The sequence below is a fragment of the Cetorhinus maximus genome, chromosome 8 (genome assembly GCF_964194155.1).
Source record: "Cetorhinus maximus chromosome 8, sCetMax3.hap1.1, whole genome shotgun sequence".
Classification (NCBI taxonomy): Eukaryota; Metazoa; Chordata; class Chondrichthyes; order Lamniformes; family Cetorhinidae; genus Cetorhinus; species Cetorhinus maximus.
Genome location: NC_135886.1, coordinates 138,913,963 through 139,058,141, shown reverse-complemented (window position 1 = coordinate 139,058,141; position 144,179 = coordinate 138,913,963).

Here is a 144,179-nt window from a genome sequence, read left to right as displayed (position 1 = left end):
ATAGTTTACACTTTGGAGCTTTTACAAGCTTCATGATCAGAAGCTTCACGTCATTGCTCAAGGTTTCATCCGTGCAGCACCTTCCCTCCTCCGAAGAGGATCCCTCGAAGGGTGCAGCATCACATCCTCCCTCTGCATCCAGCACCATCGCAGATGCTGGCACCTTGGCATGGTTGGTACCTGGACCAGATGGATTACACCCCAGAGTTCTGAAGGAGATAGCTGAAGAGATAGTGGAGGCGTTAGTGGCGATCTTTCAGGAATCACTGGAGTCAGGAAGGGTCCCAGAGGACTGGAAAATCACTAATGTAACCCCCCTTTTTAAGAAGGGAGTGAGGCAAAAGATGGGAAATTACAGGCCGATTAGCCTGACCTCGGTCGTTGGTAAGATTTTAGAGTCCATTATTAAGGATGAGATTTCAGAATACTTGGAAGTGCATGGTAAAATCGGGCAAAGTCAGCATGGTTTCATCAAGGGGAGGCCATGCCTGATAAATATGTTAGAATTCTTTGAAGAGGTAATGAGTAGGTTAGACAAAGGCGAGCCAATGGATGTTATCTACTTGGACTTCCAGAAGGCCTTTGACAAGGTGCCGCATAGGAGGCTGCTCAGTAAGATAAGAGTCCATGGTGTTAGAGGCAAGGTACTAGCATGGATAGAAGATTGGCTGTCTGGCAGGAGGCAGAGAGTGGGGATAAGGGGGTCCTTCTCAGGATGGCGGCCGGTGACTAGTGGAGTTCCGCAGGGGTCAGTGTTGGGACCACAACTTTTCACTTTATACATTAATGATCAAGATGAAGGAACTGAGGGCATCCTGGCTAAGTTTGCAGATGATACAAAAATAGCTGGAGGGACAGGTAGTATTGAGGAGGCGGGGAGGCTGTAGAAGGATTTGGACAGGTTAGGAGAATGGGCAAAGGAGTGGCAGATGGAATACAACGTGGGGAAGTGTGAGGTCATGCACTTTGGTAGGAAGAATAGAGGCATGGACTATTTTCTAAATGGGGAGAGAATTCAGAAGTCTGGAGTGCAAAGGGACTTGGGAGTCATAGTCCAGGATTCTCTTAAGATTAACTTGCAGGTTGAGTCGGTAGTTAGGAAGGCAAATGCAATGTTGGCATTTATTTCGAGAGGACTAGAATATAAAAGCAGGGATGTGCTGCTGAGGCTTTATAAGGCTCTGGTCAGACCACATTTAGAATATTGTGAGCAATTTTGGGCCCCGTATCTCAGGAAGGATGTGCTGGCCCTGGAGAGGGTCCAGAGGAGGTTCATGAGAATGATACCAGGAATGAAAGGCTTAACATATGAGGAACGTTTGAGGACTCTGGGTCTATACTCGATGGAGTTTAGAAGGATGAGGGGGGATCTGATTGAAACTTACAGAATACTGAAAGGCCTGGATAGAGTGGACGTGGGGAAGATGTTTCCATTAGTAGGAGAGACTAGGACCTGAGGGCACAGCCTCAGAGTAAAAGGAAGACCTTTTAGAACAGAGATGAGGAGAACCTTCTTTAGCCAGAGAGTGGTGAATCTATGGAATTCATTGCCACAGAAGGCTGTGGAGGCCAGGTCATTGAGTGTATTTAAGACTGAGATAGATAGGTTCTTGATTGGTAAGGGGATTAAAGGTTACGGGGAGAAGACGGGAGAATGGGGTTGAGAAACTTATCAGCCATGATTGAATGGCGGAGCAGACTAGATGGGCCGAATGGCCTAATTTCTGCTCCTATGTCTTATGGTCTTATGGGTTCTGCCCGTCCTACGCACACTGGTGAGGGCACTTCACATTCACATGCGCCGCTGCTGGAGAGTGTGGTGGAGCAGGCCTTGGTCAGTCGGAGGACTGTCCAGAGTGACCCAGAGACGGACTTTGAGTCGGATGATGAGCCTCTGGAGTTGTCTATCAGGCTGCAGATGTTGGATAACAAGTGAGAGGTGCGTGGAGATTTGCTGGGTATACCAGAGGGGTTGTGTGCTTTGGCCCAGACCAGGGGGAACTGGGAGCTTGGTCACACACCCAGCTCCTGGAACCTCTCTGGTTGGCAGGAAGGGCCAGCTGGTCCTAGTGGTTGGGGAGGAGCAGCAACTATCTCCTCTGTTCACCGGCCACCGTCACAGGCCTCAACCATTGCCATGGTGACTGAAGATGTGTCTGTGCAAGAATCTCCTGGAGTGGCCGATTGCGCAAGGCCACAGCCTCACAGAGGATGCCTGCCAAAGTCCTCCAGGGTGAGGGAGGTGGCAGATCAGATGCCTCTCTCCAGTGCAGCCCCAAGCAAGGGGGAACACTGCGCCGGAGCACTTATAAACATGTTTGTAAATATCCACATTAGTCACTAATAGGGACACGTGGGTGACATTTTCCTTTAATGATGTGGGAATATCTTGAAGGCTTGTGAATAACCACAAAACTCAAATTCCCTCATGCTTATATTCTTATTGACATCTGTGGATGTGTGACTTGAGTCTGAAGGTTGAGGTAGGAAATGCAAGAGTGAGGGAGGGCTGGAGGAATTGTGTAAACGTGTGGGTAGATGGAGAAGGTTTGAATGTAAGGGCTTCAGGACCCGCTCATTGCAACTGTGAGATGGAGGGACAATATTTCATGTAACCCCCGATGTAGCTGTGACTAGAGGCTCTACAGGAAACTATGGCATATTAAGACGTTCCTGGTGAACAGGGAGGTACAAACATGCCTCAAGCTCGTGGACAAGCTGTCTGTCATCTCTGTGGCCTTCTCTCACACCACTCCGGATGAGGGTGGCAGTTTCTCCGCCCTTCTGCCAGTGACTGTGGCATATTTTAAGGCTGCAATGACTGACGAGTGCCAAGCCGTGACACTGGTCGTACTCTCCGCGGCGGGGCTTCCTCAGGCTCCATCACCCAGAGGACAACTGCCAAGGCCATCATGGCTGACATGACAGCAGAGTCAGCAAACTGCCTCCAATGCTGCTGCCAGTGTGGAGTGGGGGTGGGGGGGCAACAAAACTTAGCACTCGCAAGCGTAAGTTTAAGACATGGTAAGCACAAGATGGCAGGGGTATAGAGTCAGTGACAGTGGTCAGTGGATGACAGTGGTATACAATCGGGAGGAAGTTGCCCTGGGAGACCCCAACATTGGTTCCAGGCCCCATGAAGTCTCATGGCATCAGGTCAAACATGAGCAAGAGACCTGTTGATTATGACATACCGCCCTCCCTCAGCTGATGAATCAGTGCTCCTCCATGTTGAACACCATTTGGAGGAAGCAAAGAGGATGGTAAGAGCGCAGAATGTACTCTGGGTGGGGGATTTCAATGTCCATCACCAAGAATGGTTCGGTAGCACCACTACTGACCGAGCTGGCTGAGTCCTAAAGGTCTTGGCTGCTAGATTGGGACTGCGACAAGCGGTAACGGAACCAACAAGATGAAAAACATACTTGACCTCATCCTCACCAACCAGCCTGCCGAGGATGCATCTGTCCATGACAGTATCGGTAGGAGTGACCACCACACAGTCATTGGGGAGACAAAGTCCCACCTTCACGTTGAGGATACCCTCCATCGTGTTGTGTGGCACTACCACCATGCTAAATGGGATAGATTTTGAGCAGATCTAGCAACTAAAAATTGGGCATCCATGAGGCATTATGGGCCATCAGCAGCAGCAAAATTGTACTCAAATGCAATCTGTAACTTCATGACCTGGCATATACCTCACTCTACCATTACCATCAAGTCAGGGGATCAATCCTGGTTCAATGAAGAGTGCAGGAGGGCATGCCAGGAGCACACCAGGCATACCTAAAAATGAGGTATCAACCTGGTGAAGCTAAAACACAGGACTACTTGTGAGCCAAACATGATAAGTAGCAAGTGATAGACAGAGCTAAGTGACCCCAAAAACAACAGATCAGATCTAAGCTCTGCAGTCCTGCCACATCCAGTCGTGAATGGTGGTGGACAATTAAACAATTCACTGGAGGAGGAGGCTCCACAAATATTCCCATCCTCAATGATTGGGGAGCCCAGCACATCAGTGCAAAAGGTAAGACTGAAGCATTTGCTACAATCTTCAGCCAGAAGTGCCGAGTGGATGATCCATCTCAGCCTCCTCCAGAAGTCCCCAGCATCACAGATGCCAGTCTTCAGCCAATTTGATTCACTCCACAGATATCAAGAAACAGCCATGGGCCCTGAACATATTCCGGCAATAGTACTGAAGATTTGTTCTCCAGGACTTGCAGCACCCATAACCAAACTGCTCCAGTACAACTACAACACTGGTATCTACCCAGATATGTGGAAAATTGCCCAGGTATGTACTGTACACAAAAATGCAGGACAAACCAAACCTGGCCAATTACTGCCCCATCAGTCTACTATTGATTATCAGTAAATTAATGGAATGGGTCATCAACAGTGCTATCAAGCAGCAATTGGTTGGCAATAACCTGCTCACTGACGCCCAGTTTGGGTTCCGCCAAGGCCACTCAGCTCCTGACCTCATTACAGCCTTGGTCAAACATGGACAAAAGAGCTGAACTCCCAAGATGCGATAAGAGTGACTGCCCTTGGCATCAAGGCTCTATTTGGTTGAGTTTGGCATCAAGGATCCCTAGCAAAATTGGAGTCAATGGGAATCGGGGGAAAACTGACTACAGGTTGGAGTTATACCTAGCACAAAGGAAGATGTTTATGGTTGTTAGAGGTCAGTCATCTGAATTCCAGGACATCACCACAGGAGTTCCTCATGGTAGTGTTCTAGGCCCAACCATCTTCAGCTGCTTCATTAATGACCTTCCTTTCATCATAAGGTCAGAAGTAGGGATGTTTGCTAATGATTGCACAATGTTCAGCACCATTCACAACTCCTCAGATATTGAAACTGTAATCGGGGATAGTATAGTTAGGGGAATAGATACGGTTCTCTGTAGCTAGGATCAAGAGTCCTGAAGGCTGTGTTGCCTACCTGGTGCCAGTGTTAAGGATATCTCATCTGGGCTGCAGAGGAACTTGGAGTGGGAGGGGAAAGATCCAGTTGTCGTGGTCCGCGTAGGTTCCAACGAAAAAGGTAAAATAAAGAAAGAGTGTCTGCTGAGGGAATACGAGCAGCTAAGGGTTAAATTAAAAAGCAGTACCAAAAAGGTAATAATCTTCGGATTACTACCTGAGCCACGAGCTAATTGGCACAGGGTCAATAAGATTAAAGAGGTAAATGCGTGGCTCAAAGATTGGTATGGGAGAAGGGGGTTCAAATTCATGGGACATTGGCATCAGTACTGGGGAAAGAGGGAGCTATTCTGTTCGGACGGGCTCCACTTGAGTCATGCTGGGACCAGTGTCCTGGCGAATTGCATAACTAGGGTCGTAGATAGGGCTTTAAGATAAATAGGGAGTGGGGAGGGTTCAGTTGCACGGAAATATAAAAAATTAAAGTTTGAGGAGAGGGTAAGAGTGCGGGTTAGTGACGAGGCTGATTGCTATCAAAAAGTGAAAGGGATGGACAGAATGCGTGAACGCCATATTGCGCCAAAGAATCATATAAGAGTAGGGAAAATTGATAATAGAGCAAACTTAAAGGCTTTGCATCTGAATGCGTCTAGCATTCGGAATAAAACTAATGAGTTAACAACGCAAATAGAGATAAATAGGTATGATTTGGTGGCGATTACTGACACGTGGTTCCTGGGAGATCAGGTTTGGGAGTTGAATATCCAAGGGTACTCAGTGTTTCAGAAGGTTAGGCAGGAAGGAAAAGGAGTTGGTGTAGCTTTGTTAGTAAAGGAAGAGATGAGTGCTATAGTGAGGAATGATATAGGCACTGGAGAGCAAGACGTAGAGTCAGTCTGGGTAGAAATAAGAAATAGCAAGGGAAAGAAGTCCCTGGTGGGAGTAATCTATAGGTCCCCAAACAATAGTTTAGCAGTAGGGCACAGTATAAACCAGGAAATACTGGGAGCATGTAAGAAAGGCACGGCAATAATCATGGGTGATTTTAATATGCATATAGACTGGATTAATCAAATTGGCAAGGGTAGCCTCGAGGGAGAGTTCATAGAGTGTATTAGAGATTGTTGGAGCAATATGTTGTGGAACCAAACAGGGAGCAGACTATTCTGGATTTGGTTTTGTGTAATGAGATGGGAATAATTAATGATTTCATAATAAAGGATCCTCTAGGGGAGAGTGATCATAGCACGCTAGAATTTCAAGTTCAGTTTGAGAGCGAGAAACTTGAGTCCCACACTAGTGTTCTGGAGTTAGACAAAGGTAACTGCATAGGCATGAGGGCAGATTTGGCCCTAGTGGACTGGGCAGGAAGACTACAAGGTAGGACAGTTGATGAACAGTGGCAGATATTTAAGGAGATATTCAATTCCCCCCAAGTAAAATATATTCCAAAGAGGAAGAAAGATGGTAAGAGGGGGAAAAAGCATCCATGGCTAAGCAAGGAAGTTAAAAATAACATAAAGGGAAAAACTAATGCATACCAAATTGCAAAGGTCAGTGGCAGGCTGGAAGATTGGGAAACTTTTAAAGATCAACAAAGAGTTACTAAAAAAAATAAGAAGAAGAACAAAGGTAAATTATGAAAGAAAACTAGCGCAAAATGTAAAAACTGATAGCAAAAGCTTCTACAAGAATATAAAAGGAAGGAGAGTAGCTAACGTGAATGTTAGTCCCTTGGAGGACAAGACTGGGGAGTTAATAGTGGGGAACACAGGAATGGCAGAGACGCGTAATCAATATTTTGCCTCAGTTTTCACAGGGGAGGACACTGGTACCACCCCAATAGTTGTAGGTAGTGCAGAGGGTAGAGAGAAGGAGGAACTTAGAACAATCACCATTATTAGAGAAAAAGTACTGAGCAAACTATTGGTATTAAAGGGTGACAAGTCCCCAGGACCTGATGGCCTCCATCCCAGGGTCTTAAAGGAAGTGGCAGCGGAGATAGTGGATGCATTGACTATACTTTTCCAAAATTCCCTGGATTCTGGAAAGGTTCCAGTGGATTGGAAAAATGCACTTATTCAAAAAGTTGGGGAGGCAGAAAATAGAAACTATAGACCAGTTAGTTTAACGTCTGTCATTGGGAAATTGTTGGAATCGATTATTAAGGAAGTAGTAATGGGGCATTTGGAAAGTCAAAATGCAATCCATCAGAGTCAGCATGGCTTTATGAAGAGTAAATCGTGTTTGACTAATTTGCTAGAGTTCTTTGAAGATGTGGCAAGCAAAGTGGATAATGGGGATCCTGTAGAAGTAGTATATCTGGACTTCCAGGAGGCTTTTGATAAGATGCCGCACAAAAGATTAATACACAAGATAAGATCACATGGAGTTAGGCGTAATATATTAGCTTGGTTAGAGGATTGGCTAACCAACAGAAAGCAGAGAGTCGGGATAAATGGGTCTTTTACTGGATGGCAAGATGTAACTAGTGGGGTGCCATAGGGTTCAGCCCTTGGGCCCCAAATATTTACATTCTATATTAATGACTGGAATTCAGGGATAGAAGGTACTATAACTAAATTTGCCGATGACACCAAAATAGGTGGGAAAGTAAGTTGCAATAAAGAAATAAGAAATTTACAAATGGATATGGAAAGGTTAGGTGAGTGGGCCAAAATTCAGCAGATGGAGTTTAAAGTGAATAAGTGTGAGGTTATCCATTTTGGTCGGAAGAATAAAAAGGCAACTTATTATTTAAATGGAGAGAAACTTCAGAATGCTTCAGTGCAGAGTGATCTGGGTGTCCTCATGCATGAATCACTGAAAGCTAGTATGCAGGTACAGCGGGTAATAAGGGTAAATGGAATTTTGGAATTAGTTGGTAAAGGAATAGAGTATAAAAATAGGGAAGTGTTGTTGCAACTGTACAAGGCATTGGTGAGACCGCACCTGGAGTACTGTGCACAGTTTTGGTCCCCTTACTTGAGGAAGGATGTAGTTGCATTGGAGGCGGTTCAGAGGAGGTTCACTAGATTGATTCCAGAGATGCGGGGCTTGTCTTATGAGGAGAGATTGAGCAGTTTAGGCCTATACTCGTTAGAGTTTAGAAGGATGAGAGGAGATCTAATTGAGGTATATAAAATGCTAAAGGGGCTAGACAAGGTAGATGTGGAGCAGATGTTTCCCCTTGTGGGGCATTCTATAATGAGAGGCCATAGTTTTAGGCTAAGGGGTGGTAGATTTAAATCAGAGATGAGGAGGAATAACTTTTCTCAAGGGGTCGTGATTCTGTGGAATTCCTCAGAATGCAGTGGATGCCGGGACGCTAAATAAATTTAAGGGGTAGGTAGACAGATTTTTAATTAGCAAGGGTTGAAAGGTTATGGGGAGAGAGCGGGAAATTGGAGTTGAGGCCGAAATGAGATCAGCCATGATCGTATTGAATAATGGGGCTGGTTCGAGTGGCTGAATTGTCTACTCCTGCTCATAGTTCTTATGAAGCAGCCCATGTCCAAATGCAGCAAGACATGGACAACATCTAGGTTTCGGCTGACAAGTGGCAAGTAACATTCGTGCCATACAAGTGCCAGCCAATCACCATCTCCAACAAGAGAGAATCTAACCATCGCCCCTTGGCAATACCATTATTGAATCCCCCACTATCATCATCCTAGGGGTTTTCACTGAGCAGAAACTGAACTGGACTAATCATATAAACATTGTAGCTACAAGAGCAGGTCAGAGGCTAGGAATCCTGCAACGAGTGACTCACCTCCTGACTCCCCAAAGCCTGTCCACCATTTATAAGGCATAAGTCAGGGGTTTGATGCGCTATAACCTTTCAACGGTTCTATGGCTCTAAACACATCAGTTCCCTAAACTCAGTTCACAGCAGTCTTGCAGGATTTCTTACTAGAGAGCTTAGAAATTTTGTCTTCACTCATTGATTGAACTGCCCTTCTGCCTTTCCCTGTGTCTGTGTGTGCCCCGAGATCCCTGTCACTAGGCAACAGCACAGCATTTTCTACTTGCCCCCACCCCACCCTGCCCCTGAACTACTAATCCCTTTGTAGCCCATCTCTTCACTTCAAGGCTTGTAAAAACTCATTAAAAATGCATGTATACAAACAGGGCCTCCAGACTGCCCGGCACCCAGCTCACAAAAAAACTCTAAATGAAACTAGAACCACGTTCCACCTTTCATAACAAACAAACACATGTATAACTTAAACTTAAAGTTACACTTGCCCCAATACTCTTGAAAGCCTCACCACATTACAGGAAGGATGTAATAGCTCTGGAGAAAGTGCAGAGAAGGTTTACAAGAATGTTGCCAGGGTTAGAAAAGTGTAGCCAGGAGGAGAGTTTGGATAGGTTGGGGTTATTTTCCTTAGAAGAAAGAAGGCTGAGAGGTGACTTGATGGAGATGTACAAAATTATGAGGGGAATAGATAGAGTGGACAGGATAAAATTGTTTCCCTTGGTGGAGAATTCTAGAACCAGGGGACATAGATTCAAGATAAGTGGCAGAAGGTGTAGGGGGGACATGAGGAAGAACTTTTTTACACAGAGGGTAGTGGGTGTCTGGAATTCGCTGCCCAAGTTGGTGGTAGAGGCAGAAACTCTAAACTCTCTTAAAACGTACCTGGATCTGCACCTTAAGTGCTGTAAGTTGCAGGGCTATGGATCGGGTGCAGGAAGGTGGGATTAGAAAGGGCACCTAGGTGTCCTCGGGCTAGCATGGACAAGATAGGTCAAATGGCCTCCTTTTGTGCTGTAATTTTTCTATGGTTCTATGGTTCTAAGTCTTCTGCACTGAGTCTCACTGCCTGTATACCTTTGGTGTTGCATAATGTTGTCTGCACCCCCAATGAGGGTTTCTAGGCTCTTCCTGGCCATCACGGTCTGCTGCTGTCACCTTCCTGTGGACCCACAGCATTCTGAGCCTCTCTCTGATCCCTTATTCCTCTCACAACCTCCAGGGAGGAGGAACGGAGGATTAGGAGGAGGATGAGGAGGAGGGTGTCTCCAACAGTGGCCATAATCCCCATCTGTCTCCGAGAGTATTCACCCCTCACCCCTGGATGACGGACAGGAGAATAGCCAATGAACTATGAGGCCTCTGAATGAGGGCAGAGTCCTTCTCAAGAGAAAATATCCGAAACTTAACTCTGCCCACTGAAAAGAGCAGTCCCTGCAGTCAAAGGATTTTGAACTGCAACGCTTAGACTCTGCTTTTAGTTGCAGGTAAAAAGCCCACTCAAACAAGGTTGTCCTTAAAAAAAAAGGGTTTCTCACCTGACGTAAACCTCACCTTGAAAGTGTATTATTGCTTCCTGGTCCTATTATTCTAGTCAGATAGCTTGTTAATTGCCTCAGTTGGCATTTAAATTAACAGTTAAGTAACGTGGGCAGGTTCCCAACTTTTTGACCTGTCCACATACAGTATTATGGCAAATTGGCATGATGACATCATGAACGTTACCCAGTGTCATCACAGCCCATAATACGCTCGCAAAGTGGGTAATGCTGAGCATATTATTCAGCCCATGATTCCCAGAATTGTTTGCAGTACTCCAGGTATGGTTTTTGTATAACTGAAGCTTGTTTTTTGTATTCTAGTCCTCAGGATACAAACGCCAGTTTTCATTAGCCATTATAATTATTTTCTGTATCTGTTTATAACATTGTAATGGTCCATGTTATTATGAGCAAGTGAAAAGGAGTGATCTGGCTCCCCTCTGTTTAGCCTACCTGGTTGGTCACAACAAGGGTTTTAAGTTTCTTTCCCACAAGAATATGCCTTTCCCAAATCCAAATATATTTAACAATTTAAAGTAGTGAGCAATAAGGAGCCAATCAAACAAGGTTTTCTTGACTTAAAGGAAGAGCAAATTTATTAACCACTAAACCCGAGAAAAATAACAAAAACACAATGTCTCACACACACACACGTGTCAGAAATGAGGAACGTGCTCTGGCACAGCTGATGGTAAACGCTGAGCTGCTCAAATCCCAAATGGAAACTTGAAACAACTGCCACAATTTGTTTTGCAATTTGTATAAATTTTGAGATGCGTGCCTTGAATTCAGTAGTAATAAGACTGCCAAGTTTTATAGGATTCTTACAAAACTAAATTAAACCTTTATTAATAGAAGGAATGATTTTGAATATATACATAGGTCTACAAATTACTACTATAATAACTTCTAAATCCCCTAATTAATCTAACTCCCAGTTACACTTTCATTAAGGCAACAGTAAGACACACAGGTTTTAAAAGACCCAGGCAAAGAAACATGATACCCTGAGCAATCCAATTCAACGTGAGTTTCCTTAACTTCAGTTCTTTGTAGACAGCAGCTTGAGGCTTAGATGCTGAAGGCGTCTCACACTTGTTTTAGATCTTAGAATGCCCACACTTACACACAGCCTTTGCTCCTTTTTACATATTTTCCCTTTGAATGCAAATTCCCATTGTTTCACTATGTCTTTGGACTTTACTTTTCTAATAATAAAAATCTCTCATAGTACTAATTTTACCAGTGAGCTTTGGAAAAAATAGACACACTGTTTCTAAACTTCACCTGGCTGGCTGACACATTTCACTCCCTCTCTTTGAACCCAAGCTAGTCTGGTTTATTTCAAATGCAAATGTTCCCTTTACCTCTTACATTCTAAAACTTCCCCCATGTTTACCTAGTTAACATTTCAAACCTAGCTTCTCTTCTGACACATCAAAGTCTCAGACCAGCTGCCTTTAATTCAATTAAGTCACACAAGGACATAAACCCATAGACACAGACCTCACTATTACTCTATTTTACAATAAATTCTGATAACATTATGAGAATTATTATATCTTCCTGACAGGAAGCTAGAGTACAATTTAAAAAATAAAATAAAAGAAGTTTCCTTTGTTTGTCTCTGAGGCGTGGATTTTTAAATGTGGACGATTTGGATGATCTGGTTTCATGCATGTGGTCAGATGTAGAAGATGTTGCTGGTAGATTTCTAGTAAAGTTGTCTTCCTAACTGGTTAACACACTTGTTCCAAAAGAGAGAGGGAGAGAGTGCAGATTTTCAGCTGATTTCCTCTGCTGAAAAACGTATAGAACTCTCTGTGTCACTTGCAATCTCCCTGCGGTGGTAGCAGCCTGGCCTCTTATACCTCACCCATTGTGTAATTCCGAGGGGCTTTGGGTGGGTCTGCCTGTGGCAGCCATTGTTTCAAAATCCAGCACTTTGCATTTTAAAGTCTCCTCCTTGGACAGTGATGAGTTTCAATGGGTCTTTGAAGGCGTGTTTGTTTTTTTTTTGCAGGTGGTCTTGCATTTTTAAGCAGTTTGTTCTGTCACATTTCAAATCGCAACATTTCCAGTGAGTTGAAAGTTGAGAAGTCATATTTTCAAAAATGAAGGAGCATAGCTTCTTGACAATGCATTTGGCCCCTCAAGTTTCTTTGAATGTTCACCATGTACAAAGTATGCTGTTCTGTGCTTTTTAGGTCCAAAGTGGATGATCTCGCATTTGCCTGCACCATAATCCATTTGGTACAATTTTGCAATTTTTTCTTAATCTATCAATATCTCTGTAATCTTATACTTCTGTCCACAATGCTTACAATATTGCTCATCTTTGCATCATCAGCAAATTTGTATTTGTGGTTTTCTATCCTATTATCTAAGTCGGTAATAAATAGTGAATAATTGAGAACCTGTGAGACACTACTTGACACACCCTATCAATTAGAGTATCTGCCCATTATCCCTAATCCCTGTCTCTTGCCACTTGGCCAATTTCTGAACCAGCTCAAAAACTTGCATTCCACTCCGAGGGCTCCAAATATGAAAACACAAAATGTTCCAAATATTCGGCATGTCTGGCTGCATCTGTGGAGAGAGAAATAGAGTTACTGTTCCAGGTCTGTGATTTTAAAAAAATATTAATTTCTCTTCTGTAGGCTTCAACATTAGCTAACAATCTCCGACGAGGGACTTCAAACGCTTTCTGGCAGTCCAATAAATAACATCCATTGAAGTCCCCCTGTTCCTTATTTCATTTCCGCTTCAAAAAATTCGTTCAAATTCGTCAAGCATGACCTACACTTTACAAGTCCTTACTGTCTCTCTCTTACTGGTTGAAATTTTGGACAGTGTTCAGTCACTGTCTCCTTAATTGTAGATTCCAGCAATGCCCTGACAATAGCTGCTGTGCGGACTGACCTATAATTCCTTGGTTTCCCTCTCTTTAATGGTGGAGTGATATATGCAATTTTCCAATCCAAAGAGAACATTCCAGCATCAGGAAAACTTTGAAAGATTATGGTTGGGGCATCTGCAATGTCCTCACCTACTTCCTTTAATCCTTGGAATGGAAACCATCTGGATCTAGGGGGAGAACTTTCTCCCTGTCGGGCGGGCCGGGCGGGGGCGGACGTGGGCGGGTGCGCAGCCAATCGCTGCCTGCCATTGGCTGTGCACCGCCATTTTACATGGGCGGGCCAATTAAGGTGTGACGCGCACCCGGAAGCGCTCAGGGGTACCTGTGCGGACAGGGGGCTGAGGGAGAGTCCGGGCCTGCGCTCTGTCGCACCTGCGCGCGAAAGCTGCCTCAGGGAGGTTAAGAAAAGTCATAAAGATGTGAAAAAAAAATTCAGACTTGTCTCCTCGTGTGACATTGTCACATGAGCTGGGACGTGTTTATGAATTTACATGTAACATTTTATCAAATTAATAAACCCTTCATGAAACCTCATCCCGCCCGTGGATGAGGTTTCATGAAAAATGCGAAGGCCGCCTGGGCTCTTCGCCTGCCCCCCCCGCCAACCTTAAGGTTAGACGGGCAGCCCTGACAAGTACTTTAATTAGTTGATTAATGGCCTTAATAGGCCTTTGACAGTTCGGCAGGTACGCAGCCAACTCCGGTACGCGCGCGCCGAACTGAAGATCGGAATGGCGCACGGTGACATCGGGACGCCCGACATCACTGAGCGTCATTTTATGTGTCGGTAAACGGGGCCCATCTCCACACGCCGACCAGAAGATTCTGCCCTAGGTTTTGTCACTCTTCAGTTCCATTATTTCTCTATCATCGTTATTTTACCTATATTAATTTTGTTGAGCACCTGTCCCTGCAGGTTCAATATTAGCTTCCTCAGGATGTCTGGCATGTTGATCTCTTCATCTTCTGTAAATACTGACACAAAGTCATTATTCAGCATGTCCGCCATTTTCATATTTTCATTTATCACTTGTATCAGTTTTCAAGAGGGCCAATATTGCTGCTGATCGCACCCTTTTTTTCTCTGAAGAAGAGTCATATGGACTCAAAACGTTAACTCTGTTTCTCTCTCCACAGATGTTGACAGACCTGCTGAGTTTTTCCAGCATTTTCTGTTTTTATTTCAGATTTGCAGCAGCCGCAGTATTTTGCTTTCACCCACGTGAGGATCCTGCACCACGTCATCCCTCTCTCAACACAACTGTGAGTGCTCTCTCCTCTGCTTTTGACTTTTTATCTTTACATTGGTCCACAGGGAGCTCTGCCAAGCAGCCGACACCCTCAGCCAGCCAGTCCCTCAGCTCCATCCAGGCCCTCACTTCCAGCCAAGACACCTCCTCCATTGAAGAGCTGGGAATAAGCAGCCTGGAAGATTTGTCACGGCGCTTACCCACACCCTCCACCAGCGCAGAGACACACACCTCAGTGGGACCTAGATCTAGCGCAGGCTCAGGTTCACAATCTGGCGGGCACCGCATGAGCATGTGTCAGCAGCTGAGTTCCCTGGAACTGGGAGGACTGCTGGGGAAAAGGCACCTGTGAGGTCGAGTCAGATGAAGAGCCTCTGGATTCGGCCTTCCAACTCATCGTGGAGAGTCAGCAGAAGGTGGTGGAACATCACGCAGAGCTGTTGGAAGCCCTCAACAGAGTGCCTCGTGAGTCAGAGGAGTGCGTCCACCTGGTCTCTGATGAAGTGGTGTCCATGTGTGTGTGCATGGAGGTCTCTATGGGAAGGATGGCGGACACCATGGAGACCCTGGTCCAGTAGAATGCAGAGATGCACACAGACCTGCACCCCATCGCGGTTGCCATGGGTGAGTTCCTGCAGTGGCAACACCAGAGAGAAATGGGGCACTTGACATCCCTCCAGGTGCTCCTTCCCCTCAAGGATTCAGGCCGGGGCCCTTGGGAACCTGAAGGGAGGAAGATCAGCAGCTGGACACCCCTGGGCCATTCACTCAGGAATCTCAGAGGCTGTCTGTTCCTTCTGAGTCCCCTTTGCCTGTAACCCTCTCAACCTCATCCTCTGTCACTGCAGAGGAAGGAGCTGGCCCACAGGAGGACAGCCAAAGCAAGCTGGGACCCTCAAGGCCTCAGCTCTCCAGAGGACACACGTCAAAGCCATCAGAGGCAACAAGGCCAACCATTGCACAGGCTGTCTCCACCCCTCCTGCGGATGTCAGGGCAGCACCGAGAAGTGGTGGGCCTAGAAAAGTTAAGAAGTTCTGATCACAAGTGATTCCATGGGTAAACACATTTTGTCCTTTATATTCTGAAAATATACTTACTTTCACTGAATAATGTGTAATGTTGAATTTGAATATTGAATTTACTCCCTCCCCCCAATTATTTGTCTATCCTTCCTGTAGACGTTGTAACCTAGGGGTGAATTTTACAGGAGTGGGAGGGGCATATTCCTCACCCTGCACCCCTCCACCAACCCCCCGCCCCCCTCACCCCATAAGAATAAGGGCTACGGGCCAAGTGCTGGAAAATGGAATTAGAAGAGGTAGATGCTTAACAGCCGGCAAGGACATGAAGGGCCTGTTGGTGTGCTGTATAAATCTATGAAGGGTTTTGAGCCTTCCAATTTGATAATCCACTGGGGAAAGCAGTAACAAGGTGACATTCAGATTTCTATCACTAAGGGACAGGAAGCCCCACCCTCGAGAGCTGCTGGCCAATCAGATTGACCAGCAGCTGAGTGGTCCAAGCAGCGCCTGGACTCAGTAGTGACCACTGCTGGAACCACAAGGTGAAGATCCATGGATGTTGGACTTCCAGGTAAGTCAGGGGTTTTTGCTTGGAGAGGAATCGGGGATCCTAGGTTGGGCGGGGATGGGGGTTGGATTTTAGATGCTGGGGGGAGGCAAAAAGCACAGGAGGCCACCCAAAGGAGGTCCCCTCTCCTTCCTTCTGCCTTTTAGCCCGAGTTGCAAAAGTAACAGGCTGGCTTCCTTCGTTCCACCTCCCCCAGCCAAAGTATTATTGTGACAGATGTGGAATGAGTCCTTTAACTAGTCATTAATTGGCCGCTTAAGGGCCTCAATAGGCCTCAGAGTGGACGGGCTGGCGGACGCCTTGCCTGCTGACCGTAATATGGGGGAGCAGCTCGGGGGCAAGTGAGGGGAGGCGTTGGACTAGCCACGTGTTTTATTTTACATGCCTCCTCATCTTCAAATACGCTGATAAGAGTGGGGGCGGGGGGGGGGGTGCGGGGGTGGTGGGGCTGTAAAATTCCTCCCATGGTACATTCTGTTCTCAGACCTGCCATTTTATGTTCCTAAATAGGGGAGGAATGTAATGAGTGAATGGGGTTTAGTGGGAGAGTTTTAGGGGATGAATTTTATGTGGTGGGGGCGTGGTCCCCGCTCCAGCATAGAAATCAGGGATGACCCTAGTTGCCACCTGGCCTGCTAGCCCAATAACCAATTCACCAATGTTGGGCCATTGATTAGCTTGATATAGGACTTGTGCTCCCATCCAAGAGAAGGTCAGTCAAATGGCCATCGGCCCTCTTGCCCCAGCAGTGACATTGGGAGCAGTGGTCACTTATGGGACTGCAGGTTCTCTGAAGGAGGGAGCCATGGAAACCAGATGAAGGTAAGTCTGGGGTCTCACTAGGACCAAACTCGCAACTGATAGTTTTGGAGGTGGAGGGGGGGTGCGTGGAAAAACAGGGCGTGGAATACTTTGGGTGGGGCCTCTGATGGGCACAGGGTGCATGAAAAGGTGCTCCCCCTCCCCCCCCCCCCCCCACCTCCAACTTTGCCTTGTACATTTGGCTTGGGCACCTCCTGTCGTTTGAAAGTTCCCAGTGGCGGTGGGAGAAGGCACTTAGGTGCCCACTAATTGGCCACTTAGGGACTTCAGTTGGCTCACAGGTGAACGAGGCACCAGACGCCTCTGCTGCTGTGGGTAAAAAATTGTGGTGGGGTGCTGCAGGCGGGGGCAGGGAGGTGACAGGCAGTGCCACTGCAGTGGCACCCAAATTGCTGCCCCCTCTACCTACCAACCTGCCCCTGGTGTGGGGAGGGGTGGTGCGGCAGCGGTAGTGGTGGTGGAATGTAAAAGTCAGTCCAGAGTGCGGCTGTGAGTTAGCTAAAGCTGTTACTGCTGAGGGAAGATGTGTTTATAGTGACCACACAGAAATTTCATGGGACTCTAGTTGCAGAATGAACATAGGAAGAGAAGTATGAACCATAGAACCATAGAACACTACAGCACAGAAAACAAGCCATTCGGCTCCTCTAGTCTGCGCCGAAATATTATTCCGCCATCACCATGTGTTTGGCGAGCTTGTAGATCAAGTGGGACGTGCATTCCGCTTTACAGTTCTTACTTGTACACTTATATACATTGCTTTGGCAGCAAGCTGAGGCACAGTTCCTCAATGTGTGATTTTGGGAGTTTATTGAACAAGTGACATATTTTATTTAATCCTAACAGACTATCCCCTTAATCTCTCCTTTGTCTCATTTTCATGTTTGTGCTTCTGACAGTAGCTGTTGTCAGCGATCCTTACCCTGGTTACCGAGTATGGAATTGAATCTGCATTTTGCTAATATGTTTCGTGTTTGGGACTGGTTTTATAACAAGAAAATGCAAACATTTTCCCAAGGTTTCAGCAGCCGTCTAATGTCTTCTGCAGTTTTGTGGATCAAACAAATGTAAAGTACGTTGAAACGGCATGAATATTTAACAGCTTGCCATCCAGTTAAACACTGGGTTGTGTAGCAATTTGCAAGTAAGATTTTACACTAAAGAAGTGATTTCTCCAAAAATGCCACCCAGGCAATATGCCTAGCTGTTTTAAAGATATGAGATGCAGCAGACCAGCACAGGGATATAATTCTTGTCATCAGAACTACAGATGTATTAAATGTAGAAGTGATTTTGAATCATAGAATAATAGGACACAGAAGGAGGTCATTCAGCCTCTCATGTCATTGGTTCTTAAAGAGTTAACCGATTAGCCTCCCCCTGCCCAGTCGCCCAGCATTTTTGTTCCTTTTTAAGCACTTATTCAATTTCATTTTTAAAGTTATTATTGAACCTGCTTCCACTGCCCTTTCAGGTAATACATTCCAAATCATAACCACTGCACTGCATAATAAAATTCTCAACTCCCCTGTAGCTCTTTTCCCAATGATCAAAAACTTGTGTCCTGTGGTTGCTGACCCTCCTGCCGGTAGAAACAGTTTCTCCCCATTTACTCTATAAAAAACCCTCATTGCTTTGAACACCTCAGCAATGCATCTCCTTAACCTTGTCTGCTCTCAGGAGAGCAATCCCAGCTTCACCTGTCTCTTCATAACTGAAGCCCTGTACTGTTCCAGGAAATCTCATCTGCACCCTCTCGAAAGCCTTGACGTCCTTCCTGAGGTGCGGCGCCCAAAATTGGACACAACATTCCAGCTGCTGCCTAAGCAATCGTTTAAAAGGTTTAAGCATAACTTCCATCTTTGTAATCTATGTACAAAGTGATCCAAGTCACCCTGGATCCTTTGTTAACAGTCCTAGTGACTTTTCCTGACACCTTCAAATGGCTTTTTATAGATAAGCAAGTGATGATTTCTGATCCTAGAGTTCCTACGTTGCTGGCACCACGATGGCCATGCTGCAGATGATATGTCTACTTGCTGTAAAATACACCCATCCTTGGCTCCACCTACGATAACTGTCAATGACACAACCCTGAAGGCTGTGGATGACTTCACCTATCTCGGAACCACAATAGCCAGCAATGTCTGCATTGACAGCGAAGTGGCAAACACACCCCTAATTACATACGAGCAGGAGTAGGCCACTCGGCCCCTCGAGCCTGCTCCACCATTCAATAAGATCATGGCTGATCTGATTGTAACCTCAACCCTACATATCTGCCTATCCCTGCTAACCTTTCATCCCCTTGTTAATCAAGAATCTATCTAGCTCTGCCTTAAAAATATTCAAAGATTCTGCTTCCACTGCCTTTTGAGGAAGAGAGTTCCAAAAACTCACCACCCTCTGAGAGAAAAAATTTTTCCTCATCTGTCTTGAATGAGTAACCCCTTACTTTTAAACATTGACCCCTGGTTCTAGACTCTCCCACAAGGGGAAACATCCTCTCTTCATCCACCCTGTCAAGGCCCCTCACGGTCTTAAAGGTTTCAATTAATTTGCCTCTTACTCTTCTAACTTCAGTGGATACAAACCTAACCTGTCCAACCTTTCCTCATAGGACAACCTGCCCATTCCTGGTATTAGTCTAGTAAAACCTTCTCTGAGTTGCTTCTAATGCATTTACTTCTTTCTTTAAATAAGGAGACCAGTACTGTACACATAGCTTTCCTAAATATCTTCTGTACCTGCATACTAGCCTTTTGTGACTCATGCACTCATCCCTCCGAATCTCAGAACTCTGCAATCTCTCACAATTTAGATAATAAGCTTCTTTTGTATTCTTTCTGCCAAAATGGAGGATTTCACATTTGCTCACATGAACGATTCCAAGCTCAGCATTTGTCCGTTTATGCAAGAGACTAGGGGAAACTAAGCATCAAACATACAAGCAAAACTTGCAGTGTACAAAGTTGTGGTAACACCTACCCTCCTATTTGTCTGTGAGACATGGACTAGACATATACTCCAGACATATTAAGCAGTTGGACAGGTTTCACATGAGATAAATTCAGAACATCAGATGGGCATCAAATGGGAGGACAAAGTGCCCAACACTGAGGTACTTCAAAGAGCAGAAATGACAGGAATTGAAGCAATTCACCATCAGAGCCCAGCTCAGGTGGAATGGATATGTAGCATGTACCGATGATAAAATCCCCAAGGTGGTCAGCTATTCACAACTTAAACTTGGACACTGCCTGCGAGGTAGGTCAAGACTAAGCTTCAAGGGCTCCCTGAAGGCGAACCGATCAGGGAATGTGGCAACTCCACCACAGACTTGGAGAAAAATGCACAAGAAAGAATTACCTGGAGAGCAATCTCAAGTGGTGGTGTTGTTTCTTTCAAACAGCAAAAGGTACAGGCAGCTAAGGACAAAAGGTGAGGTAGAAAGCCTGGGCAGTCCCAACAAAATCAGACAACTCATCCTTGCCCACATTGTGGGAAGTCGTGCTGTTTTGCTATTGGGCTCCGTGGCCACATTAAAATACACAACAGATGACTCCATGCACGCAAAAGCGGCTATCTTTGATAATTAAGGTAATACAATGATAACAAACGTTTGCGCCACACAAGTGCCATCCAATGACCATCTCCAACAGTACAGTATCTAACCATCTGCCCTTGACAGTCTATGGCATTACCATCACTGAATCCCCCACCAACCTGGTCATTACCATTGACCAGAAATTGAACTGGACAAGCCATATAAGTATCCTGGCTACAAGAGCAGGGCAGAGAGATTCCGTCCTTGACCCCTCTGGAACATCCTCTCTGTCCAGTACTGTAATGCTATTTTTAATCAATACTGCCATTCCCTTTTCTTCCTTTCTTATCTCTCCTAAACACATTGCACCCAGGAATATTTAACGCCCAGTCCTGCCCTTCTTTGAGCCAGGTCTCTGTTATAGTAATAATATCATAATTCCATTTGTCAACCTGTGCCTGTAGTTCACCAATCTCATTAACCACACTCCAGGCATTCACTTGCATGTACATTAAGCCTGATTTAGGCTATTTTACCCTTATAATGACCCCATCTAATGATTTATTATTGCCTTCTCTAAATCTATATAAGTCTTCAAATATTCTAATTAAGTTGATATTAATCCCGGATATATCCTCCTTATCATTTAATATTTCTCTACTTCCCACTGCCAGTTTTTCTCCTCTCCCCTCTGAATTTTGCTTCATGTTCCCATTCCCCTGCCAATATAGTTTTAACCCTCCCCAACAGCACTAACAAATCTCCCAGCGAGGACATTAGTCCCAGTCCTGTTACGATGTAACTCGTCCCACTTGGAGAGGTTCCACCTGCCCCAGAACCAATCCCAATGCCTCAGAATTCTAAAGCCCTCCCTCATACTCCATTTCTCCAGCCATGTGTTGAACTGCTCAATCTTCCTATTCCTATGCTCACTAGCACGTGGCACTGGGAGTAATGCCGAGATTATTGCTATAGATGTTCTGCACTTTAATTCCCTTCCTAACTGCCTAAAATCTGCTTTCAGGACCTCATCTCTTTTCCTGCCTTTGTCATTGGTCCCAATGTGGACAACAACAGAAGTGGCTGTTTCCATCCCCCAAAAGAATGCCCTGCAGCCACTCTCTGACACCCTTGACCCTGGCACCAGGGTGGTAACACTTTTGTTCATTCATGGACTGTGGGCATCACCGGCTAGGCCAGGATTTATTGTCCATCCTTAATTGCCCTTGAAAAGGTCATGGTGAGCTGCCTTCTTTATCTCCCGCAGTCCATGTGGTTCAAGAAGGCAGCTCACCACCACCTTCTCAAGGGCAATTAGAGAATTAGGGCTGGGCAACAAATGCTGGTCTAGCCAGTGACACCCACATCCCATGTATGAATGAAAATAAAGTTGCCTCCCTGGTGCCAGGGTCAAGGATGTCACAGAGTGGCTGAAGGTCATACCATTCTAGAGTCACGTCTATGGCCACAGAAACGCCTGTCTGCACTTCTAACTATGGAATCCCCTACCACTATAGCACTTCCACACCATCCTGACCTGGAGCTATATCACCATTCCTTTACTGTCGCTGGGTCAAAATCTTGGAACTCCTTTCCTAACAGCACTACACGTGCACCTATGGACTGCAGTGGTTCAAGAACCTTCTCAACAGCAACTATTGCTGGGAATAAGTACTGATCTTGCCAGTGACGTTCAGATTGCATGAACGCATATGTATAAAAAAACGCCCAGGTTAGCCACCTTTTCAAATAGCGGACTGTGCGGTTGAACCGATTGCCCAGTGAGAAGTGTACCCTGTCCAGCACCCACAACAACGCTAGCTGCAGAGAACTCTCATCTCTAGCATTGAAGTGGCACAAAAAGATGGAAAATATTTTGTTCAGCATGTTATGAATCTCTGCATCTAATTATAATACATTCAACACCAACTCTGGTGTGAAACAATGGAAATCATGAGGAATTGTGGAGATGGCTGATTAGCTACTTGTACAGTCTAAACCCAGATTTTCTCAAATGCACTAAGCAGGCCAAAGAAAATACTGCAGATGCTGAGAATCCAAAAAAATCTGCGGACAGAGAAACAGAGTTAAGAGTTAACGTTTCAGGTCAGTGACCTTTGATCAGAATCTCGATAAGCATGGGAGGACGTCCACCTGACTCCATCCTATCACCCATACATATTTTTCTTTCTTGGAGATCAGTGAAGGAGTACTTTTGGAATGGAGCTGGAGCCTTGTCAGGAGTCCCAATACCAAGAATGGTGCTCAACAGGGTTAAAGAGAGCCTATGAGGCAATTCAGTAGCTACCATTTATAGGGAGTTTGTTGGTGCTATCACAATCTCCCTGCTAGGGGTTGTTTGAGAACATAAGAAATAGGAGCAGCGATAGGCCATATGGCTCCTCAGAGTCCCACCATTAAGATCATATTTGATTTTCCTTATCAGCTCCAATATGCACACTCCTCCAATTGTGGTCTCGTGTTCATTTCCAATCATAATTGCTTCACCATTGGTGACGGTCCCTTCAGTTGCCCTGGGCCTAACTCTGGAATTCCCTCTCTACAGCTCTCTGCCTTTCCACTTTGCTTTCTTCCTTTGTGACAATGCTTAAGGAAGAGAAGGTGGCAAAGTGGTAACATCGCTGGGTGAGTAATCCAGAGACTGGGTGAGTTCAAATCCCAACACAGCAACTGGTGGAAATTTAAATTCAACTAGTTAATAAAAAGAAATTTGGAATTGAAAACTGTCACAGTAATGATGACCATGAAGCTATCATTGATTGTCATAAAAACCCATCTCATCCACTAATGTCCTGTAGGGAAGAAATCTGCCAACCTTACTTGGTCTGGCTTTTTAACCAAGCTTTTGGTCATCTGACCTAATATCTCCTCATGTGGCCCAGCGTCATACTTGGTTTTACAAAGCTTTTGTGAAGTGCTTTGGGATGTTTCATTACGTTAAAGGCGCTATATAAATTGTGATGCTTGTGTCTGCTCACACTCGGAGACGAGCTCCAAGCCATCGTCAATACCTTCACTGAGGCATACGAGAGCATGGGCCTTACACTAAAGATCTGTAAGATAAAGGTCCTCTGCCAACCTGCCCCCTCCATGCTGCACTGCCCCTCAGTTATCAAAATCCACAATGAGGCCTTGGACAATGTGGATCATTTTCCATACCTTGGAAGCCTACCGTCAACAAGAGCAGACATCGACAACGAGGTTCAACGCCGCCATCAGTGTGCCAATGTGCTTTGGCCGCCTGAGGAAGAGAGTGTTTGACGACCAGGACCTCAAACCCAGCACCAAGCTCACGGTCTACAGAGCAGCAATGATACCTGCCCTCCTTTCCAGCTCAGAAACGTGAACTCCGTACAGCAGGCACCTCGAAACTCTGGAGAAGTACCACCAGAGCTACCTCCCCAAGATCCTACAAATCCATTGACAGGATAGATGCACCAGTGTCAGTGTTCTCACTCAGGCCAACATCCCCAGCATCGAAGCATTGCCCATGCTCGATCAGCTCCCCTGGGTGGGCGACATCGTCCAAATACCTGACACGAGACTCCCAAAACAGGGGGTCTACCCAGAGCTTCGACACTGCACGTGAGCCCCAGGAGGACAGAGGAAATGCTTCACGGTCACACTCAAAGCCTCCTTGTAAAAGTGTAACATCCCCACCAGCATCTGGGAATCCCCGGCCCAAGACCGCCCGAAGTGGAGAGAAAGCATTTTGGAAGGAGCTAAATACCTCGAGTCTCATCGCCATGGGCTGGCTGAATAAGAGCGTTGACAGCGAAAGGAGTGGGTGGCAACCCAGGTACCCCACCCACCTATTCCCCCTACCACCGTCTGCCCCCACCTGTGACAGAGACTGTAAGTCACGCGTTGGACCCTTCAATCGCCTGAGAACTCATTGTTAGTGTGGAAGCAAGTCATCCTCGACCCCAAGGGACAGCCTAAGATATAAGTTGTTGTCTTGTTGCCACCATCTCTCTCAAGTATGAGTGCAGGAAATATTTAACCTTCTATCAACTTACTGCTTGAAGGGTTTATGTGAATTTTTTCTCAGCCGAGGACACAGGCCACCTTGGTTGCTTCAAGGATTTCTCATTTTTCATTACACATCTTTCCAATAAAAATGAATGTAAGAGCTTTCTACATAACTTGCCATCACAGATTGACAATGGATCACACACTGTAAACTGCCATCACTTGGATGAGGTAATGTGTATGAGATAATTACACTTTAACAAGGTGTGAACTATGCACTGAACAGCTGCTGTTACTACCTGAAATAACACATTGTAAATGCTGACTTTGTAATTGACAACAATTGGAAGTTGGTGCTGCAAATATACCCAATTGAAATGTGGATTATTTAGGTTGTGGGATTTGCAAAGAAAGACTTGAAAAAGGCAGAACAGCCTCAAGGATGAAGAAAGCTCCTGATTTTGTAGATCGAAGCCTAAAGTGTCTGTGAGCCAAACCATTGGGTCAGGAGTCCTCTTGCTGAGCCTCTGCTTCCTCCTGCAATATTCAGAACCATTAACCACAGCACCTGTGACCTACTATTACCTTTCATCAAGTACACCAGGGAATAGGTGGTACAAGAATGGTGAAACCAAAGCATCCAAAGCTCCTTGCATCCCCGTCTGCCACCCTCATATTCTGCTGGCCGTAGATGAGGCAGGGAGGGAAATGACCATGTTTTCATAAAAATCTATCCCTCTGTCTCTGTCTTTCTCCGTGTCCATGTCTTTCTCTATCTGCCTCTCCCTATCTCTCTTTCTCAACTTCTATCTCTCCCTGTCTTCACCCCTATTGTCTATCTGCCTGCCTGTCTGTCTGTTTCTTTCTGTATGTGTTTATCTATCTCACTTTCTGCCTCTTTATTTCTGTCCCTCTCTTTGTCTCCCTCTGTCGCGCTGTATTTGTCTGTCTCTCTGTCTGCCTCTGTCCCTCTGTGACTCCATATCTGTCTCTTGGTTTCTCTCTCATTGATTTTGAAGGACTAACTGATGGAAGACTGAACCACCAACATGCCCTGCCACCCCCACCACCACCCCAGCCATTCACTACCACCTCCCATGTTACATTTATCACAAAGGATAAGTAATAGTGGGTGCATAACTATTTCTATAGGGTAAATCTAACAGAGGGAGAAACTTCAAGCTTGTAACGAGATGGTACTGCAAAGAGGTCATTGCTTGGCCTGAGGCAATCAATGAATACTGAACAAAATGCATTGGACTTATTTGATTCCAGTAACTGGGAATGGTATCTGTGGGACTTTTATTTGTCTGCTTGCATTTGTTTTATTTGATTTAAGACCTGCCCGGCTGCTGTCTGTCAAAACTGTTGCTGCGCTTTATTAAACTTCAACACATTCATTCTCATTAGAACTAAGATCATAAATGTGAAGGGTGACACTGCAGTACAAAACAAAAGGTTGATCTTGTGCTTTGTCAGCCTGTTTTATAGTTCTATTTACTTCAATATGCCATCTCCATTTTAAACTATCGTAAAGAACTAGGGTCTACCCCCGAGGAGTTCCCGGTGTTAAAATTCAGTGCAAGATATCATATTAGATCACACAAATACTGCAGTGGCAATTTGCATTTATATAGCATCTTTAACAGGGAAACATGTCCCAAGGCACATTGCAAAGGCATGAGGGATACTGTTAGCAGCATGCTGTGCCAAAGATGGAGATATTTTATAAGGAGTGGGTAACACATGGTATGTTGTGGTACGAGAGGAGCAACCCAGAGGTTATGAATTTCGGTTCCAGTGTCGCAAATTGAATTCAATGACTCTGGTGATTTATGGACTGGCACCATATGACATGACCTTGGAAACTGGTAATTTGTTGTCAAAATCTAGTTGTGTGTGAATAGCCAACCCATGGAATGGGCTCCCTAGGGAGGTGGTGGAAGCAATTTGTATTAATTCATCCAAATTCAAATTGATTTCCATTTGAAAACATCATTTGGGACACAGTATTTGAGTAATTTGACATATGATGTGTGATGATGTAGCTTGAGAGAAACAGGTGAGCTCTCCACCACGTTCTCACCTCATGTTTGAGTCTGTTGTAGTCCTGTTGACAGACAATGATTGCTGTGATTAGTCAATGACTCCATTTTCATTGTGTAGTGTGATGACCAGGTTGGTAGAAGGCAAATTGCAGTACAAATTGTCAGCTTGTTTTACAGTTCTATTTACTAGTTCTAAATAGTTCTATTTAATTTGATACACCATCGCCATTTTAAACAAGTTGTCTGAATGAGTGCAGCTTCAACAACACTCAAGAAGCTTGACACCATCCAGGACAAAGCAGCCGCTTGATTGACACCCTATCCACAAACATTGACTCCTTCCATTACTGCTGCACAGTGGCAGCAGTGTGTACCATCTACAAGATGCACTACAGGAACTCACCAAGCCTCCTTAGACAGCACCTTCCACACCCATGACCACTATACCTAGGAGGACAAGGGCCGCAGACACATGGAAATGCCGCCACCCTGGAAGTTCCCCTCCAAGCCACTCACCATCCTGACATGGAAATATATCACTGTTCCTTCGCTGTCGTTGGGTCAAAATCCTAGAACTCCCTCCTTAACAGCACTGTGGGTATACCTACACCACATGGACTGCAGCAGTTCACAACCTCCTCAGGGACAATTAGGGATGGGCAATAAATTCTGCCCCAGCCAGAATGAATAAAAAAAAACCTGGATGGACCTTGTTCTTTTATTGTCAACGAATTCCAATGTTCCCATGCAGCATAATCCCAATCTTCTGTTCGTAAACATGCTGTATGTGCTGTCAATTCAGTTTCCATAAATGAAGTATCATATAAAGTTTATATAATTTGTTTTTTCAAAACTTCAGTACGCAGCTTATATTTCAACACATCAATTGTATAGGATGAAAATTTTCATATGAATTTGTATCTCCCCCGTTTTCTGAAAGATTGGAGCCCTGGCTGTTGAAACTGGAAGAGAAAATGTGTCACCTATGGACAATGTTTAAGAATTAGTGCCAACCATAAGATCAATTGATCCACTGAACTTTTAAGTTCCACCCAACTGCCTGAAAGTTACACATGTCTGCTGCAACTGCCCAGTTTCCCATGTACAGGTATAAGACAGGGCCAACACTCAGACTCCTGACATCCTATTGTAAGTGTTGGGTTCTGCCTTTCTGTAAAGTCTGTCATTAGACCAACCAAAGTTTGCAGGGCGTAAGGGAGGTCCCTTAATGCAAATACCTCTGCCCCTCTGCTCGCAACCATCCAGAAACATAATTAACATCCCATTTCTTGACTCCAACCCTTTTGCTAATTAGGCCAAAAAAGGCATTGAGGATTAATGCATGTCAATGGACTGGGCTTTCAGGTGGGCCTCACTTCTGTGAATGTGCTACTCACAGTGAAACTAGCTGCCCAATTATGTTCTGCCAGTCTGAGGATATAGGAATCGCTGGCCCAAAAATCCCTGGTCCCCGTCATGACTCCACCTAATGTCGATGACCTTGCTTGTGGTGAGTGGAGGCACCGGCCCTTTCAGCTGGAGAGACAGACTCAGCACTTCCAGCACCTGGGCTTATGCTGTCTCACCTACCTGTGTTCCAGAGCTCCAGCAATGATCCTCGCCCTCAGTACTGGCATTGGCCACCGCTCCCGGTGGTACCACTGGTACTGGAGTGCCGCCGACCTCCGATTGGCTGACAGTTCTCAGAGGCGGGAAATCCACCCTGTGGGAGAAAATCCTGGAAGGAAAACCTCCCCTGTAAGAGCCGGGAGCCCCGACGGCAGCCAGCAGACTGCCTGATTGGGATATAATCCCAACAGAGGTCCTAGAAATGGCCCTGGAAGGGTTGCCACCAGCTCTCCAGCTGGTAAACAATCCCACTGTGGTGACCCTTAAATGCTGCACGCACTTGCTAACCTGGAGATAGAACAGCTCTGGCAAGAAAAGATCCAGCTTCCTCATTTTTGATTCCAAATGGATGAGTTATTATGAAAGGTGGAAGTAACTTGCATACTTCCATTTAAAACTCATTGATAGTAGTATCAATATGCACTCACCAATATCTACCCTTCAACTATCATCAATAAAGGAAACAAAATATCTGGTAATTCTCACATTGCTGTTCGTGGGAGTTTACCGTGCACAAATTGGTGTTGTGCTTCTCACGTTACATCAGTGCGTACATTTCAGAAGTACTTCATTGGCTGTAAAGAACTTTGAGTCATCCTGAGGTGATGAAAGAGGCCATATAAATGCAAATTTTTGTTTGTCCTTCTTTTCTGTGTCAGCTGCCCTTGAAGTGTAAGAGATCAAAATTCAGAGTGAGTATGGACACCACTGTCCCAGCCATTCAGTTGGAGGCAGAGTAAGATTTACAGTATAAGTCTATTTAATCCAAACTTCAACAAACGACAGCAAAAAGAACTGATTAGCGAAACTACAGCAAGATCTCCTGAGAAAAGCAGGGTGATTTCTCCAGCAAAATGCAATTAGTGGAGGAAAGTTACATAACACAAATCACCTGAGTAGAATCAGTTCCAGTCACTTATAGCACTGTGGTCTCCAGGCATGATTGAGAGCGGAACTACCCAATCATTTCCACTTTGACCAAAAATAGTTGAGTTACTATAAGCAGCTATTAAAAAAATACCCACTTTATACAAACTGAGAGGCCATTGGGAAATCTTGCATAAGAACATCAGAAATAGTAGCAAGAGTAGCCCATTTAGCCTGTCAAGCCTCCTCCACTATTCAATAAGATCACAGCTGATCCTCGACCTCCACTTTCCTGCATTGTTCCCATATCCCTTAGTACCCAAAAATCTATTGACCTCTATCTTGAATATACTCAACAGCTGAGGATCTACAGCTCTCTGGAGTAGAGAATTGCAAAATTCATAACTCTTTGAGTGAAGCAGTTTCTCCCCAACTCAGTTCTAAATGGCTAAGCCCTTATTCCAAGATTGTGATTTCTTGCTCCAGAGTCCCCAGCCAAGGGAAACATCCTCCCAGCATCTTTCTAGTCAAGTCCCTTAAAAATGTTATTTCAGTGAGACTGCTTCTTATTCTCCTAAATTCTAGGAAATATAGTCCTGCTTCTAGTCAATCGATTCTCAGCAATCGCCTCATCCCAGGATTCACGAGTGCTCCATTTGTCCATTATTCCCCTTGTCTATTCTCAATATAGAAAACAGTAAGTCAAAAGACTTGAATTTTTATGGCACCTTTTTGGACCACCAGAGGTCTCAAAGCGCTTTGCAGCCAATGAAGAACTTTTGAAGTATAGTCACTGTTGTAATGTAGGAAACGGAGCAGCCAGTTTACACGTAGCAAACTCTTAAAAACAGCAAATTGATAATGACCGGATAATCTCTTTTTGTGACATTCACCGAGGGATATAAATTGGCAGCAATAACTCCCCTGGTGTTCGGCAAAATAATGCCATGGGATCTTTCACATCCACCTGAGCGAGCAGATGGGGTCTGGGTTTAATATCTCATCCAAAAGGCACATTTGGCAGTGCAGCGCTCCCTCAGCACTGCTCTGAGGTGTCAGCCTTGATTTTTGTGCTCAAGTCCTGGAGTAAAGTGCTGCCAACTTAGTCATCGCTGGGGAAAGGATAATAATCTTGACTCTACTAATTATAGATGTAAACATATCTTGAATTTAATTGTCAGGAAGCATATTATTCACTTCCTCATAATTGTGTGCACAATTACAAGAAAGATAACCCAACTTGGGTACTAGATCAGTGTTGCGACTGAAAATCAATGGTCCAGGCTACAGCTAATCAAGAGCATCAAACAAACATATTTAAAATAATTAATGGACTGCTTTCAACACATTACACTTGGGGTGAAACTTAAAATGCAACACATGTCTGCTAGATTTAAAATTATTGCTGGTAATTCCACAAGCCGCTGTATTATAATTCTCAGCATCATCTCAGGTTAACTTAATTATTTTTGTCTTACAGTTTATTATTTAATGCGATTTCATTCCCCTTCACCAAAAGTCATTTTCCCCCTTCTGTGCTGTAAAATTCCATGATTTTATGACTCTATCATTCAAGTCTTACCTGCGCCCCAGTGGGTCACATACTCACCTGTGAGGCAGAAGGCTTAAGCTCCACCTGAACCCATGTTTTCTCATCTAAGTCTATCAGTATAGCCCTTCTCCCTCAGCTGTTTATCTAGCCTCGCCTTAAATGCATCTATACTATCCACCTCAACCCTTCCTTGTGGTAGTAAATTCCATATTCTGTGTGAACTAGAATTTAGAATTCTTCTGAATTCCCTATTAGATTTGCTTGCTGACTACCTTATATTGATGGTCTAACGTTTTGCTCTTCATGAGAAGTGGAAATGCTCCCTCTGTGACCAATCTTCAAAAGCGCTTAATTGGCTGTAAAGTGCTTTGGGACATCCTGAAACCCTGGAAGATGTTGGATAAATCTTTCTTGAATCCAAACCACAACAATACGGGTCGATTTGCCTGTCAAGGAATGCTGCTTATACAAGTAGATGGATGCTTAACGCATTCATATGATACTCCCCTGTCCCACCATGTTAATCATTTTACCTGGAAGATCTCACATAAGCTTTGAAAGCGTCTGTCTACTCTATGACACTGTTTTAAAATTAGGGGTTGCCCTTATAGGACGGAGATGAGGAGACATTTTTCTCTCTCAGAGGGTTGTGTGACTTTGGAACTCTCTGCCTCAGAAGGCAGTGGAAGTGGGGGTCACTGAATATTTTTAAGACAGAGGTAGATAGATTCTTGTTAGGCAAGGGAATTGGTGTTACTCCCAATGGGAATGTAGAGCTCGAAACATAAACAGATCAGCCATGAACTTACTGAATAGCGGAGCAGGCTTGAGGGGCTGAATGGCCTATTTCGGCGGCTCCTATTTTGTATGTTCATATTGTAATTTCCACGTATTGTCATCGGTGAAGATAACGATGTGTTTTCAGTCATGTGGGAAGGACTGTGACAGCAGCAATTCATAGTTATCTATTTGGAGGAAAAGAATGTCACAGCCACTCTCCCCCTGGAACAGCCCCACATTCATAAACATTTTTGAGTTATAGGCTCAGATTTTATCGTCTCCAGATGGTCATACCCCAGAGGTATACCCCAAGACGTGGTGGGGGATCCCTCAGAAGTCCTCACTCACTGACTACATGGGAATTGCCCAGGATGTTTCAATTTACATTAGACAATTACCCTTTGTCTGGAACTCTCCAAAGTCTCTGACTTAAAGATCCAGAGACTTCAGATGTTTCCAACTCTCTTAGCTGAACAGTTACCCAGGGAAAGGCACAAGGATTAAAACCAGTTGTAACTTCTGGGTAACTAAACTACTGATTCCTCCACCCCCCACTGGACCCATTGACTACTCTGTCACTGACCTCACAGTTACCTTCCTAACCCCTGACCACCCAACTACCCGCTCCCCCCCAGTACCCCCGACCAACTAACTACCGCCACATCGCCCGCCCTGACTACCAACATACATCTCCGACCAGCCTACATCCATCCAGCCAACAACCCCTCCTCCGACCCCCATCACATGCTTATTGTACACACTTACCTTCTCTCCTAGCTTGTCAAAGTGGCTGCTGTTTCATTGTGTGTTCGGGGTCTAGACAGGGATCTTTGGGGCTTGCCTGTTCTTCCAAAGTAAGCTGCTTGAGACTGTAGCTTGTTAAAATCATTACTCTTTATTTACAGCTATTTTGTGCATATTGGGAACTCTGCATGAGGTTCGAATTTCTGATCCCTCCAGGTCTCTCTTACTCAATCATGTGATGTTACATCGTCATTACATCAGCATCCTCTGCTTCTGGGGTTAACCCTTTACTCTATGGCTGGGACATTTAAGCCTACTGGCAGCTAGTGCCATAAAAAGGAAGCATGACTTCCCTTTCCCCGACAATCCGGCACTACACTGAAGGACTCCAGGAGCAGCTATACTCCACATTTCTCAGCAGGCTGGGTCAGAAGTCCGGGAGCGAAATGTGGAGCTCCAGGGTAGGGTAAATAAATAGGAGCAGAGAGGCAATCCAACGGCGATTGCCACACCACTGAAGACTTGGCCCATAATGTTTAAATTCAGAAATTGTTAGTCATGAGAATGGATTTTCCCTGCAATCTGTCTCCCTCACCTGGTTGCTGCTACAGAGTCCCAAATTCAATTCTGCCTTTCTCTCTCCAGTCAAATAACAGGTCAAACAATTAAAGATGATTCAACAGTTCTGCTGAAGTACGTGAATCTTTTGTTGGTTGAAATCAATGCAGCAATTTAAAAAATCCAATCAACCTTAATCATTCTACTTAAATAAGAATATCCTAAACTCTATAATGTGTTCCCACCATGGAAAATTGAGAATTAAATCCAATGCTTCTGGTAATCTGTGGGATAGAACCAAGGTAAAATGTAATTAGATTGTCATAAACCCACAACTGCCTTTCACAGAAAGGGAAAATGGCATCTCTGCAAGCTGCACTTATCATGTGACTAAAGAAAAAAAAGGTTCATATACAGCCTTGCATAACCCAAAGGTGTCCTTTTACAAAAGCAAAACACTGCAGATGCTGGAAATCTGCAAATGTTGGAAATTCTCAGTAGCTAAGGCAATACCTGTGGAGAAAGAAACAGTGTTAGTTCAGGTCACATGATGAAGGGTCACAACCTGAAATGCTAACTCTGTTTCCCACTCAACAGATGCTGCCTAACTGGCTGAGCATTTCTAGCATTTTCTGTTTTTATCCCAGGGATGTTCTTTTTTATATTCATTCACGGGGTGTGAGTGTCACTCACTAGGCCAGGATTTATTGCCCATCCCTAATTTCCCTTGAGAAATTGGAGGTGAGCTGCCTTCTTGAACCACTGCAGTCCATGTGGTGTAGGTACACCCACAGTGCTGTTAGGGAGGGAGTTCCAGGGTTTTGACCCAGTGACAGTGAAGGAACGGCGATATATTTCCAAGTCAGGATAATGAGTGTTTCACACCCAATTAAGTACTTCCAAGGAACTTAGTCAATATTAGGTCTTGAATCTAAAGCCATTCAGCTCAAGGACACTAAGGATGAGCAACAAATGTGACCAATGCCATGCTGGACATGGTCTGAAAAAAAAACAGAAACTTTTTTTATCAAGTGCAAAACTCAGGTGCAGATTTGGCCAACCAGCACAAAAGGCCACAAAATTTCAGAAATTATGTCCAGCATAAATTGAGCTTCCGCAATCTTTTGTGTCAGAGCATCACGATGGAAGAGGGCCTTCCCCACAAAACTGTCCATAAACCCCAAATGAATTAACACCATGGTGGGTTTCTATTAATTGCATTGGCAGGCCTTGGAGAATGAACCTAACATTTTAACGCATTTTTTTTTGGCACAAACACACTTAAAAGTTTTCGAAAACTTTTTACTTTACTAAGATACTGACTGCTATACCCTGATATAACTAGTAAATGGTTCTGTTTAGCTTTTTTATAGTCATTTTCAGTTATTTAAAATCAGGTTACTCATAGGAGGTGGATTGACACTCTAATTAAAAATGCGTATCTTTTGTAATAAACCCATTTTCAACTGTATTAATCAAATAGCACCAAGTTACCACTCTTAAATATATAAATACAAGGAATATTTTTAAAGCATTTTTTAAAAAAAATGTTTTAAAATGCTGCCCTATTGCATGGTTTATAACAGATAGATGCATGGATATGCAAATGAGCTTGAGCAGAAATTTGTGTAAAACACAGTTCTCCAAACAAAGTACAACTTTGGGTACAATTTGCACCAAGATCATAAATTGTACCCAAAGCATGAAAGTCTGGTCCCATGGGATAAAATGCCAGCAATAGCTGGTCACACAGATTTCCTCATCCCCAATAGAATTGGAATGTGCTTAATAGATCATATACATACCCAAATGTGTTTATTATCAATATTTCTACTAATGAATGCCGATTAATCCTTAGCTTCGTTGAGTTAAAATGCATGGATTTCTAGGAGCTACTGATGTGGGTTTGTTTAATCACTTGGAATGACATGGGTCATTATACACTGCCTCATCACGTCAGGACAATTGGTGTATGAAGGTTCGCTGAACTCAAAACACTGGGTCATGATTTTCTGCGAATATTATTATTCTAGTGTAGGAAATTATTGGAAATTACAGGAAGAGGGGCTTCTGCAGTCATACAAGGCATGTCAGAGTTCCCTGTGCTTTTTGACTGCTCCACAGAGACCCTTGCCAGACAAGTTAATTATCGCAGTCCCGCTCCCCCACGTCCACAATTAAATTTTATGGTGAGATCGAGTTTCGTCTTATGTGGGACTTTGTCAAAGGGACACTATTATTGGAAAATTCCATGGAGCTGCTTCAGCTGCCTTAATAGTGCCGGCAGTAAATCCTATTTATATCGATGAATGGGGTTCCCACCACACTCTAACAACACCAACAACTTATATTTACCAAGCACCATTAATGCAACGACTCATCCCAAGCTGATTCACAAGAAGATTATTAACAAGGTATGACACCGAGTCACATAGAGAGACATTGAGTGGAATCTTCCGTGCCCATTGGCGTCAGGCATGTTTGGTGATGTGAGCGGACAATATGGCGAGAAGGCCAAGAATTGGTTTCACAATGTCGTGAAACCAGTTTGCGATCGTCTGCCATGCCTGTCAATGGCGGGCCGCGTCTCCTGCCATCGGACGTCAGGAACCTCATTGTAATACTTCTGCATATCATTATAAGGCTAGCCTGTCGGACTCCCCCCCCCCCCCCCCCCCCCCCCCCCAACGCTGGGTCGTCTGCCCATGTCGGCGTGATAGCACACCAACGTGTTTCACAACAACACAGAAACGACATGCACCAGGCAGGCTGCACTTCCTTCGGGACTTCAAGGTTTGTTTGCCTCCCTGGCTTCGGGCAGCTCTCACAGTCATCAGCGCCAGTCTTCGCAGACAGTACAACATCACCTTTAGGGGGGCCGACGGGCAGGTCTCTATCTACCAGATCAGTGGTTTCATGCAGCTGCAGGGCTAGGGCTTGCTTGGGGAATGGGGAGAAGTGGCCTCTGGAAAGGGAAGAGGCTGCAAGGTGAGGTCTGTACTGCGGAAGCGGGGTATTCTAGGGTTTCTGTGCAAGTGGCCTCAAGATGGTGAGGGCTGAGGAGGCATCCTCCAGAGCAGGTGAGGCCAGATGGACATGTGAGGGTGTGCAAGAGAGAGTGAGTGGTGATGTCCCTTGAGCTGGCACTGAGTGAGATGCCAGTGAGTGTGTGATGGGCTTGAATGTGTGAGTTTAGAGTGATGGGATGGTTTCCTTACCCTGGCAGCACAGATGAGATCATTCATCCTCTTTCTGCATTGGATGGCCAACCCCTTCTTTGCAGCATTGGCACTGACCACCATTGCCATCGCCTACCAAGCCGGAGTGGTAATGTTGCTGCCCCTCCTGCAGCCAGAGCGGGGTTAGATGAAATCATGGTGGGCCTCCATGGCGTCCAAAATACACTCGAGGGATGCATCACTAAACCCGGGGGTTGCAGTCTTTTTGCCTCTCGGGGCCATCCTGTCCTCTGTGCAGCAGTCCTGGGCTAGAGACACTGACAACTGCCCGCACGGCTGGACTTTGAATATGGTGCCCGGCTTGCTGAAGAGGTGAGGTGATGACGTGATGGGTGAGTGAGAGCCCACCCACCATGGAAATGGCATGTTTCCCGGAAATGCATAATTAATGCGTCGGGTTTGGGATGATACGGCGCAAAAAGCCGCCATTGCAGCCGGCTGGTGAAACATCATTTGATCCACACGTTACCACACTTCGTGCAAATCTGGGATGATTCCGCCCATTAGGTCAGATGACCAAAAACTGCATCAAAAAGGTAGATTTTAAGGACTATCTTAAAGGAGGGGTGCGAGGTAGAGAGGTGGAGAGGTGTAGTCAGGGAATTCCAGGAGGTCCAAGCCAGCTGTAGGCATAGTCACCAATGATGGAGCAATGAAAATAGGGGATGTCAGGTTTAGAGGAGCATAGATATCTCAGAGGGTCGTGGGGCTGGAGGAGGTTTCAGAGATAGGAAAGAGATTGGAAACAAGCATGAGAATTTTAAACTAAAGGTGTTGCTTGACCAGGAGCCAATGTAGGTCAGCGAACGCAAGAGTAAGAAGGGAATGGGACCTGCTGCAAATTAGATAGCAGAGCTTTGAAAATTTCAATGTTAAGAAGGGTAGAATGTGGGACACCAGCCAGGGGTGTGTTGGAATAGTCAAGTCCAGAGGTAACGAAGGCTTGAACAAGGGGTGCAGCAGATGAGCGGAGACAGGAACGAAGTCGGGTTACAGAGGTGGGCGAAGGTGATCCTATTGATGGCGCAGACGTGCAGTCGATAGCTCATCTCGGTGGCAAACAGCCAGGATTAGTCTAAGGGGAGACTAACGTGTTGACGGGGAGATGGATGGATTCAGTATCTAGGGAATGGAGTTGGGAGGAGGAACCCAAAAATAATGGGCAGAATTTTGCCCTGGGCATGTGGGAGCGGCGGGGGCAGACGTTGGGGACGGGAAGCTGCCTGCGATCGACAGCACACAGCGATTTCACGTTGGCGAGCCAATCAAGGCCCACCCAGCGTGATCCGTGAGCAGCAGCGCCGAGCGCTGCCTGTGCGGGAGGGCAAGGGGAGTGCGAGCAGGGCTAGCACGAGAGGACGCTGAATAATCTCCCTGAGGCACGGAGCTGCCGCAGGGAGATGAAGAAGTTATTGAAAAAATTAATAAAGAACAGAAAACTGTCACAAAACATGTCCCCTCAAGTGACTCTGTCTCTGTCACATGGGCAGGGACATGCTTTTAATTCAAGGGTAAAATTTTTATTTGATTTTTATTTGCTTTAGGAAACCTCATCCTGCCTGTGGGTTGGATGTAAGGTTGGAAGGGCAGCGTATATTTGAATTTACTTCCCTTTTTAATGTCCTTAATAGGCCTTTAATTATCGGCAGGCGTGCTGCCGACTCCGGCACGTGCTCGCTGAACAAAATATCGCGGGACTGCACGATGACGTCGAGATGCTCGCCCAACGTCATTGTGCGTCATCTTACGCACAGCCGGGTTGGGCGCGCGCCTGCCCACCCAGCTTAATATCCTGCCCAATGGCTTCAGCCTTCCCAATATTTAACTGGAGGCAACTTCGTCTAAGGTCAATCTAATGTGATTATCACGTTTAGCTCTGTTGCTCTTCTGGAATATAATTCCTACGTTTGCTTCCAATCATTAATGCTCTCAAAATAACTGTCTCCGTTACCCATTGACTTTTTAGTGACACAACCACATGGTTCATGAGTCTATGTAAACATTTTGGCTTTCAGCTCTTCTCACTTATTAAGAATTTCTGATACACTGACGTTGGAGTCCCAGAACAATTTGTCTGATCCTGTATGACAGAAAGGCTTGCATTTATACAGTGCCTTTCACAGCCTCAGGACATCAAAGAACAAAGAAGAAAGAACAAAGAAAAGTACAGCACAGGAACAGGCCCTTCGGCCCTCCAAGCTTGCGCCGATCATATTGCCCGTCAACTAAAACATTTTACACTTCCGGGGTCCGTATCCCTCTATTCCCATCCTATTCACGTATTTGTCATGCTGCCTCTTAAACAACATTATTGTACCTGCTTCCACCACCTCCTCTGGCAGCGAATTCCAGATACTCACTACCCTCTGCGTAAAAAACTTGCCCCGCACATCTCCTCTATAGTTTTCTCCTCTCACCTTAAATCTATGTTCCCTAGTAATTGACTCTTCCACCCTAGGAAAAAGCTTCTGACTATCTACTCTGTCCATGCCTCTCATAATTTTGTAAACTTCTATCAAATCGCCCCTCAATCTCCGTTGCTCTAGTGAGAACAATCTGAGTTTCTCCAACCTCTCCTCATAGCTAATAACCAGGCAGCATCCTGATAAACCTCCTCTGCACCCTCTCCAACGCCTCCATATCCTTCTGGTAATGTGTTGGCCAGAATTGCACGCAATATTCCAAGTGTGGCCTAACCAAGGTTCTATACAGCTGCAGCATGACTTCCCAGCTTTTATATTCAATACCCCTGCCAATTAAGGCAAGCATACCATATGCCTTCCTGACTTCCTTATCCATCTGCATTGCCACTTTCAGTGACCTGTGGACCTGAACACCCAGATCCCTCTGCCCGTCAAGGCACTTAAGGGTTCTACAATTTAGTGTATAATTCCTGCCTGTATTAGACCTTCCAAAATGCATTACCTCGCATTTGTCCGGATTAAACTCCATCTGCCATTTCTCCGCCCAAGGCTCCAACCGATCTACATCCCATTGTATCCTTTGACAATCCCCTTCACTATCTGCAACTCCTCCAACCTTAGTGTCATCTGCAAACTTACTAATTAGCCCAGTTACATTTTCCTCCAAATCATTTATGTATACTACAAACAGCAAAGGTCCCAGCACTGATCCCTGCGGAACTCCACTAGTCATAGCTCTCCATTTAGAAAAGCACCATTCCACTGCTACCCTCTGTCTTCTATGACCAAGCCAATTCTGTATCCATCTTGCCAGCTCACCTCTGATCCTGTGCGACTTTACCTTCTGTACCAGTCTGCCATGAGGGACCATGTCAAAGGCCTTACTGAAATCCATGTATATAACATCCACTGCCCTTCCATCGTCGATCATCTTTGTCACTTCCTTGAAAAACATGATCAAGTTAGTGAGACATGACCTCCCCTTCACAAAACCATGCTGCTTCTCACTAATACACCCATTTGCTTCCAAATGGTGGTAAATCCTGTCACGAAGAATCTTCTCCAATAATTTCCCTACCACTGACGTAAGGCTCACCGGCCTGTAATTTCCTGGATTATCCCTGCTACCCTTCTTAAACAATGGAACAACAATGGCCATTCTCCAGTCCTCTGGGACCTCACCCGTAGCCAGTGAGGATACAAAGATTTCTGTCAAGGCCCCAGCAATCTCCTCCCTTGCCTCCCTCAGTACTCTGGGGTAGATCCCATCTGGCCCTGGGGACTTATCCACCTTAATATTCTTCAAGACACCTAACACCTCCTCTTTTTTGATCTCAACATGATCCAGGCTATCTACACACTCTTCACTAGACAAATCGACCGCTAAGTCCTTCTCTTTGGTGAATACTGATGAGAAGTATTCATTTAGTATCTCTCCCATTTCTTCTGGCTCCACACACAGATTCCCACCTCTGTCCCTGAATGGGCCTACCCTTTCCCTGGCTACCCTCTTGCTTTTTGCATATGTATAAAAGGCCTTGGGATTTTCCTTAATCCTGGTTGCTAGTGACTTTTCATGACCCCTTTTAGCCCTCCTGACTCCTTGCTTAAGTTTCTTCCTACTTTCCTTGTATTCTCCATGGGCTTCATCTGTTCCCAGCCTTTTAGCCCTTACAAATACTTCCCTTTTCTTTTTGACTAATCTCACAATATCCTTCGTTATCCAAGGTTCCTGAAACTTGCCATGCTTATCCTTCATCCTAGCAGGAACATGCCGGTCCTGAATTCTTATCAACTGACGTTTGAAAGCCCCCCACATGTCAGTTGTTGATTTGCCCTCAAACATCCGCCTCCAGTCTAGATTCCTCAGTTCCTGCCTAATATTGTTATAATTAGCCTTCCCCCAATTAAGCACCTTAACCCAAGGACTCCTGTTATCCTTATCCACCAGTACCTTGAAACTTACTGAATTATGGTCACTTTTCCCGAAATGCTCTCTTACTGAAACTTCAACCACCTGATCTCCTACTGAAACTTCAACATCACAAACATGACTTAACATGGTGACTATCACCCACTGATCCACAGGTGGGTGAATAGAAATAGATTTGTTTGAGTCGATGGGAGTGTTAAAGGAGGACAAAACAAAAACAGAAATACCTGGAAAAACTCAGCAGATCTGGCAGCATCGGTGGAGAAGAGCAAAGTTGACGTTTCGAGTCCTCATGACCCTTCAACAGAACTAAATAGAAATAGGAAAGGGGTGAAATATAAGCTGGTTTAAGTGGGGGGGGGAGAAGTTGGGGGGTGGGTTTGTTGGGAAAAGCAAGCAGTGATAGGAGGGGAGATAACCAAAAGATGTCACAGACAAAAGAACAAAGATGTGTTGAAGGTGGTGATATTATCTAAAAGAATGTGCTAATTAAGAGTGGAGAGCAGGACAAGCAAGGTAGCCTAGTGGGGGTGGGGTGAAATAAACGATGGGTGGAATACATTTAAAAATAATGGAAATAGGTGGGAAAAGAAAAATCTATATAAATTATTGGAGAAAACAAAAGGGAGGGGGAAGAAACGGAAAGGGGGTGGGGATGGAGGAGGGAGTTCAAGATCTAAAGTTGTTGCACTCAATATTCAGTCCGGAAGGCTGTAAAGTACCTAGTCGGAAGATGAGGTACTGTTCCTCCAGTTTGCATTGAGCTTCACTGGAACAATGCAGCAAGCCAAGGACAGACATGTGGGCAAGAGAGCAGGGTGGTGTGTTAAAATGGCAAGCGACAGGGAGGTCTGGGTAATGCTTGCGGACAGACCGAAGGTGTTCTGCAAAGCAGTCACCCAGTCTGTGTTTGGTCTCTCCAATGTAGAGGAAACCGCATTGGGAGCAACGAATGCAGTAGACTAAGTTGGAGGAAATGCAAGTGAAATGCTGCTTCACTTGAAAGGAGTGTTTGGGCCCTTGGACGGTGAGGAGAGAGGAAGTGAAGGGGCAGGTGTTGCATATTTTGCGTTTGCATGGGGAGGTGCTGTAGGTGGGGGTTGAGGAGTAGGGGGTGATGGAGGAGTGGACCAGGGTGTCACAGAGGGAACGATCCCTACGGAATGCCGCCAGGGGGGGTGAAGGGAAGATGTGTTTGGTGGTGGCATCATGCTGGAGTTGGCGGAAATGGCAGAGGATGATCCTTTGAATGCGGAGGCTGGTGGGGTGATAAGTGAGGACAAGGGGATCCTATTATGCTTCTGGGAGGGAGGAGAAGATGTGAGGGCGGATGCACGGGAGATGGGCCGGGCACGGTTGAGGGCCCTTCAACTACCGTGGATGGAAAACCTCGGTTAAGGAAGAAGGAGGACATGTCAGAGGAACTGTTTTTGAAAGTGGCATCATCAGAACAGATGCGATGGAGGCGAAGGAACTGAGAGAATGGGATGGAGTCCTTACAGGAAGCGGGGTGTGAGGAGTTGTAGTCGAGGTAGCTGTGGGAGTCGGTAGGCTTGTAATGGATATTGGTAGACAGTCTATCACCAGAAATTGAGACAGAGAGGTCAAGGAAGGGAAGGGAAGTGTCAGAGATGGACCATGTGAAAATGATGGAGGGGTGGAGATTGGAAGCAAAATTAATAAATTTTTCCAGGTCCCGACGAGAGCATGAAGCAGCACCGAAGTAATCATGGATGTACCGGAGAAAGAGTTGTGGGAGGGGGCCGGAGTAGGACTGGAACAAGGAATGTTCCACATACCCCATATAGAGACAGGCATAGCTGGGGCCCATGTGGGTATCCATAGCCACACCTTTTATTTGGAGGAAGTGAGAGGAGTTAAAGGATAAATTGTTCAGTGTGAGAACAAGTTCAGCCAGACGGAGGAGAGTAGTGGTGGATGGGGATTGTTCGGGTCTCTGTTTGAGGAAGAAGCTGAGAGCCCTCAGACCATCCCGGTGGGGGATGGAGGTGTAGAGGGATTGGATGTCCATGGTGAAGAGGAGGCGGTTGGGGCCAGGGAACTGGAAATTGTTGATGTGACGTAAGGTGTCAGAGGAATCACGGATGTAGGTGGGAAGGGACTGGACAAAGGGAGAGAGAAGGGAGTCAAGATAGCGAGAAATGAGTTCCGTGGGGCAGGAACAGGCTGACATGATCGGTCTGCCGGGACAGTCCTGTTTGTGGATTTTGGGTAGGAGGTAGAAGCGGGCCGTCCGAGGTTGGGCGACTATCAGGTTGGAAGCTGTGGAAGGAAGATCTCCAGAGGAGATGAGGTCAGTGACAGTCCTGGACATGTCCCTACCACTGAACATCAAGCCATTGTTTCCGTTTATTTCTACTTAGTTCTGTTGAAGGGTCATGAGGACTCGAAACGTCAACTTTGCTCTTCTCCGCCGATGCTGCCAGACCTGCTGAGTTTTTCCAGGTATTTCTGTTTTTGTTTTGGATTTCCAGCATCCGCAGTTTTTTGTTTTTATCTCTGCGTTAAAGGAGGAGTTGCAGCTTGGTCGATAGTGCCTATGCCTTCGAACCTGAAGCTCTGGATTCAAGTCCTGCTCCAGGATTTGATGGCTATGGTAAGAGTGTTCATGCTGCGGTTTAACAGGTTGACAATCAGCCTGTAAATCCTTTCAACCTTTCCACACCATTCCTCAGAGGGTAAAAAAAGTGAGTGATGATTTGCCAAACATTTGGAGTTAAAGAAAATAAACCCCTACAATCCATCAAAATTGCTGATCTCATCTAATTCTGTCCATTTGCACATCTACCTTTGGCAGTTTTGCCTTCAGCTGCCTAGGCCCTAGTCTCTTCAAACCTCACTGCCTCTACCTCCATCTCCTCCTCTAAGGAGTTCCTTGAAATCTATCTGTTTGATGGAGCCTTTGGTCATCTGTCCTAGTACTTCTGGTGTGGTTTGGTGTCAAATTTTGTCTGCTAACTCTCCTGTAAAACACATTGGGATGCTTTACCATGAAGACAAAGCCCTAAAAATAATGCAATGCAAGCTTGGTATTTTCTGAGTAAGTCAAAGGCCACTTGTTTTTTTTTTCATTCTTTCATGGGATGTAGACATCACTGGCAAGGCCGGCATTTGTTGCCCATCCCCAATTACCCTTGAACTGTGTGGGCCTTGCGAGGAATTTTCAGAGTTAAGAATAAACCGCATTGCTGTAGATCTGGAGTCACAAGTAGGCCAGGCCGGGTAAGGATGGCAGACTTCCTTTCCTAAAGGACATGATGGGTTTCACAACAACCGATGAAAGTTTCATGGTCACCATTGCTGAAGCTAGCTTTCAATTCAAGATTTAACTAATTGAATTTAAATTCCACCTTGGTCTGGGTTTCTGGATTATTAATCCAGTGACATTAGCACCACACCACCATTACCCCTTTGTATTCTTATGTGTGAAGTTTGGTGCCTTTAAGTACATGGCAACTTGTTATAATTTAAGTATCCACCTCTGAATAATTTAATCATTACAATCTCTGTACAGGTGACTCTATAGATTCTGGAACGGTTCCTGTAGATTGGAGGGTAGCAAATATCACCCCACGATCTAAGAAGGGAGGGATGGAGAAAACAGGGAACTACAGACCTGTTAGTTTACATCAGTTGTAGGAAAAATGCTAGAATCTATTCTAAGGGTTGTGATAAATGGACACTTGGATAATAATGATCTGATTGGGCATAGTCAACATGGATTTATGAATGGGAACTCATGTTTGATGAACCTGTTGGAGTTTTTTGAGGATGTTACTAACGGAATTGATAAAGGGGAGTCAGTGGATGTAGTATACTTGGATTTTCAGAAGGCTTTTGATAAAGTCCCCCACAGGAGGTTAGTTGGCAAAATTAAGGAACATGGGATAGGAGGTAATATGCTCTAAGGATTAAGGTTAGCCTATTATAAAGGTTGTGATTTTTAAAAAATAATCAATTCATTCACGGGATGTGGGTGTTGCTGGCTGGGTCAGCTTTTATTGTCCACCCCTAATTGCCCTTGTTCAGAGGGCATTTGAGAGTCAACCACATTGCTGTGGGTCTGGAGTCACATGTAGGCCAGACCAGGTAAGGACAGCAGATTTCTTTCACTAAAGGGCATTAGTGAAGCAGATGGGTTTTTACGACAATCAGCAATAGTTTCATGGTCATCATCAGACTCTTAATTCCAGATTTTTATTGAATTCAAATTCCATCATCTACCATGGTGGCATTCAAACCCAGGTCGCCAGAGGATTACCCTGGGTCTCTGGATTACCAGTCCAGTGTCAATACCAGTATGCCACTACCTTCCCTTAAATGATGTGATAACAGGACACTTAGAAAATATCAATGGGATTAGACAAAATCAACATGGATTTCTGAAAGGGAAATCATGTTTGACAAACCTACTGAAATTTTTTGAGGATGTGACTAGAAGGATAGATAAGGGAGAACCAGTGCATGTGGTGTATTTGGATTTTCAGAAAGCTTTTGACAAAGTCCCACATAAGAGGTTAGTGTGTAAAATTAAAGCACATGGAATTGGGGATAATATATTGGCATGGATTGAGAATTGGTTAGCAGACAGGAAACGGAGAGTAGGAATAAATGGGTCTTTTTCAGAGCGGCAGGTGGTGTCTAGTGGAGTACCACAGGGATCAGTGCTTGGGCCCCAGCTATTCACAATATATATCAATGATTTGGGCAAGGGAGCCAAATGTAATATTTCCAAGTTTGCTGATGATACGAAACTTGGTGGGAATATGAGCAATGAGGAGGCTGTTAAGAGGCTTTAAGTTGATTTAGACAGGTTGAGTGAGTGAGCAAATACATGGCAGATGCAGTATAATGTGGATAAGTGTGAAGTTATCAAGCTGGTAGGAAAAACTGAATGGCAGGATGTTATTTAAACGATGATCGATTGGGAGATGTTGATGCACAAAGGGACCTGGGTGTCCTTGAATACCAATCACTGAAAGCAAGCATGCAGGTGCAGCAAGCAGTTAAGAATTCAAATGGTATGTGGGCCTTCATTGCGAGAGGACTTGAGTACAGGAGCAAGGATGTCTTGCTGCAGCTGTACAGGGCCTTGGTGAGACCACACCTGGATTATTGTGTCCAGTTTTAGTCTCCATACCTAAGAGGGATATATTTGCCATGGAGGAAGTGCAGTGAAAGTTCACCAGACTGATTCCCGGGATGGCAGGATTGTTGTATGAGGAGAGATTGGGCCAAGTGGGCCTGTGTTCACTGGGGTTTAGAAGAATGAGAGGGGATCTCACTGAAACGTATAAAATTGTGACAGGGATGGACAGACTAGATGCAGGGAGGATATTTCCTTTGGCTGGGGGGGTCTAGAACAAGGGGTCACAGTCTCAGGATACGGGATAGGCCATTTAGGACTAAAATGAGGAGAAACTTCTTCACTCAGAGGGTGGTGAACCTGTGGAATTCTCTACCACAGAAGGCTGCGGAGGCCAACTCACTGAATATATTTAAGAAGGAAATAGATTTCTGGACTCTAAAGGTGTCAAGGGGTTTGAGGAGAGCGCAGGAGTACGGCGTTGAGATAGAGGATCAGCTGTGATCACATGAAACGTCAGAGCCTGCTCGGAAGGCCAAATGACCTACTCCTGCTCCGATTTCCTATGTTTCTATGGCAGATGGAATATAATGTGCGCAAATGAGAGGTTATCGACTTTGGTAGGAGAAATGGATGTGCAGAGTATTTCTTAAATGGTAAGAGATTAGAAAGTATAAATGTACAAGGGGATCTGAGTGTCCTCGTCAGTCAGTCACTGAAAGCTAACATGAAGGTGCAGAAAGCAATTATGAAGGCTAATGGAATGTTAGCCTTTATCACAAGAAGATTTGAGTACAGGAGTAGTAAAGCCTTGCTTCAATTGTACAGAACCGTCACTAGACCTGGAGTACTGTGTGCAGTTTTGGTCTGCTTACCTTAGAAAGAATGTTATTGCCACAGAGGGAGTGCAATGAAGGTTCACCAGATTTGTTCCCAGAATGGCGGGACTGTCCTATGAAGAGAGATTGGGGAAACTGGGCCTGTGTTCCCTGGAGTATCGAAGAGCGAGAGGTGATCTCATTGAAACCTATAAAATACTTAAAGGGATAGACAGAGTAGATGCAGGTATGATGTTTCCCCTAGGTGGGGAGTCTAGAACCAGGGCACAGAATTTCAAAATAAGGGGGAAGCCACTTAGGACCAAGATGAGGAATTTTTTTTTTCACTTGGGGGTTGTGAATCTTTGGAACTCTCTATCCCAGAGGGCTATGAAAGATCAGTCACTGGGTATGTTTAAAGCAGAGATTGACATACTTCTAAATACCAATGACATAAAGAGCTACGGGGATAGTGTGGGAAAAAGGCTTTGAAGTGGATGATCAGCCATGATCGTATTGAATGGTGGAGCAGACTCAATGGGCTGAATGGCCTATTCCTGTTCCTATGTTCCTATGACTCCAGCACAGATCAATTTGCAAATCTGTGAATCATTTTACTTCTCCACGTTTGACTTCAAAGGCAATAGAACAAGAGGAAACTCTTAGTTTCACTCTGATTGACACAGGGATTGGACGACTCAAGCTAACGGCCTTTGTGAGTTGGAGTAATATTGGAGTAATATTACTCATACTGGCTGCTCCTTGGATATTTGGTCTGGTGCTTTACTTTGATTCATCTTTAAATAAACATTTCTTTATTTCTTTCAAAGATTGAAAACGTGACAATATCAATGTGTTGTGTAATTATATGCAGGTTTGGGTAGGTAAAAATGCACGTGGACTTAAATCTGAGGGATGTGAAAATTCAAGATATTGGTAAGGACATTGGGAAAGCTCCCCGTTCTTCAAAAAAACAGTTATGCTATCTTGTACATCCAACTGAAGGAGTCTTGGTTTAATGAGCTATCGAAAGAAAGCTCATCTGACAGTGCAGCACTCCCTCAACACATCCAACAATGCAGCACTCCCTCAGCACTGCATTGAAAATTCAGCCTAGATTATTTGTTCAAGCCTCTGGAGTGGGGCTTGAACCCACCACCTTCTGACTCTGAAGTGAGAGTACAGACATGAATTAGGGTTCTTGTAGCAAAGGGAGTGGTGTAGGAATCAAGATGGGAGATATTATAGAATTGTAAGTCAGTGGTGTTGGTAATGGATCAAGGTAAAGCAGGGACTTGACTTGGGGTTAAAGGTTAAACACATTTGGACTGTTTCTAAAGTGGTCATCAGGAGGATTGTGGGGAACTTCAGTTTGGTCAATGTCAAACTGGAGAATATATCAGTTCATTGACCTGTTTTACCAAGCAGGCATTGGAAAGTGAACAAGCATGTTGGTCTATGGATAAGATGAAGAGGCAAAACCAGGTGTAAATGTGAACATTGAGATTGCCAGCAGTAGCACATTAATGATGAGAAGGAGACAGAGATGAAGACATGAACATATCTAAAGGTCCAACTACTCTAATCATAATGGATCTCTACTATTGACATTAGTTCCTTTTCAGAACATATTTTCAAAGACATCTGTCATATATTATGTATGGATCTGGAATCACTCACGAACAGCTTCACTCATAAATAGTTGTGCAGTTATAAATTTTATATTGCAGGATCTCAGGCACCAGAGCAGTGCATACAGGAACAAAGCAAAACTACATCCAGGAGGTCGTAGAAACAAATACCGTTTCCTTTCTGACTTGAGATGAATTTCTGATGAGTGGCTAGTTTCTTTTTTTCTCATTTTGGCTGGCACAGACACAATGGGCTGAATGGCCTCTTTCTGCACTGTAGCTTTTCTATGGTTCTATGCCCACACCAAAACCTACCCATGAGTATATTTGTAACATGGTTGTCACTGCCTCAGCTCATCAGTTGCTAAAGCCCTCATCCATGCCTCTGATACATCTGGACTTGACTATTCCAATGCTATTATGACTAACCCTCCATTTTCCACCCTCCATATATTTAAGCTGATCTAAAAGTCTGCTGCAGCCCATATCCTAATTCATACAAAGTCCTGTTTACACCTCACCCCTGTGTTGCTGACTTATATCAGCTCCTAGTTTTAAGCGCTGCCTTGATTTTATTTTTTTTCAAATCCTCATTTCCAAATCCCTGCATGGCCATTTCCCTGCCTTGTTTTGTAATCTCTGCCAACCCTACAAAGCTCCAAGATATCTGTGTTGTGCTTTATGCCTCGGAGATATGCAGAGATGACATACCAGTTTCTATGTGTGAACAGGAGCTTTATTTACAGTGCTTTTACAATGTCTGCAGCAGCCACAAGCTTACCGTTTCTTGCTTTCAGTTTAGTTTCCTTTTTTCTAACCACACCCACAGACTTGGCTAACAGCAAATAGTGAACAGCTAACAGACATACATAATCAAGCATCAAACCTATGAATAATTGAATAGTATAGTCAGCATTTCATAAATTCTGGCTTCTTGCACATCCCCGATTTTAATCACTCCACTATTGGTGGTTGGTCCTTCAGCTCTCTGGGACCTAAACTGTGGAATTCCCTCCCTGAACCTCTTTGACTTTCTACCTCTCTTTCCTCCTTTAACATAGTCCTTAAAACTTACCTCTTTGACCAAGCTTTTGATTACCTGCCTTAATATCCCTTATTGTGACTCAGTGTCAAATCCTGCTCGATTTACAAGCCCCTTGGTACTTTTTATTACCTTAATGGCACCAAATAAATGCAAGCCAGTATTCTTACTGTTTATGGTTGGCATAAGCCGTCAGAGTCTTGTAATATTACCAAGGTTTTTTTTCAGTGAGTGTGGAAGGAAGAAATTCTCCTTGGGGTGGAACGTTGAACGTTCATGGACTCCTCCGAAAGTAACAATCAGGTAGGATTGTGGAGACAGGCAGGAAGAGAGCTTCAGTTTGGTCAAAGTCAAACTGGAGAACACTTCAATTCATCGACCTGTTTTACCAGATAGACATTGGAATATAAACCAACATCTAGGTCAATGGATAAGATGAAGAGCTAAACCAGGTGTAAATGTGAACATTGAGATTGCCGGCAGTAGCACACTAATGATGAGGAGACAAAGATGAAGATGTGAATGAATCTAAAGAGCCAACTACTCTAATCATAATGGATCTCCACTATTGACATTAGTTCCTTTTCAGAAGATATTTTTAAAGACATCTGTCATATATTATATATAGATCTGGAATCACTCTTGCTAATAGCTTCACTCATAAATAGTTGTGCAGTTAAAATAAAACTATGTTACAGACTCTCAGGCACCAGGGCAACGCATACAGGGAATAAAGCAAAATTACATCCAGGAGGTCATAGGAACAAATACTGGTTCCTTTCTGACTTGAGGGAAACACAACAAACCCTATTCCCTCTTTACCGATTTACCGACTCCATCCCTTTCCCTGGCAACTGTCTGATGCTGAACCAGCTGCTTTGCCATTTTGGTGTCACATTTGACCCGAGATAAATTGCTGACCACAAACGTGTCCCCACCATCACTAAGGCCAATTTTTTCTACCTCCCAAAACCTCACCCAAACTCCACCCCTGTCTCAGCTCATCTACTGTTGAAACACTCATCCATGTCTTTGTTACCTCTTCACTTGACTATTCGGATGCTTTTCTGGCTGGGTTTCCATTGTCCACCCTCCATTAAGCTGAGGTCATCTGATCTTTGTTGCTTGTAATCTATATTGCATCAAGCCCCATTCACCTATCATCCCCGTGCTCACTGATCTTCATTAGCTCCTGTTTATGGAGCATCTTAATTTTAAAATCCCCTTTTTTGCTTTCAAATCCCTCCATGACTTTGTTCCTCCCAATTGCTGTAATCTGTTCCAGCCCCGGAATGCTCCAAGGTATTTGCGCTCCTCCAATTCTGGCATCTTGTACAATTTAATCACTCCCCCATTGGTGGTCATGCCTTCAGCTACCCAGACCTTAGGCTTTGGAACTCCATCTCTGAGCTTCTCCACCTCTCTATCTCATTTTCCTCCTTTGAAACTCTCTTTAAAATCTATTTCTTTGACCAAGCATTTGCTCACCTATCCTAATGCTTCCTACTTTGGCTCAGTATTGATTTTTATCATACCAACTTCCTGTAAAGTTCCTTGTGACGTTTTACTATGTCAAAGGTGCTATTTAACTGCAAGTTATTGTTGCTGTTGGTCTGCATAATCTGTTGGAGTCTTTTAACATCACCTGGGTTCCCAAAAGTGAGCATGGAGAGAAGGCTTGCGGCTAAAGGTCAAAAACCTCTGGAGTCATTGAAAAGTGACCATCGGCGGGGATTATGGAGTAGGATCCCAGAAAGTTTCCATTTTGTCAACATTAAAGCAGGAAAAATTCCAGTTCGTCTACATGTTTAACCAGACAGGCATTTCAAGCTTCTAGATCAGTGGAGAAGATGGAAGAAGCAAAATAAAGCATTATCAATGTAAATGTGAAGGTTGACATTGCCAGACACAAAACACAATCTTACTTGAGAAAGGATGTCAAGACTCCCTTGAAGGAGTATGAGTTTGATAAAAATGGCATAATTGGTTGATGTTTCAAATTGCTGAAGCCCAAATCCTCCCAACACCTTTGGCTGGGCCTCTTCTCCTCCATTGCCTGGCCAGACTGAGTCCAGTGCAGCTGAGGTCCTATTTTCATTTTCAGACCCCAGTTCCCATGTTAAAAGACGACATATTGGGCAGAATCATCCCAGGTTCACACTAAGTGCGGTAGTGGGAGGGAAAAAGAACGTTTTACCCGCCGGCCGCAATGGCGGCTTTTCATGCCGTATTGGTCCAAATTTGCCTCAATAATCATGTGCTCCCGGGAAACAAGCTGTTTGAATGGCAAATGGCCTCCGATTCGCCCGCCACGCCATCACCTCTCCACTCCCTCAGGTTGGGAGCCATATTTAAAGTGCAGCTGTGCACACAGTTCTCAGTGCTCCCAGCGCAGGCCTCTGCTGTACAGAACACATGGCCCTGAAAGACAAGAAGACTGCACCCTCTGATTCAGTGATGCGTCCCTGGAACGTATTTTGGACACAGTGAAGGATCACCCTGAAGTCCTTTACCCCCGCTCTGGGCGATGACCTGCAAGCAAGGTCACTAATCCAGTGTGGGAGGTGGTGGCAGTGGTGGTCAGCGCCAACGCCTTCCAAAAGAGGACAGCCACCCAGTGCCGCTACAGGATGAATGGTCTCATCCATTCCACCAGGGTAAGTCACTCTTCTCATCACTCTCAACTCACACACTCATAAACCCATCACACATCCACAGGGATCTCACTCTTCAAGGGACAACACCACTAACTCTCACACACACCCTCACATCCCCATCAGGTTCATATCCTCTGGAGCTCACATCCTCATCCCGTCCATGTCTCCGCTCACCACAAAAACATTCCATGCAGTGCCATGTGTCCTGCTCACACTCTCTACATTTGTTTTCATACTGGAGAAGCCGGCTCAATGCAGCAGGGAGAGGTCCCAGACCGAGGGTGGAGTGACCCATATTAGGCCCCTCACTCACTTTGAGGAGCGTGCCATTGTGCTTGACTGGTGAGGACGTGGACCCTGCCTGCGGCGATGGTGAGGTTGGCGGCGAACACCCACTTGAGGATCCTGAACTCCATCCCTCTCTCAACACAACTGTGAGTGCTCTCTCTCCTGCTTTTGACTCTGCTATCGTGCACTAATTGTCTCTACTTTGGTTCACAGGGAGCTCTGCCAAGCGACCGACACTCTTAGCCAGCCAGTCCCTCAGCTTCATCCACATCCTCACCTCCAGCCAAGAGGACACCTTCTCCATTGAAGAGCTGGAAATAAGCAGCCGGCTTGACCAATGTTCTCATAATTGAGATCATGACATCTAACATTTCTTATTGCTCCCAGTACATGGCAATATGAAGCATAGTCTGGGCGTAATCTGCTAACCCACTTCTTAAGGTTATTACCACAGGATTATTAGATATTAAAATCTTTAACCAAGTCATGATGTTCTGCCTGTTGTTTAATAGATTTACTCACAAAATAATATCTGCAGTACTTGTATAAATCTAGTTGAAAACTACTTTTGTTGGTTTAACATTAGATAATTTGTAGAGAATTACATGGGGTGGGATTTACAGGCCCCGCCCAATGCCGGGATCGTCCAGTCCTGCCGAAAGTCATTGGACCTTTGGCTGGGCCACTGAATCTCCTGTGTTGGGTCCTGCCATGGCCAGGAAACCCCGGCCATAGAATTTGAAGGAAAGAAATAGGCCATTCAGTCTGACCAGCGTTTATGTTCTGTGTGAGCCTCCTTCTAGCCTATTCACTTAATCTCATCATATCAGCATATCCTTCTTTGCTTTCTCTCTCATGTGTCCATCTTCCCCTTAAATACACCAGTGCATTGAAATACATTACCTCAACCATTTCATATGGTAATGGGTTCCTCAGTCTAATCACTCTTTGAGTAAAGAAGTTTCTCCTGAATTCTTTTATGGATTTATGACTGACTATTTTATGCTTATGGCTTCTAGTTCTGGTCTCCTCCACGTGCTGAAACATTAGTCTGCATTTTGTGGTTGATGACAAAGTGACAGCACTCGCTGCTGATCTTGAAGAAAGTTCCCAACAAATAATCAAGCAATCTCTGTTGCATGAATTTCACCCTTTCCCGACATTAGTTTCAGTCTGGCAACAAGTCAAAGGGATCTCTGGGAGTCCAACATCAGTGATATCAATAAATAGGGGAAGCAGCGTATCGGTTTTAAGGATTCTCACAGACAGCAAACTCTGATAATCCTTCACCTTTTAATATCATTTTACAAAGAGTGGAATGAATGATTGGAACTTAAACACGATTTAGGTTAAAGCTAAAATTTTACAGACAAACTTCTTTTAAAAAATGTATATTTTACAAATATGTGGCTTTTTAAAATCAGTGGACAAATTTGACTTTCCAGTTTTCAGGGCCAGAGATTGTTCAATAGCAATGATGACCCTCATATGCCATTAAAAACACAGTTAGACCTTTCTCTCATGAGATTTTACTAGCAAAACTAGCAGTGTGAAAGGACACATTTTCATCATAGAAACATAGAAACTAGGAGCAGGAGTAGGCCATTCGGCCCTTCGAGCCTGCTCCACCATTCATTATGATCATGGCTGATCATCCAACTCAATAGCCTGCTCCTGCTTTCTCCCCATATCCTTTGATCCCTTTCGCCCCAAGAGCTACAACCAACTCCTTCTTGAAAACATACAATGTTTTGGTCTCAACTACTTTCTGTGGTAACAAATTCCACAGGCTCACCGCTCTCCGGGTGAAGAAATTTCTCCTCATCTCAGTCCTAAATGGTCTACCCCGTATCCTCAGACTGTGACCCCTGGTTCTGGACTCCCTACAATCTACAATCTGGCAGGATTTCAACAGTGCACCCTGTGGTGAAGCATAGAATCACTGACAGCAACTCCTGGGTATCTGGATTTCACTGCGTATGTGCAGACTCTAGACATTGCTGTCAGTATCAGAGGGTTAATGACGGTGAATGTTAACAGTTTTTTTTGAAAATCTGGGCCACCTTCTCTACATCTACCCGATCAAACACCTCCACAATTTTTAAGATCTCTACTAGGTCATGTCTCAATCTTTTCTTTTGTGGAGAAAAGTGCCCTATCCTATTCAGTCTGTCCATTAGTTGTATCCTCTCAGTTCAGGTATCATTCTTGTTAGCCGCTTTTACACTTCCTGTAACACTTGCCTGTATGCCATTTTTGTTATGTGAAGATCAAAGCTTTGCACAGTTCTCCAAGTATCATCTAACCATGATTCTGCACAACTTTTATGTAACCTATCTGCTTTTGAATTCTATCCCTTTAGATTTGAACCCCAGTGATTTGCTTACATTTTTAATATTAACCCACATTTCTACGTTTAATGATTTATATATCCGGACCTCTAACGCTAGAACGGAAAGAAAAAAGGAACGAAGCACAGAAATCTGAATTCTAACATGAAAATGCATCAGAGATTAGGTGTGATGCAGTCTCCTGATCCAAGGAGTTCAAGATACATTGTTAAGAGTATCCATTACAGTCAGCTTCAAACTTTTCATTTTAGCTTTCAATGTTACGCAAGTCTTAGGCTAAGGGAGTCCTGTAGCCCACTTTGAGGGGGCGGAATTGCAATGCGGGGCGGGGTCCACTCTGTCGTCACTTTGATCTTCTGTTGACCTTGTTCCAAAATTTGATGTGGGGTCCTTTAAATATCCAAGGTGGGAGCCCACTTCTAGGATCACGCAACTGAGGTGTGAATGCACGCTGAGAGATAGAAGGAAGAAGGATCTGCATTGATTTAATGCTTTTTTATGACCCCAGGGCATCCTAAGCACTCTTCTGATAATGATGTGCTTTTGAAGTGTAGTCACTGTTGTAATGTTGGAAACATGGCAGCCAATTTGTACACAGCAAGATTCCACAAACAATAAAGTGGTTTTAGGCACATTTTTTTTTTTTAATGATATTGATTGAGAGATAAATATTAGCCAGGAGACCAAGGAAAACTCACCTATTGCCATTGGGTCTTTTACATTAGCCTAAGGGGGCAGATGGGCCTTTTTAAGCTGAAAGGAGGGATTGTAAGAAGCTAGAGATACCTCAGATTTGGCCCAATCTATACTTCATCTTTGTCAGATAACTATGATTATTCCAAAGTGAAATTCTCAGAAACTGTTGGCACAAAATGTGACCAAATTTATAACAGCACAAAGTAATCTTGCCTCTCATAAGACTTTTAATAATACATACAAACTTACATAGGTTAAGCTAACAAATATCTTTTGATGGTATTTCTAATTCATTTTAAAATATTAGATTTTGCAGATAACTATTTACCAATGCGGAGAAAGGTCAAAAAGCTCTCAGTTAACTATCCACAGTGAGCTTTCCTGGATTCTTGACTTGCTTCTCAGAGCTACTTGATGATTCATTACCAATACAAAGAAAGGGAGACCCCTGGTTCATTAAAACGAGGACAATTTGTATTTATATAGCTTTAATGAGGCAGAACATTGCATTTCGTGGAGCATTATTAAACAGAATAAGCTTGATTCTACCTCTGCGAAAGTGCGTGGGCTTTGAATGGGTTAAAATCAGGCCCCATGACTCCAAGCTACACAATGGCCAGGATTTTCCGTTTGGTGGGTGAGGGGAGAGCGGGAGCGGGCGTGAGCGTGGGCGGGCACGGACCCGATCGCCGCCCACCATCAGGTCCGCTCAGCCATTTTACGCGAGCGGGCAGTCTGTTTAACAGAAGGCCTGGCAGCCTCCTGTAGGCTGCTCACAATGGCCAGTTCTAGGCCGCACCAGAGGGGTTCGGGTGTGCAGGTCAGGCTGGAGGGTAGGCCAGAGGAGCAGGCCAGGCTGGAGGGAAGGCCAGAGGAGCAGGCCAGGCTGGAGGGTAGGCCAGTGGGGGGCCAAAGTGCCCCTCATTTTTCTGATGAATGACTTTCTGCACCTCCCCACCCCCCGCCCCACTCCCCACCAAGTCTCAGTGTCATGACTGCATTTAATCATTTAGGGCATTTTTCCTTTGCTGGGTGGGCCAGCAGATATTGTCCATGCTGAGGTCAGCCTGAGTGGGTCCTGAGGAGATGAGTTCTCCCCCGCACCATGTGTTGATCTTAGTCCCACACGGCTGGTTTGGGGGGCAACCTGGAGGAGCTGCAGCTAGGCGCAGACTCACAACTCCAGGACATGTCCTATTCAGGGTGATGAGATGGTGGAAGGGGAGCCTCAAGGTGTCATGGCCAAGAACCATCTGCTGCCCTCTATGCTGCACGTGCTTGCACCTCTTTGCTATGGGAGCAAAGACCGTATGGTTCCTAATGTGATGTACACAGCATGTGTCCAAGGGGGCAGTGGGGGGTGGTGGGGAGCAGGCCTAGCATCTTGGTCTGAGTGATCAGCGGCAACGGGGAGAGGAGGCACTGGAGGCCTGATATGTCCCACTCTGGTTGGGGTGTGGCGTGCGTGAGCAGAGTCCATGTACAATTTGCCCTAATGAATGCTCTTCTCTCTTTTTCAGGAGAAGAATGCTCATAATGCGTCCGAGCGTGTGAGGACTGGAGGTAGCCAGGCACAGCTCTCCATGTTAAGCCATTTCGAACATGAGGCCCTTAAGCTGGTGTGGCACCAGGCACCCAGGTCTACTGGTGTCGGTGAGACTGGGGAGGCACGGCCAGGTATTTAAGGCCAACAATGAGGTCAGCATTGTTCTCCCAACAGCCATAGATTGAAGATTGTTAAATCAGTTATTGTTGCAACATTGTTGGACCATTGGTTCTGGAAGGTTGAACGCATAATGAGCCGGGGGGACAGGGATGAAGTTTGTCAGTGTCTGCACGCTAACTGGTCCACTGTCCTCATTCTTCCTTTCAGCATCATCAGAGCACGGCTAGGAGGAGGAGCAGCAGAGGCCCCCTCTTACACTGAGGGGCCTGAAGTCTCACCAGTGTCACACCATCTCTGCCAGGCAGGCATCAGCGCAGATACTGGCACCTCGGTGGGAATTAGAACATCGGCTAGTGTTCTGGGGCACAGTGGTGAGGGCACTTCACAGTTGTTGGAGGAGCTGGCAGAGACAGAGAGTGCCCATGGCGTCATGGAGGACTGCAGGGGACCAGGCACATGCTCAGTCGGTGCCTGATGATGTGCCTCTGGAGTCGTCTGCAATGTAGCAAGGGCAGGGAATGTGGCCGGATGTGCGGGAGCATCTCGGGGAGATACATGAGGCTATGCTTGGCTTGGTCTCCATGGTGGAGAAGTCTACGCAGATGCTCGCTGAAGCAATGAGCCTCATGGCCGAGCGCCACGCGTCCTCTATGGAGAGAGTGGTGACTCTCATGGAGAGGCTCCTCCAGGAGACGCGTCAGGGCTTCCTGGGATGTGCTCAGACCAGCAAGCCCTCACATCGGCATTGACCTCAGCTGGTCAGTGCCAGTGTGGGAGATGGTCTGGGCACCAAGCTTCCCAGCTCGATGCCCATCCATCCATGGTGAGCAGGGAGGCCAAAAGCGACCTCACATCGGTGCAGCAGCTGCCTGTTGTCTCTGTAGGCACCTCTCAGGGCACTCCGGATGAGGGCAGCAACTCCTCCGCCCCTCTCCCAGTGACCATTGCATCCGGTGAGGCTGCGATGACTGGGGAGGTGCCAGCTGTGGAACTGGCAGCTCCCTCCCAGGCGGGGCCAGTACAGGCTCCACGGGCCAGAGGACGGCCGTCAAGGTCATCGAGGCCAACAGGACAGCAGAGTCAGCAGGCTGTCTCAGATACCACTCCCAGCGAGGGGGCAGCACCAAGACACAGCACCTGGAAACAAAAGCATAAGGCACCTTAGGCACACCACGGGTTTCTCACTGGCGCTTTTCTGTTGGTCCGAGATTAGGTCCTTATGATTTATTTTGGATTGTTTAACTCTACTATTTAATAATTGTGAGAACTTCTGATTCACACATTAAATACCAGATGTGTGACCATGGCTGAGGGGGGCTCATTTCTTCTGCATGAGTATGTTTAAGAAAAGTGTCACAAGTGTTTATGTGGAGATTCATCTTTATGTTCAAGGCCCTAAGTTACTGCTGATGACCTGGCAGATTTTGCACTTTGGTGTTGAGGGTCGAGGCATCAGCCCAGGCTGGTCCTGGTGATCCAACTGTGTTGGGCTAGCGGAAGGTTCATTGGATTAAAGCCTCCCAGGTGTCCCTGCCTCCCTGCAGTATGCCCGGGTCAACATCTACCCCCTCAGCATTTCCCTGTGCATGCTCATCCTCGGACTCACTGCTGGACCCGTCGTTTGCAGCTGCAGCCACTGTGTTGATGTCATCATCGTCCATTGTTTCCCCCCCTTTCCAGCACAAGATTGTGGAGAGTGCAGCATACAACCACTATCACCGACACACGATCTGGGGGGTACTGGAGTGCGCCCCCTGAACGGTCCAGGCATTGGAAACGTATCTTGAGAAGACCGATGGCTCTCTCCACCGCAGCCCTTGTGGTGCCCTGGCTCCTATTGTACCGCTGCTCAGCTTCTGTTCTTGGATGGCGGAGAGGCGTCATGAGCCACCTTCTGAGGGGATAGCCCTTGTCACCCAGCAGCCAACCATCCAGCCGGGCTGGAGCACTGAAGAGCCCCGGCACCTGGGAGTGTCTGAGGATGTAGGTGTCGTGGGAGCTGCCTGGGTACCTTGCACAGACTTGTAGAATCTGCATCCTGTGATCACACACTATCTGCACGTTCATGGAGTGGAAGCCCTTCCTGTTGACGAAGGCACCGGGCTCACCTGCTGGTGCCTTGATGGCCACATGTGTACAGTCTATAGCACCCTGGACACGGGGGAAGCCAGCAATTGCCGCGCAGCCTCTGGCTCACTGTGTCTGGCTGGCCTGGTCCCATTGGAATTGGATGAAGGTCAATGCACGCCTGAATAGAGCATCTGTGACCTGCTTGACACAAGTGTGGACAGCTGATTGGGAGACACCGCAAAGATCACCCACCGAGCCCTGGAAGGAACCAGAGGCAGAGAAGTTGAGGGCAGCTGTGACCTTCAGAGCCATTGGCATTGGGTGTCCACCCACACAGTTAGGGGAGATCTCAGGGCCAATCATCTGACAGATATAGTTGACCATCTCCCTTGAGAGTTGAAGCCTCCTTCGGCACTGCACCTCAGACATATTGAGGTAGCTGCTTTGCCGCCTGTATACCCTGGCAGCAGGATAGTGGCATCTTCTGCGGTCCCTTCCGCCTTAGACTACCTCTTGGCCCTGCGCCCCTTGTGCCTGCGCCTGTCCTCCCAAAGGTGGCTCCCCTGGAGGCTGAATGTGCACTCCTGGCCTCCTCCACCTTCTAGCCCTCCCTTCCTCCTCAGAGGAGCTGCGTCAAGTGGACAGATCAGCTCCCATTCCCAGGCTAAGGGAAGGCTTCCTGAAACCTGCAGGCCCAGAAAAGATTCCTCACTGCAGAGTGCTGACCTGAAGGTTAAGAGTCCAGAAAAAGCTTCTGGGATGTGTTCTGAAGTACTGCAGATCACACAGGCAAGTTTCAAAAACTTTCTCCAATAAATACTCCACAGAGCAGATTCACAACCCCACTGAGCCCTCTTATCCTGCCCGTGGATGAGGTTAATAGAAAAGTCTCTTACCAGCCTGCCCGTTGTGCCCGTGTGCCAACCTGAAGATTGCACGGGCGCCGAAAAATTTGCGTCGATTGAAGACTAAAGGGCCATAAGTGGCCCGTTAATTAATGGCGGGCACACGTCGGACTTCATCACGCACCCGCACAGTGAAATATCGCGATGGCGTGCGGTGACGTTGGGACGCTCGCCCGACATCACTGCGCATCATTTTACACCTGGACGTGAGGGGGCCTTGGGCCCGCCCCCAACCCGCCCAATGAGATATTAGGACAGGTGACTAAAACCTTGGTCAAAGAGGTAGGTTTTTAAGGAGGAGGGAGAGTTGGAGAGGCAGAGACACGCAGAAAGATCAATTCCAGAGCTTTGGGGCAGTTGAAGGCATGGCTGCCAATGATGGAGTCATGAGAACTGGGGATATGCAGGAGGCCAGGATTGGAGGAGTGGAGAGGTCTCAAAGGGTTGCAGGTTTAGCCGGGTACGAGCTAGGGAGGGGGCGAGCCCACGGAAGGATTTCAAAACATGGATGAGAATTTTAAAATAAAGACATTGCCAGACTGAGAACTTAAGAAATGTCAGCAAGCACAAGGGCGATGGTGTGAGCCGGGATTTAGGCAGCAGAGTTTTGGATGTGCTCAAGTTTAGGAAGTTCTATGCTGGCCAATCAGAGATATTGAAGGGAAAATAAACAGGGGTGGAATTTATGATTTAATGCCACTAGCACATGGCTTCATGTGATGGAGTACATACCGTTATTCCAATTTAGACACCAATATCATCCGGCCTGTGCAGTTCCCTAACTTGGGGCCGTATCTTCTGACTGGCGTTGGAAAGAGATGGCCGGCCTTAACTGGAAGAGATAAATGCATCCCTTCCCGCCCTTCAAATTAATGTTGACCCTTCAAACTGGTGGAGCTGCTTGGGGCTTGCATCCTCCAACCAGGCCTCAGTGAAGTGCAATTCCCTCGAAGCCGCAGACCCAGTGCTCCTGGGCGGTAACCAGAATTTGGACCTGGAATTGCATACCGTGTTATTTCCTTTTGTTGATACCAAGTTACACCCGAGTGTCCTCTCAATTTTATTAGAATGCGCCCGAGCTTAAATCATTGGAGTCTGAAGTGGGACCAAAATCAGGATCTCTCTGCTTTGAGTCTTACAATTTCACTTTATTTCACTGTCAATCATGTACATCAGGCATGGCAAGTTTAGAAATCTGCAATTGGGAAAAACTTCAAATTTTAATGTGATCCATGCTGATGCCATAAAAATGCATTCAAAGAAACAACCAACATGGAGGAGATCTCAGTGATGACAAAATGCTAAAAAAGCAGGTGCAAAACGTGTAATTAAATGACTATGAAATGACTTTGTTTCGAGCTGCGCCTGTGCTATAGAGTTGATTTTCCAGGGAACTTTTCTTGGTGGACGCATTTAACTTTATTTACAAGGCAGCAGCAGCAACTACACGTGTGCACCAAACTCTATAACTAAAGAAGAACTCGCCCCTGGAGGTTCCTCGTGCTGCTAGCTCATTGGTTTACACAGATCATGTGATCTTACAACACAGGATTATTCTTAAAGCTACAGTCCTAGGTTTATCAGATCTATAATTCATACAGTCTGAAAATCTGACTTTGAAATTCAGAGACCCTTGAACAAGCACAGTTGAAGGATTCTCATTTCCCTCCTTGAACAATTTTTCTTTGTCCCAACAACATTCTTTAATCCTATTTACTGGCATTCCTTTACAGCATAGCTCTCTGTTTTCATCAATCTAATTTTAAATTGGAAATCAGCCTGGTGTTTGGCACCAGTCTTCAGTGTTCCATAGCCTAGGTGTATAAAGTGGAATGTCGCATCTGTTGCCTTAGCATGTAACCTTATCTATATAGGGCACAGACTGGCTTGGTGAAGTGGCTTCCCTGTCTTTAGCTTTTATTAACATTGAAATATTTTGTTTTGTGCAATATGATTGCCTCTCGCCAGTGTGGAACTGATGCATGATGTTATTGTCAAGTTTAAACCGATTATTTCTTTGCATTTTCTTATTTCACTCATAACTTATCCCTATCCACAAGGTCAAAAGGCACTTTTATAATCACTGAAGCAGCAACATATGTCAGATTTCATTTGTACGCACTCATTAAGAATTGAGAGAAAAGGCTTCCAGTGTTGTTGCACTCCATCAGCCGAATCCCATTTAGTCTTCTGACTCAATTTCCTTCTCTAAACAATAAGATAAGAAAATAGCTTTTCAGAGATTGTTGAGATCAAAGGAAGGCTTCAGCTGTTTTACTGGGAAGAAGGTGCAAGGCATTTAGAGTTGGAGACAATGCCCGCAATCTCTGAGTTTACAACAGGTAGACTCTGAGTCACCTAAAGTCCCAGAAAGGTGTTGAAGGTACTGGGTTGTAAATAGTTGTGCTTTAAACTGTCCATTTATCCTTAAGATGAAAGAGAGTTGGGGCTAAGAATAGATAATTAGCATTTCTACTGCATGCAAGGTTAATGTGTTTCATGTTGCCATTGGGAAGAGCGTAGAAGAAGCCAAATATAAGATCAGGTTAGAGGCTTCTCTACAAATCAATGAATATCTCAGACAGACAGCAGTACTGTGTGGTCAGCAGAGAAAAGAGGTTGCTTTGATTTGTGAGCTATCACAGCCGGATGCGGGAGAGAGATGGTCTCTAGTCGAAGAGATGATTCCTGCAGCTATCTAAGAATTCCGGGAGATTTGTACTGGTATGGCCAGGGGGAAGAAGAATGATTGAAACAGGCTTTACTGTTGATGATGGAGTTAAGGAACTCTCCAAAAAACAGAGGAACGTTCCAAGACACGGTTACTTGAGGTTACTACTTAGCAAAACAAGGAAACAGGAACACATTGGAAGCTGGGATCAATTGTGGATAGTTTGCTATAAGGACTGTGATTCTGTGGAGAATGTGATGTGTGATAAGTATAAAAGGGGAATGTAACTTTCTGAAGTTTAAAGTGTAAGTTGCCCACAAAAAGTAAATAGTATTTAGACATAGTATTTTTTATGCATTTCTTACAATAAAGTTTTAAAATGTGAAATCTTGTCATGTCATTCTTTGAGATAGTAACTGGAAGTTCAAATGTCCTCAGAAGTTATTAGTTTCTACAGAGATCATAACTATATATTATATAAGATTGTATATATAATATATATATATATATTCATGTCCCATTTGTGAATCTCAAATTATATTTAGAGACAAGACAAGGGGATTAAACTATCTAACAACAGCTGTAATCTGACCCATTGGGTTAGAATACATTACCAAATCTTCATAATTATGTTGAAATTGTTCAGAATCGAAACAAGTAAGGATAGATCAACGTGACTTCAATTAAACCTCTGAATTTGGTGGAATTGTGTTCCTATTTGCTAACAGTTTGCATTCACATCTACATTAGGTTAGATAAATTTAGCTTCCATTATATATAACACCAGCTACCATGGACTATGCTGCACCATGGAATCTGTCTTGAAATAATTGCTCTGTTACCACAGAGAGACATTGCAGTGGAAATTACACAGGCTCTATAAAAACCTGACACACACCAACCCATCACAATTAGTGCTCAGCAATTTTTGAATTCCACTTTAATAAGGGAATACTTGCACTATTCAAATCATTTTTGTTTTGCCTCCATGACACAACCTCATGCATACAGAGGCCATTAGGAGGAATTGTATGCATATTTGATTCTTCAGATAAAGACAGCTTATTAAAGACAAAAGGTTATTATGAGGTGAGGATAGTTGAAATGAGTGTTTTAATTCTCCTGTGTATGTGGGATGCAAATATAGAAAAATGATAGAGAGTGACCAGTCGGCCCATCAAGGCTGCCCTACTCCCATGGTGGCTATAGGCTCATCACTAGAAGTTTCCTACCCCCCAGATCCCCACAGCCATCCCATCCCAACCACCATCACCCTCCCGCTCCCTGCCCCAGCCCTGGTCCCTTCTCCTCCCACCATCACCCTCAGCTACACAGCTGCTGGGAGTGAAGGAATCAGCAAAGAAAATGCCAGAGACAATAAGGGGAAAAAAAATCCTTGGGAAATTCCTCGCCAACTTTGCCTGGTGATGGGAAACAGCCCAGTAGATAACACTGACCGAGTGTTATCTGTAAAGGCTTTTACCTTCTGTGTGAGGGATTTCTGTTGCATCAGAAAATGGTTCAACTCCATCTTGCAGGCAGAGTCAGAACTCACCACACCAGCCAACAACACATTCCAACGACTCACTACTCTCTGGGAAAATATAAACTGCCCCACATCCAGTCTATTGCTACTCTTTCATACTGTAAACTCGTGCCTCTTGGCCTTTCCCAATTTGTCAAGGGGACAGTTACCAGTTGAAGTCATTTTTCTCCTTTAGTCATCTGTTTCGACTATATCCATTTTTACACAGAGTAAAGCTCAGACTCATTCCTCCAACAAGCCATCATTAGATCTGAGGTGGTTCAGAGTGGAAACCAGGCCCATCTGGGGAAGGAGCCTAAGTGAATGGCTTCCTCAGAGGCCCAGCACAGGAACGATGGGCTGAGTGTCCTGTGCTGTGAAATTCTGCAGTTCTCTCATGAGGAGACACCCCAACAGAAACTAGAGCTATATTCCAAATAGGTTTTTTTCTCTCAAAAACTATTGTCAATATACAATGCTCTGTCCCCACTGACTTTGTTTTGTCAACATTAATTTGCAGGAGAACCAGATCTCGATATCAGGTGGGCCATGAGTGAAGGAAGCAATACTGTTGGATTTAATTGAGGAGATGGAGAGGTGTTGTTGATTGTCATTGACATTCATGCGTTAACTAACCCTGGATGACACAAATGATGAAAATCAAGTTGATCCCCTAAGCAAACAGACACACTGCCCTTCAAAAAGTAACTCCAGCAAAAGGCAGAAAAGAAGGAGACAATGAGACTAATGCATGCACTTAGGTGATAATGCCTTTGCTCAAATGTGGGCAATATTTCCTAAATATATACATTAATCTCAGATGAAGAATTAAGGCAAAGGGTTAATCATGCAGGGGGCTACCATTGGCCAGGACGTGAACTGAACTAGCCATATAAATACGGTGGCTACAAGAGCAGGTCAGAGGCTAGGAATCCTGCAGCGAGTAACTCACCTCCTGACTCCGCAAAGCCTGTTCACCATTTACAAGGCACAAGTCAGGAGTGTCATGGAATACTCTTCATTGGCCTTGATGAGTGCAGCTCCAACAACACTCAGGAAGCTTGGCACCATCCAGGACAAAGCAGCCTTCATGATTGGCACCCCTTCCACAAACATTCAGTCCTTCCACCACCAACAAACAGTAGCAGCTGTGTGTACCATCTACAAGTTGCTCTGCAGAAACTCACCAAGGCTCCTTAGACAGCACCTTCCAAACCCATGACCACTACCATCTAGAAGGACAAGGGCAGCAGACACATGGAAACACCACCACCTGGAAGTTCCCCTCCAAGCCACTCACCATCCCGACTTGGAAATATATCGCCGCTCCTTCACAGTCGCTGGGTCAGAATCCTGGAACTCCCTCCCTAACAGCACTGTGGGTGTACCTACACCACATGGACTGCAGCAGTTCAAGAAGGCAGCTCACCACCACTTTCTCAAGGGCAATTAGGGATGGGTAATAAATGCTGGCCCAGCCAGCGAAGCCCACATCCCGTAAATGAATTTTTAATAAAATCACTTGGTATTCTCTAATGAATACTCTTCTCAGGATGTATGTCAGTGACCTTACAGCAAACCAGCCTTCAAACACCATTAAACATTAGTGGGATATCTGAAAATAATGAAACTCTGGACTCTGCCTGTGTAAAATGTATTAGGTTGTAGAATTTTGTGCTAGCAATCCCACAGCTCCACTCGCATTGAATGGATCGCCTTCTGATTTTCATGTAGAAAAGAACCAGAGCAGAGCAGTCACTGAGCTAACTTTCCAATTGTCCATGCCATTGCTGTTCCTTGCTGAATTTAACTTTGGATTTTTAAAGGATCAATCATCCCCTCATTTCAATGGTCACTGCATTTTGACTGACTCCTGTTGTTATGCACTTCTGGTTCCCATAAGTTAGAAATAATCACACTTACGAGTCAAAATGCTGGAGCTTCATCGAGTGTACTCCTTGTTCCTTTGCCACTTGGCTGGTGGACCGACAGGCTGATATGTTGTTAGTCGGCACACGACTGGAGTGCACCGATGAATGTGGCACCCCAGGATATACATGTACATAACAATTAGTTCCTATTTCTTAATGAATAATACAGCAATATAACATCTCTAATGTTGCCATTTGTTTCTTGAAAGGAACCATTGATGTGAAAAAATAATAGCTTTCTTACCTTCATCTCAAGTAACAAGAAAGCAGTGGTTTATAGAGACACCACTGCTTTGGATGAAGAAGATGTCTTATGTCCAGTCTCAATTCCATTAGGCATCCGAGCACCTAGGAGGTTATGGGAGCCATGTCAGAGATGAGAAGCGCTGTAACAAGGGAAATCCATTGTGTCACTGTGGCACAGAAGGGGGTCATTTATCCCATTGTGTCCATGCTGTTGACACTGTGGTGTTCCTGCTTTGCCCACTCTTTTTCTCTTTGACCCTTTGTATGAAAGGCAATCATTCACACATCATACATTTTTATCTAAAAATTCCCTCAAAAGCTGTCATGCTGTCAAATGGATGGGTTTGGGTTGGGTGGGGAGAGTTACAGTCTTAAAAATCAGAATCCCAACCGAAACCTGCCTCTAACACACCCAGGAGCTAGGAATCCTGCGGTGAGTAACTCACCTCCTGACTCCCCAAATCCTGTCCACCATCAACAAGGCACAAGTCAGCAGTGTGATAGAACATTCTCCGCTTGCCTGGATGAGTGCAACTCTAACAACATTCAAGAAACTTGACACCATCCAGGACAAAGCAGCCCGCTTGATTGGCACCCCATCCACAAACATTCACTTCCTCCACCACCAACTCACAGTAGCAGCAGTGTGTACCATCTAGAAGATGCACTGCAGAAACTCAGCAAGGCTCCTTATGACAGCATCTTCCAAACCCACGATCGCTATCATCTAGAAGGACAAGGGCAGCAGATACATGGGAACACCACCGCCTGGAAGCTCCCCTCCAATCACTCGCCATCCTGACATGGAAATATATCTCTGTTCCTTCACTGCCACTGGGTCAAAATCCTGGAACTCCCTCCCTACCAGCACTGTGGATGTACCTGCACCACAGTGACTGCAGCAGTTTAAGAAAGCAGCTCACCACCATCTTCTCAAGGGCAATTGGGGACAGGCAATAAATGCTGGCCACATCCCATGAATGAATGAAAAAAAAACCCAGCTTTAACTGAAGTGGGAATGTAGCTGGGCGATCCAAGGAGGTGAGTTACCTCTTTTTTATAAGACAACGAGGCTGCGAGCAAAACTGTTATTCAGCTTTTTGCATTTACTGTTGTCACCCGGGTTTCCTTTTGGTCTTCTAGCTGACCCAGGGCATAAGTGCCTTTGCACGTACCTCTTGGAGTATGCTTGCCTGAGGAATCCCTGTGAGTGGTGACTGCCGCCCACCAGCCCCAACCATCCCCTTGAGGCTACTGATCTCCCTCCACCCCTGGGACCCTGCAATTGGCTGCCTCCCCCACCCTTCACCAATTGTCCCCTCCATCAACACGGCCTCCCCCGCAATGGACTCTCATCTACCCCTGCTCCCCTGATTAAAATACCATCGCCCCACCCCCTGATTTACCTCCTTTCCCCCTCTTCCAGTCCCTCAGCCATCGGTACCATTGCTCTACCACCCCGCCACCCCTAGAACAAACCTCCCACCAAGCCCAGCACTGGATCAACCCCACATGATCATGCCACCCTCTCTGAGATTACCCCTCCCCTGCCCTTTCACCTATCCCCTTGCCCCATCCACCCAGGTGCAATCCTACTATGTCCAGCTGCCTTCACTGACTTGTCAGTCAGGTTAACTTCTGGGCAGGGTGCTGACTGGTGACATCACCCACACTTAACTTTACAACATGTGGAGGATTCAAGGTTTCTGGGTTCCTCTAGCATTGACCCACCCCTCCACCACCCTGCCCCGCCCCCACACTCCTAGCTCAAGGTTGGTCAGGTAAGTTAAAACCCAGGACATAAACATTCGGCACAAGACTCACAGTGTTACTCAGAATTGCACACAACTTACAGCACAGAAACAGGCCATTCGCCCCAACTGATCTATGCTCTGCTTTTTCTTAACAGAAACCTCCTCACAGCCAATTTCATTGCACCCGATGTGCATTTTCCTGTATTCTATTCTGTCTCCTGTATATAACTAGCTTTCCCTTAAATGCATTTATATTATTTACCTCAATTATTCCCTGTGGTAGCGAGTTCCACATTCTCTCCACTCTCTGGGGTCAGAAGTTTCTCCTGAATTCGTACTGGGTTTATCAGTGACTCTCTTATATTCAAGGCCCTTGTTTTGGCCCACAAAATCCCCTCTACCTTTATCCTATCAAAATCCTTTCTGATTTTTAAAAACCTCCAACTGCCCTTTTCCTATAAAACAGAGGCCTTACCTGTCCAACTGTTCCGAATATGTGTAACCTTTCGTAACTGGTATCATCCCTGGAAATCACTTTTGCACCTTCCCCCATTGTCTCTCTAACTCTTCTTATCATACGTGGATCAGAATACCTTATTTGAGCTGAGGTTCACTTAGCGAACAATATTTTCAAACTCCAGTATTAATAATCAATAACAGGCCTGTTTTGCATAAAAATACATGGGGCTGAATCTTCCGGCTGACGTGTGGGTGGCGGAGTCCGCATGCCAGCGCTTAAAATGTCACGCGAGCGCCCCGATGTCAGCGCGCGGCATCGCGATATTTCGGTCGGCGGGCGCGCTATGCAGCTGGACGCGTGCCCGCCATTAATTAAAGGCCTTGTTAAGGCCATTAACTCTCCAATCGACCAGGATTTTGAGGGGCCCGTGCGAACTTCGGCTCGGCGCACGGGCCCAACAGGCAGGCGGGTAAGTGATTTTTTTTTACAAACCTCACCCAGTGGCGGGATGAGGTTTGATATCGGATGTTAAAACGTTTAATAAAGGTTTTGTGTACTTCATTAACATGCCCCATCTCGCGTGACATTTTCGTATGAGGGGGACATGTTAATGAATTTTTTTTCCCTCTATTTTTAATATTTGACAGCCTTTCAGCGCTCTCCCTGAGGTAGCACTTAGCCTCAGGGAGATGTGTGCTCTTTCGTGTGCATGCGTGAAAGAGCACACTCTCGCCGTTGGGGAATCCCTCACCCCGCCCGCACAGGAAGTGCATAGCGCTTCCCGTCGGGCGGACCGCTGGGCTGGACTTAATTGGCCGCGCCCACTTAAAATGGCGGCAGGGCCCGTTTTGGCGGCGGTGATCGGCTGCCTGCTCGCCCGTCAAGGGCAAAATTCTGCCCCCTGCAATGTGTTAATATTCCTTCATTACATGCGGCTGCACCATAGTTTTTCTCTCTCATCTAACAAAGCATAAATTCTAGATGCTGGATATCTGTTTTTCAATTTGTCTGAGGTGTTTTCTTTCCTTCTGAAATGCTTCAACTCACTCACTGTCAATGGGACGGTTACTTTAAGTTGCTCATTTTCAAAAATGGTAATTAGATTTTGGAAAGCAGATGTATTTATTGATCCTAGTTATCAAGAAGTGACAGCCTCATTAAAAATACCTTCACTTCAGGCTGTGTGTCAAACTTAAAGCAGGGGAAAAAATCAATGGCCTAAGATTTAGAGCACAGACTCCTGTCTAAAGCAAAATATAATTGTTTACATCATGGCAGATTCAAGTCAAAGATTAAATTAATAAGTCAATAGAAAATTTAACCTTTTCAGATGTAATCCAGTGAAAGCTGCATAATTTAAAACCAGCACTGCATGACATTTAATCAAGAGCACATTAAGATGACTAAAATAACAGGACATATGCATTATCAGATTTCGTTTTGTGGCTTATTTCATATTTGATTTTATTTTTTAAACAATGTGCCTGAATGTAATGTTATCTAAAGAGAAATATGACCTAGCTTTCACGACAGGTCAAGTATCCTTTTTCCGTAAATCTGAAAACCAAACACATCCAAAAACTGGACTTCTTTTAACCTCATCGACTTCAGCACAGGAAATCTAGTTGTTGGTTTGCATTGTTTACCTTGCAATTTTTGTGGTGAAAATGTCAGAAAAACAACGTATTACAGGTAGCCTGTATTTATTATTCATTCATACATCTTACTTTTCTAGTCATTTTATTTACTTTAGACTATAGCTAGCCTAGGCTGAGGCTATTGTAATGTAAGCTTATATACGGCATCCAAAAACTGAAATTCTCTGAAATGTGAAATGCTCTCAGCGCCGATGGTTTTGGATAAAGGGTACTTGACCTGTATTAACACATTGCTTACTGCAGTTCAAAGTAAGGATAGCAATATAAATTGTTGTTCCCTTTGAAATTTGGCAAGTCTCTACCTACCAGACTAGCGGTAAGGTGGGGGTGGCTTTTCAACAGCTGCAGGGCTAAGGCTTGCTTGGGGAAGAGGGAGAAGAGGCCTCAGGTAAGGGAAGAGGCTGCAGGATGAGAGCTGTGCTGGGGAAGGGGGGTATCCCAGGGTGTGTGTGTGTGGGGGGGACATGCTGATCTGTGCAAGTGGCCTCAAGATGGTGAGGGCTGAAGAGGCAGCCTCCAGAGGGGATGAGGCCAGATAGAGATGGGGGGAGTGGGGTGTGTGTGAGAGAGTGAATGGTGATGTCCCTTGAGCTGCCAGTGAGTGAGATGCCAGTGAATGTGTGATGGGTTTGTGAGTGTGCGAGTTTAGAGTGATGAGGTGGTTGACTTTTCCTGGCAGTATGGATAACATCATTCATCCTCTTTCTGCACTGGATGGTCAACCTCTTCCATGCAGCATTGGCACTGACCACCACTGCTACCACCTCCCAAGTCGGAGTGGTGAGATTGCTGGACTTCTTGCAGGGATACAGGGCATCACAGCGGGCCTCCAAAAGGATGAACCCTTTTCGGCTTTCTGGACAATGACTTCACTGGAGCAGTCCTGGGCTGCAAGCAATGAGAACTGTGTGCGTAGCCGCAGATTAGATATGGCACCCGGAGTGAGTGATTCAGAGACCGCCCACCAGGAATACAGCGGGCTTCCCGTGGCTGCATAATTAATGAGACAGGGAGTGGATGATTTGGGGCAAAAACCCGCCCTAGCGGCTGGCGGGCAAGACGTCTTTTTTCACACCCGCCACCAGTGTGTTTTGTGCAATTCCGGGAAAATTCTGGCCCATGTCTCATTTTTTAGCAATAGCAAAATATGTTTTGATGCATGAAATGAACTGATGCCTTGTTTCAAATGGGTTGGTAATAATAATTGGTATATTTTTTATTCATTCTGGGCTTTCTCCTGATCCTGGGAAGGTAACATTTAGCAGCCATGGATAGATTCCTTGTGTCGCGGAAAACGGAGTGAATACTTAGACCCAGGAGGTTTGTCTCGGAAGTCCTTATTGAATCATGGTATCACGGAGAGCCCAGCAGCATACAATGGAGCTAGCCGGCACTCTGAGGAAGCATCAGAGCACACACATAGTTATAGCAAAAGCGTAACCGAGGTCATGCAAATTACAAAAGCTGCTTGACCCTTAGTAATTAATAACATTGAAATTTTTATCTTTGGCATACATACAATTGTTCTATCTTAGTTTATAATTATACAGAACCTTGGGTAGTTACGCAAAAACCTTGAATAGCCCATCTGGCGATTAGTCATCTGGACAGACAACAGATAGCATGACTAGGCCCTGTCTCATGTGCTTGTTTTCATTCCTCCACAATAGCTGACAGCACAGGTTTGTCTATTACTTGACGTACTGGTGCAAGGACACTTTGTTGTAGTATTCCACTATGGTTTAACCACTTAACCCTTTGTTATCCTGTATATGTATTTTATTCTCCCACACCTTGAGAATGTGATGGCATAGCATCTTCTTCAGATAGCAACTGTTTTCTCAGGGCCAGTGAGAGTGAAGAATTACTCCAACAAAAATCTCATCCTTGCTTTTAAATCTTTCCACATTCTCGCCCCTCACATCTGCAATCTCCTTTGGTCCTATTGGCCTTTGAGACCTATGTGTTCCTCAAATTCTGGTGGTCTTCTTTTCAAAAACTAAGGCTGAGGGGTGACCTAATTGAGGTCTTGAAAATTATGAATTTTTTTGTTAAAGTTGGCACAGAGAGAATATTTCCTACTATGGGGAAGAGCATAACTAAAAGGCATTAATATAACCAAGAAATCCAATAGGGAATTCAGAAGAAACTTCTAAACCCAAAGAGTGGTGAGAATGTAGAACTCACTACCACAGGGAGGGGTTGAGGTGGATAGCAAAGATGCATTTAAGGGGAAATTAGTCAAACATTTAAGGGTTACGATGATAGATTTAGTTGAGGAAAGAGGAAAGGAGGCTTGAATAGGGCTTAAGCGCTATCATGGACTGGTTGGGTCAACTGTCCTCTTTCTGTGCCATATATCCCGTGTAATCCTATGGAATCTTGCAAGTCCCTGATTTTAATCACTCCATCACTGGACCATGCCTGGTCCGTAAACCCTGGAATTCCGTCCCTAACCTTCTCCTCCCCTCAACCCTCCTTTAAGGTACTCCTTAAAAACCTACTCTCTGAGCAAACTTTTGGTCACCTGTCTGAGTGTTTCCTTCTGTGGCTTGGTGTTAAATTTCATTTCATAACACTGCTGCGAAGCACCTGTGAACATGTTTCTATGTTGAAGCTGCTAAATAAATGTATGTTGTTGTTGTATGGTGAGACTGGAGTTATGTTGCAATGCATGGTGAGTTGCTTTTGCTGAAGGGCATTTGAAGCCTATGGGATCTTTGTATAACATTCCAGTAGTTTTCATTATCATTTGTGATGGTCCACAAATGATCAGATTTATCAAATTTAATTTCACCACTTGGCATGGTGGGATTTGAACTCATTACTTACATTCTATACTCTCTGAAGTTTAGAAAAATGAGAGACGTTCTCCTTAAAACACAGGATTGATAGAGGGTTTGATGGGGTGAATGCTGATAGGCTGTTTTCCCTGGTTGGAGAGTCCAGAAATAGGGGGTCACAGTCTCAGGAAAAGGGGTCAGCTATTTAGGACGGGGATGAGGAGAAATTTCTTCACTCAAAGTGTTGTGGATCTTTGGAATTCTCTAGCCCAGAGACCTGTGGATGCTTCATCATTTGAGGATATTCGCTACTGAGATTGATAGATTCTTTGGACTCTAAGGGAATCAAGGGATATGAGGAATGGACAGGAAAGTGGAGTTGAAGTTGAGCCATGATATTGAATGTCAGAGCAGGCTTGTTGGGCCATAAAACATATTACTGCTCCTATTTCTTATATTATTATGTTCTTATGACTGCTGGGTTGCTGTTTCAATGCCACAATCACTACTCTGATTTGTTGATTGCAGTGGGTACCTCTTCATTCCAGTACTCCACAGGGGAGTAGGATTCACAGGAAGCATGCCTTAGATAATTATAAGCAACCAGGCTTTCCCAACTGGTTGTAATATCATGGGATGTAAAGTGGCAATTTCCTTGTAAACCCTGCTCCCCAGTGGGAATCACAAGTGCAGGATCATCACTGTTAAACTGTACTTTCATTGGGTGCTAAGCTTTCCTATAATAATTATTTTTGTGTCCAACTGTTTAAATTAAAAACATAATTGCAGCCACCAAAAAAAATGCCGTTGTACAATTAGTGGATTTGTTTGCTATTAAGAGTTGGCTGCATGTTTACAGGACTATTTCAGGATTTATCAATTTTTATTATGTCATTCCCCAGCTACCCAGCTAGTTTGAGAGATATTAAGGGCCATTTTTATAAGTGATTTTGTATGGCTGATTTCTTTTCATTCCCTTTAACTCAATCACATGCTTGGGAAGTGTTTGGAGAAATGCCTTTGTGCATCGTGGCTTGCTGTAGTCATGTGACCTACGATGTCATGAAGCAGAAAGCACAGTTTTGAAAACTGAACATTATTGCAATTTTTTAAAGAATGATGAAGAAAAATTGAATATTTCCACAGAAGGTCAAATAGTATTGTGAGGGTGAGAGAGTGGTGGGAATTATATACATTTGTGTTGTTGACTCTGTATCGGCCCATGTGCTTTTGGGGAAAAGCCTATATTTTATGTTGCAGTGATGTTCCCTTTAAGGGCAACGTTTGTTTGGGAGATGATTTCTGGTAAAGCATCTTGCTTTGAGTAACTGACAATGTGACCAAGTTGCCTGGAAGATAAACAACAGAAAAAAGCCAAGAATAAGTTAATTATAGGGGAATAGATTGTGTGTGTGGCTCTGGTCTCAAGCTGTGTTTTAGTGTTTAATTTAAAACAAGCTTGTTACAGGAAAAACCTCTTTCAAGCAGGATACAGCTGAAATTCTATGGGTTGGTTAAAAGTGTTTAAAACTCTTGTTAACTAAATATGTTACTAGTTGGACTTCTAGAGATAACAAAGCTGCGAAGAGAGTGAGAGAGAGAGAGAGAGAGAGAGAGTTTTAGATGCAAGACTCTGGAATTAAAGAATATTAGAAGCAGGAGAGTTCTGCCTTGAGGTGGTTATGCTTAAGACATTAGTGAAGCCTATGTTGAACTGGGAGTGTACAATCTTGGGGCAGTTGGAGGAGATTTGAAGGGAAAACCTTGCCAGAAGTAAGTGGAAGACCCAAAAAATTTCAACCCTTATACGAGTCTCTGAAACAGAACAAATGGTTAATCTTCCAATTTCTGTTAAGTATCTGACTTGAGTTTTTGGGGATGCAAGTCAAATGGATATAGAAGGAAAGCTGAGACAAGAAGTTTGGCTTAGAGCATTAGTAACTGTGTTTATTGTACTTTTGATATCTTTAATGTGACTGACTAAGATAGAATGTAGTTATGAATATTCATGCTCTTTGATTTTTTTCTAGTAAAATTCTTTTGATTTAAACCATGAAACTTGTGGCTTCATTCTTTCAGTAAATAGCTGAGTTTTCAGATTTCCAAAAAAATTTAAAAATAGAAACGTTAATGGTCTCTACTGAGATCAAAACAACCTGTTAATGAAATGTTGGTATGTTGTATTCTTGAGCAAATGTTGTAAGTCAACAGAATTATATTGAAAACCATGTCTCTGTACAAATTAGCCATCAACACATATTTCTGGAATACAGACACAAATGGTGTAATGACTCATATTTCATTAAGTCATAAAGAATTAAAATTTGACCATCCATTCTTGTTGCTTTGGGAAAAAAAATGATGCAGTTGCTATTTTTTTGTAGTGCCGCATCAACAAAATGTAGCTGTGACAGGGTAACAGCTGTTTATGAATAGGAAGACTGTTGAGTCGAAGAATGTCAAGGCTTGGCGAGTCATTGATTAAGGGTCTTTTGAGATTACATGATAAATAACATTTCAAAATTACAGAAGTTCAAAATATCAGGAATATTATTTACAACAATGTATTGAATGACAAATCAATTTTTCATAACATGACATGGTAGTGATCACTGTCCAAAAGTCTTGAGTTCATGTCATGTCCATTACATTGTTTCATGTTTTAAATTTATAGTCTTAGCAGAATTGTATCTAATCTGGCAGGAGAAAAATGTGCATGCTGGCATGTCCATTTACCACCACTCCTGACTTTGTGACACCCCTGGCACCATTTACTGTCACTCCTGACTTTGTGACTCAAAATCTTGTTAAATCACCCCAAGAGATTTACTGACTAATGGACACAACTGATAGGACTTAATCAAGAAAGTTAGAAATAAGGTATAACAAATCCGGAAAACTGCGTATCCTTATTTTCTTTCTGGATTTCAAGGATACATTCTGATTCCCCGTGTTAGTTTAACCTAAGTGAAACAAGCAAAAAGATTTAGGGCAATATAAATATCAATATAATAGAAAAAAATCATTGCAAATTCTTCCATCAGTTGGCTAAATAAGGTATGTCCATTATTTCTCTTATTAAACAGTTAAAGAAAGAAACACTTTTCATTTATATAATGCCTTTCATGATGATTGAAAGTACTTTACACCCATTTTTTTATTTATTTCTTCATTCATGTGGAGGTCACTGGCTGGGCCAGCATTCATTGTCCATCCCTAATTGCCCTTGAGAAGACAGTAGTGAGCCGCTGCCTTGAACCGCTGCAGTCCATGTGCTGTAGGTGCACCCCCTGTGCTGTTAGGGAGGGAGTTCCAGGATTTTGACCCAGCAACAATGAAGGAATGGCAATATATTTCCAAGTCAGGATGGTGAGTGACTTAGAGGGAACTTGCAGGTGGTGGTGTTCCCATCTATCTGCTGCCCTTGTCCTTCTAGGTGGTAGAAGTCGAGGGTTTGAAATACGCTGTCAAAGGACCCTTGCTGAGATAATAAAGCAATTTTGAAGTATAGTCACTCTAGTAATTTAGGAAACACAGCACAGCAAGCTCCCACAAGCAGCAGATTTCTTACCAGATTATCTGTTTCAGTGAGGTTGGTCAAAGGATAAATATTGACCAGGGTATCAGAGAGAACTTTGCTGCTCTTGTTCAAAACAATGCCAAGGGTACATCTTCTATGTACCCTTGAGAGAGAACCTTCATTTAACATTTCACCTAGAAGACATCATCTCCAACAGGGTAGCACTATCAGTACCGCACTGAACTGTCAGCCAGGATTATCCACACAAGTCTCTGGAGTGGGGCTTGAACCCACAATTTTCTGACGTTCAGTCAAGAGTATGGCCCACTGAGCTGGGCATGACACAACTGCACAGCAATTTTTGTTGCTATAGCACCTCCGATGTTAATAGACAAACCCAAAAGGGAGTTGCTAATCATGGAGACAAAGAATGGTACAGCTAATCGATTAATCCTGCTCCCCCCACTCTTTCTCCATGACCCTATAAATTGTCTCCCTTCAAGTGCTTATCCAGTTTCATTTTGAATGTTGTTATTGAATCTGCTTCCATCACCCTTTCAGGCAGTGCATTCCAGATCATATCAATTCACTGTTTAGAGAAATGTTACCTCATGTTGCCTCTAGTTCCTTTGCTAATTACCTTAAATCTGTGACCTCTGGTTACCAACACTTCTGCCACTGGAACTAGTTTCTCCTTATTTATTGCACCAAGACCCTTCATGATTTTGAACACATCTATCAAATTTCCTCTTAACTTTCCCTGCTCTAAGGAAATAAAATCCCTGATTGTCCTGTCTCTCCACTAACTGAAGTCCATAATCTCTGGTACTGTTCTGCTGAACCTCTTCAGTGCTCTCGCTAAGGCCTTGATATCCTACCTAAAATGTAGTGCCCAGAATTGAACACAATCCTCCAGCTAAGGCTTAGCAGCATTGTTTTTTTTAAAGGTTTCTTCCTCAATTCCTCTAACAATAAAGCCAAAGGTCCCATTTGTGTGTTTTCTTTAAAAAACACTCTCAACCTGCTCTGCCACATTCAATATTTGTGTAAATTCAGCCTCAGATTCTCTATTCCTGCACCTCCTTTAAACATGGCACCATTTCGTTCCTGGGTGAGGCTGGATTTCATCAGGAGGCTGGCTGCTTACCCGACCCCGGGAGGAATGATGGACTTTTTAAAAAGCCTGTCCCACAGCATTAACATGCTTGGGGACCTCCGCCCCTCAGTGGACAGGAAGCCCCAACCTCGAAAGCTGCCAGCCAATCTGATCGGCCAGGAGCACTAGAAGCCTCAGCAGCGCCAGAGGTCTGTAGTGGGCACTACTGGGCCTGCAAGTAGGCACTGGGAAGAAGATCATGGCGGCCAGAGGCAGATAGGTCCCGAGATTTTAGAGGGGTGGTGTGGGATTGGAGAACCAAGGGAGGAGGAGAGAGGGATGAGGCGCCAGATTTTGGACAGCAGATGGGGAGGAAAAAAAGTGGGGGTGACATCTTGGGTTTGGAGGAGGGTGCTCCTGGTGCCTGAAGGGCACCGTTCCCCCCCAATTGATGAGCCTCACTTCCCCCATCTTTTCCACCTTTTGAAGCTGTTTCAAAAACAGCCTTTTCACTCTGGCCGACCTGACACTGCCCAGCACTTTATGGCAGTGAGGATGGATTGATGCCCTTAATTGCCATTTAATGGGACCGTTAAGTGCCTCAATAGGCCTAAGGGTGGGTGGCCTGGGGCACCTTGCACAACCCCCCCCCACCCCCCACCCCCTGCCCCCAACCCCCCAAATTATGGGGAACAGAGTGTGGGGGTGTTTGGGAAGGTGAGGGTTGGACACCCGACAAATTTTACGTGCTCCCCAGCCGAGAACACGCCCGTAAAATCCACCCTATTGTCTTCATTATTTGCATATGTCAAGGGGCATAATGCCTATTTCAAATGGGTGCACTGCATATTGTTTTTTGCCCTTCACCAAGGTGGCAGGCACTGCTTGGTCATATTTCTAAGCTTGGAATTATTGTTCATTTGGCGGCTTCTTATCACTCTTGGCAATTCAAAATATCCTTTCAAATCAAAGGGTTGTCTTTGGAAAAGCCAAAACAAGCTTGATGGGCCAAGTGTACCATTCTGTACTATTCTTCAATTAATTCATTGGTTCTTGAGCACTTTGGAATGTGAGATTGTGATATATACATTGCAAGTTCTTTCTTTCTTACCATAGTGTTTGGTTTCCAAATACTCAACTGAGATAATGTTGATAGCCAACCAAATCAAAGATAAAAGCAAAGATAAAATGACGGTAATGAGACCATAATGAGCCCTTTGACCTTTATAAACAAATTGAGCATTGTTTTATTGCTAATAATACTTACTGGCTGCAAAAAACAGCAAGGAAAACAGCCCTCTACAAATTGTGTTAATGGGACTGATCAGGTTAATAATTGCTCAACTGTGGAAGATCTAAGTGACTGAATTCTTATTGGATTTTTAAGAAAGTAGATTCACATATATCTTTTATGAACCCAGTGTACACTTAAGTGTCCATTTATATATTTAAGGAATGCCTTGTACATTAGGATTACAAGACAATTGTATTGACACATCCAGGTTTACTGGTAGGAGAGCTTGCATTGGGATTGAGGCGACCTATGGTTAGGACTGTTTAATTAGTTTTGATTTCTAGGCATTAGTTCGATCTAGTGAAGTGATGACGGGGTTGGAGGGGGTGACTGGCACACTAGTAGTCATGTTGGTGTCATTATTGTTCATGGGGTTTGGTGGGCATGCTAGGGTGGCAGTTTCTATGAAGTGAGTCTTCAAAAACACATCACAGACAAATGGGTGTATCCCCAGTTAACCAGAGATAGCTTCCACTGGAGAACAGGAGGCTAAGAGAAGATTTAATTCATGTAGACATTTAAATTATGAAGGATTTTGATAGGGAAAATGGGGGAAGGCAATTTTCCTCTGGTTGGGGGAGTAGGTTATTGAGGAATTATCAACTTAAAATAGTCACTAAGAGAGTAAGGAAAGAGGTTAAGAGAAACATCTTGATGCAGAGAGTTGTTGGAGACTGAAGTGGGGTAAATTCAAAACTAACTTATGGAAAAAAGCTCCCTAAGACACTAGAAGCAGATAATATTGATGCATAAAAGTGCAAATTAAATAGATTTGTTTCAGAAAATAACATTCTTAGATCCAGTATTTGATTCCTTTGAGACATGATGAGTGCTGAGTGAGGTGTAGCTTGGGAAGAACAGGTGACTTTGGACCTGTGGTTCCTACAGCTCTCCAATACTGATGGTTTTCCTCAGCTCTTGTCTGAATCTGTTGTAAATTTATTGGTAGTGATTGATCACTGTGATTAGTCAACAACTCCATTACCATAGTATTATGTGACTACCTGGATGGTAAAAGGTGAAATGGATGGACCTTGTCGATTTTATGATCTTGCAATCCCTACGTTCCTGTAATGGTTCTCCACAATACAAATGTAGCTGAAACACCTTTGAGATGTTCACCAATCAGAAAGAGCGATGTCTATTCTCTAGCTGGACTTCAAAGACAATTTAACTAAATGCAGCCTTCTCCCCAACCCCCTTCTCCATCAACTCTAAAAGAAAACTTGCATTTATATAGCACCTGTTATGACCCCAGGGTGTCCCAAAGTGCTTTACAGCCAATAAAGTGCTTTTGAAATATGGTCACTGTTGTAATGGAGGAAATGCGGCAGCCAATTTGCACACAGCAAGTTCTCACGAACAGTAAAGTGATAATGACCAGATGATCTGTGTTTTATTGATGTTGGTGAGGGATAAATATTGGACACAACACTTAGGAGAACACCCCAGCTTCTCTTCCAATACTATCCATTGGATCTTTTGCATCCATCTGAGAAGACAGAGGGGGCCTAATGTCTCAACTGAAAGAAGGATTCTATTCCTCACATTTCAAAGCACTGTATAGCCAATGAAGTACTTTTTGAAGTGTGGGCACTATTGCCATGTAGGAAATATGGTCGCTAAAATTGGCTTAGCAAACTCCCACAAACAGCAATGTAATAATGACCAAATAATCTGTTTCTTGAGATGTTGATTGAGGGAGAAATATTGACAAAGACACCAGGGATAACTACCCTGTTCTTCTTCGAAATAGTGTAAAAGGACCTTAACCATCCAGCCAAACAGTCAGATGGGCCCTTGGTTTAAAGTCTCATCTGGAAGGTAGCATCTCTGATGGTGCAACTCTCCCTCAGTACTGCACTGGAATGTTAGCCTTGATTTTTATGCTCAAGGCCTGGAGTGGGATTTGGCTGCAGAAACCTGACTGGTTCACTAATGACCTTTAGGGAAGGAAATCTGCTGTCTTACCTGATCTGTCCTGGATCTGGAGACAGCTATATAATAATGTGGTTGACTCTTAACTGCTCTCTGAAGTGACCCAGCAAGCCAAGCAGTTGTGTCAAAACTGATATGAAAAACTATAATGCACACAGACTCCTATGGTTCAAGAAGACAGCTCACTACCAACTTCTCAAGGGCAAGTAAGGATGGGCATTAAACGCTGACCTTGTCAGTGACACCCACATCCTGTGAATCAATTAAGGAAGTAAAGTGCATTGCCTAACAAGCCTTTCTTTATCTGCAAGTTGAGATATTGTGTACTGGATCACAGAAGAGAAGAATGGAGACCAATGCTGGATTCAAAACTCTAGGTGACTCCTAGCCCAAGGATCCTGTGAACAATTCTTGCATTCCTTTCAGGAGCATGGCTCAGAGCAGCTGCCTATCCCTGACCAGTGAGCAAACAGATAAGATATTCAGGCATTGTAGGGATTTCAGGAAAAGGACAACCATGCAGGTAACTAGATTAGGGCATTTAAAATAAGAGTATTGGTGAATAAAGAAGAATGTCAAAGAATTTCACCTTGCACTCATCAAGACACTTTGCAAGAATACCAATGAAAGAGAAAACAACAATTTATACTGCATGCCATCCATTGGACCTGCCACTCAACATGACCAAACATCCTTGCTTGAAAGTAAGCTAAAAAAAATGCTTGCTGGTCTTGTGTAAGAGCGACAAGCTGCTGTGTGATATATGTGACAGGGTTCATCCTCACGGTTGGCTATATCCACATACATATGGGTTGCCTAAGACACACAAAAGTGAAGTCCCTTTACGCCCTATCTTATCTATGACCGGTCCTGCACAACATGAATTGGCCAACTAATTGGGTGAATTGTTACAACCAGTTTCGAGCAAGATTTCCATATGCACGGTGAAGGACTCCTTCACATTTGCAAAGACCACACAGGACTTGTATATCAAAGGCAGTGCTGTGTCCATGTGCTCATTTAACAATGCTAGCCTATTCATCAATGTTCCACTTAAGGAGGCCATAGATATTTGCTCTGCGGCACTATATCATGGCGATCTAGACCCACCACCATTGCGTGAATCAGTATTCATTGAACTTATGAACTTGGCAACTCGCACAGTTGAGTTCAGTTTTAATGACACCACATATGCCCAAATAGATGGTGTTGCCATGGGTTCCCCTCTAGGCCCAGCTCTCGCAAACACTTTTGTTGGGTTCCATGAGAAACGCGTCTTTGATAGAATGAAACCTAAACTCCTACCCCTTGCCTATTTCCAATATGTGGAATGATATGTTTCCTATATTTAAATCTGCAGCTGCATGTCATAATTTCTTTCCATGTCTTAATGGATACCATCCTGCACTCAAATTCACCTTTGAAATGGAGCAGTTAAATGAATTATTGATGTACTCGTTGAGCAATCTGCCAGGGTTTTTTTTTACCACAGTCTACTGCAAGCCTACCTTCACTGGTCAATATGCACCTTGGGATACTTACAGTTCCACATGTAAAAATTGGTCTTATTGGCAACCTTGTAAATAGGACCCAAGTCATTTTCTCATCATACAAGCTTGATGCTGAAATAGGTGCAAAGGCATCCTGCAGGATAATGGCGACCCTGATCAGATCATTTCACTCTGTATATCGCGCAAGTGCATGAATGAGCCTAAGGCCGTCCCTCTTGGCCCTAGAAAGTGCTCAGTCTACCTCAGATTACCCTAGAAGGGCAGGGTATCTCAAAAACCTGAGCAACAGGTGAAGCTAGCTGTTTCACGCTGCTACTATGCAATAGCAACACAAGTGGTATTTGCTACTAACAGTATCCTGCCGTCAAGCCAAAAAGACGTTCTGCCTATCAGGCAATTTAATAATGTAGTATTTGAATTTCGGTGCCAGTGTAATGCTAGGTGTGTAGGCCGTACGTTCCAAAGACAGGTGGATCGTATCAAACAGCGTGTTCCAGCTACCGTTCACAACGGGCAGGGTACAGACCATACTCAACCAGCCCATGCTTGTAAAACTCAAAACACAGTGTCCAACCTTCGATGTGATTCCACGATTGAACATTTGCTAAATAATCCTCAGTGTGCTAAGAATTACACTGACAACCAATTTAAGATTGTCAGTCAGGCTCATAGTGTGGCGCACTTACATGTACTGGACTCTACACCTATTAATACACAGGGCCCTGTTCTTTGCAGACAAAAAGGACATATACACACATTGTGCCTGTTTCAACTAAATAAAATAAGTGACAGCCATTCGCTGACTTGTTCCTCAGGGCAATGCCTTGACCAATCAGGGGCAAGCTGCCTGGCTTAAATTGCGAACAATGCTTGGCAGTTAACTGCCAGTAACAATCAATTGGTGCATTCCTCATGGCAACGTTTCTACCAATCAAAGTCCATTTGCCAAACAGTCAGCACACTCTTCTCATACAGTATAAATTGTTGTTTTCCCCTTATATTGGTATTCTTGTGAAGTGTCCTGATGAGTGCAAAACGAAAAGCTTCAATATGCCTCTTTTTTCAGCAATACTCAAGTTCTGTACTACCAAATGGCTATTTGCATTTAAACTATGAGGAACTCATAAGCCATAGATTGGCAGTGACACATTTTCCGACACTTTCCCCTAACCGTCAGCCTGTCAGGAAAGGGGCTATATAAATGCGAATTCTTTATTTCTTTCTTTCTTTCTCTCTGTCTCGCTCTACATCTGTACCAATGCATGGGCCAGTTATCCTACAAAGAGTTCAGTTCGCGTAAACACTGCCTCCAGAACAATTAGATTGAAGAATTTGCCTAATTTCTCCAGCGTAGAATTGAGCTGTGCTTCATGCAGAACCCTGCCTATACGTGAAACAGAATCCTGAGGGACTCTACGCAGATCAGCTATCAAAGAGAAAAAATCCTAATCCCGGTTAATTTGGTTTTGGAAATAATGTGATGTGTTACTGCAGTTTTCAAGTTACTCAAATAGAAAGATTTGTGCAAGCGTCACATTTCAGTGATTTGTTTTGTGCCATTTCATCCTGTGCTGGCTTTAGAGATGTTCATTCCACAATTGGACAGACTCTGACGATTGGGAAACCCTGTAGCACCATATTCATGAGTTGCTATATATTTAAGATGAGAACATAAAAAATGTATGCTCTGCAGTTTAACCACTGAATTGAACAATAAACCACAGAATATTAACACGACTCTATAAGCCTATAACAAACAAAGTCACTTAAGTCTTTGCTGATTTTTACTGATTGATATGGTTTACACTGCTAAATTATCGAAAACTTTCCATGCTGTAAAAAATATATATCTTCAGCATTCAAATAATACAGCGCAGGAACCATTCGGCCCGTCTTGCCTATAAAGCATCTTTGAAAGGTCAATTATCCCACTGCCTCGATCTTTCCCCATAATTCTGCATTGTTTTTTTTTTCCCTTTTCAAGTAGGTGCAAGTGTTATCAGTTTAAATCTTTTTTCTCTGTCTGGAAAGGTCTGTTCTCAAGGCCTCTTGTCTGGGCCTCTCAGTGTCTGTGAAAATAACGTGTATGTATTTCTCATGGTCAAGATTCTTAGCTGTATTTTCTTTTGAGTTAAATTTTTAACCCTTTCATAGACGGAGCCAAATCCTTAACAGAGACCAATTCCCTTTTTTGAGAGTTAGTACTAAATCTGCTTCCATCGCCCTTTTAGACAGTGCATTCCAGATCATAACAACTTATTGCATTCAAAAAATGTTCCCCTTCCCTATAGTATATTGCAAGAGACACATTTGTAGGAGGTCAAAAGAACAATAAAACCCAGGCCAAGCTTTTGAGGAAAGGCAATAAACTAAGTGGAAGGAGGCCTGCGAAGCCACAGCCATGGGCCGAATTTTACAGGCCCGCCGAAATCAATGGAGTTTTGATCGGCTAGCCATATTTTACACCCCCCAATCCGCTGCAAATGGACCATAAAATTCCGCCCATAGCAAGGGCAGAAACAGCTAGCTGCAGATTGTAAGGGAGTTCTTTTTCCATAGCTGGCAGAGGAGGATCACCAGGTTTCAGTGAGATCCAGGACCTCGGCCACCAGGTTCACAGTCCCGGAGTCAGAAATTTAAACGCTACCATTGCCATGATAGCCACCAACCGTTTAAATGGCTCCATTTCCAGTCAAAGTGCTCTGCCTGTGGGAAAGTCGGTCATATCCAGACGGCATTGAGGAGTAGAGGAAACACTAACTCTCCAGGTGGTGGTAAAGCTCCAGGTCGCAGCCATGCACCAGGCCGAGATGGCGCTAGATCTAAATCAAATTCAGGGTTCTGAATGACGTATGATAGATGTGGAAACAGAACATAGCTATCAAAGCAGGAAGATCAAAAGTTATACTCAGTCAGAGTACAAGAAAAATAGCACATAGATGAGAGTAATAGGGCTGAAGGTATAATTTCAGCGCCTACCGTAAAAATGAAAGTTGGAGATTCACAATTTACTTTCATCATTGATACAGCTGCAGCAGTGCTTGTTAACTTGGAACGAGAGTACCAGAAATCCCAAAGTCACATTCCCTTACGCAAAACTGCTGTGAACCTGACCTATTTTCCAATCACAGTATTGCAGTGTTAGGTGAAGTTACTGTTCAGGTGGAATATGATGATACATTCTATTGCTTGCTGTTGGTAGTAGCGGGAGGGAGGGCATTGGATTGAGAAGATATGATTAAAATGGGCTGAGCTATTTACAGTAGAATACACCTGACCTTGGGAAGGTGCTAAGTGAGCACAAAGTGGTTTGTGAGCAAAGTAGGCCAAATAGTAAAATTAGGCATCACAAGGGTCAAAGAGAAGATAAAGGAATAAAGTAAAAGCAAAAAAACTGCAGATGCTGGAGATCTGAAATAAAAACAGAAAGGTGCTCAGCGTCAGAACTGATGAAGGGTCAGACGGACTCGAAACGTCAACTGTATCCCTCTCCGCAGACGCTGTCAGACCTGTCGGGTTTTTCCAGGTATTTTTGTTTTTGTTCTAGATTTCCAGCATCTGCCGTATGTTGCTTTTGTCTTAAGGTGCTCAGCATGTCTGGCAGCATCTGCGGAGAGAGAACCAGGCTCTTCTTCAGAACTGGACAAAGCACAGCTGACATTTTGCATGGCTAGGCCGGTGCCTTAAGCACAGTGACAAGCAGTAAATAAAGAGACAAACAGGGGCAATTAAGAAGGTGACAAGCAGTAGAAATGGGCTGCATCCATTGTGACCATTCTGACTCGTGGGGATTATAAACAAACCGTAAATAAGATGATCAAGAATGATATTTAGCCACTGCCCAACAGTGAAGGTTTGTTTTCTAATTTAGCCAATGGAAAGGTGTTCAGTAAAATCGATTGGTCAAATTTTTTTTATAGCTAATTAAATTAACTGACAAGAGAAAGGAAGTGCTTACCTTTGTAGCAGTATGAAAGTTTACCATTTGGGGTGTCTACTGCTCTGCTGTGGAAGAGTCCAGCTCGAGGTTAGCAGAGAGCTTCCCCTCTCTACAGTCCATTCTTCTCCTCCCTGACCTGTTGCAGGCCCAGGCGGACCCAGAACTGTATCCCTGATACCTGTTGCTGTCTTTGTGTGGACAGGTCACCAAATCCTTACATTCCATGTAAAGACACAACAGCGCAGGCTGTCAAATCCAGGAACTCACCCCAACACCTTCAAAACCGCTCTGGAATACTTTCAGAGAGTTTGCAACTGCAGAGATGTATTCCAAATTACCTTTCCTGCAAGTTGTGTGTCTGGCCTTTTAAATACCACCAACACTGGATCAGTCTTACATCTTGTTCATCGGTGTGTGAGAAGCGAATAGGTTTAATAGGCCTGTGTGGTCTAAGTTCATAAATAGACCATCAAATCAGCTGGTAGGTCTGAGTGTGATTAGGGCAGCACCAGTTGGGAGGCTGCCGGTGAAAGCAGAGGGCTCCTGTATGAACGCCCTTCTCCACATGCCCCACCAGAGGGTCCCCAGCTTCTGTAGTCCTGTTCCCAGGGTGCTACAGAACCAAATTTCACTCGGAGAAAGTTAGATGGGTGGAGAGATTTAGGGAGGGACTTCCAGAGCTTGGAGCCAAGACAGCTGAAAGCAAGGTCACCGATGGCAGATATGTAAACAGGGATGAGCGAGAGGCCAGATTTGGAAGCACGCAGAGATCTCTTAGGATTGTGGGGCTGGGGAGGTTACAGAGATAGGGAGGCAGAGAGGCCTTGGAGGAGTTAGTAGAAAAAAATGATGAGAATTTTTAAAAATCAAGGCTTTGTTGGGTTGGTAACAATGTAAGACAGCGAGCACAGGGGTGATGGGTACATAGAAAAAAATAGAAAATCGAGGAATAGAAAATAGGAGGAGTGGTAGATCATTCGGCCCTTCGAGCCTGCTCCACCATTCAGTATGATCATGGATGATCCTCTATCTCAACGCCTTACTCCCACTCTCTCCCATTACCCTTTGAAACCCTCAGATTCTAGAAATCTATTTCCTTCTTAAATATATTCATGACTTGACCTCCACAGTCTTCTGTGGTAGAGAGTTCTACAGACTCATCACCCTCTGAGTGAAGAAATTTCTTCTAATCTCAGTCCTAAATGATCTACCCCATATCCTGAGACTGTGACCCCTTTTTCTAAACCCCCTACCAGAGGAAACATCATCCCTGCATCCAGTCTGTCCAGCCTTGTCAGAATTTTATACGTTTCAATGAAATCCCCTCTCATTCTTCTAAACCCCAGTGAATACAGGTCTAGTTAACCCAATCTCTCCTCATACAACAATCCTGCCATCCTAGGAATCAGTCTGGTGAACTTTTGCTGCACTCTCTCTATGGCAAGTATATCCTTTCTTAGGAAAGGAGACCAAAACTGTACACAATACTCCAGGTGTGGTCTCATCAAGGTCCTGTATAGCTGTAGTAAGACATCCTTGCTCCTGTACTCAAAACCTCTTGCAATAAAGGCCAACATTCCATTTGTCTTCCTAACTGCTTATTGCACATGCATACTTGCTTTCAGTGGCTGGTGTACAAAGACATCCAGGTCCCTTTGTACATCAACATTTCCCAATCTATTACAATTTAAATAATACTCTGCCATTCTGTTTTTCCTACTGAAGTAAATAACTTCACATTTATCCATGCCATACCCCATCTGCCATGTATTTGACCACACACTCAACTTCTCTAAATCATCTTGAAGCCTCTTAACATCCTCCTCACCACTCACATTCCCACCTAGTTTTGTGTCATCAGCAAATTTAGAAATATTACATTTGGTTCCCTCATTCAAATCATCGATACATATTGTGAATAGCTGGGGCCCAAGCACTGATCCCTGTGGTGCTGCCACTCCAAAAAAGGGCCATTTATTCCTGCTCTCTGTTTCCTGTCTGCTAACCAACTCTCAATCCATGCCAATATATTACCCCCAATCCCACATGCTTTAATTGTGTGCACTAACCTCCTTTGAGGGACTTTATCAAAAACTTCCTGAAAATCCAAATACACCACATCCACTTGTTCTCCCTTATCTATTCTGCTAGTTACATCCTCAAAAAAATCCAAAAAAAACATGATTTCCCTTTCATCAATCCATGTTGACTTTGTCTAATCCCACTGATATTTTCTAAGTGTCCTGTTATCTCATCCTGTATAATAGACTCTAGCATTTTCCCTACTACTGATGTTAGGCTAACTGAGATGTAATTCCCTGTTTTATCCCTCCCTCCTTTTGTAAATTGTGGGGTTACATTTACCACCCTCCAATCTGCCAGGGCTATTGCAGGGTAGCTGCCAGGGCTATTGCAGGATAGCTGCCAGGGCTATTGCAGGATAGCTGCCAGGGCTATTGCAGGATAGCTGCCAGGGCTATTGCAGGATAGCTGCCAGGGCTATTGCAGGATAGCTGCCAGGACTGTTCTAGCCATAAATATTTTCATTTTAAGCTTGGACATATTGTGGAAATATAAAAATAAAGACTAAATCCATGGCTTTAAAGTAAACTCTGAATGATATCTGTATTTGACTCCCCTCTGATACTGTTTCACCATAAATTTGCTCCTAGCCTTAACTCCCCTTGTGTAATGCCAGAGGAGATCATCTAGTATTTATATTAAGCCAATCCTTCCACTATTGTCAAATTTTCTTCAGTAAGGTACCACGTGAGATTGATTCAGGACTAATGACTAGCCTCATAACTAAGATTCCAACATGTGGAGTCAGGAGACAAGCAGCAGAAATGCAGCACCATCCAAAGCAGCCCACTTGACTGCATTCCATTCACCACCCACTCCCTCCATCACTGATGCACAGGGGCAGCAGTGTACACCATCTACAGGATGTACTGCAGCAACTTGTCAAGCCTCCTTTGACTGCAGCTAGCTAGCGATGCCCACATCCCATGAACGAATAAACATTAAAAAAAACTCAAGACTGGCAAAACAATGTTCAACCAGGATAGGTGCTCAGATCAATATTGTTTATTATCTACATAAACAATTTGGGCTCATGGATCGGAAATAAAATTGCAATACTTGCTGATGACACCAAATTGCGGGGTATGTTTGTGGTAATCTGAGGGGCAATACACCTTTAAGAGAATGTGAGCAGATTGGCCACGTGGCTGTATTACCCAATTGCTGTGTAGCGTGGGCTACAGTGTAAATCAATAGTTTAGAATAGGGTCTGGTTGGAGAAGCACACGTGTCAGTGCTCTGTTACTTGTGTTGATAAACAGCATGTGCTTCATCTTATATTGGTCTCTGCGTCTGCAGTGTCTTGTTTACCAACTCACTCACCAGTGGATAGGCGTGCAACCATGTTCACTGAGCAAAGCGACCCGACAGAAGGAACTTAACAATGTTTATAGAGGTGGTCTGTGGTTAAATACAGGAAAACATGCAGAATTAGAATGTAATGGTCAAATGAGCTTCATTACAGCTCAGTATGAGGTGGTACTTTAAAGAAAGGAGCATCCATTGTGTTTATTTACTGAAAGCAGAATGATTGTCATGATTGATTTTCCCTGGCTGTCTTTTAAGGGATTGTAGGTTTCTGTATTGCTGTGAATTTCTGATCATAATCGATCAAGTATAAGAAGACATTAATAACTTACAGAACAAATGTATAAATTTAACATGAAAATGTGCCTGGCTGTTTTGGTAGGAAGAATACGGTGGTCAAATACCCTTTCGAAAACATTTTTTTAATTCATTCACAGGATGTGGGCTTCGCTGACTGGGCCAACATTTATTGCCCATCCCTAATTGCTCTTGAGAAGGTGGTGGTGAGCTGCCTTCTTGAACTGCTGCAGTCCATGTGGTGTAGGTACATCCACAGTGCTGTTAGGGAGGGAGTTCCAGGATTTTCACCCAGCAACAGTGAAGGAACAACGATATATTTCCAACTCAGGATGGTGAGTGGCTTGGAGGGGAACTTCCGGGTGGTGATGTTCCCATCTATCTGCTGCCCTTGTCTTTCTAGGTGGTAGTGGTCATGTGTTTGGAAGGTGCTGTCTAAGGAGCCATGGTGAACTCCTGCAGTGCATCTTGTAGATGGTACACACTGCTGCTACTGTGCGTCGGTGATGGAGGGAGTGAATGTTTGTGGATGTGGTGTCAATCAAGCAGGCTGTTTTGTCCTGGACGGTGTTGAGTGTTGTGGGAGCTGCACTCATCCAGGCAAGTGGGGAGCATTCCATCACACTCCTGACTTGTTCCTTGTAGATGATAGCAGGCATTGAGGAGTCAGGAGGTGGGTTATTCATCGCAGGATTCCTAGCCTCTGACCTGCTCTTGTAGCCATGGTATTTATATGGCTAGTCCAATTCAGTTTCTGGTCAATGGTAACCCCCAGGATGTTGATAGTGGGGGATTCAGTGACGATAATGCCACTGAAATCAAGGGCTGATGGTTGGATTCTCTCTTGTTGGAGATGGTCATTGCCTGGCACTTGTGTGGAGTGAATGTTACTTACCACTTGTCAGCCCAAGCCTGGATATTGTCCAGGTCTTGCTGCATTTGGACATGCATTGCTTCAGTATCTGAGGAGTAGCAAATGGTGCTGAGCATATGCAATAATCAGCGAACATCCCCACTTCTGACCTTATGATGGAAGGAAGGTCATTCATGAAGCAGCTGAAGCTGGTTGGGCCAAGGACCCTACCCTGAGGAACTCCTGCAGTGATGTCCTGGAGTTGAGATGACTGATCTCCAACAACCACAAGCATTTTCCTTTGTGCTAGGCATGACTCGAAGCAATGGAGAGCTTTCCCTCGATTACCATTGACTCCAGTTTTGCTAGGGCTCCTTGATGCCACACTCAGTCAAATGCGGAGTTGATGTCAAGGGCAGTGCCTCTCATCTCACCTCAGGAGTTTTGCTCTTTTGACTATGTTTGAACCAAGGCTGTAATAAGGTCAGGAGCTGAGTGGCCCTGGCGGAACCCAAACTTGGTGTCGGTTAGCAAGTTATTGCTAAGCAAGTGCCGCTTGATCGCACTGTTGATGACCCCTTCCATCACTTTACTGATGATCAAGAGTAGACTGATGGGGCGATAATTGCCTGGGTTACATTTGCCCTGCATTTTGTGTGCAGGAAATACCCAGTTTTCCACATAGCCGGGTAGACGCTAGTGTTGTAGCTGTACTGGAACAGCTTGGCAAGGGGCGCGGCAAGTTCTGGAGCACAAATCTTCAGTACTATTGCTGGAATATTGTCAGGGCCCATAGTCTTTACGCTATCCAGTGCCTTCAATTTTTTATTGATATCATGTGGAATGAATCGAATTGGCTGAAGACTAGCACCTGTGATGCTGGGGAACTCCAGAGGAGGCCAAGATGGATCATCCACTTGGCACTTCTGGCTGGAGATTGTTGTAAATGCTTCAGCCTTATCTTTAGCACTGATGTGCTGGTCTTCCGCATCATTTTTGGAGCCTCCCCCTTCAGTGAGTTGTTTAATTGCCCACCACCATTCATGACTGGATGTGGCAGGACTGCAGAGCTTAGACCTGATCTGTTGGTTGTGGGGTTGCTTAGCTCTGTCTATCACTTGCTGCTTATGCTGTTTGGATGCAAGTAGTCCTGTGTTATAGCTTCACTAGGTGACACCTCATTTTTAACTACGCCTGGTGCTGCTTTTCCTCCTACAAACTTCATTGTACCAAAGTTGATCCCCTCGCTTGATGGTAATGGTAGAGTGGTGTACATGTCAGGCCATGAGGTTATAGATTGTGTTCGAGTACAATTCTGCTGCTGCTGATGGCCTACAGCACCTCATGGATGCTGTTGGATCCTGGTCACTAACTCCATCAGACTAATGGATCCCGGCTGCACGCTTGTTTTGCAATGGCTGAGTTGGTACGAAAGACAGAGTAGATCAGCAGACAGCTCTTTGGTAGAACACATTCTATTTATCTACAAAGTAACTCAGCAGCTACACGTGCGCTTAAAACTCAAGCCCTGCCTCTACATTACAGACTAACTCTATACTACTGACTACTGACTACAAAGGTAGCCCACGCCACTATGCTATTGGATACTAAAAACATGTGATCTTCCATTATAACATTCTTCTTAAAGGTATGTTACACATCAGATTACCACATCCCTCCCCCTTTACTCAGAAATACATTTTACAGTTACAATTACAATTTTTCTCAAAATATCAAATTATTTACACAGACAAGCAATTTACAAATTCAAACTTTCTGGGGATTTTCTTATGTGTGTAGGACATCTCAGCTCTCAGGTGCTATTTCAGGAACCACCTTTTCTGGAGTTGTCTGAACATCAGGTTCTTCGGTGGGCACCAGCAAACCTGTTTCCACAACTCTTGCAGGTACAGCCAACCCTTCAGACACATCCGTACTCAGTTGAGTTCTTTCAACAGGAGATGTTGATGCAGTCATGAACACTGGGGGAATCATTTCATGGTACTTTGTTTCTCTCCTCCTTATATGATCTATACGTCTCCATATGACTCCGTCTTCCACTTTCAGGTGGTAAGAAAGAGGTCCAGTCACTGCACAGTGACAATCAGTGGCAGGCTGGAAGATTGGGAAACTTTTAAAGATCAACAAAGGGTTACTAAAAAAAATAATAAAAAGAGCAAAGGTCAATTATGAAAGAAAACTAGCGCAAAATGTAAAAACTGATAGCAAAAGCTTTGACAAGTATATAAAATGAAAGAGAGTAGCTAAGGTGAATGTTGGTCCCTTGGAGGACAAGACAGGGGGGTTAATAGTGGGGAACACAGAAATGGCAGAGAGGCTTAATCAATATTTTGCCTCAGTTTTCACGGTGGAGGACACTAGTACCACCCCAATAGTAACAGGTAGAGCAGAGGGTAGCGTGAAGGAGGAACTTAGAACAATCACCATCACTAAAGAAAAAGTACTGAGCAAACCATTGGGATCAAAAGGTGACAAGTCCCCAGGACCTGATGGCCTCCATCCCAGGGTCTTAAAGGAAGTGGCAGCAGAGATAGCGGATGCGTTGGTAATAATCTCCAAAATTTCCTGGATTCTGAAAAGTTTCCAGTGGATTGGAAAAATGCTAATAGAATACCCTTATTCAAAAAGGGAGGGGAGGCAGAAAGTAGGAAACTATAGACCAGTTAGTTTAACGTCTGTCATTGGGAAATTGTTGGAATCAATTATTAAGGAAGTAGTGATGGGGCATTTGGAAAGTCAAAATGCAATCCATCAGAGTCAGCATGGTTTTATGAAGAGTAAATCGTGTTTGACTAATTTGCTAAAGTTTTTTGAAGATGTGACAAGCAAAGTGGATAATGGGGATCCTGTAGATGTAGTATATCTGGACTTCCAGAAGGCCTTTGATAAGGTGCCACACAAAAGATTAACACACAAGATACGATCACTTGGAGTTAGGGGTAATATATTAGCTTAGATAGAGGATTGGCTAATCAACAGAAAGCAAAGAGTCGGGATAAAGGGGTCTTTTTCTGGATGGCAAGCTGTAACTGGTGGGGTCCCAAATATTTATAATCTATATTAAAGACTTGGATTCAGGAATAGAAGGTATTATAGCTAAATTTGCAGATGACACCAAAATAGGTGGGAAAGTAAGTTGTAATGAAGAAATAAGAAATTTACAAATGGATATGGACAGGTTAGGTGAATGGGCCAAAATTTGGCAGATGGAGTTTAACGTGGATAAGTGTGAGGTTATCCACTTTGCTCGGAAGAATATAAAGGCAACTTATTATTTAAATGGAGAGAAACTTCAGAATGCTTCAGTGCAGAGGGATCTTGGTGTCCTCATGCATGAATCGTTGAAAGCTAGTATGCAGGTACAGCGGGTAATAAGGAAGGCAAATGGAATTTTGGCATTTATTTCTAAAGGAGTAGAGTATAAAAATAGGGAAGTGTTGTTCCAATTGTGCACAGCATTGGTGAGACCGCACCTGGAGCACTGTGCGCAGTGTTGGTCGCCTTACTTGAGGAAGGATGTAGTTGCATTGGAGGCGGTTCGGAGGAGTTTCACTAGATTGATTCCAGAGATGCGGGGCTTGTCTTATGGGGAAAGATTGAGCAGTTTATGCCTATACTTACTAGAGTTTAGAAGAATGAGAGGAAATCTAATTGAGGTAAATAAGATGCTAAAGGGGATAGACAAAGTAGATGTGGAGTGGAGGTTTCCCCTTGTGGGGCATTCTAGAATGAGAGGTCATAGTTTTAGGTTAAGGGGTGGTAGATTTAAATCAGAGATGAGGAGGAATTACTTTTCTCAAAGGGTCATGAATCTGTGGAATTCACTACCTCAGAGTGCAGTGGATGCCGGGACGCTGAATAAATTTAAGGAGTATGTAGACAGATTTTTAATTAGTAACGGGCTGAAAGGTTATGGGGAGAGGGTGGGAAATTGGAGTTATGGCTGAAATGAGATCAGCCATGATTGTATTGAATGGCGGGGCAGGCTCGAGGGGCTGAATTGCCCACTCCTGCTCCTAGTTCTTACGTTCTTATGTTCACTTATTTCACCTGATAACCACTTGGGTCCTTCTCCAAAATTTTTCACATGTACCGTTCCTCCTATGGCAAACTTTCTGTCATGACTATGCCAGTCATGTCCAAGTTTTTGATTTCCCTGACTCCTTTCCACCTTCCCCTCTAAATATGGCATTAAGGTCAATCTCATTCTGAGACGTCATTTCATCAACAATTCCACAGGTGTGACACCTGTTTTCGTGTGAGGGCTGGTCCTATATTGGAAAAGAAAATGTGCTAGCTTGGTTGGTATGGAATCTCCAGTTAATTTCTTCATGCCATTTTAGAATGCTTGAACCACTCTCTTGGCCAGTCCATTCAATGAAGGGTGGTAAGGTGAAGTTTTTAATATGAGTGATACCATTGAGGCTGATAAACCGTTGAGACACAGCACTCGTAAATGCCGTGCCGTTATCTGATAAGACCACTTCTGGTAATCCGTTGATGGCAAAATTTTGAGGTAGCTTGTCAATTATAGCAGAAAATGTTGGGTGACTTCACCTCATATATGTCCATCCATTTTGAGTGGGCATCAACAATAAGGAGAAACATTGTTCCCATAAAAGGTCCCACATAGTCAATATGTAATCACACCCATGGCCTTCCCGGCCAGCCCCAAGGGTGTAACGGAGCTGTTGGAGGTAACTTTTGCACTTGCTGACACTGCACACAATTCCTCACTAAGCTCTCTATCTCCCCATCCATTCCAGGCCACCATAGGTAGTTGCGTGCTATGGTCTTCATTCGGGAGATATCTAGATGTGCACTCTGTAGTTCAGTTAACAAAGACTTTCATCCTTTGAGGAACAAGCACTCGAGCTCCCCACAATAAGATACCAATCTGGCTGGTTATCTCATCTCTTCTGTGAAAATACTGTTTCATTTTGTCAGATTCCTGTTCTTGTAACCAATCGTGAAGAGCTTGTTCTCGTCCTTTGGATAAGACTGGGTTTCGACTTGTCCAATCCCTAATCTGTCTAGCACATACTGGTGATGAATCTAAGGAGTTCAATAATAAAACGAGTTACTGAGGAACTGGAACAGCCTCATCGTTTTCTTTCAAAGGCAAATGGCTAAGTGCATCAGCGTTTGCAATGTGATTCCCAGGCCTGTGGATGAAAGTATACTCATAAGCTGCCAGGATCAATGCCCATCTCTGTAATCTTGCTGAGGCTATGGATGGTATAGCCTAATCCTCACTGAGCAATCCTAGAAAAGGCTTGTGGTCTGAAACAATAGTAAAATGACGACTGTGTATATACTGGGAAAATTTCTTGACACCAAAGATGATTGACAAGCCTGCTTTTTCTATCTGTGAGTATCCATTTTCCGCTGTGGTGAGCATTCTTGACACATATCCTATAGGCCGTTCCGTGCCATCAACCATTCGATGGGAGAGCACTGCTCCCACTCCATATGGAGATGCGTCATATGTCAAAACAAACTCTTTTCTTTGGCCAAAATGTACTAATAGGGAGGATGAATGTCACAGTTGTTTCACTTTTGTGAAAGGTTCTTTCTGTTGCATTTGCCAAGGCCAAAGTTGGTTTTTCTTGAGTAGGTAATACAAGGGGTGCCAGTTCTGTCGACAAATTAGGCAAAAAGTGTCCATAGTAATTGATCATCCCCAAGAATGACTTTACCTCGGAGGTGACCCATGGTGCTGGTGCCTGTCTAATGGTTCTCACTTTTTCCTCAACTGAGGGGAGGCCCCGTAAATCTACCCTGTGACCTAAATAAATGACCCCTTTTACTTGAACATGCACTTTTCCTTTATTAAACTCGCTCCCACCTGTGAGAATCATTTCAAAACTTCTTCCAAATTTGCCAAATGCTCCTTTTAAGTTAGTCTGGTCACCAGAACATCAACTAAATAAACCACAACGTGAGGCAATCCCTACTGTAAACTTTCCATTGTTCTTTGGAATATGGCGCATGCTGAGGATACACCAAAAGGCAAATGGGTATATTGGTACAATCCTTTGTGTGTGTTAATTGTGACAAATTTCTGGGAGGCCTTCTCTAACTCTAATTGTTAATAAGCATGACTCAGATCAAGCTTCGTGTAGACGGTTCCATCTGCCAGCTTAGCATACTTAGCAGGTCTTCAATTTTGATATAGGGTGTCTGCTCATCTTAGCCACTTTATTAGCAGTCAATTTGTAGTCCCCACAAATTTGAATGCTTTGGTTGGATTCAGTATGGGGACTATTGGTGCTGCCCGTTCTGAGGACTGCACAGCTTGTATAACTCTCAGTTTCTCTAATCTGTCCAATTCGGCCACTACCTTTTCTCACATTGCATGAGGTTCTGGTCTTGCCTTCATAAATTGGGGGGGGGGGTAGCGCCTGGATCCACATGAATTTTTGCTTGTAGCCCTTGGAACTTCCCAAGCTCATCTTGGAAAGCTAAGGCGTATATTTGTAGTAGCTCAGGTAGCCCACTGACTCTCTGGAAGATTTCAGTCCAAACCAATTTAACTTCTTTCTGCCAGTTTCATCCAAGGAGGTTTGGCCTCTCACCGACTACCACCATCAAAGGTAATTTTACTGATTGACTTCATACTATACAGTATCCTTGCTTATGCCTCTGATTTTGATGTCTTCTCCCGTGCAAGTTTTCAATTTGGTATCTGTTTCTTCCAAATTTAATTTACATTCTCCATAATTCAGGTATTTGAATGTTTGCTCACCAATTACTGTAGTGGAAGCTCCTGTGTCCATCTCCATTCTGATATGTCTATCATTCACCCTCGCTGTTACATAGATTGGTTCTGTCCATCCTACCTTTAAATTATACAACAAATAAATATCTGAATCTGTTATTTCAGGCTCTTCTACGTTAAGGATCTCACAGGGTTTTTCTTTTGATTGAAAATCTGCCTGATCCTATCCTTGCAATGTCTCATGAGGTGACCGTTTCGATGATAGTAAAAACATTTGATTTTTTTCAACTTCCATTCATTACAAGGTTATCTGCTTCCACCTCTGTTACCATTATTCCATGTTTTTGCTGGTAAGTCATTTATTTTTATTTGTGGCTGCTTCTTGCTTCTCATCAGAGCCATGCATTTTCGCACCCTTTTTGGCTTGGGCTCCCCACCCAACGTGGAGGATGGTGCCATTTTGCGCTCCCTGAATGGCTTTCAAATTCCTCTCTGAGCTTTGCATGGCCAGTGCTATTTCTAGCACCTTCTGAAAATCCAAATCAAAGTAACCTCTTCTGAATCTTATCTTCCTTTATACCGCACACCAGAAGATCTCTAAGCATATAATTTATAGATGTACCAAACTCACAATGTTCTGTTAACTGTTTCAGACTTGCCACATAACAAGCAACTGTCTCCCCTGGGGCTCTATTTCTTGAGTTAAATTTGAACTGTTGCATCATTACCGAGGGCTTGGGCTGGGCTTGAACCTTCACAAGGTTCACTAAGTCATCAACACTTTTTGAATCTGGGGCACTGGGTGCCATCAAACTTTGAATCAATCCATAGGTCTTACTCCCATGCCTGTGGATAAGAGGATCGCTCGCCTCTTCTCGTCCCTGCAATGTCATCAGCTTGGAAAAAGAACGCGAGGTGTTCAACATAATAAGACCAATCATCCACGGTTGGGTTGAAAGGATCAACTCTTCCAAATTGCGGCGTGCTTCGAGGGCACTGCTTCAACAATTAGGACGGAAATTCTACTTACAATTACCGTAAGAGTTATTCAAGTGAGAGATTCACTTGATTACCTTCCTCGCTTTTTCTTGCTTTTTTTTCGTCCTTCCTTGCTTTTTGTTGCTTTTTCCTCGTTGCCAGTTTGTTGGATCCTGGTCACTAATTTAGTTGGATTCATGGACCCGGGTTGCACACTTGTTTCGGGATGACTGGATTGGTACCATAGACAGAGTGGATCAGCAGACAGTTCTTATGTAGAACACATTCTATTTATTTACAAAGGAACCCAGCAGCTACACTTGTGTGTTTAGAATTCAAAGCCTGCCTCTGCTATTGGGTACTAAGATCATGTGATCTTCCATTATGACATTCTTCTTAAAGGTATATTACACATCAAATTACTACAGATGCCCTGTCTTGAGTTGCTAGATCTGTTGGAAATCTATTCCATTTAGCACAGTGGTAGTGCCACACAACACCACAAGGACTGTGCAGTGGTCACTCCTACCAATACTGTCATGGGCAGGTGCATCTGCGGCAGGCAGGTTGGCGAGGATGAGGTCAAGTATGTTTTTACTTCTTGTTGGTTCCCTCACCACCTACCGTATACCCAGTCTAGCAGTTATGTCCTTTAGGACTCGGCCAGCTCGATTAGTGGCGGAGCTACCGAGTCATTCTTGGTGATGGACACTTAAGCCCCCCATCCAGAGTACCTCTGAGCCCTTGTCACCCTCAGTGCTTCCTCCAAGTGGTGTTCAACATGGAGGAGCATTGATTCCTCAGCTGAGGGAGGGCAGTACGTGATAATCAGCAGGAGGTTTCCTTGCCCACATTTGACCTGGTGCCATAAGATTTCATGGGGTGCAGAATTGTATACCACTGTGCCACGACCTCTGCTGGGTCTGTCCTCTAGGTGGGACAGGACATAACAAGGGATGTTGCTGATGGTGTCTGGGGCATTACTTATAAGGTGTGACTCCATGAGGATGACTATGTCAGGCTGTTGCTTGAATAGTCTGTGTGACAGCTCTCCAAATTTTGGCACTAGCCCCCAGATGTTAGTAAGGGGGACTTTGCAGGGTCGACAGGACTGAGATTGCTGTTGTCGTTTCCGGTGCCTAGGTCGATGCTGGGTGGTCCAGGTGGTCTGTCCAGTTTCATTCCTTTTTTGGACTTTGTAGCAGTTTGATACAACTGAGTGGCTTGCTAGACCATTTCAGAGGGCATTTTAGAGTCAAACACATTGCTGTGGGCCTGGAGTCACATGTAGGCCAGACTAGGTAAAGACGGCAGATTTCCTTCCCTAACGGACAATAGTGAACCAGATGGGTTTTTACAACAATCGACAATGGTTCCATGGTCATCATTAGACTTCTAATTCCAGATTTTTATTGAATTCAAATTCCACCATCTGCCATGGTAGGATTCGAATCCTGGTTCACCAGAGCATTACCCTGGGTCTCTGGATTACCAGTCCAGCAACAATTGATTAAATAATGTGGAGGAGCAAAGGGATTTGGGGATACAGATACACAAAAAATAAGGACATACGTTAATAAGGCCATGAAAAAAGCAAACCAAGCACTGATGTCTAATTCTTGAGGGATAGAATTGAAAAGCAGAGAAATTATATTCAATTTGTGTTGAACTATTGTTAGATCACACTTGGATTACTGTGAACAGTTCTGGTTTCCATGTTCTATTCCTCTCTCTCTCTCTCTTCAGGTACCATGCCTCAAGAAAATGTTGGCAACCATGGACTTTCATTGGGTTAGTCCATGATTATTCTTGGCAAAGTACTACACTGATTTGCCATTGCCTTTTACAGTATGGCTGACCAGGAAACTCTCCCACTCTTAGCATCAGCCATCAGGCATATTGCGAGGATTTACAGGCTGATAAGCAACCTGTTTGGCCACATTACGGACACATCTTCAGTGGCCATCAAGTCCTGAAGTGAGAATTGAGCCTGGAGTTTTTGATCCAGAGGTAGGAACACTAGGTCCCCATATTATGAAAAGGAAATAAAGGCACTAGAGAAGATCCACAAAGATTTACTAGAATTACACCAGAGCTGAGAGATTACATCTATCAAGAAAGGTTGAGGAAGCTGGGCTATTTCCTCTAGAAATGAAAAGAGTGAATGGTGATTGGTTTAAGATCTTTAAGATTATGAAAGGGTTTGATAAGAGATGCGTGGAGAAAATCTTTCCACAGTAGGCAAAACTAGGAGACAAAAATATAAGATCACTGATAAAGCCAATAGGGAATTCAGGAGAATCTTCTTTACCCAGTGAGTGGTTAGAATATGGAACTTACTACCATAAGGAGCAGTTGATGCTAACGACTTTGGCGAATTTAAGGGGACGCTGGATAAACACGAGGGAAAGAGGGATAGAAGGACATCTTGATGGAGCTAGGTGCAGTAGGCTGTGAGCAGGCTTGTGTGCAGCATAAACTCGGACATAGATCAGTTCAATAGAGTGGCTAGTTTCTGTGCTTTAAATTCTGTATAAGACAACAAGCGGAATCTAATGTTAGCCATTCGGGTCCCACCTTTCGGGTGGAGAACCAATGGGAACCCTGTATTGCTTCTCTCCAGGCAGCCCAATACAACTTCCAGGCAATCAGGCAGTCATCTGGAAAGCATTGGACTCCCCCCCAAACACATACAATCAAGCCCCCAGTAGGACGGAAATCTCCACCCTCCCACCCCAGGAGCTGCTGGCCAATCAGAAGCTGGCAGCTCTTCAGCACTAGCAGTAGCATGGGAATGATGGCCACTGTCAGTACTGCACTCTACCTTGAGGAACATCGCTGGATCACCAAATAGAGGCCAGAGTGGGTGGGATGGGGTTGCAGCGATGGGGTGGGTTACCGGCGAGCAGGGGCAAGGAGGCAGGGGGTCGGAAGCATGGGCAGGGGTGGCTTTGAGCAGAATCTCACTTCCTCATGCCAGGTCTCTTGATTGGGCACATAGTGCCTGTAAATGAGGGACACCCATCACCAGGCAGCAGGCAAACCTGATAGGATTTGCTGGGCAGTCTCCGTGGAAGGTGAGTTCCCCTGATTAAATACCAGCAGCGGCAGTAAGAGGCCCTTAAGTGGCCACTGAGTGACCACTTAAGGGTCTCAGTTTGCCTCTCCCCGAGTTCAGCGGGGGAGGCGGGAGTTGACAGGTTCCCCACCACACACCCTCCTGCCCAATCAAACCCCCACTCCCGCCTCTGACCTCCCCTCTGGGGACATTAAACTCCACCCTTTATTCCACTTGAAATATCACAGCCATTATGAAAACAAAACATTAGTGTTTTAATAGCCTTTAAGGGGTAGAAGCATGCCATCACTTTAAGGGAAGTGTATCATGTGATCCAGCCTCCGTTTCACTTCAGCTTGGAGCAGAATACAGCACACACAGCCCTGCTCCTGATGGCTTCAACTTTTCTATCTGTGTATATATGCTGATATGTGCCTGTTCTTAATAAATGAACTCACAATGTGTTTGCACAAGCCCTTATGAGCGATTGGTGCTTTTATATCACCACAACACACACGTGTTATGGCACAGTGGATGGTAAATGCTGAGCTGCTCAAATCCCAGAAGGAAACTTGAAACAGCTGCCACAACTGTTTTGCTATTTGTATTTTTATTTCGAGATATGTGCTTTGAATTCAGTAGCAATAAGTCCACTGAGTCATAGAGGTTTTTTTTGCAAAACTAAGTTAAACATTTATTAATAAAATAAATGATTTTAAGCACATACGTAGGTCTACAGATTACAACTATGATAACTCCTAAATCCCCTAATTAATCTAGCTCCCAGTTATACCTTCGTTAAGGCAACAGTAAAACAACGTGGACTTCAACAGACCGAGGCAAAGCACACAATACCCTGGACAGTGATATTTAAAATAAATTCTTTTAACTTTGGATCCTAGAGACAGCAGCTTGGTACATAGTGGCTGAAGGCTTCTTATACTTGTTGGATCTTAGAATGCCCTCATCCTTGCACATAATCCCATCTCTTTTATACATGTGTCTGCCTTTTTAATGTAAATCCCATTGTTCCAGTATGTCTATGCAACTGTACTTTTACCATAATGTAAATCTTTCATAGTACTCATATTCTCAGTAATCTTGGGAAAAATAAACACACTGTTTGGCTTAGCCTCTTATGGCTAGGCATAACACCTTACCACCTCTTTGAAATTCACTGCGCTGGTTTATCTAAAAATGCAAATGTTCTTCACACTTCACATTCTAAAACTTCAGCCATGTTTATGTATTTAGCATTTCAAACCTAGCTTCCCTTCTGGTACATCAAAGCACCCAGACCAGCTGCCTGGGCCCACACACACACACACGCACACCTACACATACCTACACACACACACACACACACACCTATACACACACACACACACACCTACACACCTACACACACACACACCTGCACACACACACACACACACCTGCACACACACACACACCTACACACACACACACCTGCACACACACACACACCTACACACACACACACACCTACACACACACACCTACACACACTAACACACACTCCCTGCACACAGAGAAACTAATCCAAACCCCACTATCAACCTACCTTTACAATAAATTACAAAGATAATAATGACAAATATGATATTTTCATGACATATGACAATCAGGTCTTAAAAAAAGAACAGAATAAAAAGAGAGACAATCCTTTTCTGGTGGTTCTTTTAACTTTCATATACGCAGCCTACCCCTGTGGAGAGGAATAGACTAATGGTCCAAAAGTGGTAGCTGAATATCTCATCCATGTTGAAAGCATCATTAGCAATGCCAAGGGAGTGTATTTAAAAATAATAAAATGGGGAACCTAACAAGCCAATCATCGTGGAAACCTTCTGTTTTGAAAAAGCGACTACTGTTATAAGTTGCCTAATGTAACTGTAATAATAATAGCCTTATATAATCAATAACATTAATAATGTATCGATCATGGATAAATAATGCATGCCAACAGTTGCTTAATCTTCTTGGAAAGGCAGAAACATGCATAATCTAAATTGCATCACTTGCTGCACCTTGAAATTTAATATTATCTTATGAAATGTTTCAGAGCCTCTAAAATCAGTTCGATGCTTAAATTAAAAAAAATAATTTCACCTTCCTCCAGCTATATTAACCATGGCACCACTGCATATAAATGTGTGCTCTCATTTCTTTTTTAATATTCCCTAGATTTTTCTGATTTGCTTGTTAAAAATTGCACGGTGCTCTTTGAAAATAAAAAAGGCAGGGTGTTCTCCTGGCCAACATTCCTCCATCGAGAAAAGTTGCCAAATGGTATAGAAGACCAAGGGGTGATCTACTTGAGGGTTTAAGACGATAGAAGGATTTGTTAGGGTAGGTAGGGAGAAACTATTTCCTTTAGTGGGGGATGCAGAGGTGGCAGGGTGGGTGGAAGTGGGAGTGAGTCCGGAATAAGGAGGCATCCCCTTAAAATCAGGGTTGATGTCAGGGATCACTCCTTCACACAGAGTTGTGAAAGTCTAGAACTCTCTCCCCAAAAAAACTTGTTGGAGGCTGGAGGATTAATTGAACGTTTCAAAACTGAGGATGATAGATTTCTATTAGGCAAGTTTATCAAGGAATATGAGACTAAGGTGTCCAAATGGAGTTAAGATGCAATTTGTTGAATGGGGGAACAGGCTCAAGAGGCTGACTGGCCTATATCCGTTCCTGTCTCTCTTCCTGTCAGCTGTGACTAAGTTGATAGTACTCTCACCTCTTTGTCAGAAGGTTGTTCGTTGACCCCACCTGCCCTCTCAAGTGTACATGAAAGAACCCAGACCACTATCTTAAGGAAGAGCAGAGAAGTTATCTCCACTATCCTGGCCAACATTTATCCCTCAAGCAACTTCACAAAAAACAGATAACCTGGTCAATATCATTTTGACGTTTGTGGGAGCTTGCTGTGCACAAATTGGCTGCTACATTTCCTACATTACAACAGTGAATATACTTCATTGGCTGTAAAACGTTTTGGGATGTCCAGTAGCTGTGAAAGGTGCTATGTAAGTGCACGTCTTCCTTTCTAAACACAAAGTAATTGGTCAATCATCTTATTAGCATAAAACTACTTCATCACAACACTCAAGTTGGTGTGGGATTGCTTCATTTAGTCTCTAAAAAGAGGACACACTTGTTTTGTAATTTAATTTAGACAGAAATTTGCAATTTTTCAACATTTGAATGTCTAGACCAGATTTATTGATCTGAAGTGATATAAATCATTCTAATCCCTTTGCAGCTGATGCGGGAGGTAAACTAACCGGCATCGATTTGGCTGCAGTCATAAACCTCCTATTGGTCAACACTCCTTCAGGGTTCTCACATGCATACTGCTCGAAAAGTCTAGGTTAACGCTAGCTAGTCATTTGCAAACTATTTGAAATGCTTTTTTGTGAAGAATCTGATCAGAGCCTATTTCTGTCCACAATGACTATGCTAAGTTCTTTATCATTCACTCATAGAACGTGAAAGTCACTGGCAGGACCAACATTTACAGTCCATTTATGATTACTGTTATGAGGCCCTTCTTGAACCACTACATTCCAGGTGGTGTAGTGCAGAAGGAATTCTAGAATTTTGACCCAGTCACGATGAAGGGAAGTCAATCTAGTTCCAAGTCAGGGTGGTGAATCACTCGGAGGGGAACTTGCAGGTGGCGGTGTTCCCACGTGTCTGCTGACCTTGTCCTTCTAGGTGATAGAGATCACGTGCTTGGAAGGTGTGTTTATAGAAGCCTTGGTGAGCTGCTGCAGTGCATTTCATATATGGTACACACTGCTGTCACTATGTGTCAGTGGTGGAGGGAGTGAATGTTTAAGCTGGTAGATGGTGTACTGATCAAACAGGCTGCTTTGTGTTGGATGGTATTGAGCTCCTTGAGTGCTGTTGGAGCTGAACTCATCCAGGAAAATAGAGTATATCAGATTCCTGATTTGTACCTTGTAGATGGTGGAAGGATTTTGGGGAGTCAGGAAGTAAGTTACTCACAACAGAATACCCAACTTCTGACCTACTCTTGTAGCCACAGTATTTACGTGATGGATCCAATTAAGCTTGTGGTCAGTGTGGCCACCTCCCAGGATATGGATTCAGAGATGGTAATGCCACTGAATGCCCAGAGGAGAGGGTTAGATTATCTCTTGTCGGAGATGGTCATTGTCTAACACTTGTGTGGTGTGAATGTTACTTGTCACTTATAAGCTCAGACTGAATGTTGTTCAGGCCTTGCTACATGTGGGCATAGACTGTTTCATTATCTGAGGAGTTGCGAATGGAACACTGAAAATGGTGCAATCAACAGTGAATACAATCATCACTTCTGACCTTATGATAGAAGGAAGTTCATTGGTGAAGCAGCTCAAGATGGTTGGACCTAAGACACTGTCCTGAGGAACTCTTGCAGCAACGTCCTGAGACTGAGATGATTGACCTCCAACAAACACACCATCTTCCATCAGAGGAGATTTCTCAAATCCCACAGAGCTCAATTATGAGGATCCCTTGATGCCACATTTGCCTTGATGTCAAGAGCAGTCACTCTCACCTCACCCCTGGAATTCTGTTCTTTTGTCCATGTTTGGAACAAAGCTGTAATGAGGTCTGGTATCAAGTCATCCTGATTGGAACCCTAACTGAGCATAAATGCCACTCGATAGCATTGTCAACAACACCTTCTGTCATTTTGCTCATGATTGAGAGTAGACTGATGGGGCAATAATTGGCTGGATTGGACTGGTCCTGCTTTTTGTGGACAGGACATATCTGGTCAATTTTCCACATTGTTGGTTGGAGGCTAGTGTTATACTGGAACTGCTTGGCTAAGAGTGTGGCTAGTTCTGGCGCACAAATGTTTTCAGTACTACAGCTGGGATGTTGTCAGGGCCCAAAGCCTTCGTGTATATCCAATGACTTCAGCCATTTCTTGATGTCACGTGGAGTGAATTAAATTGCCTGAAGGCTGTCACCTGTGATGCTGGGGAGCTCAGGAGGAGGCCGAGATGGATCATCCACTCGGCTCTTCTGGCTGCAGATGATTGCAAATGCTTCATCCCTGTCTTTACACTCAGGTGCTGTGCTGTGTCATGCCATCATTGAGGATGAGGATGTTTGTGAAGCCTCCTCCTCGTCACATTAATTGGTTTATTATCCACCACCATTAAAGACTGGAAATGGCAGAACTGCAGAGCTTTGATCAGGTCCATTGGTTGTGGGATCGCTGAATTCTATCTATCATATGCTGCCTCCAGTGCTTAACATAATTGTAGTCCTGTGTTGCAGCTCCATTAGATTGGCACCAAAATTTTAAGTGTGCCTGGTGCTACTCCTAGCATGCCCTCCTGCATACTTCATTGAACCAGGGTTGATCCCCCAGCTTGGTGGTAATGGTAGAGTGGGGTATGTGCCAGGCCTTGAGGTTACAGATTATGGTTGAGTATAATTCTGCTGACGCAGTGCCTCACAGATGCTCAGTTTTGAGCTGTTAGCTGAGCTGTTCTGAATCTATCCGCTTAGCCAAGTGGTAGTGCCACACAACACGATGCAGGGTGTCCTCATTGTGAAGGTGGGACATCTGTCAACAACAAGGTGCCGCCTCAAAGGTGACTACACAAGACAAGAGCACATTGTGTAGGAGGTAACATATTAGCATGGGTAAAGGATTGGTTAACTAACAGGAAGCAGAAAGTAGGCATAAATGTGTCTTTTTCGGATTGCCAAGCTATAACTCATGGAGTGCCACAGGGTTTAGTACTGGCTCCTCAACTAATTACAATCCATGTCAATGACTTGGATAAAAGGACTGGGTGTATTGTAGCTAAATTTGCAGATGAAATTAAAATAGGTAAGAAAGTAAGTTGTCAAGGAGGTAGAGAGCCTGCAAAGGGATATAGATAGGTTAAGTGAGTGGGCAAAAAATTTGGCAGATGGAGTATAATGTGGGAAAATGTGAACTTGTCCACTTTAGCAGGAAGAATAGAAAAGCAGAATAGAAAAGCAAATAGACTATTGGTGTTTATTGCAAGGGGAATGCAATATAGAAGTAGGGATGTTTTACTGAGAACTGTGTATGGTTTTGGTTGTCTTATTTGAAAAAAGATATAATTGTGTTAGCAATTCAGAGCAGATTGACCTGAATGATTCCTGGGCTCAAGGGATTATTTTATGAAGAGAGCTTGAACAGGTTAGGCCTATACATTATATCTTGAGGGACTGGACAGGGTGGATACCAGGAGGATGTTTCCCTATGTGGGGGAATCTAGGACTAGGGGACACAGTTTAAGAATAAGAGGTCTCCCTTTTAGACTGAAATGAGGAGATTTTTTTTTTCTCTCAGAGGGTCATTAGAGTGTGGAATTCTCTTCCCTAGAGAGTAGTGAAGGCTGCGCCTTTAAATTTATACAAGGCTAACTTGGGCAGATTTTTGTCAGACAAGGGAGTTAAGGGTTATGGGAACAGACAGGAAAGTACAGCTGAGACCACAAGCAGATTAGCTATGATCTTATTGAATGGAGGAGCAGGCTTGAAAGGCCGAATGGCCTACTCCTGCTCCTATGTCCTATGTTCCTGTGTCTCCAAGAGGACTGTGTGCTAGTCATTTCTACCAATACTGTCACAGCCAGATACGTCTGTGATGAGCCGATTAGTAAAGGTGGGACCAAGTTGGCTTTTCTCTTGTATTGCTTTTCTCATCACCTGGCCTGGTCTGGTCTGGCAGATACATGCTTCAGGACCCAGTCAGCTTGGTTAGCAGTGGTGCTGCTGAGTCACATTTAGCAATGGCCAAATTCCATCCTAAACATCTGCGTAAAACACTAGAAGGAGTTGTTCCTCTGCAAAATGCTCTCATTCTCTTCTACACTGCCTGAACCACAGTTGTATTGATTATATCGTTGAGGTAACCTGAGTTAGGTTCTAGTTCATAACACGTCGCTTTTCCAAATGGACTCAGATTGAGGCATGCATCCTGACTGTAGTCCATTGATACGCTTCCAACATTCTCGTTTCCTATTGTGATCGAGAGAATGACACGCGTCCTTTCTCGACTAGTGTTGTGCTATGAAAGGGAGAGTTTCTCTCTTCAGATGAAGAACCTGGAGTACATGGTGCTCTTTGAGCTTGCACTCCCTCAAGAAATGATTAGCTGCTTTACTGCATCCAAAGAGCAACAGAAAATCTTTGATTCTGCAGGCAATGGAGAAAATGTTGCAAAATGCAGAAAATGCATCATTCAGCTTGATGGTTAATCACTTAGGCCCTAAGGTCTGGAATACCCCCTCTAAGCCTCTCCACCCCTATCCTCTTTAAGGACCCTTCCTAAAGCTACCTCTTTTTCTAAGCTTCTAGTCACCCATCCAAATCATACAATAGTTACAGCACAGAAGGTGGCCATTCAGCCCACCATATCTGTGCCCATCATGACCAGGTAAGGGTGTGTTAGCTCTCCTAAGAAGCAATTCATGTGCTGCTACTTACCCTCCCTCTCCATACATCCCTGCAGATTCCTCCTTAGCAGATATTTAGAAAATTAGAAAATGTAGAAACACATATAATACAGAAGGAGGCCACTCTGTCCATCAGACCTGCACCAGCCGAAAAGTGAGCCAAACCTGTCTAATCCCATTCGCCAGCACTTGCTTTGTAGCCCTGGAGGTTACAGGACTTTGGGTGTATATCCAGGCACCTTTTAAATGATTTGAGGGATTCTGCTTCTGCTATCTTTTAGGCTGGGAGTTCCAGACCCTTATCACCCCTGGGTGAGAAAATTTTCTTCACTTCCCCTCTAATACTGCTACCAATCACCTTAGATCTATGCCTCCTATTCACTGACCTCTCTGCCAAGGGGAACAGCTCCTTCCAATCCACCCTGCCCAGGCCCCTTGTGCACCTGGATCAAATCTCCCCTCAGCCTCCTCTGTTCCAAGGAGAACAACCCCAACTTATCCAACCTTTCCTCATCGCTGCAATTTTCCAGTACTGGCAACATCCTGGTAAATCTCCTCTGTGCCCTCTCTAATGCACCCTTTCTTACAACTACAATTACATCCTCAATTACATCACAATTACATCACCTCAGTTACATCATTTCTTGCAATTGCAATTACATCCTCAATGACATCCTCCCTTACATCCTTTCTGTAATGAGGTGACCAGAACTGCACACAATACTCTAGTTGTGTCCTAACTAATGTTTTATATAGTTTCAGCATAACCTCCCTGCTCTTATATTCTAAACCTCAGCTAATAAATGAAAGGATTCCCTCTTTGACCACCTTATCAACCTGTCCTGCTACCTTCAGGGATCTGTGGACATTCACTCCAAGGTCCCTCACTCCCTTTACACCTCCCACTATCCTTCCATTTATTGTGTATTCCTTTCCATTTTTGGCCTCCCCAAATGCATCACCTCAGACTTCCCTGGGTCAAATTCCATTTGCCACTTTTCTGCCCACTGGACCAGTCCACTGATATCTTCCTGCAGTCTCCAGCTACGCTCTTCACTATCAACCACACGGCCAATTTTTATGCTTTCTGCAAACGTCTTGATCATTGCTCCTACACTTAAGGCCAAATGATTCATATATACTGCAAAAAGCAGGGGGTCTAGCACTGAGCCTTGGAAAACCCATGGAAACAGCCCTCTAGTCGCAAAGACGCCTGTCAACAATTACCTTTTGTTTCCTGCCACTGGGCTGATTTTGTATCCAGCTTGCTACATTCCTCTGGCTCACATGGGTTTTTATTTTTTTTAACCAGTCTGCCATGTGGGACCTTGTCAAAAGCCTTGCTTAAAATCCATGTAGGCCACATCAGCTGCATTACCCTCATCACTCCCCCCTGTTACTTCCTCAAAAAAATTCAACCAAGTTAGTCAGACACGATCTTCCCTTAAAGAACCCATGCTGACTATCCTTGATTGGTCTGTGCCTAAGTGACAGTTTATCACAGAATCACAGAATGTTAATGGCACAGAAGGAGGCCATTTGGCCCATCACATCTGCATTGGCTCTCCAATTGAGCTTTATGACCCACTGCCATCGCCCTGCCTTTTCCCCATACCCCTGCACATTGTTTGAATAGTAACAATCATCTAATGCCCTCTTGAATGCCTTGATTGAACCTGCCTCCACCACACTTCCAGGCAGTGCATTCCAGACTCAAACCACTTGATGTGTGAAAAACTTATTTTGCAAATCACTAAATCTGTGCCCTCTCATTCTTGATCCTTTTACGAGCAGGATCTCCCTATCTACTCTGTCCAGTCCCCTCATGGTTTTGAACATCTCCATTAACTCTCCTGTTAACCTTCTTCTCTCCAAGGGAAACAGTCCCAAACTCTCCAAGCTATCCTCATAGCTGAAGTTTCTCATCCCTGGAACCATTCTTGTAAACCTTTTCTGCACTATCTCTAATATGTTCACATTCTTCCCATAGTGTGGTGCCCAGAACTATACACAATACTCCAGCTGAGGTCTAATGAGTTCTTATATAAATCCAGCATAACCTCCCTGCTCTTGTACTCTATGCCCCTATTAACAAAGCCTAGGATATGATATGCTTTATTAACTGCTCTCTCCACATACCCTGCCACTTTCAACGATCTATGCACATATACACCCAGGCCTTTCTGCTCCTGCACTCCCTTCAAAATGTCACCCCTTATTTTACATTGTCCATGTTCCTCATACCAAAATGCATCACCTCATTAAACTTCATCTGTCACCTTGCCTATGTCCTCTTGAAATTCCACGCCATCCCACTCACAGTTCATAATACTCCCAAACTTTGTATCATCCGCAAACTTTAAAATTGTCCTCTGCACACCAAGATCTAGATCATTAATATATATCAGGAAAAGCAAGGGTCCCAATACCAACCCTGGGCAACTCCACTACAAACCTTCCTTTAGCACAAAAAAAGAGCCAACCAGATTGCTGTGGGTCTGGAGACACATGTATGCCAGACCAGGTATGGAAGGCAGATTTTCTTCCCTAAAGGATATTAGTGAACCAGATGTTTTTTTTTAACAGCAATCAGCAATGGTTTCATAATCATCATTAGACTTTTAATTCCAGATGTTTCATTGAATTCAGACTTCACCATCTGTTTTGGTGGGATTCAAACCCAGGTCCCCAGAGCATTTATAAACATGTTATCCACCTGGTGATCAGCTTCGTGGGTGCATCACAGTAACACTAGCTGCTGCTCAATTTCCAAAACCTGGAGGTCAAGCTGCTGCAACTGACAACACTTCCTGCACAAATGGTTGTCCTGGACACGGGAAGTGTCCAAGAGTTCCCATATTGCACAGGATGCACACCCTTGAGGTTGGAGCAGCCTTGTCATTCTACTATTTATTAATTAATAACCTTGTTACTGCTAATAAAACTTACTCCTGCTAATAAATGTGACCAATACTAATAAAGGTTACCAATACTAATAAACCTTACTACTACCAATAAAGCTTACTAATACTGATAAACCCTACTAATACACCTTATCAGTGATATTAAACCTTATGTAAAAAAACACACAAGACTCAGCAACTACTAACCTAATAGAACTCTAATATTTCCTCCTTTGGATTGATGTGGACTTTTGAACAATTACACTTTTGTGAAATGCCTTGGGACAGTTTTCCACATTAAATCTGCTGTATTTTAAGTTGTTGTTGTTAACAGAAGCAAACCCATTCATGATTTCGGAATAGTTTGTGTTGGACTGTGAGAGGAATGATTTTCTTTACATGATTAATGATAACTGAATATCTTGCATTTGTATTTTGCAGCAGAAATGCCAATTATGGAATCAAAGAAAGTTATAGCATAGAAGGAGGCCATTCAGCCCATCATGTCCACATTGGCTGAGAAATAGCCATCCAGCCAAATCCCACTTCCCAGCCTTTGGTTTGTCGCCTCAGGGGGTTCCAATAATTTAAATATGTATCCAAGGGGAGAGGCAATGGTGTAATAGTATTGTCACTGGACTAGTAATCCAGCTACCCAAGATAATGCTCTGGGGACCTGGGTTTAAATCCCACCACAGCAGATCAATCACTGAATCAATTGTCATAAAAAACCCATCTGGTTTTAGGGAAGGAAACCTACTGTCCTTACCTGATCTGGCCGACATGTGACTCCAGACCGACAGCAATGCAGTTGACTCTTAAATGCTGGCCTAGCCAGTGATGCCCACATCCCATGAATGAATTAAAAAAAAGTACTTTTAAAATATTATTTTAAGGTTTCTGCCTCTACCACCCTTTCAGGCAGTGAGTTCCAGATCCAGACCGCCGCTGGGTGAAAATATTTCCACTCAAATCCTTCCTGAACCTCCTATGTCTTACCCTAGATTCAGGCCACCTGGCTATGGACCCCTCAACCAAGGAGAATAGAACCTTCCTATTCATATTACCTAGCCCCCCTCATACTTTTATACTCTTCAGTTAGGTCTCCCCTCAGCCTCCTCTATTCCAAAGAAAACAACCCTAACCTATCCATTTAACCTCATTACTAAAATTCTCCAATCTAGCCAAAAGTGTCGAAAATCTCCTCTGTACCCCCCCCCCCACCACCACCCTAGCCCAGTGCAGCACATATTTCCTATAATGGGGCGACCAGAACCACATGCAGTACTCCAGCTGCGGCCTAACTAGCGTTTTACACAATTCCAGCATAACCTCCCACCTCTTCTACTCTATTCCTTAGTTAATAAAGGCAAGTATCCCATTTGCCTTCTTAACCACCTTACCGACCTGTCCAGCTACCTTCAGGGATCGGTAGACATGCACTCCAAGGTCTCTCTGTTCCTCTACACTTCTCTTCACTTCCACCATTTATTGTGTATTCTCTTTCCTTGTTAGCCTTCCTCAAACGCATTACCTCAAACTTCTCCAGATTGAACTCCATTTGCCTTCTGACTTGTCCATTGTATATTCCTGCTTTCTCAAACTTCCTTCTTCCTTATTAACCACACTGCCAATTTATGTATCATCTGCAAACTTGTTAATCATACCCTCTTCTCTCAAGCCCTCAGTGAGCACCACAGAATGCAACTGCAAACAGCTTTCTCACAAAAACACCCATCAAGCATTAACCTTTGTGTCCTGCCACTAAGCCAAATCAGAGGATATTGTTAGCACTCCCATTCATGAGCTTATTATGTTCATACAAGTGAATGTGTGTAATGTTGGAAACTGCAAGTGCAGCTTGGCAAAATGTACCATTTATACACATACAATGAGTTAATTCAAATGTATTTTAATTAATTGTTAGATTATACAGCCCATTGTTGATTCTCACTATTTATGCACTGATTGATTGATTATGGGACAGGTAACAACAGCAACTTGTATTTACATAGCACATTTAACATAGAACAAATATCACAAGATGTTTCACAGGAGCACACATCAGACAAAATAAATTGACACTGAGCCCAAGAAGGAGACACTAGGCAGGTGAGCAAGCTGTTGGTCACAGTTTAGGATTGAGGCAGTGATTTAAAGGAGCGGAAATAATTGAGCGGTCGAGAGTTTTGAAGATGGAATTTTATAGCTTAGGGCCCAAATATCTAAACCTTGTCCACCTCATGAATACTGGAATTAAATTTATACCCAGAAGTTACAAGACAGCAACAAATCACTTAGTTTAACTAATCCATGCTGGTGCTTGGCTTGGCTCATCACTTTGTGGTTAATTTGCTGAGAGAATGTTGGCCTAGAGGCGTGGTTGGTGGCAACACTATAAATGTGAACACCACATAGAAGCAAAATTATCCAAGTAGACCCCCGATGCATCATCGACCAGAGAGAAGGAATTTTCTGTTTCTTTTAGTGTAACAGCTGAAGTCAAGGGTTCAAGGAAGCCAGAAGGCTTCATGTTTTTATTTAATTGGAGCCATACATTATCCAAACTAGAATGGATTTTTCACACAAAAATGGTAGATAAGCCCACACTTTAGAGAAAAGTTGTAATTGAGTGTCCTTCACTTAGAGAGCTAAAATAATTTGGAACTCTACCACACAAATATGGTTGAAGTGAATAGCAGAGATGAATTTAAAGGGAAGTTAGATAGGTCCATGATGGAGAAGGGGATAGAAAGGTATGCTGATAGGGTGAGATGAAGTAGGGTGGGAGGAGGATTGTGTTGAATATAAACCGGCAAAATCAAATGGCCCGTTTCTGTGCTGTAAATTCTATGTAGTATAATGCTTTGTAATGCTGAAGTCACACGGAATAAAAGAAGCCAAACTTTGTTTCTCTGTCAGATAAAATTCGGAACATTGGAAGTAGTAAAGACTATGAAGGGCTATGATAAGGCAGTGATAGATTGATTCCATTGGTTTATGAGATAGTATTAGGACGCTACACATTGAAGACTTTACAATGGATTAGATCCACGTGTTGAATCCTAGAGTACATTATCCTAATTCTATTGTTGTCTTGCATAGAAATGGAAATCATTATTCAAACTGATATTTGCAAAATAATTGCATTTACATCTGATCTGCATAAGACAAGCAACTAACTTCAATGACTCAAGTAGAAATGCTGCTATTGGCAATCTATGGAGCTTAATCCTGATAATGCTTAGAACCAAATTATTAATAACACTCCCCGTTGTGTTCCTCGATAAGATCTTGTGTGATTTTGATTTTTGTGAGAGTTTGAGAGTTCATCATCATTTATCACGACCAGTAGAATTGGCTGATCATTCATTGAGGTCTCAACATGATGCATGACTCTTTTTATGTTTATGCTTTGAGTGTTTTTATTAAGCCTTTAACATAGTTGAAAATCGCAAGGTGTTTTACAGGAGCATTATAAAATTTGACACTCAGCTACTTCAGGAGATAGTAGGGCAGGTGATCATAATCTTGGTCAAAGAGAGAGGTTTTAAAGAGTATTTTAAAGGATAACAAAGCGGGAGAGAGGACGAGGGGTTTAGCTAGGGAATTCAAGAGCTTAGGGCTTGGGTCACTGAAGGTGTAGTGGTGTTGTCACTGGACTGGTAGTCTAGAGACCCAGAGTAATGCTCTGGGGACCCAGGTTCGAATCCCACCATGGCAGATGGTGGAAATTGAATTCAATAAAAATCTGGAATTAAAAGCCTGATGATGACCATGAAACGATTGTCATAAAAACCCATCTGGTTCACTAATGTCCTTTAGGGAAGGAAATCTGTTGTCCTTACCTGGTCTGGCCTACATGTGACTCAAGACCCACAGCAATGTGGTTGCCTCTGAACAGGGCAGTTAGGGATGGGCAATAAATGCTGGCCTCGTCAGTGATGCCCAAAATCCCATGAATGAATAAAAAAAAAGGCATGGCCACCAATTATATAAATGTCATGAACATTATAATTGAAGAATTTTCTGTAAGGCTAAAGGCTTGACCAGAAAAGACAGCTAATCTTTCTTATAAACACTGAAAGTAGAAACCTAACACATAAAGAATTGTAAAACATCATTTGCACCAGAGCTACCACAAAGTCCTTAGCTTTCTAAACTCCTTGAGGTGTTTCACTCAGCTTTTTATTCTTCAGAAATAAAAATACGTTGATCTATGCTGTTTTGTGCAGCCCCCACTTATAGCATTTCTACTGCTGTCAAAGGTGGTGGTGGTTCTCAGGCACCTTAATAAAATTGAAAACTCAACAGTCGCCATCACGGCATAAAATGTCGTACAAACATAGTTAGAAAGATCATGGAAATACAGGGTTGAAGCACGTCCAGCTTGTAATATAACTCGGTGGTTATATCCAGAAACCCATTCAAGTATTCTCTTCAATCATGGAACTCATTGGATAGCTCTCCAGCACAGGCATGATGTGAGGCACCCATTTGTGATATCTGATTGTATGGGCAGAATTTTCTGGATGGCAGGGGGTGGGGGCTGGGGTGAGGAGCGGGAGCAGGCGGGCGCTGACCCAATTGCCGCTCACGATCGGGTCTACACCGCTATTTTATGTTGGCCCGCCCAGCGTACTTCACAACTCCCGTGCATAGTGGGAGTGGGCGGGTGGCGGGCGTGCTCAGCTCACCAGGTCCAATGGCAACCCGGCGGCCTGTATAAAGGAAGGCCTGGCAAAGGCTGCTCGCAATGGCTGGGCAAAGGGCTCCGCAGAGGGGCAATGGAGGGGCAAGTCCGGAGGGTAGGCCATCAGGGCAGGCCAGGCCGGAGGGTAGGGTGGGAGGGCCAGTGTGCCCCTCGTTTTTCCGATGACTGCCTTGCTGACCATTGATAACTTGACCATTGCTTATGGAAGGATGAGCGCATAATGATCCAGAGGACAGAGATACACATTGACATTGTCTCCACATTAACTGATCCAATGTCCTTGTTCTTCCTTTCAGCATCAGCGGAGCAGGGCCGGGAGGAGGAGCAGCAGAGGCCCCCTCTCACAGCTGAGTGGTCTGAAGTCTCGGACTAACCAGCGTCACACCAAGTTTGCCAGGCAGGCACCAGCACAGATACTAGCACCTCAGTGGAAGTTAGAACACCGGCTAGTGTCCTGAGGTACATTGGTGAGAGCACTTCACAGTCGCTGGTGTAGCTGGCTGAGACAGAGAGTGCCCATGGCGCCAGTGGAGGACTACAGGGGACCAGGCACATGCGCAGTTGGTGCCTGATGATGTGCCTCTGGAGTCGTCTGCAATGCAGCAAGGGCAGGGAATGCGGCCGGATGTGCGGGAGGATCTGGGGGAGATACATGAGGCTATGCTTGGCTTCGTCTCCTTGGTGGAGGAGTCTACGCGGACGCTCGCTGAAGCAATGAGCCACATGTCCGAGGTCCATGCATCCTCCATGGAGAGAGTGGCGACTCTCATGGAGAGACTCCTGCAGGAGACCCATCAGGGCTTTCTGGGGATGTGCTCGGACCAGCAAGCCCTCACATCGGCATTGACCTCATCTGATCAGTGCCAGTGTGGGAGATGGTTTGGGCACCAAGTTTCCCAGCTTGGTGTCAATCCACCCACAGTGAGCAGGGAGGTCCAAAGCGACCTGTCATCGGTGCAGCAGCTGCCTGTTGTCTCTGCGGGCTCCGCTCAGGGCGCTCTGGATGAGGGCAGATTCTCCTCCGCCCCTCTGCCAGTGACTGTATCATCTGATGAAGCTGCAACGACTGGGGAGATGCCAGCTGTGGAACTGGCAGCTCCCTCCCAGGCGGGGCCATCACAGGGTCCACTGGCCAGAGGACGCCCGCCAAGGTCATTGAGGCCAACAGGACAGCAGAGTCAGCAGGCTGTCTCAGATACCACTCCGAGCAATGGGGCAGCACCATGATGCAGCACCTGTAAATGTAAACATAAGGCACCTTAAGCACACCACAGGGCCTCCTGCTCAAACCGACTGAGAATGACGATCTGCGCTTGGCCGCTGCCAGTCCTCACCCGCTCGGCTGCGTTATGAACATTCTTCTCCTGAAAAGGAGAGAGGAGCATTGATTAGTGCGACTTGTATCTGGATTCTCTTCACGGACGGCCCACCCCAACCAGAGTGGGACATTACAGGGCTCCAGTGCCTCCTCACCCCGCTGCTGTCGAGCACTCACACAAAGATGCTAGGCCTGCCCCCCGCCAACCCTCCCCACACCTTAGGCACACCACAGGTGTGTCACTGGTGCTTTTGTGTTGGCCAGAGATGAGGTCTTTATGATTTGCTTTGAATTGGAACACCATTGTCATTTTTTTGGCTTAAGTTTCTTTGGTTGAGATATTAAATTCAGACATGTGACCATGCCTTTTCCTCTGCATGTGTATGGTTTCCAAAAATGTTAGGAGTGATTTGTGGGGCATGCAGCTTTATTAACAAGGCCCTTAGTTACTGTTCCTAATCTGGCACATTTGGCACTTAGTTTTCGAGTATGGAGCCTACAGCCCAGGCTTATCCTGGTGATCCATCTGTGTTGGGCTAGCTGAAGGGTCGTTGGATTAAAGCCTCCCGGGTGTCCCTGCCTCCTTGCAATATGCCCGGGTCAGCGTCTACCCCCTCAGCATTTCCCTGTGCATGCTCATCCTCAGAATCACTGCTGGACTCTTCGTGTGCAGCTGCAGCCATTGCGTCAATGTCTTCATCGTCCACTGCGTCCCCCCTTTCCAGCACAAGATTGTGGAGAGCGCAGCATGCAACCACTATCACCGAGAAATGATCTAGGTTACTGGAGTGTGCCCCCTGAGCGGTCGAGGTATCAGTAGCGCATCTTGAAAATACCGATGGGCCTCTCCACCACAGCCCTTGTGGTGCCCTGGCTCCTATTGTACCGCTTCTCAGCTTCTGTTCTTGGATGGCAGAGAGGCGTCATGAGCCACCTTCTGAGGGGATAGCCCTTGTCTCCCAGCAGCCATCCATCCAGCCGGGCTGGAGCACTGAAGAGCCCCGGCACCTGGGAGTGTCTGAGGATGTAGGCATCGTGGGAGCTGCCTGGGTACCTTGCACAGACTTGTAGAATCAGCATCCTGTGATCACACACTATCTGCACGTTCATGGAGTGGAAGCCCTTCCTGTTGACGAAGGCACCGGGCTCACCTGCTGGCGCCTTGATGGTCACATGTGTACAGTCTATAGCACCCTGGGCACGGGGGAAGCCAGCAATGGCTGTGAAGCCTCTGGCTCGCTCTGTCTGACTTGCCTGGTCCCAACAGAAGTGGATGAAGGTCAATGCACGCCTGAACAGAGCGTCTGTAACCTGCTTGACACAAGTGTGTACAGCTGATTGGGAGACACCGCAAAGATCACCCACCGAGCCCTGGAAGGAACCAGAAGCATAGAAGTTGAGGGCAACTGTGACCTTCAGAGCCACTGGCATGGGGTGTCCACCCACACAGTTAGCGGAGATTCAGGCCCAATCATCTGACAGATATAGTTGACTGTCTCCCTTGAGAGTCGGAGCCTCCTTCGGCACTGCACCTCAGACATATTGAGGGAGCTGCTTCACCGCCTGTAAACCCTGACAGCAGAATAGTGGCATCTTCTACGGCCCCTTCCGCCTTGGTAAACCTCTTGGCCCTGCGCCCCTTGTGCCTGCGCCTGTCCTCCCAAAGGTGGCTCCCCTGGAGGCTGAATGTGCACTCCTGGCCTCCTCCCCCTTCTGGCCCTCCCTTCCTCCTCAGAGGAGCTGTCTCCAGTGGAGAGTTCAGCTCCCATTCCCAGGCTAAGGGAAGGCTTCCTGAAACCTGCAGGCCTAAAAAAGATTCCTCACTGTAGAGTGCTGACCTGAAGGTTAAGAATCCAGATAAAGCAGCTGGTATGCGTTTTGAAGTATTGCAGATCACATAGTCAACTTTCAATAACTTTGAGAAAACATTATTTGACAGAGCAAACTCACAACCCCACTGAGCCCTCTTATCCCGCCCGTGGATCAGGTCTATACAAATATCTCCTACCCGCCTGCCCGTTGTGCTCGTGTGCCAACCCGAAGATTGCACAGGCGCCAAAAAATCAGCATCGATTGGTGAGTCAAGGGCCTTAAGCGGCCTGTTAATTAATGGCGGGCACGCAGCGGACATCATCGCACACCCACCCAACGAAATATCGCAATGGCACGCCATGATGGCGGGTTGCTCGCCCGACATCACTGCGCGTCATTTTACACGCAGACATGTGGGACCCGCCCTCCGCATGTCAATGGAAAATTCTGCCCTGTGTCACACAACAATTCTTGCAAGCTCAACTTTCCACTGCTTCAGCAATACTGAGTCTATGCAGCGAGCATTGAACAACTGGCAAGGATGTAGAGATCAGCTGGGCATCTCTCAAGCTTCACCACATGTAGCGTCTCCATTTTAGTCTATCGTTTATAGCTTACCAATTTTCAATCGCTGTTTTATAAATTTGGGTTGCAGTTACAGGCTGAGGCAAAGTCGAAGATGATGTGATTCTGCCACTTACCCAAGAAGGTCATAAGTAATCGCTTAAAAAAACCTGAAACAATTTGAAGAAGGTTTTCGGCTTGCTTTGGCTCTCCTCCTGTGGGCCAGCTGCTCCCTCTATGGTGACAGAGGACGAGGTTGAGGGGGAATCGCAGGCAAAGAGGACTTGGAGGGAGAGGACAGCTTCTGAGATTCCTGAGTGGGTGACCCAGGGGTGTCCAACTGCTGCTCCTACTCCCTTTGGGTTCCCGAGGGCCCTGGCCTGACTCCTTAAGGGGAAGGAGCACCTGGAGGGACGTCAATGTACCCCGTTTCCATCTCGCATTACCGCTGCAGGAACTCAACCATGGCGACTATGGTGGAGTGCACATCTGTGCGCATCTGCTGGATTAGGGTCTCCATGGTGTCCACCATCCTTCACAATGTGAACAGATGTGGGTACAACGTCAGAGAGCAGGTGGACGCACTCAGCCAACTCGCATGCCAACCTGCTGAGTGCTTCGAAGACCTCTGCGTAAAGCTCCCCTGCCTTATTCTGACTCTCCACGATGAGTTGGAAGGCCGAATCCAGAGGTTTGTTGCAATAATTATAGCTAGGATAAACGTAGGACTGTAGCCTTAAGAATAATCCTGTGTTCTAAGATCACTTGACCTGTGTAAACCAGTTAGCGGCATGGGGAACCTCTAGGAGGGAGTTCTTCTTTAGTTATGGAGTTTGATGCACATGTGCAGTTGCTGCTGCTGCTGTTTTGTAAATAAAGTTAAACGTTTCCACCAAGAAACGTTGCCTGGAAAATCAACTGTATAACAAACTGGCAGTAAAGATAAATCAGACCCGGTACTGTCCCTCGCCCAGCGATTGTGAACGTCTAAGATATTTAAAAAGAAAGGAAAATATACATACCAGGTACGCTGTCACTTTAAGTTTAAGAAAAAATGGGTCCCAAATCAAATGGCTGAGAAATCTCCCGGACCACTCCTGAAATTTAAAAAATAATACCAAAACTTCAAGACGCCTGAGTGAGAATCCACAAGACGGGTGAGCAAGACATTTTAAAAAAGAGAGTCTGTTTTTAAATCGTAGAATAGGCGGCAGCCCCGCAGGCTCAGTGGTTAAGAGAAGCTGGCACACAGCTCGCAAGTTAAAAAAGGGCCATCAGAGCAGAAAGCAGTGCTCCAGTTTTATATTTACATTTAAAAAAACGGCCTCCTCCTGTGTCTCACGAAATACGGGATGCCAAAAATCAAAAGAAACTAGTGGAGTTAAAAAAAAAAACCACTGCAGAATTGCCCAAAAAGGGAGAAGAAATCATCGCTGTGTTTTTTTTTCCCGAACAGGAATAAAGTTTTACAAAGTTAAAAGAGAATGCTCATGGTCACGGGGATCCCGCCAAAACTCAAAAAGCACGGCCAACACCACACAGAAAAGCCGACAGCTGCAGGGGCAACCCAATTAAAAAAAAATGATTGCTCTTAAAGTGGCAATGCATTTAAAGTGGTAAATACAAGTAAAATGGCTGTGGACAGAAAATTAGAAGAGACCCCAGAGTGAGGGCAACTCTACCAAGGGCAATAGGAGGCCACAGAGGAAAGGCAACAAGAAATTAAACTGTTGAAAGAGCCAGTTGATTGCCCTTCAAGGTCAAATGCAAAATGAATGTATAACCATTCAGCAACATGGAGAAATGAAGACTGTCTTAAAAAGTGGAATGGAAGTACAGCAGAAGAAACTCAACCGGAGAGGATGCAGGGGAAGCCCTGGTGATCGGAGAGGGCACGGGAGAAGCTCTGGTGATCGGAGAGTGCTCAGGGAAGGCCCTGGTGATGAGAGAGGGCACGGGGAAGCCCTGGTGATCGGAGAGGGCATGGTGAAGCCCTGGTGATTGGAGAGTACTCAGGGGAGGCTCTGGTGATCAGAGAGGGCACGGGGGAAGCCCTGGTGATCGGAGAGTGCTCAGGAGAGGCCCTGGTGATCAGAGAGTGCTCAGGAGAGGCCCTGGTGATCAAGGAGTGCTCAGTGAAAGTCATGGGAGTCATATATAGCTGGATACAGCCAGGAGACCAGAGTTCAGAGGCAGTACCAGCTCAGTGAAGGTAGCTGTGTAGCAAAGAGCTGAAGAATCAGATGAATGAAGCTGAAGAGGCTTTGAAAGCAAAGGTTGTGGAGCTTTCCAAGATGCGGCTAGATAATGAAGCCATGGATAGCTCAACTACTGAACTAAGACATGTTGAGATTTCACCTGAGAGAAGTTTGGCCGACAGTGAAGTCAAAAAGAAGGCTGAGGCTAAACTCTGTGGTAGAAAGAAGACACGTAGGAAGAGGATGCAGAATTACTGATTAGGCGCCATTTTTGAACAAGACTAAGCCTGATTCTTCCCAATTTGGAGGGGAAGGTGGAGGAAGGTCTAGGGAACAAAAAAAGTGACTCATGATTTGCGTAGCCATGAGCGACAATTTATTGTTGGAGAAGCAGTATATGTAAGTAATTTCGGTGGGGGACTGAAGTGGTTACCTGGTAAATTAAGCTCTGTGATTGGACCATTGTCGTGTCATGTGGGAGTGGAGGGCCGGATCACCCGTAAGCATGTGGATAATTTAAGAAGAAGGGAGATACCCCAACAAAATGATGTGTCACCTGTAACCATTGCTGAACCTGTGGTTCTTGCTGAAGTTGCTCAACCAAGCACAGACATGCCCAATGTCTCTGTTGGAGTGGACGACACTGAACTGCAAGTGCCTAATGAGGTACCTGATGTTAATGTGATTCCAGAGAATGTGTTTCCTACAAAAGAATCTGAAGTCATGCAGCTACGATGTTCCACACAGATCAGGAAACCACCTGAAAGACTGAACTTGTAATTTCATGACCTGTGTAAACATTGTAATGTTTTAAGATAAATATCCTTGTAAATACAAAATGTACAGAAAAGTTAAAGGGGAAGGAATGTAGTAATTATAGTTTAGATAAATGTAGCACTGTGGCTTTAAGAATAATCCTGCATTGTAAGATCACGTGATCTGTGTAAACCAATGAGTTAGCAGCGTGGGGGACCTCCAAGAGGGAGTTCTTCTTTAGTTATAGAGTTTGATGCATGTGTAGTTGCTGCTGCTGCCTTGCAAACAAAGTTAAATGTGTCCACCAAGTAAAGTTGTCTGGCAGATTAACTCTATAACATTCACCATCTGACTTGGACCTCACAGATGCCTCTTTGCCAGCAGTCCTCGGAGTGCCAAGGAGCTCGACTGAACTTGTCTCCTCCTGCTGCAGACACATGTCTGTGCAGTGACCACCAGATTGTGAGCCCGAGCCTGCTCTAGATACAGGTCCCACCGAGCTGTGTGTGTCTCTGCACTGGTGGAGGGTGTGGGTAAGCGCTGTGACGAGTCTTCCAGGCTGCTTATTTCCAGCTCTTCAATGGAGGAGGTGTCCTCTTGGCTGGAGGTGAGGACCTGGAGGGAGCTGAGAGATTGGCTGACTGAGGGCATCATTTGGCAAAGCTCACAGTGAACCAAAGTAGAGCTAAGTAGCGCATGGCAGCAGAGTCAAAAGCAGGAGAGAGAGCACTCACAGTTGCGTCGAGGGGTATGATGTGGTGCGGGATCCTTACGTGGGTGTTCACCGCCAACCTCACTGCCACCACAGGCACGGTCCACGTCCTTACCAGTCAGCGTGATGGCACGCTCCTCAAAGTGTGCCACTCTACCCCGGTCTGGGACCTCTCCCTGCTGTTGTGAGCAAGCTTCTCCTGCATGAAAACAGATGGAGAGAGTGTGAGGTGGACACATGGCACTGTGTGGAATGTTTGTGTGGTGAGCGGAGACATGGGCAGGAATGAGAATGGGAGCTCCAGAGGATATGAGTCTGATGGAGATGTGAGGGTGTGTGTGAGAGTTAGTGGTGTTGTCCCTTGAGTATGAGATCCTTGTGGATGTGTGATGGGTTTGAAGGTGAGAGAATTGAGAGTGATGAGGTGGTTGACTTACCCTGGCGGAACAAATGAGATCATTCATCCTCTCACTTCACTGAATGGCTGACCTCCTCTGTGCTCCAGAGGCGCGGGCCACTGCTGCCACTGCCTCCCAGACTGAATTGGTGACTCTGGTGGACCTCCTGAGTCCAAAGCGGGGGTAGAGGACATCGCAGCGGCATTCCACTGCCTCCAGCAGGCACCTCAGAGAGGTGTCGCTAAATTTGGGGGCTACCGTCTTCTTTGCTTTTGGGGCCATCTGCTGCCTGGAGCACTCCTGGTCTGTAGGCATGAAGTAGGCTGCACCCTAGTGTGTTTTAAATATAGGGCCTGGCGTGAGTGAGCGCTGAGATCATGGTGTAGTGGGTAAATCCAAGCCCGCCCACCAGCGATCCGGCATGTGAATGCATTTTTCTGGAGGTGGGACATGCTGGCAAGGGGGCAATATGGCGAGAAAATCAGACATTGAGGCCAGCAGGTAAAACATCGTTTTTCACGCCCACTACCACACTTAGTGCAAATCTGGGATGATTCCGCCCACTGTATTTGAAACCTTTTGCAGAGAGGTAATGTATGCCAACATAGGTAGACGTGTATTTAACTGTCAGCTATGCTCTTAGGAACAAGATTAGGCCATTTAGCCCCTCAAGACTGCTCCACCATTCAGTGAGACAGTGGCTGATCTGTGAACTAACTCCAATTAACCATTTTTGCCCCGTATCCCTTAGTACTTTTAATTATCTCCCAATTGCAAATTTAAATCAGGTCTGGCATCAATTTCCCTATGGAGAAGAGAGATTCAAACTTTGACCGCCCTGTCTGTGTGTAGAAATGTTTCTTAGGGCTGAATTTTACTGTCCCACTGAAGTCAATGGGCTTCGGAATGGCTCACTGCATTTTACAGTCCCACCCCTGCTGGGGCCATAAAATTCTGCCCTTAATTTCACTCCTGAAAGGCCTGTTTCTAACTTTTAAGCTATGTCCCCTAGTCCTTGATTGTCACAATAGAAATAGTTTATATCTCCCCTATCTGTTCTCCTTAATGTTTTGAAAACATTGATCAAATCATCCCAATTTTCTAAATTCCAGGTGAGTGGTAGCTCAGTGGTAGCAGTCACATTCCTGAGGGCAGGAGGTTGTGAGTTCACAGTCACAGAGACGTGAGGGCAAAACCTAAGATGCCATTTCAGCACAGCCCTGATGACGTTCTGCGTTGTCAGGGGTGTTGTTTTTTAGATGACATTAAATCAAGGTTCCCTCTGTCCTCTCAGGTGCATATAAAAGTACAAGGGAGTTCCCCCCAACATCTTGCCCAACATTTACCCCATAACAACATCACTAACTTCAAATATTTTGGGCTTCAGTCTCTCATGCAGTTCTTGTTGGAATGTTGTTAAGTCCATTGTATCCCAAAGTGAGCGTACTCCTTCACCTTGATAAAACCCATTGTATGCCCAGGGATTAGGGATTGTACACAGAACCTTCTGTTGCTGTTTTCATTGTGACACCTGATGTGATCCTCCTGTTCTTGAAAATTTGACTTGTTACAGCACAGAGATAGGTCATTCAGGCCTACTGATCCATGCCAGTGCTTTTCCCCCCAAACAGTCTCCTCTCACTTCTCTTCATCTAACCGTATCAGCATAACTTTGTATTCTTTACTATCTGTTAATCTAGCTTCCCCTTAAACACATTGAAGCTATTTGCCTCAACTACTCCATGTGATAGAGAGTGCTGCATTTGATTCTCCAGTGGATGAGATTTCTCCTGAATTCTCTACAGGATTGATTAATTAATAAATAACATGTTTATGGCCCTTAGTTCTGGTCTCCCACCCTCTCTACATCTACCTATCGAATCCTTTCATAATCTTACTGGTGTCTACCAGTTCACCCATCAATCTTGTTTCTTTCCAGAGGAAAGAGACAGCCTGGTTCCTGATAGGTTTAACCTCTCAGTTCTAGCATCATTCCGGTATCATCATTCTTTGCCACCTTCTTCTTTATTTCTGTATCCTCTTTTACACTATGGAGGCCAGGACCAATATAAATAAAGAAACAGAAAATGTATGGGACAGAAAATGTGTTTGTGTTGGCAGAAATGAAGGCATCCAATCTAATCTTGGTTTTGGTCTGTAGCCCTGGAGGTATCTAAATTCTTTTAAAAACATACTCTCTACTACTTTTTTGGGCAGGGAGATCCAGACCTCCACCACCCTCTGGGAGAAAAATATCTTCCTCAACCCTGGCCCCCCACCCTCTAATCCTTTCACCAAGTACTTTAAATCTATGTCCCCTGGCTGTTGAATCCCTTGCTAGGGAAATTGAGTGAACAGGAAGGTCCTATCGAGCACCCCTATAATTTTATACACCTCAATTAAATATCCCCTTAGCCTCCTCTGTTCCAAAGAAATTAACCCAAGCCTATCCAATCTTTCCTCATGACTAAAATTCTCCATTTGTGACAACACCCTTGTATCCTCCACATCCTCCCCAGTGTGATAACATCCTTCATATAATGCAGTGGCCAAACTGTGCACAGTATCTAGCTGTGCCCTAATTAGTGTTTTATAGAATGTGAGTGCAACCTCCTGGGTCTTATACCTTGGCTAATATGGAAAAGTATCTTGTATGCCTTTTTAACCACCTTACCTACCTCTGCTGTTACCTTCAAGGACCTATGAGCATGCAAACCATTCCTTTACACTTTTCGGTATCAAACGTTCTACCTCACACTTCTCTAACTGGAATTCCATTTGCTACTTTTCTTCCCACCTGACTAATCCATTAATATCTTCCTGCAGTGTACAGATTTCTGCTTCACTGTCAATCACACATGGCCAATTTGTGTATTGTCCGAAAACTTCTCAGTCATCCCCCCTACATTTAAATGTAAATCAATGTTATATACCACGACAAGTTCAACAGTGGTTTATCCAGGTTTCGATACAAGTTCAATATACCTTCTCTGCCTATCCCTCTAGAAATGAACTCAAATATACAAAAAAAGCAGTTTGTGATTCTCACACTAAATTATGACACACAAAATGGGCCAGAATTTACTGTCAAACTAACAGTCAGGCTAATAGCACTCACTGCTATTTATGGTCAGCCTCCTTGTCTGACATCCAGTACCAGATGAGCAGAGATTTCCTCCAAACAAATATTGGGAAGACTGAAGCCATTGTCCATGGGCACAATAGGGTGCTGTACCATTGGCAGCGTGCCTGCTGCCTGCCCTCCCACCTCCACCTGGAGGGAAGGCATCAGGTGGGTAGCCTGCCCATGACATAATTGTGGCCCTTAAGAGGGCAAGTAATGCCCAGTTCACGTGCTCACCCTGCGCCACTCTGATTTAATGGGCGGGGGGAGAGACCGCTACTCAAAGTGCAGCCTGGCAGGTTTAACCCTGTGGGCTGCTGGCCAGTTAAAGGGAGGAGATTTTTTTTTTCCCAGGCCCCTGATGCCAATTGGAGGCCCTTCCCCAACTCTACCCACCCCACTACTCTGTCCAAGTTAGTAACTTGAGGCGAGGGGCAGATATGTGGTTTCAAGAAAATATTTGAATGTTTCTGTCTGAGTTGTGCTGCCTCCCTGTTTCATGAAGCTAAGAAACATCTCACTGTCCATTGTACCATTGAAATGCAGCCTGAAGTTGCAGTATTTGCATGGTAGATGCCAATAAACGTGTCATAGATATTTAGGACGGGTTAGTAACAGCGTAAGTAACTTTTTAAAGATGTTCTCATTGTTAATTACTGCAAATGTAAGATGTAACATTCTACCCCTGACAGGTTACTCTACTGTCTGCACATGAGAATTGCAAGAAATAGTGATCAATACTCCAAGCACGAATTAAACACGAACATCTTTACGAGGTTTGGCAGAAATACCAGTTAACAATACAATACACCTCTTTGCAATACATGTTAGTTACAAATACATTACAAGGAGTTACAGGGCAAACTTTTATGGCCCCATCATGGCGGGGGCGGGACCTGAAAATGCGGCGAGCCATTCAAAAGTCTGTTGACTACAGCGGGATACATATGATCGCTTGGTGAATGGTCATTTTCCATTGATTGTAATGCTCAGCAATTGACCAAGTTGCTTGGCTGCAGCATCAAATCGTTTCTTACAAACATTTTTATACCCTTTTTACCAAGGTAGTCAGGATGTTGCCATTGACAGCTTCATACTGTCCTATCAAAATCCACTTTAAGTTGTAATTGTCCAATGAGGTGTTTTTCAAACCATGAAATTAGAGTCCTCCCTGACATTGCACATCTGGTAAAGTTCCTTCAGTTTTTTTTTCCATCACTCTTGGTTGCTGCAGATATCTTTAGATCATTATCACCAGCTTTGTTTCCTGGTGACATATATCCCAGAACCAAGATATTTAAACAATCAATATCCCTCAAATTACCGGTTCCTTACAAGTTGTTGCTTGATAAATTAAAGATATGGTTTACCTGATACGAAGAAACACAAAAATACACACAGCTGAATTTAGTTACATTTCAAAAGAAGACAAACCCTGACATCAATCAACGTCAACTTGTGTTACTTCTTTGAGTTTTACACCATTTAAATGAGCTAAATCTCTGGTTCTATTTTCTAACCTCTTTGCAACAGATATTTTGGCTCTATCCACTTTCATTTCTTATCAGACTTTGCGAAATATCAAGTTTCACAAAGTTCTAACTTCTCATTAAAGCAAAACACAGCTTTGAAACATGGTTGTGTGTGAGTTTCAATCGTATTTTATGACCTTTGAGCTCCTTGGTTCAGATATACTATAACCTGAAAGTGCTGTTTTTCACAGACCAATGATCTTGTTTGTCTGTGAATAAAAACAGCCCGACAACTGGTGAAAGCAAAGAGCACTGTACCTTTAATTTGAATTGACAATGGCCCACTGCGTTGAATAGCGTTTGCAAATCTCAGCCGCCAATTTCACTTAAAGTAGGATTAAGTCATTCTAGAACGTTACAGCTTCTGATATCAATCACCTATACACATCCGAAAATCCAACTATGACAGATGTGGAGTCTGATTCACATGGAGAATTCACATTCACATGGGGAGAAGGCGGGAGAATGGGGTTGAGAAACTTATCAGCCATGATTGAATGGCGGAGCAGACTCGATGGGCTGAATGGCCTAATTTATGCTCCTATGACTTATGGTCTTATTCCTTCAAGTTTTAAATATTGGGGGGAGATTTTTAAAAAATGTCATATTTTACTTTTTTTTCTTACTTTTCCTTTCTGTCTCTTTCTTCTTTCTCTCTTAAAAGGAGGGGATAAAATATTAGATTGTTTCTCTTACTGCCCTCGATTTGCCATTGAATTTGCCTACTTCCAATCAGCCCCTCTTCTATTTTTTTTCCCACTCTCAATCTGACTAGTTAAGGAGATGAACAGTTATTTGCTCTTCTTACTCAGGAGGTTCTGTTCCTCTTGCTGCACCTTTATCAGCTCATACTTTCAGCAACTTAGTAAACAGCTTTTGAGCTTAAGGATGTGAATGCAAGTCTAACAAGGCAGCGTGAAATGCCTTGCTGCAGTAAAATCTGACCCGATATTCTTCCTTTAAAGGAAAAGCCTGAATTTATACAGCTGCTGACATATCTTCAGGATGCCCTAACATTTTTCACAATGAACTAAATGTTTTTGAAGTTTAGTCACAGCTGCAATTTGGAGAAATACAGCAGTCAAAAAGTAGACAGCAAGATCCCACAAACAGCAATGTGATAGCAAGGTAATTCATCCTTTAATTAAGGAATCCACCTTGACAATTTCTTAGAAACAGGCCACAGAAATGTCTGCCCATATTTCATTCTTCTAGTCCCTGAATGTAAAGATTTATATGACTTTTTCTTTATATATTAAAAGCTTTTATTGCTTCTAGATGATAACCAGTGACTGGAGCCATTGTCTCAGTTAGCGCATCTCAGAGATAAACTCCAGGTGATTCTTACTCATTGAGTTTTAATTAAGAGAAGACCACTTGATAAATGATTTTCTGTACAACTTGCTTGTAGCCTCTTAATGAATTATAAATTAAAGCTCTGGTCTGCAGAAGCTGTCTTAACCAGAGAGAGAAGTTAGGTATTTGAAATGTCTGTGGAGGTTCCTTAGGGCTTCTCGATATTATCTTGAGAGTCCCAGAGCATTGCCACACAGCTATTCACTCATGGAAGTTCAGTCAGTTTAATATTTCCACACAATACTTTTGCAACCACTCTTGCCGTTTTTACATCTTAATTATACTTACATTATCATTTAATTGCTTCTCTTGGAATAATGTCTTTTGATTTCTATGCATTGTACAGAAATTACCTTGCCCCCATGTACAAATAATTTTTGATGCTTGTAAAATCATTAAACTATTCAGTAGATATTGTCATTTGGTTAACCAAAAGGAAAAAAAAAGCTCATTTTCAACTGAAGTAAAAAATCATGTTTGCCCTTGGTGCATTCATCAAATGGGAACCCAGTTATGTTTCTGATGGTCTTGTAGGTAAAGGATCCAGGTGATGTAGCCCTGAGCCAGACAGGAGTGAAGGCCCCAGGTTTGTATCTCGGGTTGTACTGATTTGTCATTGTAATGTGGATTTAAGCACACAGATTGCACAAAGATTACAAAACAAGGTTTGTTTATTCCACTGGCATCAAAGCAACATTAACCTTCCAGGGAAAGCTTAATTTCAAGGAACAAACAATTTACAGAGAATATTCACAGCTTTTGCTCCACACCTCTCTGTCCTAATTCTGACCTTGGCTCCTCAACACATCCACTCACCAGTTTTGAACTGTTAATTTAGCACCTGGCTACATTCCTTCTCTTCAACCTCACCATATTTTTGGGAGAGAGAGTTCCACTTTTCCAGCATCCTTTGTGTGCAGAAATGCTTCCTGACGTCACCCCTGAACAGCCTGGCTTTAAGTGATGCCTCCTTACTCTGGCCTCCTCCAGCTGAGGAAATGTTTTCTCTCTTTCTACCCACCTACTGTTTTAATTATTTTAAATGCCCCAATTTGACCACTTCATTATATTCTACACTCAAAGGAATACAGGCTTTGTCTATGCAGCCTGCCATCATAATTTAATCTTTATCATTCTTCACCCCCCCCTCCGACCCCCTCCAAGGTTGATATATCGTTCCTGAGGTGCAGTGCACAGAACTGAACACAGTGCTCCATGTGAATTCTAACCAGAGCTCTGTATAGCAGTAACAGATAGGAATGAGAGTGGAGAAAAATCAGCCAGTGCCCCACCTCTGAATACTATCCATTTGCTGTAAATCGTACGTGCACGGACAGCAAGCGAGAATAAGATCGGTCTCAAATATGCATTACATGGTCAAACAGGCCACTGACACTGACTCTCTAGACTCACTCTAGGCACCAATGTGGGTGGCGTGGTGCAGGAGAGGAGAGGAGAGGTGCAAGTTTTTAAACAAAAAGACAGGCACTGTGAATAAGCGTTTGACAAACGGTTTTGTTGGAAATCACAAGCAATGCGGCTCTTAGAAGCCAGGCTATTGATTTTGTTATACTCAGTGCACAGTGAGAAACAGCCTCAAAATTACTGGAACAAAATGCTACCAACAGCACATCATCAGTTGCTTTGCACACATTATACCTGCAGTTAATGTGACTTGGTAGGCTTGATTTTGTAGTCAGATTCCAGAAATTTTAAGGGGTTAGTGCGCTGTAACATCTCCAGTCCAGAAGTCTATTGTTCGGAAGCACCAGTTGTCCTGAATTTTTTAAGCAGACACAGGAACTCACGGACTTACAACTTGACTGTTTAGTATAGTACATTAGGAATGCAAACATGGAAGGTACAGCATTTTGATAAGTGAAACAATTTTTACTACTGCTTTATATTGTTTTAGCATTGTTTTATGTTTCAGACAAATATCCAGTGATTTTTGGTTACCATAAGACCATAAGACCATCAGACGTAGGAGCAGAAGTAGGCCATTCAGCCCATCGAGTCTGCTCCGCCATTCAATGACATCATGGCTGATCTGATAATCCTCAACTCCACTTTCCTGCCTTTTCCCCATAGCCCTTGATTCCCTTACTGATTAAAAATCCATCAATCTCAGCCTCGAATATACTTAAAGACTCAGCCTCTACAGCTCTCTGCAGTAAATAATTCCACAGATTCACCACCCTCTGAGAGAAGAAATTCCTCCTCATCTCTGTTTTAAATGGGCGACCCCTTACTCTGAGATTATGTCCTCTGGTCCTAGACTCTCCCACAAGGGGAAACAGCCCCTCTACATCTATCCTGTCAAGCCTCTTGAGAATCTCATATGTTTCAAGAAGATCGCCTCTCATTCTTCTAAACTCCAATGAGTACAAGCCTAACTTACTCAACCTCTCCTCATAAGAAAATCCCTCCATACCCGGGATCAACCTAGTGAACCTTCTCTGGACTGCCTCCAATGCCAGAATATCTTTCCTTAGATAAGGGGAACAAAACTGTTCTCAGTATTCTAGGTGTGGTTCACAGACCTGTGGTTAGGAATTCTAAAGTCATTCAATAATCCAGAAAATTCCAAATTCCAGAATCATTTGGTCCCAAGCAGTTCAGGCTGGAGAGGTTACAGTGCATTAAACTTGGGTGATATTGTAAAATAGCCGATGTTGCCCTTTATACATCTCACATGTTTTCATCTCCATAGACTTAATATGAAATAAAAATAGGGCGCGCTGGGTGGATGATCTGATATTGTCCATTTGCCATGACTGCCCAATGTCAGAATTAGCTCCGTACTGTATTAAAGAGGAAGACAGAGTCTTGCAGTTGAACCAAGGGATGAGCCACAGGTATTTTGGGTGCATTGACGGGGGGTGGAGTCACTATCCTGGCCGCATGAATCATATTTAAAGTCAATTGAGGCAAGTCGGTGAGTCACCTCAGGTGCTGGGCTGTGAACAGCCAGATTCTGCAACCTCTCTCAAATTCCTTCATTCATCCAAACTGACTGGGCAGGCATGGCTTTGACACGCCATGTGTGTGGCTGTGGTTGCGGGCTTTGCGTTACAATTAAGCTGGTCTTTAATATGTCTTTATAGCGTCCCAGCTACCCAACTCCATCGCAAGACCTGTACGGCAACTCAGCATAGGAGAGGGTTTGGGAATTCTATAATCTGGCTTGTGATCTGCACGTCTAGACAAACACAATCAGACCTTTTTGATGGTGCCCTCATTCTCATTCTTACAATCATACAGCACAGAAGGAGGCCACTCAAAGCATTGTGCTTCTATAGTTTTTCAAAAGATCTAAACAATCAGCCCCACTTCCCTGTGTTTTCTGCTGACCTTCCCCTTCAAGTATTGATCCAATTCTCTTTTGAAAGCTTTTATTGAATCTGCCTCCAACTTGGTTTCAGGTGATGCATTCCAAATCACAACAACTCGTTAAGTAAGAAGTATTTTTCCTTATATTGCATCTGATTCTTTTGGCACTTTTACAGATATATCAAAGTGCTTAATGGGATTAGTGTTAGGTCCTTGGGTGGAATTTGATTATGTAGTTTGGCGAGGTAGAGCTGGGTGTGGTCAGCCTTTGTGTGGAGCCTGGCTCTGGGATGGATTTTGAGCAGAGGTGAACTGTCAGCGTTTGCTATCATTAGTCCTCTGAAACGGACAGCAACTTCAGGATGTGGGCATACGGCAGAAGTCTCAAAGTTGTGACCTGTCACCCAGGGCTCCTCCACAGGCTACATTGTGGCTCCTCTCCCACAGCTACGGGTTCTGCATTGGTTGTGTCGGCATCACAGACTAACATCCATTTTGTGCCAACAATCATTGAAATCAGTGAGAACTCCAACTTTCCCACTCTCTAATCAATCTGTGAAACACTTTGTTCAACCAGGCGTAACTGAGCGTTTAACGGTGATTTTTTTTTTCCTTTATTCTTTCGTGGGATGTGGGTGTCATTGGCAAGGCCAGCATTTGTTGCCCATTCCTCATTGCCCTTGAGCTGAGTGGCTTGTTAGGCCAAAGTCAACCACATTTCTGTGGGTCTGCAGACACATGTAGGCCAGGCTGGGTAAGGTTGGCAGATTTCCTTCCCTAAAGGGCACTAGCGAATCAGATAGGTTTTTACAACAATCAATGATAGCTTCATGGTCACCATTACTGAGACTAACTTTATATTAACTGAATTTAAATTACACCAGTGCTGTGGTGGGATTTGAACCCATGTCCCCAAAGCATTAGCCTGGGCCTCTGGGTTACTAGTCCAGTGACATTACCACCTGTTTTGTTAATAGTCCTGAAAAAAAAAATCATTTAATATTTGTGCTGTTAAATAATTAATTAGCAGATTAGCGCCTGTGAAAAACTTTTAATGTGATTGGCTGACGGGACAGCTAGATGACATCATTGCAGCTCCACGCTGGGACTCCCCAGTAAAGAATGTTTGCCATCAGTTGCAGTATCACTGCATGGACTAGGGGAGAAATTTTTAGCAGAGAGGTCACTGGGTCGCTCAGTGAAACTGACTTTGTGGTCAGTGGTGAATGCCCTTAGTTTACCGCTGACCGCAAACTCCAGGTCATTGTGTTTTCGGATAATGTCAGTGGGGAGCGGCATGGAGATGATAACAAAATGATTTGCATTTATTTAACATATTAAACATCCAAATGTGCTTTCCAAGGGCATAATCAGACAATATATAACACCCAACTACGTAAGGAGATACCGGAACAGACGGCCAGAAACTTAGTCAAAGAGGTTGGTTTAAATGTGCATCTTAAAGGAGAAAAGTCAGCGAGACAGAGAAGTTTAAGGGGGATAATTCCAGAGAAGTAGGAGGAGGCCATGGATAGATCCTTGGGGAATCTCCAAAAGTAAAGACGCAGGAGCGAGAACAGAAGCCATTGCAGGAGATCCTTTGGCAACAATTGAATGCATGACAGACAGTGTGAACATGACAGACAGTGAGTCCATAACAGACGGTGGGTACATGGCAGAGAGTGAGTACATGGCAGACAGTGGGTACATGGCAGAGAGTGAGTACATGGCAGACAGTGGGTACATGGCAGAGAGTGAGTACATGGCAGACAGTGGGTACATGGCAGAATGGAAATGACCAGGCGTGTGATACAATGATGGTAGCAGATCCACGATTCCAATCCTTGCAATAGGTGTAGTGAAGGCAACAGCTTGTTACGCAGTGATCTCTCTTGGTGGACTAACCCTTCGTTCTGACCAGCGGCTAAACTTGGATTTGCCAAAGGCAGCACTAGCCCTGTCAATCATCAATTGCAATATTCTGCTGCAGAGAACAACATTCAGAATAAGAAGGTGTTCCACGTTTCTAAACCAAGGACAAAGTTAATGTGAAGAACTGATATGTTTGCGTGAGATGCGATATGTCTTGTGTCAAAGTAGAACTTTAATATATCCCACATTTAACATATCCAATCTATGGAAAAGAGTGCCATCTAGTGAAATAAACACTTCCAACTGTTAGCTGCATTAAATCTTCAGCAAGGAGCTGAAGCAAAGCGATTCAGAAAAGGGAAAATAGTAGAAATTAATTTCCAGCATCCACACTATTTTACTTTAGACAACGTATTTCAAGTTAGGGCTAATTCTACGTCAGATAGAACAACAATCTTCATGTTACTGCAATCCTCTGCATGGAAAGATTACAGTTAGGAAGAAGAACAACCTGTCCAGTCTGCCCCAAGCCATGCTGATGCCCCTTGAATCACAATGTATACACTCCCCGCCCTCCCATTTTAAAATGATGTGACCTCCCGGGAGAGGTGAAAGTCAGGTCAAAAAGCAAAGTTAATTTGAGAAGGCGGGGTAGGGGTGTGGAGGAATTATCTGGAAAATTTCCCTCTGATGGACCCCAGATGATCAAAACTAATGCAGGGGAGCCTGGATAATTTCCTGTCGCTCCTACCTCATGTAAGAAGCGTTATCTGTCGCGGCCAGAAACAGGTCCAGTTAGTTGTCACTCGAAGGAATTAAATGCACAGATCGGATAAGCAGATACAACGGCTGAACAAATCTGTTCGGCCTATTTGCTCGTTAAAGCTTCCAAAGCAAAGAGCCTTTGAGGGTGTACACTCTACACCGAGAACAGTGAAGTTTGAAGTCAATGTGTTTACAGTCCTGATACATGCATAAAAATAGTGAATTTCTCTCGCTAAAGTGTCAGCAAGCTCATAACTGTGACATTTAAACCTTTTCAGGGGTGTTAATGGCTTAACTCAAGGTGCAGTCTGATGTAACAGCTGATTCCATGGATTGTATGGAAGGTTAGTCACCTCAAAGGATCAGTTTCCTTGGAGCGCTGTTTTTTTTTTAAAAACACGCTGATTAATGGCCTTAAGTTGAATTTCCATCTGCACTAATTGATGCAATCATTAACCATGGTTAACACTCAACTTAAAATAGCAATTTAATATGAGTACTGTAACATAGCTCGCTGGAATATTAAACCCTTAATACATTAAAATGATTGTGTTCTACCCTCGCAGTTTGACCTAGTAATAAACTAACCATTATCACTAACAAACCTCCAGTGAAAATGAAAGGCGGGGGGGGATATGAATCAAAAACCTAAAATGCAACAGGTCTGTATCTATAAAGGGAAAAGGCAGAGTAATCTTTTGGGTATAAACGGATTCCACTGGAGGATTATATCCTAACTGTTACTTCACTCCAACATGGGTGGCCTTAGGCTGCCTCAGCCCAAAGCTCTGGAGTTCCCTCCTTAAACCTCTCCACCTTGCACTACCTTTAAGAGACTCCTTAAAACCTACCTTTCTGACCAAGCCTTTGCCGACGTGTGCTAATAGCCCCCTTTTTTTATTATTATTATTCATTCATGGGATGTGGGCATCGCTGGCCAGGCCAGCATTTATTACCCATTCCTAGTTGCCCCCTAGTTCAGAGGGTATTTAAGAGTCAACCACATTGCTGCGGGTCTGGAGTCACATATAGACCAGGCCGGGTAAGGATGGAAGATTTCCTTCCCTAAAGGGCATTAGTCAACCAGTTGGGTTTTTACAACAATCGGCAATGGCTTCATGGTCATCATTAGACTTGTAATTCCAGATTTTTATTGAATTCAAATTCCACCACCTGCCGTGGCGGGATTTGAACCCTGGTCCCCAGGAAATGACCCGGGGTCTCTGGATTACTGGTCCAGTGGCTTGGTGACAATAGTTTGCTTGATTGTACTGCAATGACGTTTTACTATGCTAAAGGTGCAATATAAATACTAGTTGTTGTTATCCTGCTTGTGCTTTTAGAATCTTACCTTTTAAAACTGGATCTTACTTTTAAAATATGGAAAGACATTGCATTATCTGGACATTTGGTTCTGACCTGGAGCATTTTTTTTAGAAAGGATCATGAGTTCACCTTGGAACTGTCAATAAGCATGCCTTTTGCAAGAAATCACCTGACTAGCATGGTACTTGAGAAAGCGCAATTTATTTGCAATCACTTTAATTGATGGGGGGGTGTTGGGGGTGGGGATTCTGGTAAAGGCACAGGCAAGTAATTTACTGAAAATCACAAGGCAGAGACAAGCTTAAAGTTTTGAACCTGTAGTTTTGTGATTGCAGTCTTGTTGGGGAATAAGCTGAACAGGAAGACTACCCAAGCTAACTCTCTCTCTCTCTCTCTCTCTCTCTGCCTTGGCTGAAACTGTGTGTGTGGTTATAAACCTGTAGCCAGAGAATCCTTATCTAGGTGTAACTTGTCTGCACTTTGGATTTGCAAGGCTGAGACAGGAAGAATTGGTTCAGCGCTATATTTTCCTCCATGCCGAAAGTATTGGTGAGAACTTGCAGACATCCACCGTGACCAGCAATGCATTTCCACAAGAGGGAACTCCAGATCAATAGCGTTGAGACCCTGTGAACTTTATCCTTCATATTTTTAAAGCCTAAAAGCCCATCTCTGCAGAAAGACCCTACCTGTTTGAGCTTTGTCTGTGTGTGTGTGTGTGTGCATGCGCACGTGTGCCAAGGTATTTTTAAAACGGGTAAATAGTTATATTTACAGAGAGGCTCTACCTGTTTGCCCTTTTTATTGTGTGTGTGTGTGTATGTGCACGTATGCTGAGGTATTTTTAAAACAGATAGATAGTTATATTTCCAGAGTAGAATTGTGTGTTAACCAGTTCTTGCAACTTATTTTTTTTTTAAAAGGAGTTTTGTTTTACAATAAATCAATCATTCCGAGTTTATTGAAATAAGCCTGGTTAAAGTCTTCCTTTCATTCTGGGTCTAACAGCAGTGAAGGTAAATAATTGGCCATTTTGGTGAGCGAATTAAACTAATGGTGTGACCTGCTGAGTAGTGGGGCTAGATAAATTGCGCACTCCCCCATCCCGATCGTAACATTGCATAGGAGGAAGCCTCTACATTTTCTTTATGAACTAGCAAATTGCCCATTGTGTTGCTCTCTGGGAGTTGATGAATAGAATTGTTTTATTTCTGTAAGCAGGAGTCTGACAGATTAAGAGAAAAACTTTGGAAACACGCTCCACAGAGCCACCCAGTGGTCAGGCACTGCAAGTGCATCATGACAGTTGACATAACAACATAGAATGGGAAATGTTAACATAGGAACATTGTCAAAAAAGTGGCCTGAAATCATCATTGTGAGAAGTAAAGTTTGTGTGTAGGTAGAGTGTTCCCTACTCAGGATCTTTTAAATAACTATGTAGATTTTAGTTATACCTCCCACATATACTGACATACAGGAATGGATTTTCACCTTTGGCGCTGGTGGAAAATGGACATTCACAGATTGGGAATTGTCACATTCCAGTTTATTATGAACTCTCAGTCAATACTTTATAATTTTCAAAACCACAAGGGCTACAAAAAACAAAAGGCTGCCCAAGGATCACCTGATCCTCATGGATTGAAACACTCCCCTGTCTCAAGGGGGGACAAAAGGAACTTTCCAGACTGATGTTGGCTCAATGCCTTTTCCTGAAGCTAATTCAAAAAGGGTCATTTCAAATTGAATGGGTCATTCAGACACAAGGACGGTAGCTGTCTCAAGTTCTCAAGGTGTAAAAGTCATCATACAGGATGTATATTCAATGTAGTCACCCATTATATTTGGAATAGAACTTTGGATGTGTTATAGGTCACATTGTGAGACAGCCATGTTTATTGCCTGCTCTTAAAACGGCAAGCTGTCCTGCAGGCATAAACCTGTCAGATCGCCGTTGAGTCAGCCACATCAATTAAGCAGCTAAGGTAATAAACAGCCATACCTTGAATGTGGGAGAAGGACTCTCCCCAACCTGTTCCATCTTCAAGTTCCCATGAGAGTCAAACTCCTGGAAAGTCAACTACAAGAGGCCTCACTGCGTACTGAAAATTATCTGCTTTACAAGGCCTTCACTTAAACCAAACCATCAACCCACCTAAGAAACTATAGGCCTGCAACAAAAGAGACTGTGAAAATCGTGAATTGCAGTTGTATTTCCTTTCCTCATCTGCATCTAATCTTTATGTGAATGATATCGCGAGTGAGTGAACCATCCCTTTTTTCAAACTTGCAGGGCAAGTGTGCCGCAATAAGTAACCTTTTTAAATTCACAAAAAGCTTGCTGCTGGAATTATTTAAATTAGGACATTCACTCTGAGAGTAAGAAAATACATACAAAACACGCTGATCCTGGGCAGTAAAAAGAAATGCATAATTTCTCTCTATGACACTGTCCACTATTCACCCTACCTAATTTGTCTTTCCCATTGACTTCAATGTCAGGGGGTAGCACTCTTGCCTCTGAGTCAGAAGGCTATTAGTTGAAATCACACCCTGGAGACGTCAGCACCAAAGCTAGACTGACACACACACACATTGCAATTCTGAGATAGCACGGCACTTTTACGTGTTTAAAATATCCCACGTCACTATTTCAAAGGAAGGCAGTGGAGCTTTCGCTGGTGTCCTGGCCAATATTTATCCCTCAATTCACATCACTAAAATGGATTATCTGGTCATTATTTCATTGCTGTTTGTGAGAGCTTGCTGTGCACAAACTGGCTGCCGCATGTCATTCATTACAACAGTGAGTGCTCTTCAAAGGTACTTGATTGGTACTTTGGAGCATCCCAAGGTCATGAAAGCGGCTAAATAAATGCAAGTGCTTCTCCTTTCTTTTACCAATGCTGCTTGTGAAATCAACCCACTGGATGTAGCTTTAAGTACACAAACATGTATCAATGCTAGTCAATCGATTAACAAGTTAGTTAAATATCACTGGGAGAAAATAGTCCATCTATTTACGATTGGTCTGCAAAACTAATCGAGGGGCTGGAATTTGTCTTGTCTATAATTTTAAGGATGAATTCAGAATCCATTCTGTACTGATGCTAACATTTGCCTGGGCAGTTTTAGCAGAGCTTCACCTCCCACATCTTTTCATGTGCACCAATGTTTTGTGGCCAATGGGTAACACTGTGAAACTCAGAAAGCTCAGTAAAAATTCAGGAACATTGATTCATGTGGTGCCATTCCTCTAGCTTCTCAATCAATATCTTGGCAGGATTGAAGTCAATTGTTAAACTCACGTCTCTCATAAGGTTTTAAGTTTTCGTTTCATGTTCCCATTACGCCAACGTGGGTCAACAACTGAATAACAACATCCTGGCAACCCAACACTGTTTACAAAATAAAGAGCAATCAAAGTAAGGCAAGTGGATAGAATAGTTTGAGTCCAAATTTTAGATTTGCAGAATGTTACAGGCGGCCATAAATCTTCAGAAGGCTCCGGGCAAGTTTTGCTCAATACATCATCTGCTGTTCTCTGAGCCAACTGCACTAACATTTATATTGACCCTTCACTGTGTTCAGTTAAATATTCAGGGCTTGACTAAGGCACACAGATGATTCAGCTTGCTGACAAAGTAGTATGGCATGGCAAGGCAGCCCTTCAATCAACCAAGCGCCTCAGGCCAACATGTTCACAGACATGAAATTCTTAAGTTCATGTTTGGCCAATATTGCCTTGGTGAAGTGCGCACTAACGGGAGTGCTGTAGTTTACTTTATATATGGGACTTTTGGCACTGCTTTAAATGGATGTTTCTGAGAAATGCAAGAGGGTTTTTGTTTTATTCATTCACGGGATGTGGGCGCCTAGGACAGCATTTAGTGCCCACAATTAGTGCCTAATTGCCCTTGAGAAGGGGGTGGTGAGCTGCCTTCTTGAACCGCTGCAGTCCATGTGGTGTAGGTACACCCACAGTGCTGTTAGGGAGGGAGTTCCAGGATTTTGACCCAGCAACAGTGAAGGAATGGCAATTTATTTCCAAGTCAGGATGGTGAGGGACTTGGAGGGTGCTCTTGCAGGTGGTGGTGTTCTCATCTATCTGCTGCCCTTGCCCTTCTAGGTGGTTGAGGTTGAAGGTTGCAATCCTGCTTAAAAACTGCAGCAACCCAGTTAAGAGCTGGTAACTAACGTGGATCCCTCTCATGAAAGACAATTTTCGTGTCGGGAAGATTGACCACGATGCCTAAAAGTGTGACCTTTAAAGGGGCCATCACTAGGTTGCTGAAGCACTGATATGAAACGGACAGCGGTCCCCTTTCCATTGATGTGGTGAGAACCCTTGATTGTAAAGGACACATAAGCAGAGAGTAGGGTGAGCATGCTCATCAACGTGTGCTGGCTGGCTGCATGGTTTAGGTGCCTACATGGCTAGTATGAGCTACAACTAATCTGTATATCTCAAAGGCAACCTGTCCCTCGTAAACAGAAGAGCAAAATACTGCGGATGCTGGAAATCTGAAATAAAAACAGAAAATGCTGGAAAAAACCCAGCAGGTCTGGCAGAATCTGTGGAGAGAGAAACAGAGTTAACGTTTCGAGATGTATGAGCCTTCTTCAGAGCTAAAGAGAAGTAGAAATGTGATTAAATTTATACTGTTTAAGGGGGGGGTGGTGGAGCAGGTGAAGCTGGATAGAAGGCCAGCGATAGGCAGGGGCTAAGGAGAGATTGACAAAGGTGTCATGGGCACAAGACAAATGGAGTGTTAATGGTGGTGGTAAGGGCTAAAGAAGGTGCTGATTGTGGCATGAAGGTAAGATAGCAGAATGTGTGAGTAGCAGAACAAGGGACAGCACTCTGTGAAAGAACAACATGGAACAATTAACAGGTATCTGTTTTGGGGGTGGGGGGAGGGTGTGGTGGTTGTGGAAAAAGGTTAGAAAAAGGGATTTAAGAACTGGATTAAAAAAAGGGATAATACAATGAATAAATGAATAAAAGTAAAAATAAATAAAAATAAAAATAAGTAGATAAAAAAATTATTATTAATTTTGAAAAAGGGATTGAAAAAGGGATGGGGATAGAGGAGAGAGTTCATGGTCTGTAGAGGAGATCACATTGGGAGCAGTGAATGCAGTAGACCAAATTGCAGGAAGTGCGAGTGAAGCGCTGCTTCACCTGAAAGGGATGTCTGGGCCCTTGGGCGGTGAGGAGTCCCCCTTAAAGGACTGGCTACAGGAGCTGCTTGAATATTTAAGAAAGCTTTTGTGGACAGTATAGAAGAGCCACAGGCTAGAGACCGGGCTCTCACATTCTCTGATGTGCTACTGGAGGCCTTCGTGATTAATGCTGAAAGGGAGACAGAAGACATTTCCACAAGGGGCCAGGAGGCCCTCACAACACATCCTGCAAAGGAAATGGGAGCAGGTGGCCAGGAGGTCAATTCACAGAGTCTGGCCCTGAGGGCCTAGCTGCTGTACTGGAAAAAGTTCAATCACCTCACATGGGTGGTCAAGGTAATTGAATGCATCTTCAAATGACACCTCCTACCCAACACACCACCAACCTCTCAGGCTGTTCAGGTCACCACACTTCCATCACCCACCCATCAACATGCAGGACTCATGCCTAACACTCAGATACTCCACCTCACCCTTACAAACATACTACAGTTTCCAACCTCACAACTACCTCTTGTGCCCCCACATACTCCAGCTATTCATCCAGGACAGGCATATCGCCCAAACATTGCTACACACTCACTGACACTCTTTCATCTCATTTGCAGGACTAGGTTACACATAACCACAGGAAGCAGCGGACAACTGACAGGGGACAGGCACACCACATCTCCTGAGCCCTACAGAAGATTCACTTCATGGTCATAGGGTCATAGAGTTACACAGCACAGAAACAGGTGCTTCGGCCCATTGTGCCCATGCCAGTGTCGTCTTTCACTGAGACTGTCACCTCTGCTGTCATTGAGAACAGTTTGGACTGATGGTATGTTACTGCCTGATGCCCCTTATCACCTCACACTTCACACCGTTCCTGCTATCTGGATTGGAGTGCGAGCTGCTGGTGGTGTGACCATGGGCCTCTTGGTTTCCACCCCACTCGACTCCCCTCACACCAACAAAACCCTCCCACACAAAAGGCAAAAGCCAGCTGATGCCTCGGTGTTGCACTGGAAGCTGAGGCTGAGGTTATGAGATCCTTGCAGGTTGCCATGCAAACCCAGCTTGGTGTCATGTAACTCAGACTGCGGACACCAGTGCTGAAAGGGGCTTGTAGGCTTGCACAGCAGTCCAGAAATCTGTACTCCAGATTACAACAACACCAATTTGAATTTATAATGCACCGTTAGCCTCCCAGTTGGTGCCTTACAGGGGTGTTGCAAAGTAAAATTTCACGCCAAGGAAGGGTGTAGGGCAGCTAACCGAAACTTGATCAAAAAGGTCGGTCTGAAGGAGCATCTTAAAGGAGGAAACAGAGATAGAGAGGCAGAGAGGCTTAGGGAGAGAATTTCAGAGCTAAGGGGCTAGGCAGCTGAAGGCACAGCCACCAAGGATATTAAAGATCGGGAATGGTCAAGAGGCCAGGATGATATGAGCACAGGTATTATGGGGAAGAAGGACATTACAGAGATAGGGAGGGTTGTGAACATGGAGGGATTTGAAAACAAGGATAAGAATTTTAAAATCAAGCTGTCACTTAACTGGGAGCCAATGTAGGTCAGCGAGCTGAGGGGTGATGGCTCAACAAGACTTGGTGTGAGTCAGGACTCGGGCAGCAGATTTTTGGATGACCTCAAGTTTACAGAAGGTACAGACCAGACAGGAGTGCATTGGAATAGTCCATTTGAAAGGTAACAAAGGCATGGATGAGAGTTCATGGGATTACTAGGATTGCTGATGCTGATTGCTGAGTGGCAGTGACTCAGTGGTGCAAGAACCTGTTGTCCTCTCTCAGATTGACAGCATTTATG